Source organism: Nicotiana tomentosiformis, chromosome 12 (genome assembly GCF_000390325.3).
Source record: "Nicotiana tomentosiformis chromosome 12, ASM39032v3, whole genome shotgun sequence".
NCBI lineage: Eukaryota > Viridiplantae > Streptophyta > Magnoliopsida > Solanales > Solanaceae > Nicotiana > Nicotiana tomentosiformis.
The window spans coordinates 109,453,831-109,598,009 of record NC_090823.1 but is presented as its reverse complement, the minus strand read 5'-3'; the positions used below and the strand labels follow the sequence as shown (position 1 = coordinate 109,598,009).

The following is a 144,179-nucleotide window of genomic DNA, read 5'->3' as shown; positions in this document are numbered from 1 at the left end:
CGCCCCAATAGACTTATTTAAAAGTCAATATTGGGGGATCGGATTGCACGCCGCAACAGGCTTATTTAAAAATCTATATATACTTGATTAAAATAAATATATGAGAGGATTGGAAATTAATATATTGTGGGAGCGGTTTGCACGCTGCAACGGAAATTGATTGAAATAATAATGGATTACGACTGCTGAGTTGGCTTCAATTATTATAAATGAGTTATCTGATTTATTTCTATTATTTGTTGTTATTACTAATATTACGTACAGGTTAATGTAAGTGAACCGCCTTAGCCTCGTCACTACTTTGTTGAGGTTAGGCCCAGCACTTACCAGTACATGGGGTCGGTTGTACTGATACTACACTCTGCACTTCTTGTGCAGATTTCGGAGTTGGTTCCAGCGGCGTATCATAGACTTGCTCGGATTTCAGCTACTCAGAGGAGACTTGAGGTATAACTATACGGCGTCCGCAGTTCTAAAGTCCCCGTCTACTTTACTTTAGCTGTGTATTTATTTTCAGATAACTTTATTTTATTCAGACCTTTATTTGTATTATTCTAGAAGCTCGTGTACTTGTGACACTAATTCTGGGATGGTATTTAGACACCGTTGTTTTTATGGATTATTCACTACATTTCAGACTTTACTTCCGCATTTGTTCTTTGTTATTAATAAATTTAAAAATTATTTTTTTAAAAAAGGATAATATTATTCTAACGTTGCTTGCATAGCAAGTGAAATGTTAAGTGCCATCACGATCCAAAGATGACAATTTCGGATCGTGACACTTGTATCTTGAATTATGTGAAAATTATGTTAGATTTGTGAGTAAACTTGTGACACCCATTGTCCCCGTGAACCGGTTTGGAATTCCTATTATCCTGGTAGGTTTGTCAAATGGCTTTTAACAAACTTGGTCGATTGGTCAAAAAATTTATAATTCCCAATTAAATATGCAAAAATATACATTAATTATGTATAAGAAATATAAATTTATATTATTTTGGAAAGCGGTCGTTCTAGGTATGGATTCCCTTTGGAAAATCCATTATTCCGATATATTTGGGAAACCTGAGGAGTTTGGTCTCAAATTCCAATTCGAAGAGGAGGAGTACGCCATGCTAAGTGCCTTGGATGATTCACTTCTTAGAGTCAGCAGTTTGATCGAACCAAGCCTCTGCCATCAGAATTTTTCTGTTAAATGGCCTATTCTCCCCGGCCGAAATAAGTATTTGATCATTTCTTTGCATGCACCTACAATAGTATTCAAGTAATGCCCTTTGATTTTACCAGTTTCAGCCTGTCCAAATCTCTGGTATGACTATCGAAATCGTGAGCATCAACAATTTACTCGACCTCGTACTTCTGTAACAGTCAAATATTCATATTAAATATATATGACAGAAGAACCCATATACCAATGAATAATTTATCGACTTCACAACAAAGATTTGAAGGATTAATTTTTTCAACTTCACAATTTCTTTCGTGGGAATACAATTCGAGATGATCATAGTACCAAGTACTTCATGGCGAGCTCTAATATGATCCGATTTATAAGTAAGCATCTCTTATAAAATATGAGCAACCCCAAACCCTTCTAGAGCCCTAACCTAATAATGAACAATTTTTTTATGTATCAAACTATAGGTATTTCATTGATTTATAAAAGTAAACTTGTAGGTTTAGAAACAACTTGGGATCTATATATAAGGGTTATAATTGGGGATCCTTTTGATTATTCTTTTTGTTCATCGTGAAAAATTCTCTCTACTTCTGCCCGGTCCGAAGACGTATAGGTTTAGTGAAACCTTATTAAATCTTTATATTATCTTTTTAACTTTATTTTCTTTATGTGTGATTGTGTGCTAGTTAACTCACGATCTTCCATAACCTAGCCAATTCAAAGACCCCACTGGCCATCCCTCAAATAGAAAGCCAAAAAAAAAAAGAAGGAGAAAAACCAAATCGATGTTAAACAAGTAGAAACAGTAATACTTAATGAAAAAAACGTGTATTTCATTTCTTCTTACTCCAATTCAAATTTTGTTTCGCGGTAACTGATTAGTTTTTAGTTTTAACCATATGCATATAACTTTAGAAGGGAGAATGGAGATACACGATTATTATAATCCAGAAAAGAACTGTATTGGTCTCCATTGCAATCCAGTAAAACTGAATTATACTTAAACGTGAAAATTGATCGAGCTACCTACTTTGCTTTGTCAGCTAGGAATTCCTCGTGTGTTTTGACAAAGACAAGAAATTGTTATCAACTGGATATATACAATGAAAGGAAAAATAAAATCGAAAACATGTTTTGCACAATAGGTGTACAAGGCACAGTATGAACAGATTAAACAAGCTTATGCCCTACCCTAAACCTCGAGTATAACATTTGGGATTACTGTCCAAAATTCTTTTTTTTTTAATCTTTGTTTGTAGATATCTTTGTTGTGGTGCTCCTATCAGCATCAACACATGTGTAAACAGAGGCGGATATATAGTAATGTTTATGGATTCATACGAATCCAATAGCTTTTCTTAAAATTTTATATATTAAAAGATTTAATAACTATTTTCTCGTGAACTCAATAATTTTTGAAATTGTTGTAATAACTCATAAAATTCGAATACTAAATCTGCCTCTATGGGTACACTCTTAAAAATTCATTATATTGTCTTTCTTTCTCTGTAAAATAAACTCGTCACAATAGGTAATTAAAGAGACTTTAATCAAACTGATGATTTACTTCAACAATTGTCGGCTGTTTTTTGCCTAAAGGTCCCCTGCAGTTTGAAGAAACTGTAAGTGGTTGGTAGTGATTGAAACTGGAAGATTTTAAAGGGTTGTTCAAATTTGACATACTTTTGCCAACAGAAACATGGGCGATGTACTCTCCCGGATTACCTGGCCCTTTACGATCTTAGCTATTTGTATACGGTTGAAATAGATTTCGGCCTTCGTACGTTTGATCGAGTTCGAAACATAATCGATCGAAGTGAGACTTCGAGATGGGTTCCGAAGATAGTATAAACAAGCTTCGAGCCCGAGGGACCGATCAATGTCGAGCTCAATATTATTATCAAGCTCGAATCCAAATCGAACTATGATGCAAAGTAAAGTTATCGAGCTTATGACCCAGAGACCGACCAACATTGACCCCGAATCAATTCAAGGGTCCGAGTCAGAATCGAGCTCAAGCCAAGATCGAGAGCTCGAGTCAAGACCGAAAACTCGAGTTAATATCGAGCTCATAGACAAGAACCGTTGCAATCCCACTAGAGGAGAGAATCTTGGCAGGAATTGTGAAAAAACTGATTTATCATGGGTCTCCCACTGTGTATTTTTATTTATATCTAAAGTAAGATCCCTCTACTATAAAATGGGCGGTTATCATTTCTGTAGAGGGCAAGTTTTTGCTTATATTGTAATTCAAGCACCATATTCTCCTATAGTGAAGAGTTGTTCTTTCAAGCTTGTTAAATTGATTCCACTTGTTTAGTCATAAAATTCATCTTCTTTACAACCTTATATATTTTGCATTCTTTACAATCCATACTTGTTATTTCTATTTATCCTTACAATTTGTATTAAGTTACACCACATATCCTTAGAACTACGTACAAATTCAACTCTATCCGTTTTTCAGGTAAACAGTTTGGCGCCCACTGTGGAGCTAAGGATAACAGTGGTTATTTGATACGAATCTGCAAAAACACACCGTTGTGTTTTGCGCTTGTTTCCAAAAATATCTTGGATTTCGGATTAGCAACGACTAACTCCAGTCAAATGGCCTCACCAATCGACAACGAAGCCGGTCTTCAAGATGAGAATAATAACTTGACACCCAGTACCGAAAGACCACTTGTCAACGCTGTTGGAGCTCGAATCAGAGCACCGATAGATATCAATTCGCATGTGGCCATTGAGGCGAACCTACATTCTGAACCCGAAAATAGCATTCATGGTGGCACTCGGTCTGCAGCTCGAGATACCCATAACGTCGAGAAAAACGGCGTCAGCTTGCGTATGATTTTCGAAATGTTGCAAGCTCAACAGGCAGCAATAGCTCAGTTGCAGAGCCAATCCCAGCTACAAAGCAGGCCGGAGCCCAATCCACCTCGAGAAATCACCCACAGAACGGAGCCAGCCATATTGAAGTCAAATGAGCAATAACCGGGGACTACTCCCAAAATTGCTAAATTGCTCGAGGAACTCACAAAGCGAGTCGAAGCCAACGATAAAAAAGTAGAAACATATAACTCCAGGGTCGATCAGATCCCTGGAGCTCCACCAACGATAAAAGGATTGGATTAAAAAAAAATAGTGCAAAAACCTTTTCCCTCGAGCGCAGCACCAAAACCAATCCCCAAAAAATTCTGTATGCCCGAAATTCCCAAAATATAACTGAACGACCGATCCCAACGAGCATGTCACTTCTTACACATGTTCCATCAAGGGCAATGATTTAGAAGACGATGAAATCGAATCTGTGTTGTTAAAAGAATTCGGAGAGACCCTTTTGAAGGGAGCAATGATTTGGTATCACAACCTACCACCAAATTCCATCGACTCGTTCGCCATGTTAGCAGATTCTTTTGTGAAAGCACATGCCGACACCATAAAATTCGCAACAAGGAAATCAGACCTCTTCAAGGTAAGACAAAAGGATAACGAGATGCTGAGGGAGTTCGTATCTCGTTTTCAAATGGAACGAATGGATCTGCCACCAGTCACAGACGATTGGGCTGTTCAGGCTTTCACTCAAGGTTTGAACAAACGAAGTTCGACGGCTTCACGACGGTTAAAGCATAACCTGATCGAATACCTAGCCATCACGTGGGCCAACGTGCGCAATCGATACCAATCAAAAATTAGGGTCGAAGATGATCAATTGGGGTCTGAACCCGCTGTTCGAAGGGATATTAATCGAGAGCAAGGTCCGATCGGGGATCGATACCGACAGTACAACATAAATCGTAGAGTCAGTGAATTGAGACATAACCCCGGGCAAAATTACAAAAGAAGTGATCGAGGTCAAGGGTCCCAGGGGCTGATGAACAAAAGTAGGTTCGATAGGCCTGCCGGATCTAAAGAAGCACCTTGGTTATCAGAATATAACTTTAGCATTGATGTATCCGCCATCGTGTCGGCTATCGGACGCATCAAAGACACTAAATGGACTCGACCCATAAAGACCGACCCTGCCCAGAGGAATTCCAATCAAATGTTCGAATATCATGGCACCCATGGCCACAGAACGGAAGATTGCAGGCAACTAAGAGAGGAAGTAGCCCAGTTATTCAACAAAGGGCACCTTCGAGAATTTTTAAGCGATAGGGCGAAGAACCATTTTAAAAACAGGGATTTCGGCAAGCAAAGCAAACAAGAGTGCCGATACCCCTCAGGGACCGGTGCTTAAATGCACTAATACATCAAATGTGAGAGAAAAGTGATCTCGAACTCAAGATTACACACCCATAGGAACTTTGTCCTTCAATGATGGAGATGCAGAATGAGTCATACAACCTCATAACGATGCACTGGTAATATCCGTACTCATGAATAAAACTAAAGTTAAGCGTGTATTAATTGATCCAAGTAGCTCGGCCAACATCATCAGATTGAAGGTCGTAGAATAAATCGGCCTACAGGACCTGATCGTACCCGCAACCCTGGTTCTAAACGGATTCAATATGGCATGTGAAACCACCAAAGGCAAGATAATTCTACCGATAAACGTGGCCGGGACCATCTAGAAAACGAAGTTCCATGTGATCGAAGGTGACATGAGATACAACGCCCTTTTTGGAAGGCTATGAATCCACAACATGAGAGCTGTACCTTCGACCCTACACCAGGTCCTTAAATTCCCAACATCGAGAGGAGTCAAAATAGTGTACGGAGAAGAACCAGCCGCAAGAGAAATGTCCGCCATCGAGGAAGCGAAACCAATGTCCTCACCTTCGCTAGTAAATGGATCGGGCTCATAAGGGGAACGAGATACCAAATAGCAATCACAAACAGGCTTTGACCCAACCAGATAACCAGAAGATCGAAGAAGATGATGATCAGAGGATCCCTCGATACTTCATGATTCCCGATTATTCCGACGCTACCAAATCAACCATTGAGGAATTGGAGCAAGTCACACTAATAGAGCACTGGCCCTAACGGAAGGTATACCTCGGAACGGGGCTGACCCCCGAACTCAGGAAGAAACATATTCAATTTTTTATCGATAACATTTATTGCTTTGCTTGGTCCCATTTAGATATATCAGGGATCCCACCATACATAATGACGCATTGGCTAAGCTTGGACCCTAGGTTCAGACCGGTGAAGCAAAAGAGAAAACCCCAGTCCGAGGTAAAGCATGCATTCATAAAGGACGAGGTAACCCAACTTCTCAAGATAGGGTCCATTCGGGAGGTGATATCCCGAATGGTTAGCCAATGTAGTTGTAGTGCATAAAAAAGGGAACAAACTTAGAATGTGAGTGGATTATAAGGATCTGAACAAAGCATGCACCAAAGATTCCTTTCTGTTGCCCAACATCGATCGCATGATCGATGCCACGGCCGGCCACGAGATCCTTACTTTTCTTGATGCCTATTCCGGGTTTAATCAAATCCAGATGAACCCGAAAGACCAGGAAGAGACTTCATTTGTCACCAAATATGGAACATATTATTATAATATTGCCCTTCGGGCTAAAAAATACAGGAGCTACTTACCAATGCCTAGTAAATAAAATATTCGAAGAACAAATAGGTAAATCAATGGAAGTTTATATTGATGACATGCTAGTTAAGTCCCTGCGCGCAGAGGACTATTTGACCCATTTGCAGGAAACGTCTGAGATTTTGAGGAAATACAACATGAAGCTCAACCCCGAGAAATGTGCTTTCGGGGTCGGTTCGGGCAAGTTCCTCGGCTTCATGGTGTCAAATCGGGGAATCGAGATTAACCCCGATAAAATCAAGACCATCGAAGACATCACCAACGTGGACAGCGTGAAAGCCGTGCAAAGGCTAACGGGACGGATTGCAGCCTTAGGCCGATTCATTTCGAGATCGTCAGATCGAAGTCACAAATTTTTCTCTCTACTCAAAAAGAAGAACGATTTCGCTTGGAACCCGGAATGCCAACATGCATTAGAGGAATTAAAACGATATCTATCGAGCCCACCACTACTTCATACACCAAAAATAGATGAAAAACTTTGCTTGTACTTGGCAGTATCGGAAATCGCAGTAAGCGGTGTCCTAGTTCGAGAAGAGCAAGGTACGCAATTTCCTGTTTATTATATAAGTCGGACCTTAGGAGAAGCAGAAACTAGATATCCGCACCTAGAAAAATTGGCACTTGCACTGATAAGCACCTCTAGAAAGTTAAGACTGCACTATCAATGTCGCCCCATATGCATATTAGCCACTTACCCGCTTCGTAATATTTTGCACAAGCCCGAACTATCAGGCCGATTGGCCAAATAGTCCGTCGAACTCAATGGGTACGATATCGAATATCAACCCAGTACGGCCATCAAGTCTCAAATTTTAGCAGACTTCGTGGCCGATTTCATGCCAACCCTCGTACTCGAAATCGAAAAAGAACTCTTATTGAAATCGGGTACGTCATCGGGGGTATGAACCCTTTTTACGGACGGGGCTTTGAACGTGAAAGAGTCCAAGCTAGGCATAGTTTTAAAGCCACCCACAGGTAACACAATTAGGCAATCTATCAAAACTACCAGGTTGACTAACAACGAGGCTGAGTATGAGGCCATGATTGCAGGTCTCGAGCTAGCTAAAAGCTTGGGAGCAGAAGTCATTGAAGCCAAGTGTGACTCTTTGCTGGTGGTAAATCAACTAAACAAAACCTTCGAAGTTCGAAAAGATAGAATGCAAAGGTATTTGGACAAACTACATGTCACTTTACACCATTTCAAACAATGGACTTTACATCATGTTCCACGAGAGCAAAACAGTGAGGCTGATGCACTTGCGAATATGGGATTATCGGTCGAGGAAGGTGAGTTGAGCTCGGGGACTGTTGTTCAACTCTCGAGATCCGTGATCGAAGAAGGTCATGCCGAGGTAAATTCTACGAGCTTAGCCTAGGATTGGAGAAATATGTATATTGAATACTTAAAGAATGGAAAGCTCCCATCGGACCCTAAAGATTCAAGGGCCCTACGAACCAAAGCTGCTCGATTCACGTTAGCTTCAGATGGAATGCTATACCAAAGGACATTCGATGGACCATTGGCAGTATGCTTAGGTCCAGGAGATACCGATTACATCCTACGTGAGATGCACGGGGGCACTTATGGGAATCACTCTGGTGCCGATTCATTAGTCCGAAAAATAATCAGGGCAGGGTATTATTGGATCGATATGGGCAAAGATGCAAAGGAGTTTGTTCGAAAATGTGACAAATGTCAAAGGTTTGCACCAATGATCCATCAACCCGAAGAGCAACTTCACTCAGTCCTATACCCATGGCCATTCATGAAATGGGGTATGGATATCGTCGGCCCTCTACCATCGACCCCAGGTAAAGCTAAATTCATTTTATTTATGACTGACTATTTCTTTAAATGGGTTGAAGCACAGGCATTCGAGAAAGTAAGAGAGAAAGAGGTTATAGACTTTATCTGGGATCATATCGTATGTCGATTCGAGATACCCACCGAAATAGTGTACGACAATGGGAAACAATTTGTCTGCAGCAAAGTGACGAAATTATTCGAAGACCACAAAATAAAAGGATATTATCAACACCGTATCACCCCAGTGGGAACGGACATGCCGAATCAATGAACAAAACTATCATTCAAAACCTAAAGAAGAGGCTGAACAACGCTAAAGGAAAATGAAGAGAAATCCTACCCGAGGTCCTTTCGGCATATCGAACAACATCAAAATCTAGTACGGAGGAAACCCCGTTCTCCTTAGTATATGGTTCCGAAGCCTTGATACCAGTCGAAGTCGGCGAACCCAATGCCAGATTTTGATATACAACAGAAGAATAAAATAACGAGGCTATGAACACTAGCCTCGAATTATCAGACGAAAAACGAGAAGCTTCTCTCGTCCAATTGGCCGCCCAAAAGCAACGAATCGAAAGATACTATAATCGAAGAACCAAGCTCTGCCATTTTAAACCCGGAGACTTAGTGCTAAGGAAAGTTACCCTCAATACCCGAAATCCAAACGATGGAAAACTAGGACCAAACTGGGAAGGACCATATCAGGTTCTCGAAAATGTCGGAAAGGGATCATACAAGCTCGGCATTATAAACGACAAACAACTATCAAGCAATTGGAATGTGTCGTGTCTAAAACGATACTACTGCTAAGGTACGACCCTCCCATATTCGTTTACATTTCAAAACTAACCCCTACAGAAGTCCGATCAGGAGCTAAGATGGATCCTTCAATACGAAGCCTGTGGTCTGAAAGCATGCGTTGTACTCCTTTTCCTTTAGACCAGTTTTATCCCAAATGGGTTTTTCAGCAAGGTTTTTAATGAGGCAACCAATGATCGTGCTGTACTTGGAAATAATTCGACAGTATCCGAGGCCTCTTTACAATCGACCTTGAATACTGGGGGGGGGGGGGAGGCATTAGCCCTCAAATATATCAAGTTCTGATGCAATAAAATTATTTCGTAACAACAGGGTTCCAATAGGAAAAGTTGTAAGAGCCAAATGGTCAAAGCGAACCATGCTCATGTAGTTGGCCTGAGCCCTGACGCAAAACATGAACGCATGTATAATGACTTGCAAAGAAACTTCTCCTCTTTACCGATATCTTATATCCAAGAAATATTCCTCTATTTCGAGATTTATTATGCAAACAGAATTAAGATAAATCTCCGAGTCCGAGTAAGCACTCACTCGACTCTTACGCCTACGGGCTACATTACTTCGAGTTCGAATCATTCACTCGACTACTAAGCCTACGAGCCACTTTTATTTCGAGTTCAAGCAAGCCCTCACTCGACCATTACGCTTATGGGCTATATTACTTCGAGTTCGAATCATTCACTCGACTATTAAGCCTACGGGCCACTTTTATTTTGAGTTCGAGCAAGCACTCGCTCGACCATTACGCTTATGGGCTACATTACTTCGAGTTCGAATCATTCACTCGATTGCTAAGCCTACGAGCCACTTTTATTTTGAGTTCGAGCAAGCACTCACTTGACCATTACGCCTATGGGCTACATTACTTCGAGTTCGAAACATTCACTCGACTACTAAGCCTACGGGCTACTTTTATTTTGAGTTCGAGCAAGTACTCACTCGTCCATTACGCCTATGGGCTACATTACTTCGAGTTTGAATCATTCACTCGACTGCTAAGCCTACGGGCTACTTTTATTTCGAGTTCGAGCAAGCACTCACTCGACCATTATGCCTATGGGCTACATTACTTCGAATTCAAAACATTCACTCGACTTCTAAGCCTACGGTACTTTTATTTCAAATTCGAGCAAGCACTCACTCGACCATTACTCCTATGGGCTACATTACTTGGAGTTCGAATCACTCACTCGACTGCTAAGCCTACATGCCACTTTTATTTCGAGATCGCACAAGAACTCACTCGACCATTACACCTATGGGCTATGTCACTTCGAGTTCGAATCATTCACTAGACTACTAAGCCAATAGGATATTTTTATTTCGAGTTCGAGCAAGCACTCACTCGACTATTACGCCTATGGACTACATTACTTCGAGTTCGAATCATTCACTCGACTAATAAGCCTAAGGGCTACATCACTTCAAGTTTGAGTAAGCCTATGTTAAGACAATCACTCAACTCGACCACTAAGCATACGAAGTTTGAGTAAGCGCTCGCTCGATTATAGAGACTGCGAAGTCCAAATTTGATTAAGTTGCTTAAATCCTTGTTAAAATATTCATAAGGCATGAGATCAGGCACTGTGCCGGGCATTCAGGGAACCGTTGCATCACAAAAGGGGAATATTTATGAGAAAAGAAATGAAAGAACAAAATAATAGGAGATAACAATAGAATTACGCTTACGCTTCATGTTCCACTCCTCAGGAAAAGGCATCTTTTCGGTTGGGATCAGGTCTGAAGTCCTCACTCGAACGAACCGGCCCATCCAGCCTCGATCCTTATCCTTGTCTATACTCGAGAACAGAGCCTTGGTAGCTCGACGTTGGAGTTTTATTAACCCTCCTCAAAAAAGGCGAGGACGGTATAATCGGACAAGATAATCGAGGGTGAAAGGCATCCCCTCGATTTTACTCACAAAATATCGGATCAAAATAACGATCCGCCAAAAGGAAGGATGTATATGGCCTAGGGTTATTAGGTATTTATGACAAAAATCTATGATAATAGGGTCGAGGGGACCTAATGTGAAAGGGTAAGTATACACACTTAAAAACCCTCTCACGTGAGTAGTAATATCCTCTTCAGGAGACGACACTACCACCTCTTTGTTCTTCCAGTTACAATCTTTTTTTATCCGCTCGATGTGCTTTCGGGTTATCGAACAAATATATCTCGATACAGGATCACATCGCCCAGGAACCGATGAACCTTTATCGAGTTTGAAATCAGAAGTAAGAACACATGCTGCCAGAACGCACTCCTCAGGACGAGGATCCACCGGTGTTTTATCGACGGCGGATTGGGAAGAAGAAGCTTTTTCTTTTTGGGGGACGGTTTTGGATGTCTTCACCATTTTGGATTTAAAGAAGGTGACAAAGATTTGGTATTTTGGAAGAGGAATTTTGCAAAGAGGAACCACAGATTTGCGAATAAACTCAGAGAATACGAAGAAAGAACTTGGGAAATTTGGAAGATTGAAGATGTAAAAGTGATAAATGATAAAAGGAAGGGTTATCTATAGGTTTAAGCAATGGCGATTCAGTATCAGTGGTGGCCGACCACCGTCTGACATGTATTAAATACCTTGAAAGACTAAATTGACGGGACAGCTATCACGTGCGTCATGGTCAAGCCCAACGAAGACGTCAGCTTATAATCTGATCGAGACGTTGAAATATCATATCGTTTCTCACCACATTCTTCCTGAGAAACGAGGAGACTATCTGTATACGGTCGAAATAGATTTCGGCCTTCGTAAATTTGATCGAGTTCGAAACATAATCGATCGAAGTGAGACTTCGAGATTGGTTCTGAAGATGGTATAAACAAGCTTCGAGCCCGAGGGACCGATCAATGTCGAGCTCGATATCATTATCAAGCTCGAATCCAAATTGAACTATGATGCAAAGTAAAATTATGGAGCTTATGATCCAGAGACCGACCAACATTGATCCCGAATCAATTCAAGGGTCCGAGTCAGAATCGAGCTCAAGCCAAGATCGAGAGCTCGAGTCAAGACCGAAAACTCGATTCAATATCGAGCTCGTAGACAAGAGCTATTGTACTCCCACTAGAGGAGAGAATCTTGGCAGGAATTGTGGAAAAGCTGATTTATCATGGGTCTCCCACTGTGTATTTTTAATTATATCTAAAGTATGATCCCTCTACTATAAAGGGGGCGGTTATCATTTATGTAGAGGCAATTTTTTTCTTACATTGTAATTCAAGCTTCATATTCTCCTATAGTGAAGAGTTGTTCTTTCAAGCTTCTTAAATTGATTCCACTTGTTTAGTCCTAAAATCCATCTTCTTTACAACCTTATCTATTTTGAATTCTTTGCAATACATACTTGATATTTCTATTTATCCTTACGATTTGTATTAAGTTGCACCACATATCCTTAGAACTACGTATAAATTCAACTCTATCCGTTTTTCGGGTAAACACTATTCTACAAATTTCTTCTTAGGTTTTCACTGTATAATTTATCTTTAACTAAATCACCAAATCATAGTCAAACAATAATGTATCACACTTTAATTTGTGACGGTTAAGACTAAATTAGTTAATTTAGGGCCTGTTTGGAAAGTTACCCGGTAATTGCTATATTGTGTAATTACTAAGGTAGTAATTAAAAAACCTAGTAATTACACAATATAGCAATTACGATGACCTGTTTGTTTGTCATAACATAATTACAGTGTAATTATAAGCGTACTGGTTGGCTGTACAAATGTAATTACACAGTTAGATTAAATTTTAAATGAAGTAATTATCAAAATTTAAAAGTTAATATAATAAATATATGCCTATAAATGATATTTTATAAGTATAAATGATATTAAATTTAGTAGTTAAAATGCATGTTTTTTCTTGAATACACATTAATTAGTAATAATATATTTATAACTAATATTGTAAAAATAATTAATATATATTTTCCAAATTAATAATATTTAGTTTAAATAATTATAAAAACTAAAACATACATTTTGTAAGAATATCACGGAATGCATGTTTGATAAATAAATTATTATTTACAAATATAATATCATACTCCCTCCGTCTAATATTATGTGTCGTGTTTCTCTTTTACACGTCCCTTAAGAAATATTAATTAGGAAAGGGATTAGACTATTCTACCCTTATTTATGTCTTAAGATATAATCTCTCTTTATTGAATATTCATTTTATTTATGTGTTATCTCTATCTTCATGAACAATTATTACTAAGGGTAAAAAGAAAAAAAAACAATTAATTTTTTCTTGAACTTCTAAAATGACAAATAATTTGAGACAACTATATTTAGTAATCATGACTATTAATATAAAACGCAGGGAGTAACATTATTCAAATATTTGACAAAACTAATCTATCAATTCTAACTTTAAAAAAATGAACAACATGCAATGTGAAATAACAAGCCAATACTACTAAAATAAGTAAATTGGAACCATAAATATAACACGATTTTAAAATCCAAAAACAAAGTTTAACATATGTCAAATTCTAACATAATAAAAATTAATTAGTTCCAATACAACTTTAGATTAGAAAATATAATAAGTTTATAACCTCATTCAAAAATAAATTTTTTACTTTAATGACATCACTCATTATATGTCATGTTTGTTAATGACTCATTATTTCTAATATTGGGAGGTGCAGTTTTTTAAAAATTAGAATAATAACGCAATTACGCTAAATGAAGAAAATAAAACAAATAAGAAATAAAATATATGAGCAATTACATGGAATCACAAGAAGTAAAGGTAGAAAAATAAAAGATAAATAATGTACAAAAAAATAATATTTTAAACTTAAAAAGAATTTTACAAGTAAAAATAAAATAAAAAATTAAAATAATAGAAATAAAAAATTATAAAGAAAATAAATTAAAATAAAAACAAAAAGGAAAGAAACTAAAAAGTAACCTTGTAATTACACAGTGTAATTAACACCAATTCTCACTTCCCCCTTAAAAATAGGAGAGTGTAATTACACCTCTCCAACTACACCCAATTCCATGCTGACCAAGTAATTACTTGGCCACACAAATATGTCAAACTGTGTAATTACACTCAATTACACCCAAATTCAATTCCTAGATAGCTTTTCAAACAGGCTCTTAGTATAAATACCATGTGCGGGTAAGTACACTTATAACATGTTTGGCAAAGCTGGAAAAATCAGTTTATTTTAAGAAGTGTTTTCTTTCAAAGGTGCTTTTTTTAAAGTACTTTTGGTTAAAAATAATTTGTATTTGACTAATTAATTTGAAAAGCACTTCTAAACAGCAATTAATGTTTGGCCTATCTTTTAAAAAGTGCTTCTAAGTATTTTTCTCAAAGATGCTTCTCAAAAAAGTAGTTTATGCTTCTGAGAAGAAGCTATTTTTTTTTTGCTTCTACTCAAAAATACTTTTTTCTTCTAAAAATTTGGCCAAACACTTCAACTTAAAAAAAATACTTTTTTTTTCAAAAAATACTTTTTTTTCAAAAAATTTTTTTAAAAAAATTATTTTTTAGTTTGGAGAAGCTTGACGCTATTAGTTTTCTTTCTTTCTTTTAGTAAAAGTCATACCAATTAATAGGAAAAGAGACTTTTATCAAAATGGATTTTCCTTGGGGTCAAAAGGAGGAGTCATTGCAGATCGAAATCATGCTAATCAAACCGATGTTTCACTACTTGACACAAATGTCCGCTGAATTTGCTAAAAAGACGTGCAGTTTGACGAAATATGCCAATAGAATCCACCTGATTTCGTAGCCCTTTGGTCTTAGTAGATTCTTCAATCACTTCTGGTTAAGTTTTCCTCGGAGTATCATTTACCTTTTGCGTTTGTCTTAGTAAATAGAGTTGAGTATTGAGATTTTGATGATTAATAAAGTTTGTTTAGATGCAATGTTCAAAGAACCAAGTCCTCAACGTAGCTGCTTAACTGTTCTAAGAACTAGCTCCTCAGGGTAAAGGACCAGTTCCTCTGGTTGATGATTGTACGTCTGTGCAAGATAGTAACTTTATCTCAAAGTTACCCAGGTCCGAGTTTGGTGGAAGACGACTGCTACATATGATAAAGATTGTTGCCTAAGAAGATACGGATAATTCAGTGAGAGACAAGAGTCCCAAAACTTGTGGAATCCTATCAAACGAGAAGCTGATTATTCATAGGACTCCTAAATGATCTCAAAGTCCAGGCGTTTAAATACTATCTATTTTTGGACTTCTGAAATTATCCTTTTACACATCAACTAAAGAATTACATGTTGTTCACTCTATTTGAGTACCGGTATTGTATTCTTCTTGAGTCAGTCTAGTGAATGTGTTTTAGGAAATCGAGTTGTAATCAAGTGTTACAAACAATTACTGAGTTGGAGTGAGTGTTTGCTTTACAAGTTAGAGTAACTTGTAAATCAAATAGTCGTAGTAGGAGTACTGGAGAGTATTGAATTACAGTCTTGTAATTGATACATTTTGGCTCATTGTTCTAGTAAAGTTGAAATTGAAAATCTTATGTAGTAGGTCGTGGTTTTGCACCTTTTGAGCCGAGTGATTTTCCATGTAAAAATCATTGTGTTTACTTTACTGCTTACTTTACTTCAAGTTTAAGGAACACGATAAAGAACTAAGGTCTTTAGTAAATCATACGGCCACTCAAATTAATAATTGGTATCAGAGGAGGTTCTCTCACACACACGGCTAACACCTAGAGAGATCTTAGAAGCAAGATATATGCTCCACCCGGAATTAATGAAGGACAATCAACTACTAGACCACCACTATTTAATTAAAAATTTTTATAGTTGGTGGAAAGCAAGAATGGAATACTTCCTGACAGTTGAAAACTATGAATTATGGACTATAGTGAACCAAGGTCCATTGACTCCTACCAAACAAAATGCACAAAATGAAACAGTTCCTAAGGACCCCTCTGAATTTGTGGCAACAGATTTCAGAATGATGGAGAAGAATGCAAAGGCTAAGAAAATCCTTATCTGTGGACTTGGTCCTGATGAGTACAATAGAATTTTTGCGTGCTCTAATGCAAAGCAGTTATGGGATACACTCCAAACTGCTCATGGAGGAACAAACCAAGTGAAGAGATCAAGGATAGAACTACTTATGAGAAACTATCAGCTCTTCTCCATAAAGGAGTCTGAGCCCATCCGAGAGATGATGTCTAGGTTTACCATAATAACTAATGAACTGAAATCACTTTGAAAGGTGTTTACCTCAGAAGAGTTGGTCAGCAAAGTTCTAAGGATCCTTCCAGCTTCATGGGAATCAAAAGTCACAGCAATCCAGGAAGCCAAGGATCTGGACAAAATCTCACTTGATGAGTTGGTTGGAAACTTAAAGACTCATGAAACGAGAAAGATAGAACTGCACAAGGAAGAACCAAATAAGGATAAGGCATTGGTTCTTAAAGTGTCTGAGGAAGATAAATCTGAAAATGATAATCCCGACCTAGCAATGTTTGCCAAGTTCAAGAGGTTCATGAAGAACTCCAAAAGTGCATCTAAGAGAGAGACCAGCGGTAAGGCTAAGTAGATCGACAAACCTAATTACGATGGGTGCTACAAATGTTGCAAGCTAGATCACATGATCAAAGAATACCTAATGTGAGAAATTGAGTGGAAGAAAGAACGAGCTTAAATGGAGAAACGGGAGAAGATGAGAGAAAAGGGTTCCAACAAAGGAAAAGTCCTAGGCAAAGGATTCATGTAAGCAATGAAGCAGGCCTTCTTGGCAGCATATGAGGACAGTGGAGTGATAAAGATGAAGAAAATGAGGATGAGGCTATAAGTCTCTATGTTGTAATTGATGAACACCAGACTGTGGAGACAGAGCTTCCAGTATATCTTGGAATGCACATTGGAAGACCTCATTTGTTTAATGGACATCACTATGATGAATGAAAGATACGTATGGAAATATTTTTTTAGGCCACTGACTTTGATCTATGGGTAATTGTCAGTCATGGACCAATTCTCTCGACCAAACTGGATGGTGAAGGTAACAAGTGCAACAAGAGAGAAGAGGAATACGATGATGAAGATCGTCAGCTAGTCCAGAAAAATGCTAAAGCAAAGGACCTACTCTACAAAAGCTTGTCCAGAAATATTCTTTACAAAGTGTCATCTTGCATCTCTGCCCATTATATATGTAGGACCTTGGAAGCTGACTTTGGAGATGAAAACATCGAAGTGGCACTGATGGAGATTAAAGAAACCCAAACAGAAAAAGTGATAGGAATGCGTGATGACCCGATAGGTCATCTTTAAATTTAATACTCATTTCTGTATTTCGAGACCTCGAATAGCACCATTTAGTATTTTTCGATTTGCGTGCACAGTCCGTATATTTTTATGGAAAGCTTTTATGTGAAATAGTGCTTTAAAACTTACTTAAGTTGACTTTGGTCAACATTTTAAGCAAACGGACCCGGATTAGTATTTTGATAGTTCTGGTAGGTCCGTATCGTAATTTGGGACTTGGGCGTATGCACGGAATTTAATTTGGAGGTCCCTAACTTGAGTTATCGTCATTTATTGAAAATTAGAAGTTTGAAAGCTTAAATATTTCAAAGTTTGACCGTGCTTGAATTTTTCCCCACTCATTTCCCATTTCCCCCGCTCACACTCCCTCCTTCACCACTAATGTCCCCCTCTCACACTCCCACTTTCACCACTCATGTGCCCAACTCACACTCCCACTTTCACCACTCATGTCCCCCACTATCCCCTCTATCACCTACACACTCATGCCTCACTCCTCACCTTCTGTACAAATATTATACAAATATTCCCCATTGTACATAAAGGAGCAGCCAAAACTAGCTGCAAAATAGCTTAAAACGACATAATAAATAGCTCTGGTTCCTCGTGAAAGCATATGCAAAACCAGCTACAAAATAGCCCCAAACATTAGCTAAAATCTCCAGCAAAAATAACCATGTAAAGCCCCTTGTTCTTCACCCAAAATCATATCTAAAACACCTCTAGATCACCATACAACGTAGCAGAAAACGAGCCACCAAACAATCCCGAATCAGCTCCAAAACACAGTTGAAACCTCTGTTCGAAACAACTCCAAAACGCAGTAATGAGAGCTGCTCAAAACCATTCTGAAACACTACCTCAAAACCACTGAAAACGCAGTCAAAAGCGGCCTAAACACCAAGGGAGGTGCCGTGCCATTTTATTATTTTAGCTACCTAGATTGTTGTGGGTGAATTATTTGGCTGCTACATGGCTTTTCCCTGGCTGAAATTTTTATACCATTTCCCTTCACATGTTTCCTCCCAATTGTTTTTGTAAAATTTGTTAATTACTGTGTTCAATATTGCTTTGTATATGTATATACTTGCACATGTTGTTTACGTATGTGTCTTGTCATAGACTCGTCACTACTTCGTCGAGGTTAGGCTCGACACTTACAGAGTACATGGGGTTGGTTATACTCATACTACACTCTTTACTTCTTGTGCAGACTTTGGAGTTGGTCCCAGTGGCGTACCATATACTTGCTCGGATTCAGCTACCCAGAGGAGACTTGAGGTATAACTGCACAGCGTCCACGATTCTGAGTCCCCTTCTACTTTATCTTAGCTGTGTATTATCTTTCAAAATCCTTGAATTTTATTCAGACCTTTATTTGTATTATTCTAGTAGCTCGTGTACTTGTGACACCAGATTTGGGCATGTATTTGGATGATTCAGTTGTTATGGTCTTCCGCATTTTATTTTAGTAATTGACTTCCATTTAATTAGATTTGTTTTAAAATGATTAATATTATTCTAACTTTGGCTTGCCTAGCAAGTGAAATGTTAGGCGCCATCACGCTCCCCAAGGTGGGAATTTTTGGTTGTGAACAGTTGGTATTAGAGCACTAGGTTACTCAGGTCTCACGAGTCACGAGTATGCCTAGTAGAGTCTGAAGGATCGGTACAGAGACGTCTGTACTTATCTTTCAGAGGCTATGAAGTTTAGGAACAATATCACTTCTTTTTATTCTGTCGTGCGAATTTTATTCTATCATCGATGATTGAACCATTCTATTTTTGTTCTCTCGCAGATGGCGAGAACATGTACTACATCTACCGCTGGATAGGAGCCAGAACCCCTTGTGTCAACTATGACTAGGGGCCGAGGCTGATGTCACGCCAGAGGCCGAGGTAGAGCTTGGTCTAGAGCTCGAGCAGCAGCACCTGTTGTAGAACCTCAGGTGGATTTGGAAGTGGAGGTTCCAGCTCAGACTGTACCTGTTGGACCAGTTCAGGTCCCGGAAGGATTCATAGATACTCTAGTGCTTCAGGACGCTCTAGTCCGTTTGGTGAGCCTTATGGAGGATGTGTCCTAGAATGGTACATTTCCAGTGGCACCCGCCGTCTCACAGGCAGGTGGAGGAACGCAGACTCCCACTACTCCTGCTCTGAAGCAGATGGCTCCAAAATATCAAGCTCCAACAGCCCTGCCAGTTGGGGTAATTCAGTCGGTGGTTGCGGCACCTGCCGGTTATACGCCTGGCTTGTCTTCTGAGGCTTTATTGAGGTTGGACAAGTTTACTAAGATCTTTCCAATTCAATTCAGTGGTACACCTTTTTAAGACCCATAGGATTATCTTGACTGCTACCATGAGGTGCTGCGGAACATGGGTATAGTCGAGACCAATGGGATGGATTTTGTTGTGATTCGGATGACGGGTTCCGCCAAGAGGTAGTGGAGAGATTTTATGTTGACTAGACCAGCTAGGTTGCCTGCACTTACCTGGGATCAGTTCTCTCAGCTATTTCTAGAGAAGTACATTCCTCTCATATTGAGTGAGGATTACCACAGGCAGTTTGAGCGTCTCCAGCAGGGCAGTATGACTGTCACTCAGTACGAGATCCGTTTTGTGGATCTAGCCCGCCATGCTACTATCTTGCTCCCTACTGAGAGGGAGAGGGTGAGTAGATTCATGGAGGGACTCACTTACCTTATCATGCTTCAGACGGCCAAGGAGACTAGGAGTGATATTTCCTTTCAGGCGGCTGCAAATGTTGCTAGATGAATAGAGATGGTTCTTACTCAGGAAAAGGGACAGGTGTCTGATAAGAGATCTCATCAGTTCGGTGGGTTTAGTAGTGCCTCTTATGGAGGTAGGGGTAATTTTGGTAGAGGCCATCCTCCCATGCCGTATCAGTCAGCTCTCCAGGCATCTTATGGTGCTGCAGGGAGCCGTGGTCCTATTGTGTCTCATCCTGACCAGTTAGCTTATAGTGCACCACCATCTCCTATTAGTGCACCTCCGATCCAGAGTCATCAGAGTGGTTATCCAGGTCGACATGGCCAATCCCAAGGTCAGTAGTCACAACAGTTGAGGACTTGTTATACTAGTGGGGGAACTTTGGAACGTTGCTAGATTTTGCCCCAGGTGTCAGGGCAGCATGCATCAATAGTGTTCTCATGCTATGATTCCATCACCAGCTCTTCTGCCACTCGTCTAGCCATCTAGGGGCATGGGTCAAACAGCTAGAGGTGGAGGTCAGGTCGTTAGAAGTGGAGGCCATTTAGTTAGAGGCCGTCCCAGAGATGTAGCTCCAGGTGGTGGAGCCCAGCCCCGATATTATGCTTTTCCAGGTAGGCTTGAGGCCGAGTCGTCTGATGTCATGATCATAGGTATTATTCCAGTTTTCCATAGAGATGCTTCAGTTCTATTTGATCCGGAATCTACTTATTCCTATGTGTCCTCATATTTTGCTTCATATCTGGTTGTGCATCATAATTCTTTGAGTGTTTCTGTATGTGTGTCCACACCGGTGGGAGATTCTGTTGCATTAGATCATGTCTATCATTCTTGTGTGGTTACTATCAGGAGTTTTGAGACTAGCGTGGATCTTCTACTTCTTGATATGGTAGATTTTGATGTCATCTTAGGTATGGATTGGCTGTCACCTTATCATGCTATATTGGATTGTCACACCAAAATGATGACCTTATCCATGCTGGGGTTGCCTCAATTAGAGTGGAAAGGGATTCTTGACCATTCTACCCGCATGGTTATCTCTTATGTGAAGGCTCGACGTATGGTCGAGAAGGGCTGTCTAGCTTATTTGGCTCATATTCGCGATTCTAGTGCGGATGTTCCTTTTATGAATTTAGTCCTAGTTTTCTGTGAGTTTCCAAATGTATTTCCTGCAAAGTTTCCAGGGATGCCACCCGATAGAGATATTGACTTCTGTATTGATTTGGCTCCGGGCATCCAACCCATTTCTATTCCACCATATCGTATGGCCTTGACGGAGCTAAAGGAATTGAAGGAGCAGTTACAAGACTTGCTTGATCATGGATTCATTAGACCTAGAGTCTCGCCCTGGGGTGCGCCCGTGTTATTTGTAAAGAAGAAAGATGGTTCAATGCGGATGTGTATAGATTATTGGCAGTTGAATAAGGCTACTATCAAGAACAAGTATCTGTTGCCAAGAATCGATGACTTATTCGATCAGCTTCAGGGTGCCAAGGTGTTTTCAAAGATTGATTTAAGGTCTGGTTACCATCAGTTGAAGATTAGGGCATCTGATGTCCTTGAGACAACTTTTCGGACTTAGTATGGGCATTACGAATTCCTAGTGATGTCATTTGGGCTAGCAAATGCCCTAACATCATTTATAGATTTGATGAACTGGGTATTCAAGCCCCATTTGGATTCTTTTGTGGTTGTATTCATTGATGATATCTTGATTTACTCTAGTGAGAGAAGCATGAGCAACATCTTCGGATTGCGCTTTAGACTTTGAAGAATAATCAGTTATATACCAAATTTTCAAAATGCGGATTTTGGTTAGACCCAGTTGCCTTTTTAGGGCATGCTGTCTCGGCAGAAAAAATAAAAGTGGATCCTAAGAAGATTGAGGCGGTTCAGAATTAGCCTAGACCTACTTCAGCTAACAAGTGCAACAAGAGAGAAGAGGAATACAATGATGAAGATCGTCAGCTAGTCCAGAAAAATGCTAAAGCAAAGGACCTGCTCTACAAAAGCTTGTCCAGAAATATTCTTTACAAAGTGTCATCTTGCATCTTTGCCCATGATATATGGAGGACCTTGGAAGCTGACTTTGGAGATGAAAACATAAAAGTGGCACTGATGGCGATTAAAGAAACCCAAACAGATGAAGAAGTGATAGGAATGTGTGATGACCCGATAGGTCATCTTTAAATTTAATACTCATTTCTATATTCTGAGACCTCGAATAGCACCATTTAGCATTCATCAACTTGCGTGCGCAGTCCGTATATTTTTCCGAAAAGCTTTTATGTGAAAAATTGATAAAAATGTGAAATTGTACTTTAAAACTCACTTAAGTTGACTTTGGTCAACATTTTAAGCAAACGGACCCGAATCAGTATTTTAACAGTTCCGGTAGGTCCGTATAGTAATTTGGGACTTGGGCGTATGCTCGAAATTTAATTTGGAGGTCCCTAACTTGAGTTATCGCCATTTATTGAAAATTAGAAGTTTGAAAGCTTAAAGATTTCAAAGTTTGACCATTCTTGAATTTTTCCCCACTCACACTTCCACTTTCATCACTCATGGTCCCAACTCACATTCCCATTTTCACCACTCATGTCCCCCACTCACACTCCCACATTCACCACTCATGTCCCCCACTCACATCCCCACTATCCCCTCCGTCACCTGCACACTCACGCCTCACTCCTCACCCCCTGTACAAATATTCCCCATTGTATATAAAGGAGCAGCCAAAACCAGCTGCAAAACAGCTCAAAAACGACCTCAAAAATAGCTCTTTTCCTAGTGAAATCAGATGCAAAACAATATACAAAACAACCCCAAACATTAACTAAAATCTCCAGCCAAAACACCAATGTAAAGCCCCATGTTCTTCACCCAAAATCAGATCTAAAACACCATTAGTCACAAAACAACGCAGTCAGAAACCATCCACCAAACAGTCCCAAATTAGCTCCAAAACGTAGCTCGAAGACATTCCGAAATGCTGCCGCAAAACAACCAAAAATACAGTCAAAAGCAGCCTAAATAAAATAGTCCAACAAACTCCGCAAAAATTGTCGTCCTTCACCCCAACGAGCATGTTACAACCCAAATTCGCATACCATAGATCACGCCGTAAGTTAGTCGACGTAAATCCAAGAAGAGATTATCTTTGAGATGATAAGAAGTTAATCCTATTGGTCTTAAACGATACAAGGGTGTATAAGAGTGGTTAACAAGTATTTGAAGTTAAACGAATCAAGGATGTTGTAACCCGTATTTTCGGGTAACACTAGAGGTGATTAATTGTCCCAAGAGGTCTTGTTTTAATGTATTTGAATCATATAATATCCGCATCATAAGTCTTGAAGTCAAGCGAGTTATGAAACAAAAGTCGATAAAAGTTGTCGCAACTTAGGTTTATAATTTTACTTAAACTTTAGGTCAAATGTTACTGCATTTTTCTCCCAATGTGCTTGGAATTATGGGGTGATCTACCTATCAAATTGAATATCTATGAGTCTAGTTTCCAACGCATTAAACCGTTTGTCGATACGATCTCGGAATAGAGAGATATTCGCGTTTTTGCGAGAGTGCGCCAAGATGCTCTCTATGGGGCCCACAAAGGCGGTTTAAGATATATGGACATATATAAGATACCTCAACCCCGTTTTAAGTCATTATTTTTCAGTATATTCAGACCTTATAACCCTAAAAATAGTCTCTCAAGGTTCTCTCATGATCCAAGACCCAAACAAAGGGCAAACAACACAAATCAAATGTCGGGAATCCCGTGGCGCTAGTAAGTTTCTTGTTCTTCTTGTTGTTGCTGATTTTTGTGTTGTTCCAGCTCGTGTGGGAGGTTGTTTTAAGTGTTTTATGTCCTGTAAATACACCTTCAAGTTTTTAATATCAACCCTAGGTGATTTCAAGTCTTCTAAAGTAATTCTAGTGCCGAAAAACCCGAATTAATTGCTAGTTTCGCTTCCTTGTTCTTGTGGCAGAATTGAAGGGATATTTCGTGGAAAATTAAGGTCAAATTGGAGTTTTTCTTTCTGTTTAAAGGTAAGGAACCTCTTACTCTATATATATTTAATATTATCCAAGTTGCAGCTAAGTCGTTGAAGCTAGAACTTGTGAAATATATATCGAAAGGCTTGGTAGTAATGTTGTTGGTTGGTGGACTGTTTTGGAGGCTCAATATGATTATTAATGATGTTGTTTGGGCTGTTTGGTAATTGTATTGACTTGTGGGAAGTCATATAAATAGGGGAGGTGCTGTCCGTTTTATCGTAAAATAGGTTGCGGTCGATACATAATAGTTACGACGCTTAAACGATAATGATAGTGTCATTTGTCTTATTGTAGACTAAGGAGTCGTGACATTTGCATAGCTTGAGGTTGGGCAGTATATACAAGGTATGTGAGGCTATCCCCTTCATTCTTTTGCACGACTCCGATTGTACATAATGTAATGAACGAGCTCCCAAAGATACTCTACTCTTAGAAGCTAGCAGTACTTACATTGCTGCCCTTCTTATGAAACGATTGATATTGATGTTACTTCTCTTACTCTTATATTATCAATGTTGTTGGTAGTTCCTGATTCTTATAAGATTCTTGATGAAGAGTTAATCCTAATAACGTGTACGAAGGATACCAACCTTATGTCACTCCGAAAGGTTCAAAATGTGATTCCAATGAGTCCAGCATGCATCATATATATGTATCTATTTTACTCTACCGAGCCGCGCTATAGTCGGCCGGGTATGGCACCTATTGTGCAACCACTGATCAGTTGGGTTTTACCGAGCTCCACGTGGCCGGGTACGATTCTACCGAGCCCTATGATGGCCGGGTACGTTTTACCGAGCCTATTATGGCCGGGTACAATATGATGATGGTGATGCCCACAAAGGCGTATGTTTTAAAAGTTTATGTATATATATGTATGTATCATGTATTTCATGTCAGTAGCCCTCAGAGGTACCTAGATGTCACAGGTTGTATATTCTCTATCCCTGTTTACATTACTGTTCTTACTTATGCTTTCTTGCCTCACATACTCAGTACTTTATTCGTACTGACATCCTTTTTATTTGTGGACTCTGCATGTCGTGCTGCAGGTCCTGATAGACAGGTAGACGTAGCTCCCCCACCACAGTAGGCTGTCCAGTTCAGCGGTTATTGGCGAGATCCCTTCTCCGTACTTGTCGTGGTCTTGGTATGCATTTTTGTTATAGACATTATGGGTATGTCGGGGCCCTGTTCCGGCAATGTTGTAGCACTTATGTTCCTTTAGAGGCTCATAGATAGGTGTCGACTTATGTATGGATTAGAATGCCTTTTCGGCTGATTTTTGTTGTATAGTCTTTCATGGCATCATGATAGCTCGTACCTTATATATAGTTTCTTGACAGTCTTGTCGTCCCATGTTATGTATGTTCATGACATTATCTTTCATTGTTGGATGTTCATGATCCATGTCTACTATTTATATTGATCTTGTCGGCCCTTAAAGATAATAAGGAAGGTTAGATAAAATGTACGTTGGTGCTCGGCAAGTATGGCCCGGGTGCTAGTCATGACCCTCCAGTTGGGTCGTGACAAACTTGGTATCAGAGCAAGTCTGTCCTAGGGGATGTCTATGAGCCGTGTCTAGTAGAGTTTTGATTATGGATGTGTAGCGCGCCACATTTATAATCAGGAGGCTACGTGACATCTAGGGTTGTTACCTTCTTCCTGAATCTAGATCGTGCGTAGAGTTGAGTAGTAAGTGTTCATATCTAATATTCACCTTGTTTTCTTTCAGCGATGCCTTCGACTAGGAAGCAAGCAATTAGTAAACGGCTTGATACAGCTGTGGGAGAGGGTAACATTCAGGTGCCTCCAGCCAGAGCAGGCCAAAGTGAGGCTCAGAGTGAGATGCCGTCTCATACCTCTCCGTCTCCTCCAGAGGATATTAGGAGGCACCCAGTACATCCAGTTCCTCCGTCTATCACTACAGACCACGATATGCGCAGTGCGGTGCAATTGTTGACTAGCTTGGTAGCTGGTCAGGCTCAGAGGCAGAATACCGGTGCTGCTGATAAACCGGTTAGTGCGAGAGTTCGTGATTTTATTAATCTAGACCCTCCAGTGTTTACCGGATCAGACCCCAAGGAGGACCCACAAACATTTATTGATCAGATTCATCGTACATTGCGGGTTATGCATGCTAGTGATACGGAGGCAGTAGAGTTGGCTTCTTATCGGTTACGGGATTTAGCGGTTTTCTGGTATGATAGTTGGGAGAGATCTAGGGGTCCGAACGCTCCTCCAGCCGTGTGGAAGGAATTTTCTGAGGCCTTTCTTCATCACTACTTGCCAGTTGAGATACGACGAGCTAGAGCTGATAAGTTCTTGAACCTTCGACAGGGTAATATGAGTGTACGAGAGTATAGTATACAGTTTGATTCTTTAGCAAGGTATGCTCTCCATATGGTGGCCGAGATGAGTGATAGGGTGCATCTGTTCGTGAACGAGTTGGGACCACATCTGATAAATGAGTGCACAACAGCCTCCTTGGTAAAGGGCATGGATATTTCCCGTATTCAGGCTTATGCCCAGACCCTAGAGGATCGTAAGCGCCAGCAAAGGGCAGATAGGGAGCAGGATAGGGGCCAGCATAAGAGGGCGAGATTTGTAGGGTATTCTGATGAGTTCAGAGGCAGTATCAGGCCCCAATCTTTGAGGAGTTCGGCGCCACCTGTAGCTAGTGCTCCTCTAAAGTTTCAGAGGCCTCGGTATGATCGATTTACCTATTCTGGTTTAGGTCAGAGTTTGAGGGCATTAGGCTCACAATTTCATAGAGATACTAGTCAGACGAGACCCCTAACACCTCGTTGTGATCAGTGCGGCAAGGCCCACTTTGGACTGTGCCTTCGAGGTTCCGATGCGTGCTATTCTTGCGAACATCGTGGCCATATGATGCGGGATTGTCCTAACAGAGGAGGTGGTGGTATGGCTCAACCGACTGGATCTGTGTCTGGTTCTTCCTCATCAGTTCGACCTCCAGCACAAGGTTTTCAACAGTCGACAGGTCATGGTAGAGGTAGAGGTTCAGTGCCGAGTTTGAGTGGTGCTCAAAATCGAACCTATGCTCTAGTAGGTCGACAAGATCTCGAGTCATCTCCGGATGTTGTTATAGGTATATTGTCTGTGTTTTCTTATGATGTATATGCGCTAATTGATCCAGGATCTACCTTATCATATGTTACACCCTTTGTGGCTAATAAGTTTGGCATTGAACCTGAATTGATAAGTAAACCACTTGCGGTATCCACTCCGATAGGAGATTCTGTGATTGCTAGAAGGGTATATAAAGGTTGCACTGTGATGATTTGTAGTCGTCAAACCTCGACAAATTTATTTGAGTTAGAAATGGTTGATTTCGATGTGATAATGGGAATGGACTGGTTGGCCTCATGCTATGCAAATGTTGACTGTCGTACGAAGATGGTTAGGTTTCACTTTCCTTGTGAACCCGCCATTGAATGGAAGTGGAACATTGCTACGCCGAAAGGTAGGTTTATTTCCTATATTAAGGCAAGGAAGATGATCTCAAAAGGTTACATTTATCATCTTGTTCGCGTTAGGGATGCGGAGGCGAAGCCGCCTACTCTACAATTAATCCCCGTGGTCAATGAATTTCCAGATGTTTTCCCAGATGAACTCCCAGGCCTTCCTCCTGAAAGGGAGATTGAGTTTAGCATTGATGCATTGCCTGACACTCAACCGATCTCTATCCCTCCATACAGGATGGCCCCGGCAGAGTTGCGAGAGTTGAAGGCACAGTTGAAGGACTTGCTGGATAAGGGTTTCATTAGGCCTAGCACTTCACCTTGGGGTGCGCCAGTCTTGTTCGTGCGGAAGAAAGATGGGTCGTTAAGGATGTGTATCGATTATCGACAATTGAATAAGTTTACAATAAAGAACAAGTATCCACTTCCAAGAATTGATGACCTGTTTGACCAACTCCAGGGTGCCAAGTATTTCTCCAAGATTGACTTGCGTTCAGGGTATCATCAGGTGAGGGTTAAGGAGAAGGATATTCCAAAGACGGCCTTCCGGACAAGATATGGGCATTTTGAGTTCTTGGTGATGTCGTTCGGGCTAACAAATGCCCCAGCAGCTTTTATGGATCTCATGAATAGTGTATTCAGGCCCTATCTTGATGTGTTCGTGATCGTATTCATTGATGACATTCTGGTGTATTCTCGTTCGGAGGCGGAACATGCGGGCCACTTGCGGATAGTATTACAGACCCTTCAGGATCATAAGTTATATGCTAAGCTCTCTAAATGTGAATTCTGGCTGAACTCAGTAGCATTCCTTGGCCATGTGATATCTGATGAGGGTATTAGTGTCGACACTCAGAAGATCGATGCAGTGAAGAATTGGCCGAGACCTACAACACCATCAGAAGTCCGCAGCTTCCTGGGGCTAGCAGGATATTATAGGCGGTTTGTAGAAGGGTTTTCCTCTATATCAGCACCATTGACTAAGTTAACACAGAAAGCTACCAAGTTCCAGTGGTCTGATTCTTGTGAATATAGTTTTCAGGAGCTAAAGAATCGATTGACATCCGCGCCAGTGCTCACTCTCCCAGAAGGAACAGAAGGTTATGTGGTATATTGTGATGCCTCAGGTATAGGTTTGGGGTGCGTATTGATGCAACGTGGGAAGGTGATTGCTTATGCATCAAGACAATTGAAGAAGCATGAAAAGAATTACCCGACTCATGATTTGGAATTGGCTGCAGTAATATATGCTTTGAAGATATGGCGGCACTACTTATACGGCGTCCATGTTGACATCTACACAGATCACAAGAGTTTACAATACATCTTCAAGCAGAAGGAGTTGAATTTGAGGCAGCGTAGGTGGCTTGAATTACTGAAAGACTATGATGTCGAGATATTGTACCATCCCGGTAAAGCTAATGTTGTGGCAGACGCTCTCAGCCGTAAGTCAATGGGAAGCTTAATACATATTGAGGGAGGTAGACAAGGGTTGACCAAAGAGCTTCACCAGCTGGCCAATATGAGAATCAGATTGTTGGACTCTGATGACGGAGGTGTTACTGTACAGAATACAGCAGAATCATCTTTGGTAGCCAAGGTAAAAGCACGGCAATATGAAGATCCTACCTTAGTAAGACTGAGAGAGGGAATTCAGCAGTGTAAGATTACGGCTTTCAAGATCGGAGGAGATGGGACACTGAGATACCAGGGCCGATTATGTGTACCTAGTGTGGCAGGGTTGCGAGAGAAGATTATGATTGAGATTCACCAGTCCCGATATTCTATCCATCCTGGCTCGACAAAGATGTATCATGACGTTAAGGAGCAGTATTGGTGGGATAACATGAAGAAGTCTATTGCAGAATTTGTAGCCCAGTGTCCTAATTGTCAACAAGTAAAGATCGAGCATCAGAAACCTAGTGGATTGATTCAGAATATAGAGATTCCGACCTGGAAATGGGAGGTGATTAATATGGACTTCATTATTGGATTACCTCGCTCTTGTCATAAGTTTGACTCCATCTGGGTGATAGTTGATCGACTTACAAAATCTGCCCATTTTTTGCCAGTTAAGACAACTTACACGGCTGAAGATTATGCGAAGTTGTATATCAAGGAGATTGTTAGGCTTCATGGTGTGCCGGTATCTATTATATCAGACCGAGGAGCTCAATTTACGGCTAACTTTTGGAGGTCTTTTCAGAAGGGTTTAGGCACACAAGTAAATCTCAGCACTGCATTCCATCCGCAGACTGACGGACAGGCTGAACGTACCATCCAGACGCTGGAAGATATGCTACGAGCATGTGTTCTAGATTTTAAGGGGAATTGGGATGACCATCTGGCACTTATAGAATTTGCCTACAATAATAGCTACCATTCCAGTATTAAAATGGCCCCGTATGAGGCACTGTACGGGAGGAGATGTAGATCACCAGTTGGATGGTTCGAAGTCGGTGAGACAGAATTATATGGGCCAGATTTGATTCACCAAGCCATTGAGAAGGTGAAAGTGATACAAGAGCGACTGAGGACGGCACAAAGCAGGCAAAAGTCTTATTCCGACGTCCGACGTCGTGATCTGGAATTTGAGGTTGGTGATTGGGTTTTCCTGAAGATATCGCCGATGAAGGGTGTTATGCATTTTGGGAAGAAGGGTAAGTTGAGTCCGCGGTATATTGGGCCGTACAAAATTCTTCGACGAATTGGACAGGTTGCTTACGAGTTAGAATTGCCATCTGAATTGGAATTTGTCCACCCGGTATTCCATGTATCTATGTTGAGGAAATGTATTGGAGACCCTTCTCGGGTCGTCCCTATCAAAGATGTACAAGTTACAAAGGATCTATCATATGATGAAGTGCCAGTGGCTATATTAGATCGACAAGTCCGCAAGCTGAGAACAAAGGATGTAGCTTCCGTGAAAGTATTATGGAGGAACAAGAATATAGAAGAAATGACATGGGAAGCAGAAGAGGAGATGAAGTCTAAATACCCTTACCTATTCCAGAGTGAAGATAACGAGGATGCCGGGGGAAAGAAGGACGCATTATAAGGTGAAACGGCTCTATGAGGTAAGCAATAGCTTGTGAATACTCTTTTTTTAATACAAAATGGTAATATGCAGATAATGTACATATCCATAATGCTTTGTATAGTCTTGTAAGGCCATAGGTTAGGTTTAACTGCTTGCAAGTTTGGCTAGTGTCCATTTTATAGGGGAAACTCAGCCGGAAATCTCCGTCGGAATCCACAATGAGTTAGACACCCCATAAACCCTTACATTCGAGGACGAATGTTCCTAAGGGGGAGAGGGTGTTACAACCCAAATTCGCATACCATAGATCACGCCGTAAGTTAGTCGACGTAAATCCAAGAAGAGATTATCTTTGAGATGATAAGAAGTTAATCCTATTGGTCTTAAACGATACAAGGGTGTATAAGAGTGGTTAACAAGTATTTGAAGTTAAACGAATCAAGGATGTTGTAACCCATATTTTCGGGTACCACTAGAGGTGATTAATTGTCCCAAGAGGTCTTGTTTTAATGTATTTGAATCATATAATATCTGCATCATAAGTCTTGAAGTCAAACGAGTTATGAAACAAAAGTCGATAAAAGTTGTCGCAACTTAGGTTTATAATTTTACTTAAACTTTAGGTCAATTGTTACTGCATTTTTCTCCCAATTTGCTTCGAATTATGGGGTGATCTACCTATAAAATTGAATATCTATGAGTCTAGTTTCCAACGCATTAAACCGTTTGTCGATACGATCTCGGAATAGAGAGATATTCGCGTTTTTGCGAGAGTGCGCCAAGATGCTCTCTATGGGGCCCACAAAGGCGGTTTAAGACATATGGACATATATAAGATACCTCAACCCCGTTTTAAGTCATTATTTTTCAGTATATTCAGACCTTATAACCCTAAAAACAGTCTCTCAAGGTTCTCTCATGATCCAAGACCCAAACAAAGGGCAAACAACACAAATCAAATGTCGGAAATCCCGTGGCGCTAGTAAGTTTCTTGTTCTTCTTGTTGTTGCTGATTTTTGTGTTGTTCCAGCTCATGTGGAGGTTGTTTTAAGTGTTTTATGTCCTGTAAATATACCTTCAAGTTTTTAATATCAACCCTAGGTGATTTCAAGTCTTCTAAAGTAATTCTAGTGCCGAAAAACCCGAATTAATTGCTAGTTTCGCTTCCTTGTTCTTGTGGCAGAATTGAAGGGATATTTCGTGGAAAATTAAGGTCAAATTGGAGTTTTTCTTTCTGTTTAAAGGTAAGGAACCTCTTACTCTATATATATTTAAGATTATCCAAGTTGCAGCTAAGTCGTTGAAGCTAGAACTTGTGAAATATATATCGAAAGGCTTGGTAGTAATGTTGTTGGTTGGTGGACTGTTTTGGAGGCTCAATATGATTATTAATGATGTTGTTTGGGCTGTTTGGTGATTGTATTGACTTGTGGAAAGTCATATAAATAGGGGAGGTGCTGTCCGTTTCATCGTAAAATAGGTTGCGGTCGATACATAATAGTTACGACGCTTAAACGATAATGATAGTGTCATTTGTCTTATTGTAGACTAAGGAGTCGTGACATTTGCATAGCTTGAGGTTGGGCAGTATATACAAGGTATGTGAGGCTATCCCCTTCATTCTTTTGCACGACTCCGATTGTACATAATGTAATGAACGAGCTCCCAAAGATACTCTACTCTTAGAAGCTAGCAGTACTTACATTGCTGCCCTTCTTATGAAACGATTGATATTGATGTTACTTCTCTTACTCTTATATTATCAATGTTGTTGGTAGTTCCTGATTCTTATAAGATTCTTGATGAAGAGTTAATCCTAATAACGTGTACGAAGGATACCAACCTTATGTCACTCCGAAAGGTTCAAAATGTGATTCCAATGAGTCCAGCATGCATCATATATATGTATCTATTTTACTCTACCGAGCCGCGCTATAGTCGGCCGGGTACGACACCTATTGTGCAACCACTGATCAGTTGGGTTTTACCGAGCTCCACGTGGCCGGGTACGATTCTACCGAGCCCTATGATGGCCGGGTACATTTTACCGAGCCTATTATGGCCGGGTACGATATGATGATGGTGATGCCCACAAAGGCGTATGTTTTAAAAGTTTATGTATATATATGTATGTATCATGTATTTCATGTCAGTAGCCCTCAGAGGTACCCAGATGTCACAGGTTGTATATTCTCTATCCCTGTTTACATTACTGTTCTTACTTATGCTTTCTTGCCTCACATACTCAGTACTTTATTCGTACTGACATCCTTTTTATTTGTGGACGCTGCATGTCGTGCTGCAGGTCCTGATAGACAGGTAGACGTAGCTCCCCCACCACAGTAGGCTGTCCAGTTCAGTGGTTATTGGCGAGATCCCTTCTCCGGACTTGCCGTGGTCTTGGTATGCATTTTTGTTATAGACATTATGGGTATGTCGGGGCCCTGTTCCGGCAAGGTTGTAGCACTTATGTTCCTTTAGAGGCTCATAGACAGGTGTCGACTTATGTATGGTTTAGAATGCCTTTTCGGCTGATTTTTGTTGTATAGTCTTTCATGGCATCATGATATCTTGTACCTTATATATAGTTTCTTGACAGTCTTGTCGTCCCATGTTATGTATGTTCATGACATTATCTTTCATTGTTGGATGTTCATGATCCATGTCTACTATTTATATTGATCTTGTCTGCCCTTAAAGATAATAAGGAAGGTTAGATAAAATGTACGTTGGTGCTCGGCAAGTATGGCCCGGGTGCTAGTCATGACCCTCCAGTTGGGTCGTGATAGAGCAACCCCTCCATACTTCATCAACTTCTACAAAGCGAGCCGAGTTCGAGTCGGGATAGTCGAGGTTCGTTGAGGTCTCTACCGAGCTAGACTCCAGTCAGATTTCCTTTCTTTATTTCATTCGATTTCTTGAGAAGCCGTGTCGAGATTCGAGGCATTCGGACACCAATTCGCGAGGCAAAGGTTTATTGGAATCTTGAGTTGGTTGCAAATCGAGGTAAGTGTCTTGGTTAACCTTGACTTGAGGGAGTAGAACTTGTTTGTCTATTTGCTTCATTATTTAATATGCGGGTACAACGTATATGTGAGATGACGAGTACTTATGCGTTGTGGTTGAGTCAAAGCATGCGGGTGGAATTTGTTCATTGTGAATAATTGCCTATTTAACTAAGACTTTCCTGCTTAAGTTTAATATTTGTTTATTTGATCATTTTTCAAGAAATTATTGCTAATTTAATTATTGTTGAATATTTTGTAAGGTGAGCTTAGTATTCTGGTATTGAATTGATTGATAAGTATAGATCCCCGCATTTAAATACTCTTCCGAATTTATATTATCATTTCATGGTAAGGAAGAGTGTAAAAGCATGAAGGGTGATGTCGTGCCATTTATACTATTTATATTATTATCATCATGGTGAGTAAGAGTAGAAAGCACGAAGAGTGATGCCGTGCCACTTTCACATTAATTATTTATTGATTTATAAAGTAAGGAAGAGAGTCAAAGCACGAAGGATGATGTCGTGCCATTTAAATTGTTTAATCATCATACTGTTACAAGAAAGTGAGTTAAAACACGAAGGGTGATGTCGTGCCATTCATATTATTTATTCATCATTTCATGGGAAGGTTGAGAGTAAAAGCACGAAGGAGAGTGTCGTGCAATTTTATTATTTCAGCTACCTAGTTTGTTGTTGGTGAATTATTTGGCTGCTACATGACACTTCCCTTGCTGAAATTTTTATACCATTTCCCTTCACATGTTTCCTCCCAATATTTTTGTAAAATTTGTTAATTACTCTCTTCAATATTGCTTCGTATATGTATATACTTGCACAAGTTATTTACGTATGTGTCTTGTCATAGCCTCGTCATTACTTCGTCGAGGTTAGGCTTGCCACTTACAGAGTACATGTGGTCGGTTGTACTCATTCTACACTCTTTACTTCTTGTGCAGACTTTAGAGTTGGTCCCAATGGCGTACCATAGACTTGCTCGGATTCAGCTACCTAGAGGAGACTTGAGGTATAACTGCACAGCATCCGCAGTTTTGAAGTCCCCTTCAACTTTATCTTAGCTGTGTATTATCTTTCAAACAACTTGAATTTTATTCAGACATTTATTTGTATTATTCTAGTAGCTCGTCCACTTGTGACACCAGATTTGGGGATGTATTTGGATGATTCGGTTGTTATCATCTTCCGCATTTTATTTCAGTAATTGACTTCCGTTTAATTTTATTTGTTTAAAAATGGTTAAGATTATTCTAACTTTGGCTTGCCTAGCAAGTGAAATGTTAGGTGCCATCACGCTCCCGAAGGTGGGAATTTCGGGTCGTGAACAGTTGGTATCAGAGCGCTAGGTTACTCAAGTCTCACGAGCCACGAGCAAGCTTAGTAGAGTCTGAAAGATCGGTACGGAGACGTCTGTACTTATCTTTTAGAGGCTATGAAGTTTAGGAATATTTTCACTTCTTCTTATTCTCTCGTAGATGGCGAGAACACGTACTACATCTACCGTTGGATAGGAGCCAGAGCCCCCAGTGTCAACTATGACTAGGGGCCGAGGTCACGCCAGAGGCCGAGGTAGAGGCATAGGTAGAGCTCAGTCTAGAGATCGAGCAACAACACTTTTTGTAGAACCTCAAGTGAATTTGGAAGCGGAGGTTCCAGCATAGACTGTACCTGTTGGACCAGCTCAGGTCCCGGAAGGATTCATAGCTACTCTTGTGCTTTAGGACGCTCTAAGTCCTTTGGTGAGGCTTATGGAAGGTGTAGCCCAGAATGTTTCATTTCCAGTGGCACCAGCTGTCTCACAGGTTGGGGAGGAACGCAGACTCCCACTACTCCCGCTCCGGAGCAGATGGTTCCCCAGTATTAGGCTCCAGTAGCCCTGTCAGTTGGGGTAATTCAACCGGTGGTTGCGGCACAAGCTAGTGATAGGCCCGCCATGTCTTTTGAGGCTTCATTGAGTTTGGACAAGTTTACTAAGCTCTTTCCAGTTCACTTCAGTGGTGCACCTTTTGAGGACCCACAGGATTATCTTGACCGCTGCCATGATATGCTGCAGATCATGGGCATATTCAAGACCAATGGGGTGGATTTTGCTGTGTTTCGGATGACGTGTTCCGCCAAAGAGGTGGTGGAGAGATTTTATGTTGACCAGACCAGTTGGGTTGCCTGCACTTACCTGGGATTAGTTCTCTCAGTTATTTCTAGAGAAGTACCTTCCTGTCACACTAAGGGAGGATTACCACAGGCAATTTGAGCGTCTCCAGTAGGGCAGTATGACTGTTACTCAGTACGAGACCCGTTTTGTGGATTTAGCCTGCCATACTAGTATCTTGCTCCCTACTGAAAGGGAGAGGGTGAGGAGATTCATGGAGGGACTCACTTACCTTATCATGCTTTAGACGGCCAAGGAGACCAGGAGTGATATTTCCTTTTAGGCGGCTGCAAATGTTGCTAGACGAATAAAGATGGTTCTTGCTGAGGAAAAGGGACAGGTGTCTGATAAGAGACCTCATCAGTTTGGTAGGTTTAGTGGTGCCTCTTCTAGAGGCAGGGGTAATTTTGGTAGAGGCCATCCTCCCATGCCGTTTCAGTCAGCACTCCAGGCATCTTATGGTGCTGCAGGGAGTCGTGGTCCTATTGTGTCTCATCCTGACCAGTTAGCTTATAGTTCACCACCAACTCCTATTAGAGCACCTCCGATCCATAGTCATCAGAGTGGTTATCCAGGTCGACATGGCCAGTCCAGGGTCATCAGTCACAACAACTGAGGTCTTATTATACTTGTGGGGACCTTAGGCACGTTGCTAGATTTTTTCCCCAGGTCTTAGGGCAGTATGCAGCAACAAGGTTTTCATGCTATGATTCCAGCACCAGATGTTTCGCCATCCGCCCAGCCAGCTAGGGGCAGGGGTCAGGTCGTTAGAGGTAGAGGCCAGCCAGTCAAAGGCCATCCCAGAGATGTAGCTCCAGGTAGGCCTGAGGCCGAGTCGTCTGATGTCGTGGTCACAGGTATTGTTCCAGTTTGCCATACAAATGCTTTAGTTCTATTTGATCCGGGATCTACTTATTCCTATATGTCCTCATATTTTGCTTCATATCTGGTTGTGCCTCGTGATTCTCTGAGTGCTTCTGTGTGTGTGTGTACACATCGGTGGGAGATTCTGTTGTAGTAGATCATATCTATCGTTCTTTTGTGGTTACTATCGGGAGTCTTGAGACTATCGTGGATCTTCTACTTCTTGATATGGTAGATTTTGATGCCATCTTGGGTATGGATTGACTGTCACCTTTTCATGCTATATTGGATTGTCACGCCAAAACGGTGACCTTAGCCATGTCGGGGTTGCCTCAATTAGAGTGTAAAGGGATTCCTAACCATTCTACCAATAGGGTTATGTCTTATGTGAAGGCTCGGCATATGGTCGAGAAGGGCTGTCTAGCTTATTTGGCTCATATTCGCGATTCTAGTGCGGATGTTCATTCTATGAATTCAGTCCTAGTTGTCCGTGAGTTTCCCAATGTATTTCCTACAGATTTGCCGGGGATGCTACCGGAGAGATATTGACTTCTGTATTGATTTGGCTCCGGGCACCCAGCCCATTTCTATTCTACCATACTATATAGCCCCGCCGGAGCTAAATGAATTGAAGGATCAGTTACAAGACCTGCTTGATCATGGATTCATTAGACCTAGAGTCTCGCCCTGGGTGTGTCGGTGTTATTTGTAAAGAAGAAAGCTGGTTCAATGTGGATGTGTATAGATTATCGGTAGTTGAGTAAGGCTACTATCAAGAACAAGTATCCGTTGTCTAGAATTGGTGACTTATTCAATCAGCTTTAGGGTGTCAAGGTGTTTTCAAAGATCTATTTAAGGTCTGGTTACCATCAGTTGAAGATTAGGGCATCCCATGTCCCTAAGATAACTTTTCGGACTCAGTATGGGCATTACGAATTCCTAGTGATGTCATTTGGGCTAACAAATGCCCCAACATCATTTATAGATTTGATGAACCGGGTATTCAATCCCCATTTGGATTCTTTTGTGGTTGTATTCATTTATGATATCTTGATTTACTCCAGCAGTCGAGAGGAGCATGAGCTGCATCTTTGGATTGTGCTTCAGACTTTAAAGAATAATCAGTTATATGCCGAATTTTTGAAATGCGAATTTTTCGTTAGACTCAGTTGCCTTTTTGGGGCATGTTGTATCGGCAGAATGCATAAAAGTGGATCCTAAGAATATTGAGGCAGTTTAGAATTGGCCTAGACCTACTTCAGCTACAGAGATTCGGAATTTTCTCGGTTTGGCAGGTTATTATCGCGGGTTTGTGGAGGGGTTTTCATCTATAGTATCCATATTGACCAAATTGAATCATAAGGGTGCCCCATTCAGATGGTCCAACGAGTATGAATTGAGCTTTTAGAAGCTCAAGACTGCTTTGACTACGACGCCAGTGTTAGTATTGCCCGCAGGTTCAGGATTTTATAAGGCATATTATGATGCATCTCGCATTGGTCTTGGTGCAGTATTAATGCAAGAAGGTAGAGTGATTGCATATACGTCGCGGCAGTTGAAGGATTATGAAAGGAATTACCCTATTCATGACTTAGAATTAGCAGCCATTGTTCATGCGCTAAAGATTTGGAGGCACTACCTTTACGGTGTCTCGTGTGAGGTGTTCACCGATCATTATAGTCTACAGTATCTATTCAAACAAAAAGATCTCAATTTGAGGCACAGAAGATGGTTGGAGCTGTTGAAAGACTATGATATCACGATTTTGTATCATCCCGTAATGGCCAATGTGGCAGTCGGTGCTTTGAGTAGAAAGGCTGTGAATATGGGCAACCTTGCGTATATTCTGGTTGGTGAGAGACTGTTAGTTGCAGATGTTCAGACTTTGGCCAATCAGTTTATGACGTTAGATATTTCAGAGTCTAGTCAGATTCTAGCTTGCACAGTCGCTCAGTCTTCCTTGTATGAGCATATCAGAGAGCGACAGTATGATGATCCTCATTTGCTTGTCTTTAAGGACACGATGCGGCACGGTAGTTCCAAGCAGGTTGTTGTGGGAGAATATGGAGTTCTGTGGATGCATGGTCGTATTTGTGTGCCTAATGTGTATAGGCTTCGTGAATTAATTCTGGGGAAGGCCCACATTTCCCTGTATTCTATTCATCTGGGTGCCGCCAAAATGTATCAAGATTTGCGGCAACATTATTAGTGGAGGAGAATGAATAAGGATATAGTTGCATATATATCTCGGTGTTTAAATTGTCAGCAAGTCAAGTACAAGTATCAGAGACCCGGAGGTTTACTTCAGAAGTTAGAAATTCCTGTGTAGAAATGTGAGCGTATCAATATGGATTTTGTTGTTAGGCTCCCATGAACTCAAAGAAAGTTTGACGCAGTATGGTTCATTATGGACAGGTTAACTAAGTCCGCACGTTTCATTCCAATGGCAGTTACCTACTCTTCAGAGTGGTTAGCGGAGATTTACATCTGCGAGATTGTCCGCCTTCATGGTGTGCCCGTGTCTATCATTTCTGATTGAGGTACGCAGTTCACCTCACACTTCTGGAGGGTTGTACAATGTGAGTTAGGCATGCGAGTTGAGGTGAGTACAATATTTCATCCTTAGACAGACGGACAAGCGCACTATTCAAATATTGAAAGATATGATTCGCACTTGTGTTATGGATGTTGGAGGTTCTTGGGATCGATTCTTGTCACTTTCGGAGTTTGCCTATAATAACAACTAACAGTCGAGAATTCAGATGGCTCCATATGAAGCATTATACGGGAGGCGATGTCGTTCGCCAGTTGGCTAGTTTGAATCGGGAGAGACTCGATTGTTGTGGTACCAATTTGGTACAGGATGCCTTGGATAAGGTCAAGATTATTCAGGATCGACTTCGCACAGCTCAGTCTAGGAAAAAGAGTTATGTTGACCATAAAGTTCGTGATGTTGCATTCATGGTTGGAGAAAGAGTATTGCTCTGGGTTTCACCTATGAAGGGTGTAATAGGGTTCGTAAAGAAGGGCAAGTTGAGCCCTAGGTATACCGGACCCTTTGAAATTCTTGAAAGGGTGGGTGAAGTAGCCTACAGGCTTGCACTACCACCTAGTTTATCAGCAGTTCATCCGGTGATCCATGTGTCTATGCTCCGGAAATATCATGGTGATCCTTCCCATGTGTTAGATTTCAGCTCAGTCTAACTGGACAAAGATTTAACTTATGAGGAAGAACCAGTAGCTATTATACCCCGACAGGTCCGATAGTTGAGTACAATGGGGAGGTCAGCCAGTTGAAGTATCTACCTGGGAGTCCGACTCAAACATGCAAAGTAAATATCCATACCTTTTCACCAGCCCAGGTACTTTTTCTAATTCTAATCGAGGACGAACATTTATTTTAGAGGTGGAGAATGTGATGACCTGATAGGTCATCTTTAAATTTAATACTCATTTCTGTGTTCTGAGACCTCGAATAGTACCATTTAGCATTCCTCAACCTGCTGAGCAGTCCTATATTTTTCCGGAAAGCTTTTATGTAAAAAATTGATAAAAATATGAAATAATGCTTTAAAACTCACTTAAGTTGACTTCGGTCAATATTTTGAGCAAATGGACCCGGATTTGTGTTTTGACAGATCCGTTAGGTCCGTATCATAATTTGGGACTTGGGCGTATGCACGAAATTTAATTTGGAGGTCCCTAACTTGAGTTATCGTCATTTATTGAAAATTAGAAGTTTGAAAGCTTAAATATTTCAATGTTTGACCGTGCTTGAATTTTTCCCCACTCACTTCCCATTTTCCCCACTCACACTCCTACCTTCACCACTAATATCCCCCACTCACACTCCCACTTTCACCACTCATGTGCCCAACTCACACTCCCACTTTCACCACTCATGTTCCCTACTCACACTCTCACTTTCACCACTCATGTCCCCTACTCACATCCCCACTATCCCCTCCATCACCTGCACACTCACGCCTCACACATCACCCTCTGTACAAATATTTCCCATTGTACAAAAAGGAGCAGCCAAACCCAGCTGCAAAACAGCTCAAAAACGACCTCAAAAGCAGCTCTGTTTCCCAGTGAAATCAGATGCAAAACAAGCTACAAAACAGCCCCAAACATTAGCAAAACTCTCCAGCAAAAACAACCATGTAAAGCTCCTTGTTCTTCACACAAAACCAGATCTAAAACACCTCCAGATCACCAAAAAATGCAGCCAAAAACCAGCCACCAAACAGTCCCAAATCAGCTCCAAAACGCAGTTGAAACCTCTGGCTGAAACAGCTCCAAAATGCAGCAGTGAGAGCTGCTCGAAGCCATTCTGAAACGCTGCCGCAAAACCATCGAAAACGCAATCAAAAGCGGCCTAAAACAAATCGGTCCAAAACCCTCTGCAAAAGTTTTCGTCCTTCACCCCAACGTGCAGCTCCTCCATACTGTGTCAACTACTACAAAGTGAACCGAGTTCAAGTCGGGATAGTCAAGGTTCTTTGAGGTCTCCGGCAAACCAGAATCCAGTCAGATTTCCTTTCTTTATTTCATTCGAATTCTTGAGAAGCCGTGTCGTGATTCGAGGTATTCGGATACCAATTTGCGTGGAAAAGGTTTATTGGAATCTTGAGTTGGTTGCAAATCGAGGTAAGTGTCGCGGTTAACCTTGACTTGAGGGAGTAGGACTTGTTTGTCTATTTGTTACGTGATTTTATATGCGAGTACAACGTATATGTGAGGTGGCGAGTACTTATACGTTGTGGTTGAGTCAAAGCATGCGGTTGGAATTTGTTCATTGTGAATAATTGCCTATTTAACAAAGACTTTCCTGCTTAATTTATTATTTGTTTATTTGATCATTTTTCATAAAATTATTGCTAATTTAACTATTGTTGAATATTTTGGAAGGTGAGGTCGGTATTCTGGTATTGAATTGATTGATAAGTATAGATCTCCACATTTAAATACTCTTCCGAATTTATATTATCATTTCATGTTAAAGAAGAGTATAAAAGCACGAAAGGTGATGCCGTGCCATTTATACTGTTAATACTATTATAGTCATGATGAGGAAGAGTGTAAAGCACGAAGAGTGATGCTGTGCCATTTTCACATTTATTATTTATTGATTTATAAAGTGAGGAAGAGCGTCAAAGCACGAAAGGTGATGTCGTGCCATTTAAACTATTTAATCATCATGGTGTGACAAGAAAGTGGGTTAAAGAACTAAGGGTGATGTCGTGCCATTCATATTATTTATTCATCATTTTATGGTAAGGATGGGAGTAAAAGCACGAAGGGGGATGCCGTGCAATTTTATTATTTCAGCTACCTAGTTTGTTGTTGGTGAATTATTTGGATACTACATGACACTTCCCTGGCTGAAATTTTTATATCATTTCCCTTCACATGTTTCCTCCCAATTGTTTTGTAAAATTGGTCAATTAATGTGTTCAATATTGCTTCGTATATGTATATACTTGCACATGTTGTTTACATATGTGTCTTGTCATAGCCTCGTTACTACTTTGTCGAGGTTAGGCTCTGCACTTACGGAGTACATGGGGTTAGTTGTACTCATACTATACTTTGCACTACTTGTGCAGACTTTGGAGTTGGTCCCAGCGGCGTACCATAGACTTGCTGGGATTCAGCTACCTAGAGGAGACTTGAGGTATAACTATACAGCGTCCGTAGTTCTGAAATCCCCTTCTACTTTATATTAGTTGTGTATTATCTTTCAAGAAGCTTGAATTTTATTCAGACCTTAATTTGTATTATTCTTGTAGCTCGTGCACTAGTGACACCAGATTCGGGGATGTATTTTGAAGATTCGGATGTTATGGTCTTCCACATTTTATTTTAGTAATTGACTTCCGTTTAATTTGATTTGCTTAAAATGGTTAAAAATATTCTAACTTTGGCTTGCCTAGCAAGTGAAATGTTAGGCGCCATCACAGTTCCGAAGGTGAGAATTTCGGGTCGTGACAGAATGATGTCCATGAGTGATTTAGAAACTGAAGATGAAACAAACCCGGTAAGTATCTCTAACTTGAAAGAAAACATTCGTATTATGTCTAAAAAACAACTGATTGCCATAATTATGATCATGATGAGTGAAATGGATAAAATGAGTCCTGGAAATGATCAGTTAATAAGAAATCTTTCATGTGTCAAACTTGATCTCAAGGAGATCTCACAAAGCTAATCTAGAGGAATTGGTCAAAGACCTTAAGAACCAGGTTCTTGAGCTTACTTCTAAGGATGAAAAGTCTCCTGATATATATGGTAAGGGAAAAATGAGTGATCTGCAAGATAAGCTTGAAAAAGAATAAACGGAAAAGGTCCAAAATTGCCCCTGAACTATGAGAAATGAAGCAATTTTACCCTTCGTTAATTAGTTGGGGTCAGATATATCCCTACCATTACCAAATGGGCTTAAATATACCCTTGTTGACTAACAATCAACTATTAATAAAGTAATTAATCTTTCATCGAATCAGTATTTGCCACATGTCCAAGCTTAAAATTAAACCAAGCCCAAACATTATAAATCCTCTCTTTTCCTCCTCATCTTCTCACATCACCACTCCTCTGCCAGCAACCATCGCCGGAAATTTCCCTAGTGACCTCCCCATCTTTATCCTTTCCCTCCTAAAACCACAATTAAACTTTCATTAAAAATCAATAAACAAATAATGATGTCTAAAGATCATGAAATTCACATGAATATGAAGTTGCAAATTCAAGAAAGAAAAGTATTCCACATTACAAGATGCAACATATGTGAGATAGGAGATGAATGTGATTATCCGAGTGACTACTAAGATAAAAGGATCTAAGTATATTTCTCAGAGATTTCAATAAAGATTTATTTGAAATATAATTTGTGTGGGGAACTTGTGATAATGGAGAAAGCTTTAACCGTGGGGGAACTAACACTGCCAGAAGCAGAATAAGAAAACCAATTGGCGTCTTGGATAGATAAGAAAGTCATTAGCTTTCCTTGTCTGCAAGGATTCATTAATTTTGTTCCAAAAATCACATTACTTTTCCAACAAAGAACTGATGATTTACATATCCACTATAAATAGAAAATATTGTCTAAGAATCAGGGAAAATTGTGAGCTAGTTCGCTAAATAACCAATTGAGCTATAGATTATAGTTCTAATATGAGCTCGAAATTGCCAGAGAAATTTCCTACCATGGCCGCTGGTAGAGAGGAGTCTTGGTGTGAGAAGATGAGGAGGAAGAGAAAGAATTTTTAATGTTTGGGGTTGGTTTAATTTTAACCTTGGACATGTGGCAAATACTGATTCGACAAAAGATTAATTACTTTTTTAATAGTTGATTGTTAGTCAATAAGGGTATATTTGAGCCCATTTGATAACGGTAAGGGTATATCTGATCTCATCTATTAACGGAGGATAAAATTGCTTCATTTCTCATAGTTCAGGGTCAATTTTGGACCTTTTCTAAAGAATTAAAAAGGGCTAAAGATAATCTTTGTGATGTTGAATGTAGGAATAAAATCCTGCAAGAAAATCTAGAAAAGGCCAATTATGAACTATCTAGACTAAGCAAATAGCATAGATCTTCTGATGCCTTGAATTGGCTTAATGAAAAATGTAGCTCTAACAAATCCATAATTGGCTACAGAAAACCTGTTCCCAAGTTTGATCCAAAGTATGTAGGAGTTTGTAGGAATTTCTGATAATAAAATGTGCACTCATTATGGAAAGGTATGACACTTTAGAGATACTTGTCCTGCCTTAATTGATTCCCAGTTTAGAAACACCTTTGGTATTGCTAAAAATGTGAAGAAGGAAGAGGAGCCAACATCCAAGCCTTTTGTCCATACTAAGTGGATTAAGGTTAATAAGAATATAGCTTCTAATTATACAAACAGAAGAGATATGATTCATCCCCTTTTAAATAAAAAGGGACCCAAGCTTGTCTGGGTTCTCAAGACTAACTTGTGATTTCTGGTGCAGGCTAAAGTGAAAGGGAACATTCAAGACAATGGATGCTCAATACATATGACTGGAGAAAAGAAAAACTTTCTCTTCCTGACAGCATTCCAAGGGGAGTGTGTCATTTGGAAATAGGAAAAAAGTCCAGATAATAGGTATTGGCAAGATTGGTAAGTCACTCTCTTATGCTATAGAAGATATGTATTATTTGGTAGGCCTTAAACACAATCTTCTTAGCATCTCTCAAATGTGTGACAAAGGAAATGAAGTAAAATTCAATTCCAAAATCTACACTATCACTAAGCTTGATAGTGATGAAGTTGTATTAAAAGGTAAGAGACATAACAATGTTTGCAAGATATCGATTATGTTACTTCCCCAGAGTGAGCATGCATGCTTAAGTGTAGTGGAAGATGATCCACTACTATGGCATAAAAGACTGGGTCGTGTTAGTGTTTCTCAACTCAACAAGTTGGCAGCAAAGATCTTGGTCTTTGGTCTACCAAAAGTTGAGTTCTCCTCAAACAAGGTGTGCGATGCATGTGTTAGAGGGAAATATGTTAGGTCACCTTTTAAATCTAAAAAGGTTGTCAGCACCTATAAACCTCTAGAACTCCTTCACAAGGACCTATGTGGACCAATGAGAGTGAGAAACAAAGGAGGTAAGAGGTATGTTTTTGTGATTGTAGATGCCTTCTCGAGGTATACAGGGACACTATTTTTGGGATATAAAGATGAAACCTTTGATGTTTTCTGTGTATTTAAGTATAAGAACAGATCATGGAACTGAGTTTAAAAATTCCAAATTCCTTGAGTTTTGTAACTCACAACGTATTGACCGTAATTTCTCTGCACCTAGAAGTCCACAACAAAATGGGGTTGTAGAAACAAAGAATAGATCCCTAGAAGACATGGGGAAGACCATGTTGATTGCTAGTAGACTGCCTAAGAGTTTCTGGGCTGAGGCAGTCAATACTGCCTGTTACCTACTTGACAGAAGCATGATCAGACCCATTCTTGAGAAAATTTCCTATGAGTTACTTTAGGAGAAAACCCAACATCACTCACCTGAGAGCATTTGGGTGCAAATATTTTGTGCATAATAATGGTAAAGAAGCTCTAGGTAAGTTTGATGACAGAAGTGATGAGGAAATTTTCTTGGGTTACTCTCCACATAGTAAGGACTATAAAGTTTTTAATAAAAGAACTATGTGTGTAAAAGAATATATTTATGTTATCTTTGATGAATCTAACAATTTGGCTAAGAAAGGTATACAAGATGAAGATTATGACATAGGACTCACTGGTGATGGAGTTCCAAAGGAATCTGAACCTCAATATGAAGATGGATCTGGAGACCACAAGAAAATTGTAGAGATGGTGAGGAACAAGAAGAAGAGAGAACTACTATGACTGCTAACCATACTGATGATTCCACACCTAATAAACATGTTCTTTGGATCACTCCTTGGGTGAATCTTCTCTGGGTATACAAATCAGACCATGAAAACATCAAAGTTCATATCCTCTTGAGAATATCATCTCTTGTCCAAGTGTAGGAGTGCAAACTAGGTCATCTCTGAGAAATATATGTGCACTTACAGCATTTGTCTCACAGGTTGAGCTTAAGACCATCAAGGAAGCTCTAAAGGGTCCAGATTGGATTATGGCAATGCATGAGGAGCTAAATCAGTTGAAAGAAGCAAGGTCTGACACTTATTACAAAGACCCAAGAACAGAACTATCATAGGTACCAGATGGGTGTTCAGAAACAAGCTGGATAAACAAGGAAATATCGCAAGAAATAAGGCCAGATTGGTGGTTCAGGGTTACAATCAAGAGGAGGGTATTGACTACGATGAGACATTTGCACCTATAGCTAGAATGGAAGTTATAAGAATGCTGATAGCCTTTGCTACACACATGGAGTTCACCTTGTATCATATGGATGTAAAGAGTGTCTTCTTGAATGGTTATCTGAAAGAGGAAGTATTTGTCAAACAACCTCCTGGATTTGAAAATGAAGAATTTCCTGACTATGTGTTCAAGTTAGATAAAGCTTTGTATGGACTGAAACATGCTTCAAGAGCTTGGTATGAAAGACTTTCAAAATTCCTCTTAACCAACAACTTTGTAAGAGGAAAGGTGGACAACACTCTGTTTCTAAGGAGCAAAGTCAAGAATATTCTAATTGTGCAAGTGTATGTGGATGACATTATCTTTGGGGTTACTAATGAAGCAATGTGCAATGAATTTGCTGAGATGATGGGAAATGAGTTTTAAATGAGCATGATGGGTGAATTGAACTTCTTTCCAGGGATGCAAATCAAGAAAACACCTACTGGAACCATGATACATCAACAGAAATACATCAAGGAACTGCTAAATAAATTCAACATTGACTCATCTAAGTCCATTGACACTCTCATTGCCATTGCAACAAAACCTTGATGAAGAAGAGAAAAGTGTTAAACATAAACTATATAGAGGAATGATTGGGTCACTGTTGTACCTCACAGCAAGCAGGCCTGATATTGTATTCAGTGTGGGACTGTGTGCAAGATATCAGGCAAATCCCAAGGAATCTCACCTTAAGGATGTCAAGAGGCTACTAAGATATCTCACGGGGGCCCCCGACCTATGCCTATGGTATCCCAGAGGGTATAGATTTGATTTGTTGGTTATGCTGATGCTAACTATGCAGGTTTTCATGTTAACGGGGAAAGCGCTTCAGGAAAAGCTTATTTTCTAGGTTCTTGTCTAGTATCTTGAGGAACAAAGAAGCAAACCTCAGTGGACTTACTACAGTTGAGGCTGAATATGTGGCAGCAACATCATGCTATGCTCAGTTGCTATGGATAAGAAAATAGCTAAGGGGCTATGGTATTTATTGATTGTGTTCCCATTTTCTGTGATAACACTGGTGCCATAAGTATTGCTAAAAATTCATGCCAGCACAAGAAAACCAAGCACATTGACATTAGATACCACTTTCTCAGAGACAATGTTTAAAAGGCGAATATCTTAATTAACGTTTGTAAAACTGAAGATCAAATTGGTGATATTTTACTAAAGCTCTAAGTAGGGGTCACTTTGAAAAAAACAGACTAGAACTAGGTCTAATCAATACCTCCATCTAGTTGAACCCCAATGATTGGCTAGAAAAAGTATAATTAGATGTAGATAGTTAGTTTAGTACAATATGTTTGATTCAGACTCGTGCTTGTGTTAAGCACACACATATGCTTAGAAGCTTTGGCTGATAACTATGTTGCATGATGCTAATGTGAAGTGTTGAAGCTTTATTGCAGAAACAAGTAAGGAGCTACTAAGGCTTTGGTTCTTCGATTCAAGTACGTGCCATTTTGTCTTGATTCACTGGGACTTAATATCCTAAATTATTGCTATGCTTAGATTTCTAATCCTGTTAACATCACTTCTAGTTGTTTTCTAGTCAAAGAGTAGGGGGAATCCTAGAGCAATTAGAGTTTAATTACTACTGAAACCCTAACAATAAAAGTAATTGTTATAAGACTCCCGTTAGAACTCAAATTCGGTCACCCTCTCTCTTCCAGTTAAATCAGGAGTAACGTCTTTAAAAGCCCCTTGTGATCAGCTTCTCAGACCTCATTGTTTCTCTCAAACCCTAAGCAAGAATCAAGAACCAATTCTCTCTTCTCCCTTCATCGAGTATCTTCTCTAATCACCATGCCTAAATCCAGCCAAACCCCTTCTAAATCCAAATCATCATCCAAGACTGAAGCAAAATCCAAGAACATGAAGCCCAAATCAAAGAAACCAGTCAAGCTATCAAGTGAACCCACACCAACACCTGATCCTTCTCCATCGATATCCTCCATTATACATACATCATCATCCCCTGTTCCTACTTCTCTTACCATCCCCACCTCAACTGCACCCTCACTTCCAAAACTAACCACCCATGCATTTGTGCCCCTTGCGAAAATACCTCTAAGTCAACCAAGGTCAAGACTACTCCAATAAAATCTGTCAAGAATGTTAAGGTAATGCTTGATGCTACTACTCAAGAAGACACAATGGTCAAGGAAGTTGTGGTTCAGGGAGAATCAGTGCCAGTCACTACAAGTTAGGTACAAATCCCTTCAAAATTAGATGTTCTAGTTTCAGCTATAGATGTTGCACCCTTAGACACTCTTCCACCCACAAGTGAGAAACCACAAGTAGAGGATTTCACTATAGAAAAAGGTACAGACAATCTGGAGAAAGAGGTAGATACCACTACTGTGGTGCCTGTGGTTGAGGAGGAAGGGAGTAAAGAACTAGTGCAAAATGACGCATCTGATGGTCTTTCATTCAGTTGGATGAAGGATGAGGATGGTAATGAGGGTGAAAAGGAAGAAGGAGTTGTGGACACTCATGGGAAGCACACTACTCAAGACATAGCAAATGAAGAGGAAAAGAGTGAGAATGAGGGAGATTCTGGAGAAGAGAAGGAGAGTGAGACGTATGATAGGATAGACGAACAAGTAAATAATTCTGCAGAAGAAGAAAATAATAGTGAAGAAGAGGGTAATTCTAAGAGTGAGGGTGATGATCAAGAAAAAGCAAGTGAGAGTGAAGGAGTAGATGAAGAAAGTGAGGAAGAGAATGAGAATATGAGTGAGGAATCAAAAGGCTCTATGACCATTGAGAACACTGTCATAGCCCTTTCAGAAGAAGCAAGTGGAGAGAAAATAACTGAAGAACCCGGGCCCTTGTTAACTCCTTTCACTGGAGATGAAGAGGTCTGCAGTGATGAAGATGACTTGTCATTGTCTGGGGTAGGAAGAATCCCAGGAAGATTCTTGTGAAAGGAACAAAGTATGCACTCCCAGCAAGGAAAGAAGTGGCTTCTCTTGCCATGATTCTCTTACAAGGAGTAAAAGAAAAGTTGTTGATGAACAAATCATTAAAGAGTCAATAGGTGCCAAGAAGCCAAGGAAGAAAGTTTCAATCGTGGAACCTGTGGTTGAGTTGGGTGGAGAAGATGAGTCTATGTCTGCTTTGCCAGAAAAGTCCTCTACACAAAAGAGAAAGATTGCCAAAGCTAGAAAAACTGCTACCCCATCTACAAGGACCAGTAAGGGAAAGACGAGAAAGAATGTGCTAGTTGTGGTTGATAGACTCATAGAGTTAAGGAATAGAAAAGTCCGTAATAGGAAGATTCTTGCAAACACTAATGAAAAAGGGATGGCTCAACTGGTTGAAATACTTGAGTTACAGGGATGGAAGCACATGTTTGTCAAAGCCTTCCCCCATGTATGTGTTCCTATTGTAGTGGAGTTCTATGCAAACTTCCAATTTAATGGAAAGGTAGTCGAAAGTAATGTAAGGGGGTTTAAATGCAGTTTGATGCTGAGGAACTGGGGATGCTTCTATATATTTTTTCTTTAGGATTTGACAATTACTTGAAGAAAAAGTGGCCAGCCATAGACAAAGATGTTGACACCAAAATTGTGGTCACAAGAAAGTTCTCTCAAAAGTTTGAACTGGATGCTCCCAGAAGGTGTACAAGACTGATATGACTCCCTTCCACAAGCTGCAATTTCATTTTGTCAATTCCTGCATTCTTCAGAGGTCTGAGAGAAGGCATGAAGCTACCCTGTTGGATATGGCTGTAATGGAACTACTTGACACTGGTAGACCTATCAATATCCCTAGCCTGATGATTCAGCATATGGCAAGAGCTGCAGACACTTCCAAGCCTAAGCATGTTATACCTTAATGCTTCATGTTGACTGAGTTATTCGACAAGCTCAACATTGCCTTGCCTGAGCTTAAGTATAGAAATTACAATGATATTTTGAATGTTGTTACCCCCAAGAAGTGTGTCTATGAGGAGATCAAGGCTAGAGGATCCACATGATCTGCTATTCTACCTGGGAGCAGCGGGGAACCAGAGCTCAGTAAGAGGTTGGAGTTGGCTGTTGAAGAGAATTCCAAGCTTCGTGAAGACAATGATGAGCTGAGAAAAGAAACCAGACATTTTAGGGAAGAGCTCAGAAGAGATAGGGAAGCTTATGCCCAACAAATTGCCACTCTTGTGAAATAATTGACCCCCTCTACCTCTCACCCATGAACATGTTCCTTCCCAGTGTCCTTAGTTTCCTTTTGCTATCCAATTGATGCTTTAACTTTTTTTTTCTTATGTTTTAGTCTGTGTAGCTTGCAGTATGTTTAGTTTATTTTGTTTTAATGGTTTAAGACAAGGCACTGGGCTTCTTTTGGCACTACTAAATGACTTCTCTTGTACTGCTTTAATGCTTCGTACAATATTAGATCTCCAGCCTAGTCCGTTTGCCTTGATAATTCTTAAGCTTGTGTTGTAGCCTGTATGACCTTGAATCTTACATTAATTGTGCTTCATCTGTCTAACATCTTTTTATTTTTTTTTCGATGATGCCAAAAGGGTGAAGATAAGGTTGGGGGTTGTGAATATGTATGCCTGTCTATGGTACTTGTTGTGATTACCTAGTTCTACTGTGTACAATGTTTGTCATCATCAAAAAGGGAAAATTTGTTGAGTATTGAGATTTTGATGATTAACAAAGTTTGTTTAGATGCAATGTTCGGAGAACCAGGTCCTTAACGTAACTGCTTAACTGTTCTAAGAACCGGCTCCTCTGGTTGATGATTGTACATCCGTGCAAGACAGTAACTTTATCTCAAAGTCACCCAAGTCCGGGTTTAGTGGAAGACGGCTACTACATATGATAAGGGTTGTTGCGTACGAAGATACGAATAATTCAGTGAGAGACAAGAGTCCCAAAACATGTGGAGTCCTTGGAACAATAGGAGTCCTATCAAATGAGAAGCTGATTATGCATAGGACTCCTAGAAGATCTCAAAGTCCAGGCGTTTAAATACTACTCCCTCCATTCCAATTTATGCGAACCTATTTGAATGGGCACGGAGTTTAAGAAAAAATAAAGACTTTTAGAATTTGTGGTCCTAAACAAGTCAAAAAGGGGTTCAGAGTATTTGTGTGGTTATAAAAACTTCTCATTAAGGGTAGAATTAGAAGTTTAAATTAAATTATTTCCAAATTTAGAAAGGGCTCATTCTTTTTAGAACGGACCAAAAAGGAAATAGTTCATATAAACTGGAACGGAGGGAGTATCTATTTTGGACTTCTGAAATCATCCTTTTACACATCAAATGAAGAATTACATATTGTTTACTCTAGTCGAGTACCGGTATTGTATTCTTCTTGAGTCAGTCTAGTGAATGTGTTTTAGAAAATCGAGTTGTAATCAAGTGTTACAAATAATTACTGAGTTGGAGTGAGTGTTTGCTTTACAAATTAGAGTCTTGTAAATCAAATAGTCATAGCAGGATTATTGTGGAGTATTGAATTACATTCTTGTAATTGATAAATTTTGGCTCATTGTTCTAGTGGAGTTGAAGTTGAAAATCCTACGTGCACATTTTGAGCCGAGTGATTTTTCCCGTAAAAATCCTCGTGTTTACATTATTACTTACTTTACTTCAAGTTTAAGAAATACGGTAAAGAACCAAAGTCTTTAGTTAATCATACGGGCACTCAAATTAACAAATAGCAACTAATAGTTATCTCAATATAGTAAGTTACTTTGTGTACATAAGTTAAACCTTTTACTTGATTTTAGTATCTTAAACAATGCAGGGACCAAATCTTATTTTAGGTTGACCCTAATGACTAGCTTATAATTAATATTGCTGCACAAAGTTTGGTTAATTTAACTAAAATGAAAAATATTCTGATAGGAAGCATTTTTCCTTTTGCATGAATCTGAATTAATTAGGAACTGAATAAGTATGCCAAAAGGGGTTCGAAGTTTGAGTTATATGAGAATTTGGGCCTTATATTGATATTCTTTTCAATTCATTTTTCAATTTCTTTTGTCTGGAGTACCGCGCAATCCGTTTAGATCTATTTCAGTTGCCGGCTACACGAAATGGTCTCCTATGCTCACTTCAGATTGTGCTTGTAAGATGTGGCTGCATTAAATGCATGAAACAAAATTAGATTCAAAATCTCATTAAACAACTAAAATAAAAGTCTTCTATGTTCTATAGGAAGGCATGATGTAGGGGTGTACATAGGTCAGGTTGGTTCGGATTTTTCAATTACCAAACCAAATTAATGGTGTCGGATTTTCAAAATCTACAATCTAAACCAAACCAACAAAGTCAGGTTTTTGAATCTCGGACTTTTCGTTATTTTTCGGGTTTTTGGGTTTTTCCGGTAAAGTCTTCATAATACAAAATATATAACTTGTGCTCCAAATATTTCTCAAGTCCTACTAAGATACAATAATATAATGTATTTTTCAAGTAAATAACACAATAATATGAGATAAGTCATAGCATTATACTACAATATTCAACAACAAAGATAATAAAATTACATAAAGCAAATATTGCTAATTGATAAGCCATAATGAAAATTAACATAATATAAAAATACGATATAGGTCATGCATGCTAAATGTCACGACCCAAAATCCCGCCGCAGGCGTCGTGATGGCACTTAGTCTCTAAGACTAAGTAAGGCAATTACAATTACAATTCAAGCCATTTTTTTAAAAACATATAATTTAATACACGTGTCGAAACCAACAGCGAAAATAATTTTACACTTTCCCAAGACTGGTAATACTGAGTCATGAACTCTAACTGAATACATGCAATGAATCTCAAAGATCGAATATACATTACTGTTCGAATAAGAGTTGACAGTACAATAAAATGGAAAGATTCCAAGGGACTGCGACGACCAAGCAGGTCTACCTTGAATCTTTGCGATCAACACACTAACTCTGTCCGAATCCGATATCTCCAATACCTGGCTTTACACAAAAATGTGCAGAAGTGTAGTATGAGTGCACCACAGTCGGTACCCAATAAGTATCAAGACTAACCTCGGTGGAGTGGTGACGAGGTACAGTCAAGACACTCACTAGTCAAATAACCTGTGCAATATAGCAGTATACAATAGTACTGGAAAATAACAAGCAATGATAACAACAAAATCAACCAGTGATATAACAATAAGGCAACAATAACATCGTAATTATTGCTCAGACGAATAAGGAACACAAGTACAACCAATTAAACATGTCCTTCAAATATAAATCTTTCACATATTATTCTTTCGAATAAATACCTTCCTAATATAATTCTTTGAAATAATATTTTGAATATAATACTTTCAAATAAAAATCATCTTGTGACACCTCATTTTAAAATCATAAACATACGGGTGTCAGCCCACTTTCATATTTTCACGGCACCTCGTGCCTATATTTCTATCACAGCTGCACGGACAACTCACGTGTCAATAATATCAATATATATAAGATCCACATGATCAATTTATTTCCACTAAAGTGAGTTTACAATCATTAAATCAAGTAAGAAATCAACAAAGAAATAAATTTATTTTAGAAATCATTTGGGTGAAGAAAATAACATTGCACCTAAATTAAAGCATCAAATAAACTACTAACTTGGATTTAAAACTATTTAATTTAAAATAAAATAATAATTTCTTTTATTTAAATCAACTCAATCATCGAAAATCAGTAAGAAAAACCAGAAATATACTTCTTCAGAGTCTCATGCTAAAAAGCCAAAGCCAACACAATACAACTAGGAGCACAAAATACATAATAATAAAGTCAACTGGTACATCATGGAAGAAGACAAGAATTTACATATTAAATGAAACAAAATCACCCAAGACAAGAACATAAATAAAGAAATATCAACAGGGCACTCCCGAGGTACCGCCTCGTAGTCCCAAATCATAAATAAATTCACAATATCTCATTTCCTTATATCATCGCGAGAGCCTTCACATTATTTTTAAAGAAATCATTTTTTCCGAAATAGCATCCCGCGTTTTAGCCACCCTTATCACACCGCATGACTTCTAGTAGTTCCCCTACTAGCCACGCGTTTCAAACCACCCTTATCTCACCTCATGCGCTTCAACACCCTGACCTTATATCATCGCATGCGTATCAATATCACAATATTTCACAAATCGCACCTCAAGTGCCCAAATATCACAGCATAACACAACTTGTACCTCAAGTGCTTACATATCACAACATATCACAAATTGCACATCAAGTGCTCAAATATTACAACATATCACAAATTGCACATCAAGTTCTCAAATATTACAACATATCACAAATTGCACATCAACTGCTCAAATATTTCAACATATCACAAATTACACATCAAGTGCTCAAATATTACAATTTTCCACATAAATCAACAATATATTATTTTTCCACAATAAGGAGCCCACAACTCGATCATAATGTGTACAACATCTTAACAAAATATTCGAGAGTGAACAACTCAACCGAATAATATTTCATAATTTGGCACTTTACCTCAATATGATTCACGACCTTTATAATTCAATTCCAAATTTTCAACAACGTGAACTGAAAAGTAATTCATCAAGGAACAATACCTCTTTTAAATCACAACTTCAAGAAATAAATAGATTTATTCATCTTATTAACTAAATTTTTCCATTTAAATTATTTGTAGGTAAAAATCAATAATGAAAGTGTTTTCCATAAAAATGGTAACTCAAACAAGCACAAAGTTCACATAAAAGTCAAGTGGCAATCACACCAAATTATCATATAAAAAAAACATTGGCAAACAAGGAATGAGGCATGACAAATAAGGGATTTAATAAGTTACAACAATTTTCCAATTTAATACTTAAGGGAGTCTACGAATTTCAACCGATATAATATGCACATATAAACCAAGTACGTACTCGTCACCTCGCGTACATAGTTTCAATTATACAATTTTCACATAAGACTCAATGCCTAAGTTATAATTCTCCCACTCAAGGTTAGGCAAGATACTTACCTTTTTTGAAGCTAGGCCGAAATTCCAAAATCACCTTCTTGCTTGAATTGACCTCCTGACAGCTCAAATCTAACCAAATTAATTCAATTAAGTGAATACTAGTTATAGGAATCAATTCCATATGAAAACACTAATTTTCCAACAAAATCCGAAATTTAACTCAAAAATCGCCTGTGGGGCCCACGTCTCGGAATCAGACGAAACTCACAAAATTTGACAACCCATTCAATTATGAGTCCACCCATACCAATTTTATCAAATTCCGATCACAACTCGACCTCCAAATTTAAAGTTTTCATTCTTGAAAAGTTTTGCAAAAATCTTGATTTCATCCATTTAAATCCGAGATAAATAATGAATATGACCATGGATTTATGAAATATAATCACTTTTGGATATAGGACACTTGCCCAAGTTGAAGTCTTGAAGAAATCCTCAAAATCGCCCAAGAACCGTGCTCCAAAAATCCAAAACGAAATGAAGGAAATGACTATTTTTGGTCCTTAAGTTTTTGCCCATCTATCACTAAAAATCCATTTTCCGTCACTAAAAGTCCATTTTTTGTCACTAAAGGTTCACACCAGAACTTGCTTGCACCAACAAATATTTGTTTTTTTACTAAAAAGGCTTTAACTCCATCATACAAACTCAAAATTCAACGATTCTTATTCCTATGAGTCACAAATAATAATACGAACCTACTCGTTCAATCGAAACAAAATTCGAAGCTCATTTGCTCAATGCGATAACAATTTCGCTCGTTAAACAATTAACTCATGTTTCGTGCTAAAAACCCAATCACGACTTGATGGAATTAGACATAACTTTCCAGATCACTCCTATAATTCATTATCAAAATTTCGGAAGTCTCAAAATCGAATTTCGATCTTTAAAACTAAAAATGGACCTTTGATCATTACATGCTTATGTTGAAAACATCATATTCTTCCTCGACAGCCTGTAGTATATCTACCATAACTTCTTGTACTCAACTCGAACTGCCAAACGGTTTTAAGTTCTGCAAACTAGATACAAAGGTCTACAACTTTCATGTTTTTATCATCGCCCAACTCCTTATAGATTGCGAGATATAAGCTCCCAAAACCAGCCCTATGCAACAGAAATTTCTGGCGATGCACACTGCAATAGCCAAAATCTGCAATACCAGCTTCAGTCAATCGATCATAGCTTTTTGTACAAATGTACTAATGATGAATGGTTTAACATTATGGAAACTAGAATCAAAGGACTACAACTTTCATGTTTTAATAATTTTCATATTCCTTATAGATTTCTAAATATAAGCTTCCAAATTCGGCTCCACGCATCAGAAATATCTAGCAAAACTGCTTTACGAGCCTTCATTCAGTTGACCATAACTTTCGGTACAAATGTCCAAATAATGAATGATTTAACTTTCTAAAAACTAGAATCAATGTTCTACAACTTTAAAGTTTTGATAATATTTAGATTCCTTATATATTTTGAGATATATGCTTCCAAAGTCAGCTCTGCGATTGCACCAGTTGCTGTCCAAAAACAGCTTCTGCAGCAGAAACATTTCAGCAGCTCCTTTTGTCCGAAATCCATTCCGTTAACCTTTCGAAATCCACCCGAGGCCCTCGGAACCTTAACCAAATATACCAACATGTCCCAAAATATAATACAAACTTAGTTGAGGCTTCAAACCATGCCAAACAATGCCGAAATTATGAATCGTGCATCAAATCGAATTACGAGTTTTCAAATCTTCCAACTTCTATATTTTGTGCCAAAACGTATCAAATCAATTCCGATTGACCTCAAATTTTGCACACAAGTAATAAATGACATAATGGATCTATAAAAATTTTCAGAATTGAATTCCGACTCTGATATCAAAAAGTCAACTCCCCGGTCAAACTTTCCAAAAATTCAACTTTCGTCATTTCAAGCAAAATTTCACTACAGACTTCCAAACAATTTTCCGGACACGCTCCTAAGTCCAAAATCATCATACGAAACTATTTGGAATTATCAAAATTCCATTCCGGGGTCTTTTTCTCAAAAGTCAACTCTCCGGTCAACTCTTTTCATTTAAGCTTCAAAAATGAGAATTGTTCTTTAAATTAAATTCCGAATATTCCGAAAACCAAACTTGACAATACACGCGGGTCATAATACATATTACGAAGATGCTCGAGACCTTATGTAGCTCAATGGGGCATAGATTCTTAAAATGACAAGTCGGGTCGTTACATTCTCCCCCTCTTAAACATACGTTCGTCCTCGAACGTGCCAAGAATTATTCTGAAGACATTAAATTACTGAGTGCATTATTTCACACATACTCACGAGTGAATCTACGTCACCGTAAATTTAATAGGGGTCCAAGAACATCATCTCTGTGGAGATTATTTCTTTTATTCACACTTATAAGCTTTAAAGCCAATTCCTTCCACTCCAATCAATTTCAAATTCCTTACATCAACACACAGTATTAGTTTCAACTGGATGTAGCAACTCGTGCCTACGCACACATCATACGTATGTCCATAACCACATCTCTGATCATAATAGTTATTTATAATTAACTTCAGCATCCTCAATTAATCTTATCTTAGCAAAAAATCTCATATCTAATTTTTACAACACTGACGGCAACACGCGAGGCATCAAGACCTCATAATTATTTACTCGGGTTAACGAGTCATATTTAACATCACCTGGGCGGGCACCTACCTCGTAGGTTAAAATTCAATAATTACAACACGAATTTGGCAAGTATCCAAAGAGAATTTCATATAAGAATTTTCAAATAAGCCTAACAGGCATGACTCCCTATTAGTACTATAGTACAAATTTAATTTCACAAGGGAGAACTTTAACACAAAAAAATTTCTCACAAGGATCTCGTCCTTATATAACTTCCACAGCATCTCGTAGCCCGGTTTAAACATATCAATTTATATTAAAATGCGAGGATCTTGTCCTCAGTTCTGAATCACAAGTATTTTGCACATCGTCCCAACTGAATTTTTCTATTTCCTTTCTTTCTTCTTTTTAATAAATTTCGTAAATAATTTTCACAACACATAATGAACCCCCATACCGGTAGGGCATATAATTCATAAAATTAAACTCAATTATTCCGAAATCACATCAAAACCCACTGTAGAGAGTAATAGAAGGTCACTTTTGGACTTATAGTCCTCAATGGTGTACAAAATAAAAATGATAGACACGGGCTAACCTCATCGAATCTCCCAAAGGGATAGCATATAAGTGATTCACAAAATTACGAAGCTCACCCATAAGCGGAGCATAATAGGAGGACTCGCCTTAATATTCAGAACCGAATCAAATTAAGGAAAAATATTCTTTTATAATAGATCAGGATCATACCTGTAATGATACCATTTGGTGTAGTGGCTTCAGCCACACCATAGCAAATATATCAACGGGCTGGGCCGCCCCCTCTAGGGCGCCCTTTACCCGCCTGTCCTCCACCTCTAACGGTTTGTGCACGTGGGGTAGTAACTGCATTGGGGCCTATCGCCTGAGTGTTTTGATAAAATCCACCCCTCCCAAGTCTGGGACAATCTCTCATGATGTGCCTAGTATCACCACACTCATAACAACCCCTTTGCGGGTTCGGCTGCTCATACTGAGTCTATGTCGGATAACTAAAATAACCATTATAGGAACCCCGTGACAGTAGTGCATTAAAAGAACTTACTGGAGCACCCCGAGTATTCCAAAATTGTTTCCATGACCCCGCTGATACTGAAATGTAGAATTATTAAGGATGCGGGAATACCACAAGTCCCAACATCATCCCATCAAATCTCAGCTCTTAATCATATACAAGTTTTGGAGAACCTTTCAATACCAGATATATATATATATATATATATATATATATATATATATATATATATATATATATATATATCAGGCCAAAACTGATATAACACATGACCCGCAATCTAATTGTTGATAGTGGACTCCCCTCACTTGGCGCGAAGCCATAGGACACAGTCCGATGATCCACAATACTAACCTTCACCGCTTGTATATCACCATTCATAAGACACATCAAGCCAATTATTAGGTGCATGTCATCCTCGTGACAGTCAAAAGTGCTTCCTCGAGTGCCTTGACTGCTAGTATGTACCTTTCACTAAATGTAAATCACATACGAACTACATAGTCTCTAATACCACAAACAATCTTCAAATCTATATCCACCTCGTGACCCTACCATGATTGTGACGATTAGGCAATTAATTAAACCTTCTTAAAATCATACTTATCAATCAAATGTCAGAACCTGTTGCACTCCCATGTGCACAACCGAATGATCTCTCAATACTTCTGCATCATCGATCTGGACGACACGTTGTAACAATGGTTGAGCAACCTTGGCTCCCTTATAACCCCTTTGTAGTATCACGAACCGTTGGCGCATAGTTGATACCGAGTGCACAATTTCATACACGACTGGATGCAAAAGAACATAAGATATATGCTTCAAGCTGAATAAATGCTGCACGATAAGGAATGAAAGAAGTGAAAGTTTTTCCAACTAGCTCTGTAGCCTCTCGAAGATAAGTACGGACGTCTCTGTACCGATCCACAAGACTCTACTAAACTCGTTCGTAACTCGTAGAACCTATGAACCTAAAGCTCTGATACCAACTTATCACGACCCAAAATCCCACCGCAGGCATCGTGATGGCACTTAGTCTCTAAGACTAGGTAAGCCAATTACAATTACAATTCAAGCCATTTTTTAAAAAAACATATAATTTAATACACGTTTCGAAACCAATAGCGAAAATAATTATAACACCTTCCCAAGACTGGTAATACTGAGTCACGAACTCTAACTAAATACATACAATGAATCTCAAAGATCAAATATACAATACTGTTCGAATAAGAGTTGATAGTACAACAAAACGGAAAGATTCCAAGGGACTGCGACGACCAAGCAGCTCTACCTTGAATCCTTGCGATCAACACACTAACTCTGCCCGAGTCCGATTTTTCCAATACCTGGCTCTGCACAAAAATGTGCAAAAGTGTAATATGAGTACACCACAGTCGGTACCCAGTAAGTATCAAGACTAACCTCGGTGGAGTGGTGACGAGGTACAGTCAAGACACTCACTAGTTAAATAACCTGTGCAATATAGCAGTATACAATAGTACTGAAAAATAACTAGCAATGATAACAACAAAATCAACCATTGATATAACAATAAGGCAACAAGAACATCATAATTATTGCTCAAACGAATAAGGAACACAAGTACAACCAATTAAACATGTCCTTCAAATATAAATATTTCACATATAATTCTTTCGAATAAATACCTTCCGAATATAATTCTTTGAAATAATATTTTGAATATAATACTTTCAAATAAAAGTCACCTTGTGACACCTCATTTCAAAATCATAAATATACGGGTCTCAGCCCACTTTCATATTTCCACGGTACCTTGTGCCCATATTTCTATCACAACTGCACGGACAACTTACGTGCCAATAATATCAATGTATATAATATCCACATGGTCAATTTATTTCCACTAAAGTGAGTTTACAATCTTTAAATCAAGTAAGAAATCAACAAAGAAATGAATTTATTTTAGAAATCATTTGGGTGAAGAAAATAACATTGCACTTAAATTAAAGAATCAGATAAACTACTAACTTGGATGTAAAACTATTTAATTTAAAATAAAATAATAATTTCTTTTATTTAAATCAACTCAATCATCGAAAATCAATAAGAAAAACCAGAAATAGACTTCTTCAGAGTCTCGTGCTAAAAAGTCTAAGCCAATACAATACAACTAGGAGCACAAAACATATAATAATAAAGTCAACTAGTACATCACGGAAGAAGACAAGAATTTACATATTAAATGAAACAAAATCACCCAAGACAAGAACATAAATAAAGAAATATCAACAGGGCACTCCCGAGGTACCGCCTCGTAGTCCCAAATCATAAATAAATTCACAATATCTCATTTTATTATATCACCGCGGGAGCCTTCACATTTCATTTTTTTTAAAGAAATCATTTTCACGAAATAGCATCCCGCGTTTTAGCCACCCTTATCACACTGCATGACTTCTAGTAGTTCCCTTACTAGCCACGCGTTTCAAGCCACCCTTATCTCACCGCATGCGTTTCAACACCCTGACCTAATATCACCGTATGCGTATCAATATCACAATATTTCACAAATCGCACCTCAAGTGCCCAAATATCACAGCATAATACAACTTGCACCTTAAGTGCTCACATATCACAACATTTCACAAATTGCACATCAAGTGCTCAAATATTACAACATATCACAAATTGCACATTAAGTGCTCAAATATTATTTGTACCCAAATAGCATTTTATATTTTTATAATGTTAAATTATTATTTTCAAGCATCTTACTACACAAATAATATTTTATTATTTGTTAATTACTTTTTATAAATATTTTTTATAATTTTTCGTAGCCCAAATTTAGGGCTAATCTTGGAAAACATATTACAAATTGCAGATCAAGCGCTCAAATATTACAACATATCACAAATTACACATCTATCACGACCCGAAATTTCGCACCGACGGGACCGTGATGGTGCCTAACATTTCACTTGCTAGGCAAGCCAACGATAGAGAATCATTAAACCAATTCCTTATTCCCATTCAGTAATTAACAATAATTAACTAAGATGAAATATAATAAGTGTTGAATATCATAAAACTGTATTAATTACTACCACCCGGATCTGGAGTCATAATTCACGAGCATTCTAGAAGTTACTACAAGTAATAGTCTAAAAGAAATACAACTGCTTGAATGAAAGAAACAGTAGAACAGAAAAGATAGACGGGGACTTCAAGGTTTGTGAACGCCGACAGATCTACCTTGAGTCTCTGGATAGCGTACCAATAGCAAAATCTCGATTAACCCGAGCCGGTATCAAAATCTGCACAGAAAGTGGAGAGTGCAGTATCAGTACAACCGACCCCATGTACTGGTAAGTGTCGAGCCTAACCTCGACGAAATAGTGATGAGGCTAAGGCAAGGCACCTACAAAGCAACATGTACAATTTAACAGTGTATATGAAAATAACAGAAATGAAGAACTAAACCGGAAATGTCGGGAGGGGAATAAATTGAGGGGAATACAAGATAAAGAACTACAACAGAATGATCACCGGAGCAGTCAATGTACCATGAATCAACAGGAATAGTGAATACAGTAAGGAAAAATGCACGGCATCACCCTTCGTGCTTTTACTCTCAATCTCACCATAAAATTAATAGAAACGACATAGCATCACCCTTCATTCATTAACTCTCATATCATGGCACGACATCATCCTTCGTGCATTAACACTCACAATATGGCACGTCATCACCCTTCGTGCATCAACACTCTCCCTTACCACAATGCAATCCATAAATAACAACAGAGAGATAGAATACCAAGTACAAACCTTACTTCAACATTTGGTTCCATAATATCAATCTCAACTTTGAAATAAAAACTCAATTATCACCAGAAAATTCGTAAATATGATAAGAACGATAAATTGAACAACACTAGTATAACACGTAGCAATTTGGCATAGGAGTGAGACAATATAAGAAAAATAGAGAAACATGGAAAACAGATAAATTGGCGGCACATAAGTACTTGTCACCTCACATATACTCCACTCACATGAATTTCACTTAGCAAGTAATCTAAGGTTCATAATTCCCTCAAGTCAGGGCTAGACACAACACTTACCTCGCTCCAAAGGCCACTTAATTCTCAATCATAGCTTTTCCTTTGGAATTCACCTCCAAATCACTCGTATCTATTCTAAAATGACTAAATAATATCAAACATTACTAAAGGAATCAATTATATTGCATAAATTAAATTTTCTAAATTTTCCTCCAAAAAGTCAAAAAATTGACCCTAGGCCCGCTTGGTCAAAACCCGAAGTTCGGACCAAAATCCTTTTACCCATTCACCCCCGAGCCCGAATATGTAAAGTTTTGGAATCCGAACTCAAATTGAGGTCTAAATCCCTAAATTTCCGAAATCCCTAGTTTCTACCCTAACCCCTAATTCTACCATGAAAACTCTAGATTTTAGGTTGAAAATTCAAGAAATGTAATGGGTAATTAAAAGAAAATAGTTTAGAATCACTAACCAACAATTTGGGGAAGAAATGACTCTTGAAAAATCGCCTCTCACCGTTTTGTTTTTGAGAAAAAAGAGTTTTTGGCTAAAATCCCGTTTTTGGATTCTGTTAAGTGCTAGGCGACAGTGTTCATCGCGTTCAAAGAGCACTGTCGCATTCGCGAAGGGTACTGGCTACCAAGCCTTCGCGTTCGTGAGACCCAGCTAGCGTTCGCGATGATTACTCCCCCTGGCCTTCGCGTTCACGAGGCATGGCTCGCGTTCGCGATGAAGGAACGACCAACCCCCCCCTCCAGGTCCCCATATGCTTCGTGTTGAGCCGGTCTCGTTCACGAAGGGTAAGTCCCCCATCACTTTGCGTTCGTGACCAGGCCTTCGCGTTCGCGAATAAGAAGTCTTAGCCTCATCAGGTTACTCTTCGCATTTGCGAGAGGACCTTCGCGAACGTGAAGAAGGATATGCCAGACACCAGAATCTGCAGAAAACTAGATTTTACCCAAGTACAAAACATCTTGTGGCCTATCCAAAACTCACCCGAGCTCTCGGGGCTCCAAACCAAACATGTACACAAGTCTAAAAATATCATACGAACTTGCTCGCGCAATCAAATCGCCAAAATAACACCTAGAACTACGAATTATGCACCAAATCAAATGAAATTCTCAAGAACACTTTAAAATTCCTATCTTCTCAACTGGACGTCCGAATCATATCAAATCAACTACGTTTCTCACCAAATTTCATAGAGAGGTCTAAAATATCATAATGAACCTGTACCGGGCTCCGGAACTAAAATACGGACATGATACTAACAATGTCAAATATCAATCAATTCTTAAAAACAAATAATTTTCAAACTTTTAATTTTCATCATAAATTCATAACTCAAGCTAGGGACCTCCAAATTCGATTCCGGGCATACGCCCAGGTCCCATAATGCAATACGGATCTACCGAGACCGTTAAAGCTAGGATCCGGGCCCGTTTACCAAAAATGTTGACCGAAATCAACTAAAATTAATTTTTAAGGCAAAAGTTCTTATTTTCATTAGTTTTCAACATAAAAGCTTTCCGAAAACCTGACTGGACTGTGCACACAAATCGAGGAGGGTAAAAATGAGATTTTTAAGGCTTAAGAGCATAGATTCGAGTTCTAAATCATAAGATGACCTTTTGGGTCATCACAATCTCCACCTCTAAAACAACCGTTCGTCCTCGATTGGACATAGAAAAGAACCTGGGTTGGTAAAAAGGTGGGGATATCTACTCCGCATATCGAACTCGGACTCCCAAGTAGCTGCCTCAATAGGTTGACCTCTCCACTGCGCTTGAACTGAAGGGTAACTCTTTGACCTCAACTGACCAACCTACCGGTCTAGAATGGCCACCGGCTCCTCCTCGTAAGTCAAATCCTTGTCCAACTGGACAGAGATGAAATCTAACACGTGGGACGGATCACCATGATATTTTCGGAGCATAGACGCATGGAATACTGGATGAACTGAGGATAACCCTGGAGGCAACGCAAGTCTATAAGCTACCTCCCCCACTTTCTCGAGGATCTCAAATGGCCCGATATACCTAGGGCTCAACTTGCCCTTCTTCCCAAATCTCATAACACCCTTCATGGGCGATACCCGAAACAATATTCTTTCTCCAACCATGAATGCAATATCACGAACTCTTCTGCCTGGACTGAGCTGTGCGAAGTCGATCCTGAATAATCTTGACCTTATCCAAGGCATCATGTACTAAGTCTGTGCCCAACAACCGAGCCTCTCCCGGCTCGAACCACCTAACTGGCGATCGACATTGCCTTCCATATAATGCCTCATATGGAGCCATCTAAATGCTCGACCGGTAGCTGTTGTTGTAGGCGAACTCTGCAAGAGGCAAGAACTGATCCCAAGATCCTCCAAAGTCTATAACACAAGCACGGAGCATATCCTCCAAGATTTGAATAGTACGCTCGGACTGTCCGTCCGTCTGAGGATGGAATGTTGTGCTCAACTCAACCCGTGTACCCAACTCACGCTGTACTGTCCTCCAAAAGTGCAAAGTAAATTGCGTACCTCGATCAGAAATGATAGACATGGGCACACCGTGAAGACGGACGATCTCCCGAATATAAATCTCTGCTAACCGCTCCGAGGAATAGGTAACTTCCACAGGAATGAAGTGCGCCGACTTAGTCAGCCTGTCCATAATGACCCAAACTACATCGAACTTCCTCTGAGTCCGTGGGAGTCCAACAACAAAATCCATAGTGATACGCTCCCACTTCCACTCAGGAATTTCTAACCTATGAAGTAAACCACCAAGTCTCTGATGCTCACACTTTACCTGCTGGCAATTTAGGCACCGAGCTACATAGGCAACTATGTCCTTCTTCATTCGCCTCTACCAATAATGTTGCCTCAAGTCCTGATACATCTTGGCGGCGCCCGGATGAATAGAATACCGGGAACTGTGGGACTCCTCAAGGATCAACTCACGAAGTCCATCCACATTAGGCACACAAATACGACCATGCATCCTCAAAACTCCATCATCTCCAACAGTAACCTGCTTGGCACCACCGTGCCGCACTGTGTCTCTAAGGACAAGTAAATGAGGATTATCATCCTGTCGATCTCTGATGCGCTCAAACAAAGAAGACCGAACAACTGTACAAGCTAGAACACGGGTGGGCTCAGATACATCTAACCTCACGAACTGGTTGGCCAAGGCCTGAACATCAAATGCAAGCGGTCTCTCACCAAGGCTACCCATACTGACTGGCTTTCAACTCAAAGTATTGGCCACTACATTGGCCTTCCCAGGATGATAAAATATGGTGATATCATAGTCTTTCAATAGCTCTAGCCACCTCCTCTGCCTCAAATTGAGTTCCTTCTGCTTGAACAAATACTGCAAGCTCCGATGATCAGTGAATACCTCACATGGCACGCCGTAAAGATAGTGCCTCCAAATCTTCAGCGCGTGAACAATGGCTTCCAGCTCTAGATCATGAATAGGGTAATTCTTCTCGTGAACCTTCAGCTGCCGTGAAGCATATGCAATAACCTTGCCACCCTGCATCAATACAGCACCCAGACCAATACGAGATGTGTCACAATATACTGTATAAAATTCTGAACCTGTGGGTAACACCAATACCGGTGCTGTGGTCAAAGCAGTCTTGAGCTTCTGAAAGCTCGCTTCACACTCGTCTGACCACCTGAACGGGGCACCCTTCTGGGTCAATCTGGTCAACTGGGTTGCTATGGATGAAAACCCCTCCACAAATCGACGGTAATAGCTCGCCAAACCCAGGAAACTAGGGATCTCTGTAGCTTATGTGGGTCTAGGCTAGTTCTGGACTACCTCAATCTTCTTAGGATCCACCTCAATACCCTCTACTGATATAACGTGACCCAAGAAAGCAATTGAACTCAACCAAAACTCGCATTTTGAGAACTTAGCATATAACTGCCTGTCTTTCAGAGTCTGAAGAACGATCTGAAGGTACTGCTCATGCTCCTCTCGACTGTGGGAGTAGATCAAGATATCATCAATAAACACAACCACAAAGGAATCCAAGTAGGGTTTGAACACCCGATTCATCAAATCTATGAATGTTGTTAGGGCATTTGTCAGCCCAAATGACATCACTAGAAACTCATAATGCCCATACCGAGTCCGAAAAGCTATCTTAGGAACATCGAATGCCCTAATCCTCAACTGATGGTAGCCAGATCTCAAATCAATCTTTGAAAACACCTTGGAACCCTGAAGCTGATCAAATAAATCATCAATCCTCGGTAATGGATATTTGTTCTTGATGGTGACTTTGTTCAACTGTCGATAATCTATACACATCCTCATCGATCCATCTTTCTTCTTCACAAACAACACAGGTGCACCCCAGGGCGAGACACTAGGTCTAATGAAGCCCTTATCAAGCAAATCTTACAACTGCTCCTTCAATTCTTTCAACTGTAGCGGGGCCATGCGATATGGCAGAATAGAAATAGGCTGAGTGCCCGGAGCCAAATCAATGCATAAATCAATATCCCTGTCGGGTGGCATCCCCGGCAGGTCTGCAGGAAATACCTATGGAAACTCACGAACAACCGGTACCGAATCTATGGAAGGAACCTCCGCACAAGAATTGCAGACATATGCCAAATAAGCTAGACACCCCTTCTCGACCATAAAAGATAACCCTGTTGGAAGAATGGCCAAGATTCCCTCTCTACTCTAATCGAGGCAACCCCTAAGGCTAAGGTCACCGTCTTGGCGTGACAATCTAATATAGCATGATAAGGTGATAGCCAATCCATACCCAATATGACATCAAAATTAACCATGTCGAGAAGTAGAAGATCTACGCGAGTCTCAAGATTCCCAATGGTGACCACACACGAATGATAAACACGATCTACAACAATAGCATCTCCCACTGGTGTGGACACATACACAGGAGCACTAAAAGAATCACAGGGCACAACCAAATAGGAAGCAAAATAGGATGACACATAGGAGTAAGTAGATCCCGGATCAAATAGAACTGAAGCATATCTACTGCAAATTGATACAGTACATGTGATAATAGCGTTAGATGACTCAGCCTCAGGCCTGGCTGGGAAAGCATAACACCGAGGCTGGGCCCCACCACCCTGAACTACGTCCCTAGGATGGCCTCTAGCTGGCTGGTCTCCACCTCTAACGACCTGACCTCCACCCCTAACTGTCTGGCCTCTACCTCTGGCTACCTGACCCCTACCTCTGGCTGGCTGAGCAGGTGGTACAGCAGATGGTGCCGGAACCATGGCACGAGAACTCTGATATTGTGAGCTGCCCGTTACACGAGGGAAAAATCTAGCAATGTGCCTCGGATCACCACAAGTATAACATAACCTCGGCTGTTGTGACTGTTGACCTTGAAACTGACCCTGTCGACCTGAATAACCACCCTGATAACTCTGGAGTGGAGGTGCACTAATAGGAGCTGGTGGTGCACTGTAGGCTAGCTGGTCGGAATAATGCATCTGAGGGCCACGACCACCTGAGGCACCGTGGGATGTCTGGAGCGCTGAATGAAACGGCCTAGGAGGATGGCCTCTACCAAAAGTACTCCTGCCTCTAGGTGAGACACCGCTGAACTCACCGGAATGACGAGGTATCTTGTGAGACCCCTGACCTCCCTAAGTAAGAAACATTTCGACTCGTCTGGCGACATTAACAGCCGCCTGAAAAGAAATTTCACTCCCAGTCTCCTTAGCCATCTGCAATCTGATAGGCTGAGCAAGTCCATCAATAAACCTCCTCACCCTCTCTCTCTATGTGGGAAGTAGAAGAATGGCATGACGGGCCAAATCCACAAAACGGGTCTCATACTGGGTAACAGTCATACTGCCCTGCTGGAGATGCTCAAACTGACGGTGACGCTCTTCTCTCAATGGGATAGGCAGAAACTTCTCTATGAAGAGCTGAAAGAATTGGTCCCAAGTAAGAGCAGGCGACCCAGCTGGTCTGGTCAACAAGCAATCTCTCCACCATTTCTTGGCAGAACCAATCATCTAAAATGCAGCAAAATCGACCCCATTGGTCTTTACTATACCCATGTTCCGTAAAACCTTATGACAGCTATCAAGATACTCCTGGGGTCCTCTGAAGGAGCACCACTGAAGTGAAGAGAAAAGAGATTCGTACACTTGTCCAATCTCTATAAAGCCTCAGAAGACATAGCTGGCCTATCTCCGACCTGTGTCGCAATAACCGGCTGAACTAATCCGACTGGCTGAGCTGCTGGAGCCTGATACTGGGGAGCTAGCTGCTCCGGAGTGGGAGTGGTGGGAGTCTGGGCTCCTCCTCCAGCCTGAGAGACTGTTGTGCCATGGGAAATGCGCCAGTCTGGGCCACACTCTCCATAAGGCCCACCAAAGGACCAAAGTGTCCTGAAGTACTGGGGTAGCAATGAACCCCTCTAAAACCTGAGCTGGTCCGGCAGGAACAGTCTAGGCTGGAACCTCCTCGTCAAGCTCTATCTGAGGCTCTACTGCTGGGGCTGCTGCTCGGGCTCTAGGCTGAGTCCTGCCCCTGCCTCGACCTCTGCCCCGCATAGGAGCTGTCACTGGAGGCTCTGGCTGCTGCTCAGCGGAGGAACAGGTATGTGTTCTCGCCATCTGCGAGAGAATAAGAGTAGAAGAGTTCAATCTGTATTGAGAAAGCAAAATCGCATGACAGAGAATAATAGAAGTGAAACTTGTTCCTAAACTTCATAGCCTTTGGAAGATAAGCACAGACGTCTCCGTACCGATCCTCCAGACTCTACTAAGCTTGCTCATAAATCATGAGACCTACGCAACCTAGTGCTCTGATACCAACTTATCACGACCCGATATTTCCTACCGATGGGACCATGATGGCGCCTAACATTTCACTTGCTAGGCAAGCCAATGTTAGAGAATCATTAAACCAATTCCTTATTCCCATTCAGTAATTAACAATAATTAACTAAGATGAAATATAATAAGTGCGGAATATCATAAAACTGTATTAATTACTACTACCCGAATCTGGAGTCACAATTTATGAGCATTCTAGAATTTACTACAAGTAATAGTCTGAAAGAAATACAACTGTCTGAATGAAAGACACAGAAGAACAGAAAAGATAGACGGGGACTTCAAGGTTTGTGAATGCCGACAGATCTACCTTGAGTCTCCGGACAGCGTACCAATAGCAAAATCTCGATCAACCTGAGCCGGTATCAAAATCTGCACAGAAAGTGCAGAGTGCAGTATCGGTTCAACCGACCCCATGTACTGGTAAGTGTCGAGCCTAACCTCGACGAAGTAGTGACGAGGCTAAGGCAAGGCACCTACAAATCAACCTGCACAATTTAACAGTGTATATGCAAATAACAGAAATGAAGAACTAAATCGTAAATGTCGGGAGAGGAACATACTGAGGGGAATACAAGATAAATAACTACAACAAAATGATCACCGGAGCAGTCATTATACCATGAATCAACAGGAATAGTGAATACAGTAAGGAAAAATGCACGGCATCACCCTTCGTGCTCTTACTCTCAATCTTACCATAAAATTAAAAGAAACGGCACGGCATCACCCTTCGTGCATTAACTCTCATATCATGGCACGGCATCACCCTACGTGCATTAACACTCACAATATGGCACGACATCACCCTTCGTGCATTAACACTCACAATATGGCACGGTATCACCCTTCGTACATTAGCACTCACAATATGGCACGGCATCACCCTTCATGCATTAACACTCACAATATGGCACGGCATCACCCTTCGTGCATTAACACTCTCCCTTACCATAATACAATGCATAAATAACAATAGGGAGATAGAATAACAAGTACAAACCTTACTTCAACATTTGGTTCCATAATATCAATCTCAACTTTGAAATAAAAACTCAATTATCACCAGAAAATCCGTAAACATGATAAGAACGATAAATTAAACAGTACTAGTATAACACGTAGCAATTTGGCATAGGACTGAGACAATATAAGAAAAACAGAGAAACAGGGAAAATAGGTAAATTGGCGGCGCATAAGTACTTGTCACATCACATATACGCCGCTCACATGAATTTCACTTAGCAAGTAATCTAAGGTTCCTAATTCCCTCAAGTCAGGGTTAGACACAATACTTACCTCGCTCCGAAGGCCACTTAATTCTCAATCTCAGCTTTTCCTTTGAAATTCACCTCTAAATCACTCGTATCTATTCAAAAATGACTCAATAATATCAAACATTACTAAATGAATCAATTATATTGCATAAATTAAATTTTCCAAATTTTCCTCCAAAAATTCAAAAAATCGACCCCGGGCCCGCTTGGTCAAAATCCGAGGTTCGAACCAAAATGCTTTTACCCATTCACCCCCGAGCCCGAATATGTAATTAGTTTTGGAATCCGACCTCGAAATGAGGTCTAAATCCCCAAATTCTCGAAATCCCTAATTTCTACCCTAACCCCTAATTCTACCATGAAAACTCTAGATTTAAGGTTGCAAATTCAAGAAATGTCATGGGTAATTGAAAGAAAATGGTTTAGAATCACTTACCAATAATTTGGGGAAGAAATGAATCTTGCAAAATCGCCTCTAACCGTTTGGTTTTTGAGAAAAATGAATTTTTGGCTAAAATCCCGTTTTTGGATTCTGTTAAGTGGTGGGCGACAGTGTTCATCGCGTTCGCGAAAGGTACTGGCTGCCAAGCCTTCGCGTTCGTGAGACCCAGCTCGCGTTCGCGATGATTACTCCCCCCTGGGCTTCACATCCGCGAGGCATAGCTCGCGTTCGCGATGAATGAACGACCAACCCCCTCCCTCCCCCCCCCCCCCCAGGTCCCCGCATGCTTCGCGTTGAGTTGGTCGCATTCGCGAAGGGTAAGTCCCCCATCACTTCGTGTTCGCGACAAGGCCTTCGCGTTCGCGAAGAAGAAGTCTCAGCCTCATCAGGTTACTCTTCGCGTTCGTGAGAGGAGCTTCGCGAACGCGAAGAAGGATATGCGAGACACCAGAATCTGCAGAAAACCAGATTTTTCCCAAGTCCAAAACATCTTCTGGCCTATCCGAAACTCACCCGAGCACTCGGGGCTCCAAACCAAACATGCACACAAGTCTAAATATATCATACGAACTTGCTCGCGTGATCAAATGGCCAAAATAACACCTAGAACTACGAATTTAGCACCAAATAAAATGAAATTCTCAAGAACAGTTTATAATTCCTATCTTCTCAACTAGACATCCGAATCACGTCAAATCAACTCTGTTTCTCATCAAATTTCACAGACAGGTCTTAAGTATCATAATGAACATGTACCGGGCTCAGGAACCAAAATACAGACCCGATACTAACAATACCAAATATCAATCAATTCTTAAAAACAAATACTTTCCAAACTTTTAATTTTAATGAAAAATTCACAACTCAAGCTAGGGACCTCCGAATTCGATTCCGGGCATACGCCCAAGTCACGTAATTCGATACGGACCTACCAGGACTATCAAAGCACAGATCCGAAAACCTAAAATCAATATTGACTGAAGTCAACTAAAATCAACTTGTAAGGCAAAAATTCTTATTTTTATTAGTTTTCAACATAAAAGCTTTCCGAAAACCTACCCGGATTGCGCATGCAAATCGAGGAGGGTAAAATGAGATTTTTTAAGGCTTAAGAGCGTAGATTCGAGTTCTAAATCATAAGATGACCTTTTGAGTCATCACAACATCAAGTGCTCAAATATTATAACTTTTCACATAAATCAACAATACATTATTTTTCCATAATAAGGAGCCCACGACTCGATCATAATATGTACAACATCTTAACAAAATATTCGGGAGTGAATAACTCAACCGAATAATATTTCACAATTTGGCACTTTGTCTCAATATGATTCACGGCCTTTATAATTCAATTCCAAATTTTCAACAACGTGAACTGAAAAGTAATTCATCAAGGAACAACACCTCTTTTAAATCACAACTTCAAGAAATAAATAGATTTATTCATCTTATTAACTAAATTTTTCCATTTAAATTATCTGTAGCTAAAAATCAATAATGAAAGTGTTTTGGATAAAAATGGCAACTCAAACAAACACAGAGTTCACATAAAAGTCAAGTGGCAATCACACCAAATTATCATATAAAAACAACCTCGGCAAACAAGGAATGAGGCATGACAAATAAGGGGTTTAATAAATTACAATAATTTTTCTAATTTAATACTTAAGGGCGTCTACGAATTTCAATCGATATAATATGCACATATAAACCAAGTACGTACTCGTCACCTCGCATACATGGTTTCAATTATACAATTTCCACATAAGACTCAATGCTTAGGGGTAATTCCCCCACTCAAGGTTAGGCAAGATATTTACCTTTTTTGAAGCTAGGCCGATTTTTCAAAATCGCCTTCTAGCTTGAATTGACCTCCGGACAGCTCAAATCTAACCAAATTAATTCAATTAAGTGAATACTAATTATAGAAATTAATTCCATATGAAAATACTAATTTTTCAAAAAAATCCGAAATTTAACTCAAAAATCGCCCATGGGGCCCACGTCTCAGAATCTGACGAAACTTACAAAATCCGACAACCCATTCAATTACGAGTCCACCCATACCAATTTTATCGAATTCCGATAACAACTTGACCTCCAAATCTAAAATTTCCGTTCTTGAATAGTTTTGCATAAATCTTGATTTCTTCCATTTAAATTCGAAATAAATGATGAATATGACCATGGATTTATGAAATATAATTTCTTTTGGATATAGGACACTTACCCAAGTTGAAGTCTTGAAGAAATCCTCAAAATCGCCCAAGAACCGTGCTCCAAAAATCCAAAACGAAATGAAGGAAATAACCATTTTTGGTCCTTAAGTTTCTGTCCATCCGTCACTAAAAGTCCATTTTCCGTCACTAAAAGTCTATTTTTCATCACTAAAAGTCCACATCATAACTTGATTGCACCAGCAGTTATTTTGTTTTCACTAAAAAGGCTCTAACTCCATCATACGAACTCGGAATTCAACGATTCTTATTCCTATGAATCACAAATAATAATACAAACCTAGTCGTTCAATCGAAACTAAATTTGCAGCTCATTTGCTCAATGCGATACCAATTTCGCATGTTAAACAATTAACTCTTGTTTCGTGCTAAAAACTCAATCACGACTTGATGAAATTAGACCAAACTTTCCAGATCACTCCTATAATTCATTATCAAAATCCCAGAAGTCTCGAAATCGAATTTCAATCTCTAAAACTAAAAATGGACCTTTGGATCATTACATGCTTATGTTGAAAACATCAAACTCTTCCTCGACAACCTATAGTGAATCAACCATAACTTCTTGTACTCAACTCCAACTACCAAATGGTTTCAAGTTCTACAAACTAGATACAAAGGTCTAAAACTTTCATGTTTTGCTCATCGCCCAACTCCTTATAGATTGCGGGATACAAGCTCCCAAAGTCAGCCCTGTGCAGCAGAAATTTCTGGCGATGCACACTGCTGTAGCCAAAATCTGCAGTACCAACTTCAGTCAATCGATCATAACGTTTTCTACAAATGTTTTAATGATGAATGGTTTATTATTCTAGAAACTAGAATCAAAGGGCTACAACTTTCATGTTTTGATAATGTTCAGATTCCTTATAGATTTCGAGATATGAGCTTCCAAAGTCGGCTCCACGCATCAGAAATTTCTGGCGAAACCGCTTTACCAGCCTTCATTCAATCGACCATAACTTTCTGTACAAATGTCCAAATGATAAATGGTTTAACTTTCTGGAAACTATAATCAAAGGGCTACAACTTTAAAGTTTTGATAATATTTAGATTCTGATATATAAGCTTCCAAAGTCATTTCTGTGATTGCACCAGTTGTTGTTCAAAAATAGCTTCTGCAGCAGAAATATTCTAGCAGCTCCTATTGTCCGAAATCCATTCTGTTAACCTTTCGAAATCCACTCGAGGCCCTCGGGACCTTAACCAAATATACCAACATGTCCCAAAATATAATACGAACTTAGTTGAGGCTTCAAACCATGCCAAACAATGCCTAAATTATGAATCGCACATCGAATCGAATTATGAGTTTTCAAATCTTCCAACTTCGATATTTTGCGCCGAAACATATCAAATCAATTACGATTGACCTCTAATTTTGCACACAAGTTATAAATGATATAATGGATCTATGAAAATTTTCAGAACTGAATTTCGCCTTTGATATTTCAAGCAAAATTTTACTACAGGCTTCCAAAAAAATTTCCGAACACGCTCCTAAGTCCAAAATCACCATACGGAGCTATTGGAATTATCAAAATTCTATTCCGGGGTCGTTTGCTCAAAAGTCAACTATCCGATCAACTCTTTCCATTTAAGCTTCAAAAATGAGAATTTTTCTTTAAATTAAATTTCGAATCTTCCGAAAACCAAACTCAATAATACACGCGGGTCATAATACATATCACGAAACTGCTCGAGACCTTATGCAGCTAAATGGGGCAAAGATTTTTAAAATGACAAGTCGAGTCGTTACACTAAAATAAGTATAGCTAATAAGTATAATTAATTACATAACAAAGCACTAAAGAAATAGATAAACTAAGTTATGCATTTTCATTATAATCTAACGTAAAACTAAAAATAGATATCCAACACTATCGTCATTCCTAGTATTGAATTAAATTTCTTTTGTTAGCATTAGTATTGATTTGAACTTTGTTTGAGTTACTACATTTATGGGCTATAAAAAAAATTTACAATTCAAGAATGTTAAGTCCATACTTGAAATTATACGTTGATAAAACTGTGAAAAAGTTTAAAAAATATTTAGAAATTATATTACAATAAATATTTATATGTATAAAATATTATTTAAAATTATATAAATATACTATCGGGTTGGTTTGGTTTCGGTTTGACTTTTTTTAGTTAAAACCAAACCAAACCAATTATGGTCGGATTTGTTTTCAATATCAAACCACATCCGATTGTTTCCCCAGTTTGACTCGGATTATTGGTTTGGTGCGGTTTATTTGTTTTCTTTGTACACCCCTAGCATGAAGTACGATGTGGTAGAAACGAATCACATTTACAAAATAAAAAAATGATTAAAAAAACATGTACTATAAGTTGAAGATATACATCTCTACACGCAGTATTTCAAGTGAAATAATAATGATTTTCACTCATAAACTTCTAACTTGTACTCAAAATGAACTTCATGGTCAAACACAAAATTATAATTAATTTATTTCAACTTCAAATATATTTTTTTTCAACTTCAACTAAATATAGTGTTAACACCTATATTATTTTGGTCAATTTCCATCAATTTGGAAAGAATCTTCTTTAAAATTTGGCGGAAAAAATTATTATTCAGCGGATTCAATGCAATACATTCTAAAAAGGTGTACTTGAATTCAAGTAACAACAACTACTTAGACTTGGTAAATCTTCTTCTATACACCAAAAGCGAATAATTACTAAGACTCGATCGTGCTCTTTTCCACATTTAGAATAAGCTAGCTCTCGACTGATTTAGCTTGGTACGTAGCGCTTACCTTGATCTTACAGGGAACTAGTTGATGTCAATGAAATTAGAGTAAAATTAAAGTAATATAGAAATTTTTATTAGACCCATGGCACAAATCATATGGAAACAAAAAAGATATAACATTTTCATGATAGGCTGAACGACGAATGCAATATTTCTAAATCATAGAATCACGCTAACGAACTAGAAAATCTAGTTAAAATAATGAGTGCTTTTTTGACTTTTAGCCCGCGCCAGAAAATATTTACATTTGGTAGACGAAAAAGTATATTAAATTTATAGTATAATTTTTGTATATAACATATATAATGTATATATATATATATATATATATATATATATATATATATATATTATTTTGAGAGCGGCTATTGTCACGACCCAAAATCCACTGTAGATCGTGATGGCGCCTAACGTCGCCGTCAGGCAAGCCAACGGTAATTTATTAATTCAATTACCCATCTTTATTACCTTTGAAATCAAAATTTCTATTAACTAATTAGTATAAAATAGGATTTACAAAGTGAAACAATGATAGTTATGTGAACTACCGTACCAAACATCTTGTAGGAACTCCCAAAACCCGGTGTCACAAGGGCATGAGCATCAACTAGGAAAAAAATAATAAATACAACATTTGTCTGGATTACAATTTAAACAGGAGTATATAAATAACTTTGATGGAGACTCTATAGCTGCACCATAAGTCCCCGCGATAGTTGCGCCTCTGCACCCAAAAGATCACTAGAAATGCATGTACCTGCACAAAAATGTGCAGCAAGTATTGTATGAGTACGTAAACAACATGTACCCAGTAAGTATCAAGTCTAATCTCGAAGAAGTAGTGACGAGAGGTCGACTTTGACACTCATTATGGGTCAATAATATTAAAATAGAAATATTTAACTAGACATGGTTTATGTGAATAACAATAATTTTTCTTAACAAGCGGGAATAAATAATTCTTTCAAATTCAATAATTTTCAATTAATCAATTATCTTCACAAGCTGCAATAGGATGCCAAGGTATCGTGTAATTATTATTATTAAGCATGATTTCTGCTGAGGTCGTACGACCTGATCTAGAGTGTTGTGTATACTACCGAGGGATGTGCGGCACGATCCATAAATGCATCTACACTGCCGAGGCTTTCGGCCCGCTCCACAAGAAAGAAGGACATTTTCTTATGAACCTCCGGAATGAGAAGTTATAAAAAGGCTAACACATAAGGATGTACATTTCTATTAGCATTCAAGTAATTTGCAAAAAAATTCATGTATGCGAAATTTCGGTCTTTTACTCTTTTCTCTAACAATTTCTAATATAATTTCAGTACTGTAATTAAATAAAGGATGCAATTATTATAAGTAATTCATGATTTGAGTCTTAAACTACTCATACATAGCATAATTAGTAGCTACGCACGGACTCTCGTCATCTCGTGCGTACGTAGCCCCCACAATTAGCAGCAAATATTAGTTTAAATCACCAATGAGGTAAATTCCCTCTTACAAGATTAGACAAGAGACTTACCTCGCTCCGAAGCTCCATAGCCGGCTCCAACGCCACTCTAATACCTCAAATCGATGCTTGTCGATCCAAAACTATGCAAACAAGGTGCAAACCAATCAAAATGTGTTATAATACCCATAATTAATCAATTTGAACAATTTCCAATCCCGCTCGAAAAGTCGGTAAAATTCATCCTCGGGCCCACGTATCTGGATTCCGATATTTTTCGGAGATAAACTTTACCCATAACATCATGAACTCAAATATATCATTTATTCCAAATTCCATGTCCAATTTCGTGGTCAAAATCCAAAAATACCAATTTCTAGATTTTTCTTACAAATCCCAAATTCCTACTAATTTTCATATTTAAATCCATATATAAACCAAGTACTTAACTTGTAATAGGTGGGAATCACTTACCTTTCTTTAGATGGTGAAAATACTCCCTTGAAGAGCTCCAAACATCGCCCAAGTCGTATGGAAAATGGGTGAAATTAACCCAAATCCCGTTTTTAAAACATTCTGCCCAGCACAGTCGCCCCTTCTTCGCGTTTGCGACCAATGCCTCGCGTTTGCTAAGGCCAAATGTCTCTTCCCCAAAATTCCTCTTCGCGCTCGCGACCTCCTCGTCGCGTTCGCGAAACCTTCTGATCACTACCCTCCATGTTCGCGGTCCATTAGTTTCCTTCGCGAAGGCCTACTGCTCCAGGCCCCATTCTTCATTGCGTTCGCGTCCTCACAAACGCGTTCACGATGGCAAGTTGACCTTGCTCCTTCGCGTTCGCATTCGCGAAGGCCAAACGACCTCAAGCCCATCTCCTCCATTTCCTTCTACGCGTTCGTGACTGGCCCACCACGTTCGCGTAGGTTCCTCAAGCACCCCTCCTCGTTCGCGAGCCCTTCTTCACGTTCGCGAAGCACAAGATAGCAATCACCATTTTCCTTCTTTGCAAATGTGAGACTCCTTTCGCGTTCGTGAAGAACAAAACCAGAACCAGCAACAGCTTTGAATCCAAATTCGATCCGAAACCACCCCGAAACACACCTGAGGCCCCCCGGGACCCCGTCCAATCATACCAACCAGTCTTATAACATAACACAAACTTGCTCGAGGCCTCAAATCATATTAAACAACGTCAAAGCCCTGAATCACACCCCAATTCAAGCTTAATGAACTTTAGAACTTCAAACTTCAACATTCGACGTCGAAACCTATCAAATCACGTCTGATTAACCTCAAATTTTGCACACAGGTCACATTTGACATTATGGACCTTTTCCAACTTCAGGAATCGGAATCCGACCCCGATATCAAAAAGTCCACTCCCGGTAAAACTTCCCAAAAACTTTCAAATTCCCAACTTTCGCCAAATGACCTACGGAACTCCAAATCCACATCTGGACGTGCTCCTAAAGCCAAAATCACCGTACGAAGTTATCTTTCCCAAAATGCCAACTTCCACAATAGGCGTTGAAACGCTCTCGGGTCATCCGAAACCCGATCCGGACATATGCCCAAGTCTGAAATCATCATACAAACCTATTGGAACCTTCAAATCCCGATTTCGAGGTCGTTCACTCAAAAGTCAGAGTTTGGTCAACTTTTCCAACTTAAAGCTTCCAAATTCAGAATTTTCTTTCCAAACCAAATTCGAACTTCCTGAAATTAAATTCCGACCACATTGTGATGACCCAAGGGGTCATCTTGTGTTTTAGGACCTTATTCCACACTCGTTAGCCTTAAAAATCATATTTTTACCCTCCTCGATTTGCGTGCATAATCCAGGCATGTTTCCGAAAAGCTTTTATGTTGAAAACTAATGAAAATAAGAAATTTTATCTTAAAAGTTGATTTTAGTTGACTTCAGTCAATATTTTGGGTAAACGGGCCCAGATCCGTATTTTGACGGTCCCAATGGATCTGTATCGAATTATGGGACCTGTGCTAAATTCGTAGTTCTAGGTGTTATTTTTGCGATTTTATCGCGCAAGCAAGTCCGTATGATATTTTTTGACTTGTTTGCGTGTTTGGTTTGGAGCCCCGAGGGATCGGGTGAGTTTTGGATAGGCTACGGGATGTTTCGGACTTAGAAATTTCTGTTGTTTTGCTGTTGTTGGTGCATAGGTATTTTGTTCTTCGTGATCGCGAAGTCTCTCCCGTGATCGCGAAGTGTAAACCTGCCTGAGGGAGACTTTCTTCTATGCGAACGCGAAGGGCTGGTCGTGAACGCAGAGCGTTGGGGGCATTACCCTTCGCGAACGCGACCAGGCTACCGCAAATGCGAAGCATTGGGACCTGGGGGAGGGGAATCATACTCTACGCGAACGCGGCACAAGGCTCGCGAACGCGGAGGCCGGTGGGAATAAGCCTTAGAGAATGCGAAGAGTATCTTGCGAACGCGAAGGTTACTAGAGTCGCTGCATCGCGATCGCTTCAAACCCCTCGCGAACACGAAGAAGGTCTGACGCATGTGTATTAAAATAGAACCAGCACGGGATTTTTCAAAAATTTCACAACTCCTTCATTAGAACTCAACCTAGGGCGATTCTTGAAGAGGGATTTCGACACTCAATCATAGGTTTGCACCTTCTAACTTGTTTTCTTCAATTTCCATCATTATTTAATGAATTCCCAGTCTTTAATCTTGTTCTTTAAGGGTAGAAATTAGAGATTTTGGGGGAACTGGGAATTTAGATCTCAATTTGAGGTCGGATTCCAAACTAATTACATATTCGGGCTCAGGGTTGAATGGGTAAAAGGATTTTGGTCCGAACCTCGGGTTTTGACCAAGCGGGCCCGGGACCGATTTACGACTTTTTGGAGGAAAATTTGAGAAATTTAATTTATGCAATATAATTGATTCCTTTAGCAATATTTGATATTATTGAGTCATTTTTAAATAGATACGAGTGGTTTGGAGGTGAATTCCAAAGGAAAAGTTGTGATTGAGAATTAAGTGGCCTTCAGAGCAAGGTAAATGTTGTGTCTAACCCTGACTTGAGGGAATTAGGAACCTTAGATTATTTGCTAAGTGAAATTCATGTGAGCGGCATATATGTGAGGTGACTAGTACTTATGCGCCGCCAATTTACCTGTTTTCCATGTTGTTTTCCATTTTTCTTATATTTGTCTCTTTCCTATGCCTAATTGCTATATGTTTACACTAGTGTTGTTAAATTGACCATCATTATCATGTTTACGGATTTTCTGTTGGTGATCGAGTATTTATTTAAAAGTTGAGATTTATATTGTGGAACCAAATGTTGAAGTAAGGTTTGTACTTGTTATTCTATCTCCATGTTGTTATTTATGCATTGCATTATGGTAAGGGTGAGTGTTAATGCACGAAGGGTGATGTCATGCCATATTATGAGTGTTAATGCACGAAGGGTGATGACGTGCCATATTGTGAGTGTTAATGCACGAAGGGTGATGTCGTGCCATATTGTGAGTGTAAAAGCACGAAGGGTGATGTCGTTCCATGATATGAGAGTTAATGCACGAAGGGTGATGTCGTGTCGTTTCTATTGATTTTATGGTGAGATTAAGAGTAAAAGCACAAAGGGTGATGTCGTGCATTTTTCCTTATTGTATTCACTATTCCTGTTGATTCATGGTATATTGACTGCTCCGGTGATCATTCTGTTGTAGTTCTTTATCTTGTATTCTCCTCAGTATGTTTCCCCTCCCGACATTTCCTATTTAGTTCTTCATCTCTGTTATTTATATAGACACTGTTAAATTGTACATGTTGATTTGTAGGTGCCTTGCCTTAGCCTCATCACTACTTCGTCAAGGTTAGGCTCGACATTTACCAGTACATGGGGTCGGTTGTACTGATACTGCACTCTGCACTTTCTGTGCAGATTTTGATACCGGCTCGGGTTGATCGAGATTTTGCTATTGGTCCACTGTCCGGAGACTCAAGATAGATCTGTCGGCATTCACAGACCTTGAAGTCCCCATCTATCTTTTTTGTTCTACTGTTTCTTTCATTCAGACAGTTGTATTTCTTTCAGACTGTTACTTGTAGTCAATTCTAGAATGCTCGTGAATTATGACTCCAGATCCGGGTGGTAGTAATTAATACAGTTTTATAATATTCCGCACTTATTATATTTTATCGTAGTTAATTATTGTTATTTACTGAATGGAAATAAGGAATTGGTTTAATGATTCTCTAACGTTGGCTTGCCTAGCAAGTGAAATGTTAGGCGCCATCACGGTCCCGTCTGTGGAAATTTTGGGTCGTGACAAGTTGGTATCAGAGCTAGGTTGCTTAGGTCTCACGATTCACGAGCAAGCTTAGTAGAGTCTGGAGGATCGGTACGGAGACTTCCAGGCTTATCTTCCAGAGGCTATGAAGTTTAGGAACAAATTTCACTTTTATTCTCTTATGTCGTGCAATGTTGTTTTCTCAATACTGATTGAACTCTTGTTCTCTCGCAGATGGCGAGAACACGTACTGCTTCCTCAGTTGAGCAGCAGCCAGAGCCTCCAGTGGCAGCTCCTACGCGGGGCAGAGGTCAAGGCTGAGGCCGAGGTAGGGGTAGGGCTCAGCCTAGAGCACGAGCAGCAGCCCCAGCAGTGGAGCCTCAGATAGAGCTTGACGAGGAGGTTCCAGCCCAGACTTTTCCTGCCGGACCAGCTCAGGTTCTGGAGGGGTTCATTGCCACCCCAGTACTTCAGGACGCTTTGGTCTGTTTGGTGGGCCTTATGGAGAATGTGGCCTAGACTAGCGCATTTCCCATGGCACCAGCACTCTCTCAGGCTGGAGGAGGAGCCCAGACTCCCACCACTCCCACTCTGGAGCAGATAGCTCCCCAGTATCAGGCTCCAGCAACTCAGTCAGTCGGATTAGTTCAGCCGGTTATTGTGGCACAGGTCGGACATGGGCCATCTATGTCTTCTGAGGCTTTATGGAGATTGGACAGGTTTACCAAGATCTTTCCTGTTCACTTCAGTGGTGCTCCTTCAGAGGATCCCCAGGAGTATCTTGACAGCTGTTACGAGATTCTATGGAATATGGGCATAGTGGAGACCAATGGGGTCGATTTTGCTATATTTCAGATGACTAGTCCCGCCAAGAAGTGGTGGAGAGATTACTTGTTGACCAGACCAGCTTGGTCGCCTGCTCTTACTTGGGACCAGTTCTCTCAGCTCTTCATAGAGAAGTTTCTGCCTATCATATTGAGAGAGGTGCGTCGCCATCAGTTTGAGCGTCTCCAGCAGGGCAGTATGATTGTTACTCAGTATGAGACCCGTTTTGTGGATTTGGCATGTCATGCTATTCTTCTGCTTCCCATCGAGAGAGAGAGAGGGTGAGGAGGTTTATTGATGGACTTGCTCAACCTATCAGATTATAGATGGCTAAGGAGACTCGGAGTGAGATTTCTTTTCAGGCGGCTGCTAATGTCGCCAGACGAGTCGAGATGGGTCTTACTCAGGGAGGTCAGGGGTCTGACAAGAGACCTCGTCATTCCGGTGAGTTCAGTGGTGCCTCATCTAGAGGCAGGAGTACTTTTGGTAGAGGCCATCCTCCCAAGCCATTTCATTCAGTGCTCCAGGCAACCCACGGTGCCTCAGGTGGTCGTGGCCCTCAGATGCATTATTCCGACCAGCTAGCCTACGGTGCACTACCAACTCGTATTAGTGCACCTCCACTCCAGAGTTATTAGGGTGGTTATTCAGGTCGACAGGGTCAGTTTTAGGGTCAGCAGTCACAATAGCCGAGGTTATGTTATACTTGTGGTGATCCGAGGCACATTGCTAGATTTTGCCCTCAGGTAACGGGTAGCTCACAACATTAGATTTCTCGTGCCATGGTTCCGGCACCAGTTGCTACACCACCTGCTCATCCAGCCAGAGGCAGGGGTCAGGCAGCCAGAGGTGGAGGCCAGACTGTTAGAGGTGGACGTCAGGCCGCTAGAGGTAGAGACCAGCCAGTTAGAGGCCATCCCAGGGACGTAGTTCAGAGTGGTGGGGCCCAGCCCCGGTGTTATGCTTTCCCAGCTAGGCCTGAGGCTGAGTCATCGGACGTTATTATCACAGGTATTGTTTAAGTATGCAGTAGAGATGCTTCAGCTCTATTTGATCCGGGGTCTACTTACTCCTATGTGTCATCTTACTTTGCTTTATATTTATTTGTGCCCCGTGATTCTTTGAGCGCCCCTATATATGTGTCCACGCCCGTAGGGGATGCTATTGTTGTAGATCGTATGTATCGCTCGTGTGTGGTCGTTATTGTAGGTCTTGAGACCAGTTTAGACCTTTTGCTCCTCGATATGGTTGATTTCGATGTTATATTGGGCATGAATTGGTTGTCACCTTACCATGCTATTTTGGACTATCACGCTAAGACAGTGACCTTAGCCTTGCCGGGGTTGCCTCGATTAGAATGGAGAGGGACTCCTGGACACTCTTCCAGCAGAGTTACTTCTTATATGAATATGGTCGAGAAGGGGTGTTTGGCCTATTTGGCTTATGTTCGTGATTCTAGTATTGAGGCTCCTTCTATGGATTCTGTGCCTGTTGTTCGTGAGTTCCCTGAGGTATTTCCTGCAGACCTTCCAGGGATGCCAACCAACAGGGATATTGACTTTTGTATTGATCTGGTTCCGGGCACTCAGCCCATTTCTATTCTGCCATACCGAATGGACCCACCAGAGTTAAAAGAATTGAAGGAACAGTTGCAGTATTTGCTTGACAAGGACTTCATTAGACCTAGTGTCTCGCCCTGGGTGTGCCGGTTTTGTTCGTGAAGAAGAAGAATGGATCTATGAGGATGTGTATAGATTATCGGCAGTTGAACAATGTCACTATCAAGAACAAGTATCCGTTGCCGAGGATTGATGATTTGTTTGATCAGCTTCAGGGTGCCAAGGTGTTTTCAAAGATTGATTTGAGATCTGGCTACCATCAGTTGAGGATAAGGGAATCCGATGTCCCTAAGATAGCTTTTCGGACGCCGTATGGGCACTATGAGTTTCTGGTGATGTCGTTTGGGTTGACCAATGCCCCAGCAGCATTTATGAACTTGATGAACCGAGTGTTCAAGCCTTACCTGGATTCATTTGTGATTGTGTTTATTGATGACATCTTGGTATACTCCCGCAGGTGGGAGGAGCATAAGCAGCACCTCCGGATAGTGCTCCAGAATTAGAGGGACAGTCAGTTGTATGCTAAATTTTCGAAGTGCGAGTTTTGGTTGGATTTAGTTGCTTTCTTGGGTCACGTTGTATCAGCAGAGGGTATTCGGGTGGATCCTAAGAAGATTGAGGCAGTCAAGAACTGGCCTAGGCCCACTTCAGCCATGGAGATTATGAGTTTCTTGGGTTTGGCGGGTTATTACCGTCGGTTTGTGGAGGGGTTTTCATTTATAGCAGCCCTGATGACCAGGTTGACTCAGAAGGGTGCCCCATTCAGATGGTCGGACGAGTGTGAGACGAGCTTTCAGAAGCTCAAGGTAGCCTTGACTTCAGCACCAGTGTTGGTATTACCATCGGGTTCAAGATCTTAAACGGTATATTGTAATGCCTCCCGTGTTAGGATCGGAGCAGTATTGATGCAGGAGGGCAGGGTGATTGCATATGTGTCTCGTCAGTTGAAGGTTTATGATAAGAATTACCATGTTCATCACTTAGAGTTGGCAGCCATTATTCACGCGCTGAAGATTTGGAGGCACTATCTTTACGGCATGCCATGTGAGGTATTCACGGATCATCGGAGCTTGCAGTATTTGTTCAAGCAAAAGGAACTCAATTTGAGGCAGAGGAGATGGTTGGAGCTATTGAAAGACTATGGTATCACCATATTGTATCATCCCGGGAAGGCCAATGTGGTGGCCGATGCTTTGAGTAGAAAGCCAACTAGTATGGGTAGCCTTGTATATCTTCCAATTGGTGAGAGACCGCTTGCATTGGATTTTCAAGCCCTTGCCAATCAGTTCGTGAGGTTGGATGTTTCTGAGCCCAGCTGTGTTCTAGTTTGTACTGTTGCTCGGTCATCTTTGTTTGAGCATATCAGAGATTGGCAGTATGACGATCCTCATTTGCTTGTCCTTAGAGACACAGTGCGGCACGGTGGTGCCAAGCAAGTTACTATTGGAGATGATAGAGTTTTGAGAATGCAGGGTTGTATTTGTGTGCCTAATGTGGATGGACTTCGTGAGTTGATTCTTGAGGAGGCCCACAGTTCCCGGTATTCCATTCATCCAGGCACCGCCAAGATGTATTAGGACTTGCGGCAGCATTATTGGTGAAGGAGGATGAAGAAATACATAGTTGCATATATAGCTCGGTATCTAAATTGTCAGCAAGTAAAGTACGAGCATCAGAGACCTGATGGTTTACTTCAGAAGATAGAGATTCCTGAGTGGAAGTAGGAGCGCATCACAATGTATTTTGTTGTTGGACTCCCATGGACTCAGAGGAAGTTCGACGCTGTGTGGGTTATTGTGGATAGGCTGACTAAGTCAGCGCACTTCATACCTGTGGCAGTTACCTATTCCTCATAGCGGTTGGCAGAGATTTATATTCGGGTGATCGCCCGTCTTTACGGTGTGCCCGTGTCTATCATTTTTAATCGAGGTATGCAGTTTACCTCACACTTTTGGAGGGCAGTACAGCGTGAGTTGGGTACGCGGGTTGAGTTGAGCACAACATTTCATCCTCACACGGACGGGCAGTCTGAGCTTACTATTCAGATCTTGGAGGATATGCTCCGCGCTTGTGTTATAGACTTCGGAGGATCGTGGGATCAGTTCTTGCCCCTTGTAGAGTTTGCCTACAATAACAAGCATTCCGATGGCTCCCTATGAGGCATTATATGGTAGACGGTGCAGGTCGCCAGTTGGGTGGTTTGAGCTGGGGGAGGCTCGGTTGTTGGGAACAGATTTAGTACAAGAGGCCTTGGACAAGGTCAAGATTATACAGGATTGACTTCGTACAGCTCAGTCCAGGCAAAAGAGTTATGTCGACCGTAGAGTTCGTGATGTGGTATTCATGGTCGGGGAGAGAGTGTTGCTTCAGATATCGCCCATGAAGGGTGTCATGAGGTTTGGGAAGAAGGGCAAGTTGAGCCCTAGGTATATCGGGCCATTTGAGATTCTCGAGAGAGTGGGGGAGGTGGCTTATAGACTTGTGTTGCCTCCAGGGTTATCATCAGTTCATCCAATATTTCACGTGTCCATACTCCGGAAGTATCATGGTGACCCATCCCATGTATTAGATTTCAGCTATGTCTAGTTGGACAAGGATTTGACTTATGAGGAGGAGCTGGTAGCCATTCTAGACCGGCAGGTTCGACACCTGAGGTCGAAGAGTTATCCTTTAGTTCGAGTACAGTGGAGAGGTCAGCCTATTGAGGCAGCTACTTAGGAGTCCGAACCGGACATGCGGAGTAGATATCCCCACTTGTTCGCCAGTTCAGGTACTTTTCTATGTTCGTTCGAGGACGAACGTTTGTTTTAGAGGTGGAGATTGTGATAACCCAAGGGGTCATCTTGTGATTTAGGACCTTATTCCACCCTCGTTAGCCTTAAAAATCTCATTTTAATCCTCCTCGATTTGCGTGCGCAGTCCGGGCATATTTTCGGAAAGTTTTTATGTTGAAAACTAATGAAAATAAGAATTGTTTCCTTAAAAGTTGATTTTAGTTGACTTTAGTCAACAATTTTGGTAAAAGGGCCCAGATCCGTGTTTTGACGGTCCTGGTGGGTCCGTATCGAATTATGGGACCTGGGCGTATGCCCGAAATCGAATTCGGAGGTTCCTAGATCAAGTTATGAATTTTTGATAAAAATTAAAAGTCTAAAAATTAATTATTTCTAAGAATTGATTGATATTTGGCATTGTGATTACCGGGTCCGTATCTTGGTTCCGGAGCTCGGTACAGATTCATTATGATATTTAAGACTTGTCTGTGAAATTTGGCGAGAAACTGAGTTGATTTGACATGATTCGGACGTCTAGTTTAGAAAATAGAAATTTTAAAGTGTTCTTGAGAATTTCATTTGATTTGGTGCTAAATTCGTAGTTCTAAGTGTTATTTTGGCGATTTGATCGCGCGAGCAAGTCCGTATGATATTTTTAGACTTGTGTGCATGTTTGGTTTGGAGCCCCAAGGGCTCGGGTGAGTTTGGGATAGGCTACGGGATGTTTCGGACTTAGAAATTTCTGTTGTTTTGATGTTGCTGGTGCACAGGTATTTTGTGCTTCGCGATCGCGAAGCCTCTCCTGCGATCGCGAAGTGTAAACTTGCCTGAGGGAGACTTTCTTCTACGTGAATGCGAAGGGCTGGTCGCGAACGCGGAGCGTTGGGGGCATTACCCTTCGCGAACGCGACCAGGCTACCGCGAACGCGAAGCATTGGGACCTAGGAGAGGGGAATCATACTCTACGTGAACGCGGCACAAGGCTCGCGAACGCGGAGGCCGGTGGGAATAAGCCTTAGCAAACGTGAAGAGTATCTCGCGAACGCGAAGTCTACTGGAGCTGCTGCATCGCGATCGCGTCAGACCCCTTGCGAACGCGAAGAAAGTCTGATGCATGTGTATTAAAACAGAACCAGCACGGGATTTTTCAAAAATTTCACAACTCCTTCATTAGAACTCAACCTAGGGCGATTCTTGAAGAGGTATTTCGACACCCAATCATAGGTTTGCACTTTCTAACTTATTTTCTTCAGTTTCCATCATCATTTAATGAATTCCCAATCTTTAATCTTGTTCTTTAAGGAAAGAAATTAGGGAATTTGGGGGAATTGGGAATTTTACAAATTTGGTAATTTAGACCTCAATTTGAGGTCGGATTCCAAAACTAATTACATATTCGGGATCGGGGTGAATGGGTAAAAGGATTTTGGTCCGAACCTTGGGTTTTGACCAAGCGGGGCCCTGGGTCGATTTTCGACTTTTTGGAGGAAAATTTGGGAAAGTTAATTTATGTAATATAATTGATTTCTTTAGCAATATTTGATATTATTGAGTCATTTTTGAATAGATACGAGTGGTTTGGAAGTGAATTCCAAAGGAAAAGCTGTGATTGAGAACTAAGTGGCCTTCGAAGCAAGTGTTGTGTCTAACCCTGACTTGAGAGAATTAGGAACCTTAGATTATTTGCTAAGTAAAATTCATGTGAGCGGCATATATGTGAGGTGACGAGTACTTATGCGCCACCAATTTACCTGTTTTCCATGTTTTTTTCCCTTTTTGTTATATTTGTCTCTTTCCTATGCCTAATTGCTACATGTTTACACTAGTGTTGTTAAATTGACCGTCATTATCATGTTTACTGATTTTCTGTTGGTGATCGAGTATTTATTTAAAAGTTGAGATTTATATTGTGGAACCAAATATTGAAGTAAGGTTTGTACTTGTTATTCTATCTCCCTGTTATTATTTATGCATTGCATTATGGCAAGGGAGAGTGTTAATGCACGAAGGGTGATGCCGTGCCATATTGTGAGTGTTAATGCACGAAGGGTAATGTCGTGCCATATTGTGAGTGTTAATGCACGAAGGGTGATGTCGTGCCATATTGTGAGTGTAAAACTACGAAAGGTGATGTCGTGCCATGATATGAGAGTTAATGCACGATGGGTGATGTCGTACCGTTTCTATTGATTTTATGGTGAGATTGAGAGTAAAAGCACGAAGGGTGATGTCGTGCATTTTTCCTTACTGTATTCACTATTCCTGTTGATTCATGGTATATTGATTGCTCCGGTGATCATTCTATTTAGTTCTTTATCTTGTATTCCCCTCAGTATGTTTCCCCTCCCGACATTTCCTGTTTAGTTCTTCATCTCTGTTATTTGTATATACACTGTTAAATTGTACATGTTGATTTGTAGGTGCCTTGCCTTAGCCTCGTCACTACTTCGTCGAGGTTAGGCTCGACACTTACTAGTACATGGGGTCGGTTGTACTGATACTGCACTCTGTACTTTCTGTGCAGATATTGATATCGACTCGGGTTGATCGAGATTTTGCTATTGGTCCGCTGTCCGGAGACTCAAGATAGATCTGTCGGCTTTCATAGACCTTGAAGTCCCCGTCTATCTTTTCTGTTCTACTGTTTCTTTCATTCAGACAATTGTATTTCTTTCAGAGTATTACTTGTAGTAAATTCTAGAATGGTCGTGAATTGTGACTCCAGATCCGGGTGGTAGTAACTAATACAGTTTTATAATATTCCGCACTTATTATATTTCATCTTAGTTAATTATTGTTATTTACTAAATGGAAATAAGGAATTGGTTTAATCATTCTCTAACGTTGGCTTGCCTAGCAATTGAAATGTTAGGCGCCATCACGGTCCCGTCGGTGAAAATTTCAGGTCGTGACACACACGCACTAGTCATAACATCTTAAGTGAAGCTACTCAAGGCCTCGAACCACCAAATGACGCGCTAGAGCTCAAAATGACCGGTCGGCTCATTACAGCTATGCAGTGTCATTTCCTCAAATAACTACACATGTCATATTTGAGTTTAAGTTTTATGCATTAAACACGTGTGAAAATTGTTTGCAAATTTAATGTGGAATTAATATAGGAAAAAGGTCAAATTTATTCCTTTACTTTCAAAAATAGTTTACGTTTAACCCCCATTATACTTTGCGAACAAATATACTGTCACGACCCAAAATCCCATCGCATGCGTCGTGATGGCATTTACTCTCTAAGACTAGGTAAGACGATTACAATTTCAATTCAAGCCATTAAAAGCGAAAACAATTATAAAAAAACTCCCAAGACTGGTAATATTGAGTCACGAACTCTAACTGAATACATGCAATGATCTCAAGGATCGAATATACAATACTGTTCGAATAAGAGTTGAAAGTACAATAAAATGAAAAGATTCCAAGGGATTGCGACGACAAAGCAACTCTACCTTGAATCCTTGCGATCAACACACTAACTCTGTCTGAGTCTGATATCTCCAATACCTGGCTCTGCACAAAAATGTGCAGAAGTGTAGTATGAGTACCACGGTCGGCACCCAGTAAGTATCAAGACTAACCTCGGTGGAATAGTGATGAGGTACAGTCAAGACACTCACTAGTTAAATAACTTATGCAATATAACAGTATACAATAGTACTGAAAAATAACTAGTCATGATAGCAACAAAATTCAACCAGTGATATAAACAGCAAGTCAACAAGAACACCATAATTATTGCTCAAGCGAATAAGGAACACAAGTACAAACAATTAATCAAGTCCTTTAAATATAAATCTTTCACATATAATTCTTTCAGATAAATCTCTTTTGAATATACTTCTTTCAAATAAATATCTTTTGAATATAATTCTTTCAAATAAATATCTTTCGAATAAAATTCTTTCAAATAAAATTCATTCTATGACACCTCATTTTATAATCATAAAATGCGGGTCTTATCCCACTTTTATATTTTCGTAACACGGGTCTCAACCCACTTTCATATTTTCACGGCACCTCGTGCCCATATTTCTATCACAACTGCACGGACAACTCATGTGTCAATAACATATTCCGCCCGACAATAGCCATAGGCTCACAATTTCAACATGTATCAGACTATTATCGAATTTACTGAATTAACAAAACAAGTTGCACAAAATATAAAAGTAATCACAAGAAAATCAAAACATCACGTGTACATCACCAGCACAATAACCCCACATCATCATATAACATCCTTGACAATAACCACCCTTATCTCTCTTATAACCACCCTTATCACACCTATAATAGCCTCACTTATCCCTCCGCCCTGACAATATCAATAGCCACCCTTATTGCTCATATAGCCACCCTTATCACTCATATAATAGCCTCCTTTATAGCTCCGTTTAATAGCCCCCCTTATTACTCCGCCCAGATAATATCCCAACACACATAACAACAGTGAAATATCACCATTATGCCCGCATAATATCAACAGTGGGATGCCACCCTTATACGTCGTATAATTGTAACCCAAATCACATAACAATTCACACATAATATTATCGCAACAACACAACATAATCAACTCGTATTTAAATTTGCTCGTAGGCCACAACCTTTCCAAAGATACAACGAAATTAATTAATTTTACAACATATAGCCCACGGCTCAACACAATGTATATAAAATCGCAAAAACAACAACAAGGATGGAAAAGTAACTCAGCAAGAACAACGACTTCTTTAATCCAATTTTTTGATAAATTCATTAATATCTCTTTTTAAACTTATTTAATTAATTATTTGTAGATGAAAAATTCATAATGTAATTATTTTCAGGAAATGTCAACTCAATACGCACATAGAATTTACATAAAAATCAAAGTAGCAATCACACCAAATTATCATATAAAACAAATTCAACAAATAAAGAACGGGACATGACAAATAAGGATTAATAAATGCCAGCAATTTCCAATTTAATACTTAAAAATGCGTACGACTTTAAACCAATAAAATTTGCACATATAAGCTCGAGTACGTACTCGTCACCTCGCGTAATGTCATTTAGACTTGCGTGTAAAATTTGAAATCAATCGGAGTTGTTTTGATATAAATCGGCATCGATTTCGGAATTTGAAAGTTTATTGTTTATAGGCTCGAATTTGGGTTGTGATTCATAGGATCAAGTTAGTTTTGATGTTGTTACATGTGATTTGAGGCCTCGAGTAAGTCTGTATTATGTTATGGGACTTATTGGTATATTTGAACGGGATCCCGAGTGGCTCGGGTGAGTTTCTGAGGGGTTTAGGACAATTTCTAGACCATTTTTAGTTGTTGGTTTTTGGCTACAACAGTGTGCATTGCGATCGCGGGGAATTGGTTGCGATCGCGAAGAGTAAAATGGGAAATATTGGCCTGTGAATCGCGATCGTGATCGCGTAGAGGAAGATTCTACTGCACTGACCCAACTTTGGAAGTTTATATCTTGAAATTTATAAGAAATTTGAAGATGATCCAAAAATAAAAGTTGTAGCCTTTTGTGTCTAGTTTGCAGAAACTCAAACCGTTTGGCATTTGGAGTTGTGTACAGAAAGTTATGGTTGATACACTACAGTTTGTCTGGGAAGAGTTTGGAAATCGCGAAGAAGAAATTTATGTTGCACAGGGCTAACTTTGGAAGCTTATATCTCGCAATCTATAAGGAATTGCAGAATGATCAAAACATTAAAGTGGTAGCTCTTGATGTCTAGTTTTCAGAAAGTCAAACCATTGGTAATTTAGAGTTTTGTACAAAAAATGATGACCATTATACTAGAGGCTATCTGGGAAGAGTTTGGAAATGGCTGTTGCGGAATTTGTTCATCGCGAACGCGAGGGGAGGGTCGCGAACGCGAAGAACAAGCCCTCGTGCAGCAGAATAAAGTCAAAAAATGAGACTTTATTCCATTTTTCGATGAAGAAAGCTCGGGTGAGGTAATATTTTGAGAGTTTTTTAAGGAAAATATTGGGGTAAGAATTCCTAACTCGATTTTGGTTAAACTACATGAATCTATTATTTTTTTTATCATGAAATTAGTGGGAATTGGGTTGCAAATGGTAGAAACTTTCTATACCTTAAATTGAGGATTTGGAGGTCGATTCGTTATCGAAATTTGATAAATGGGTATGGTTGAACTTGTATCGGAATGGGTGTTCGGATTTCGTGAAAATTCTGTCAGGTTCCGAGAGGCGAGCCCGGCGTTGACTTTCGGGTTGACTTTTTAATATTAAATTTAAATTGACATTATATTATCCGTAATTATTTTCGATAAATTTTAATGAAGTTATGCAATTAATTTGGCTAGATTTGAGCCACCGGAAGTCATTTCACGCAAGAAGGCTATTTTGGAATATCGTCCTAATTTCAAAAAGGTAAGTATCTCCAACTTCCGGAATCGGATTCCGACCCCGATATCGATAAATTCAACTCCTAGTCAAACTTCCAAATTCCATTTTCCAACTTTCGCCAATTTACGTCGAAACGATCTACAGACCTCCAAATCAACATCCGGTCGCGCACCTAAGTCTAAAATCATCATACGGAGCTAGCAGATTCATCAAAACTCCATTCCGAAGTCGTTTACATAAAAGTCAAACTCCGGTCAACTCTTTTCGCTTAAGCTTTAAAAACGAGAGTTGTTCTTTTAAATTGATCCTGAATCATCCGAAAACCAAACTCGACCTTGTACGCAAGTCATAGCACATATTACAAAGATGCTCGAGACCTTAAGCCACCAAACGAGACGCTAATTGTTAAAATAACAAGTAGGGTCGTTACATGTACCCTTTGTCACGATCTAATTTAGGATCATGACCGGCACTTAGGAGCAAGTGCCCTCAAGTAAGCCTTATCTGTATTTTACAGAAAATCAGATAGAGTTTTTCCTATTTTAGGACTACCCAAAAATTAACCTTGTCTCAAAAATCAGCATAAAACCAACCTATGTCACCCAAAGTATCTCATAATCCCTACCAACTAATCAAACAACTATCTGCCACTATTAATCCATCAATTGTAATACAGTACTACTAAATTCATCTCCAAAATATGATAAAAAGTCTAATACTAGTCATAGTTTTAAAATAATAAAGGAATACTCATGACACAAAAAAAAAAATGACTATGAAGCGACTCTAAGAGTTTTAAAGAAAAGATCATAACAAATGAATAAATTCTTTGTCCACGCCAACAAGTGCGGGGATCACCAAGAACTGTCAACTCGTGTACTCTAATTAACGAAATCCTCGCGTCAACTACTATCTCTGTAAAAAAAAATTAGCGGGGAGTGAGTCACTAGCTCAGTGAATAATAACACTTAGCCACAACTGATTTTAATAGGAACAAGTCAGAAAATATACCTTTATAATAATAATCAGGAACTATTATAAAAATAAAATGCTCTCTTAAAAACGGTAAATATAATCAGTCTATTCATGTGCTTCCTGTAACAGAAATTAATTTAACAAATCGGCGATAAACTCGGTAAACACTGTCTCATAGCAAATCTTTATATTTGGGAGGTTTCCAAGAAAGGATCATGTAATCTGTATCACTGTGTGGATCCCTTCGTAAAAGGAGTCAAATATAACTGTAGGTCCCTACTCGAGGGAAAACTGTAACTGTATGCTAGCTCTATCTTCCCATTAGCGAGGGCTATAAATCTAATCGGTAATTTGTAAATACAAGGTGCACCAGGTCTAACGAACCCACCGTTAGCTACGGGATCCTTCAAAGTCTCCTCCCACTTATACTTTTCTTTGTAAATAGTAAATATTCACATGAAATCATTTTCAAAATAGTATAGGGCATTTCAATTCTTATCAAATCATGTAATCCAATCTCAAGTAATAGTAAAATATTTGTAGTAACAGTGAGAACCTTTTAAATAACTGTAAATATCTCAAGTAAATTATTCAGTACTATATCAAGTAAAGGACTTGTCCCGCATGCAATTTCAAACATTCGGCAACACTTTTTATTTTCAAAATATAGTACAAACCATGCAGGTTATGAAAACATAAATTGCGATAAGATTGTTACTCACAATACTCGTGTCGAAATATCAAACTCGCCACCTCGAGCAATCCGTATGACTTCTTTCAATCTATAATCACATCACATCTACCTTGTGTTAATTGCCTTCTTTAGGCTAATTTATAACTAATTTAGAATACCCAATCCTTGAGACTTCATATCTAATTTTTTAACTCGCCAAATTATATTGACTCATGATACATATAACTTAAACCAATACATAATATTCTAATAAAAAGTTATCAATGGTTTATTCATGGTACTGTAAAAATATTTTTTTCATAAACATGTGAATGAGTCCAAGCTCGATTAGTATCGTTGTCCGAAATATGTCTATTGGTATCTAATTTTCTATACCTTCTTCCAATGTATAAATGAGATAAAAAAAAAATATCAGAAGAAAAGAACTCAGATGAAAAGTTCTAGTATTACCCGTAAGAACCAGTACGTATTTAAAATTTCTCAAAATTTGGTTCCAGCCTATTTCTTCTTCTTCTTTGTTTCCTCCTCTGCGTTTTTTATTCTTTTCCTGCTTTAGCTTCTGTTATAGTCGTAGCAAGGCTGCGTTCCCTTTTCCCCCAATTCTTCCTTCTTTTTTTGTTTTGTTTTTGGTTTCCCCCTTTTCTCGTTTCTCTTTCCAGTGGGCTTAGCCCATTCTTCTATTGTTATATTCTTCTTTTTTTCCTTCTTAATTTAATTTTTTTTAATGACCAATAGTTAAATTATGGGATATTACACCCTTGCCGTTAGCAAAATGGTTAAAAATACTCGTGCATTAATCATCCCTTCCATCATGGCCAACAACATCCCACGTGGCATTAAAGAAGGGCAATAGCTATGGCGGCAACGGTATTAACTCAAATGGGTTTTTCTGAAAGTCGATACAATAGCAGCGGCGCAAATTAAATATACAATGTAGGTGGTGAGATGACATGTTACATCGCGTCCACCTCATTTAAATTTCATGACATGTGGGATTTTTTTGGCCATGATGGAAGGAAGGCCTAGGGGTATTTTTAAGAGAGAAATTCATTTATAATCCATCGGGCCAAACATATACCATCTGATAGCCACAAATTGACTCATACAAGTCATAGCCTAAAAACAATAACAATTGCTGGGCGGAGGTAAACGTTGACAGAATTTCGTATCAACCAAACAACTCTTAATCTCCTCCCAATTCTCAGCATTAACCACATACTTCTGCAACCAGTGCGAGTAATCTCCAAACTTGGCTTCCATATAACCTCTCCCAGACAAAGCCCTGCTCACGTTTTTATTTGTGACCAAAATAGCGAACACCGAGAAACAAAGCAACCCTACGATGAGCAAAAACAGCAAAAACAAATATATCCACAGGAAAAACGTGACTCGGCAACAAGACCCAACCAATCCGAGCACAGAAACAACCAGTAGAGAAATTCCCAGTATTAACAAAGGCTTCTGAAACACTTTTTGGCAAAGTGTAACGCTGCCATTAAAATGGAGCCAATCAGCCAAATTGAAAACCCTATGGCTACAAGTGAAACCGCTAGGGTCACACAATTAAGGAATGTGATTATCAAGTTGCTTACTCGGACCATCTTCCTTTGTTTTTTTGGATGAATGAAATTACAAAAGTTGAAAAAATAACGGATAGTCTGTATGTGTGTGTATATATATATATATATAAAGATAATAAAAGATCAGAAGCCTAGAATCTGGGAAAGTAAAACCCTAGAAATCTCTGAGGATGAAACTCGTTTTTCTCGTTGGGTAAATACTTAGAATAATAAGAACGAAATGGCTAGTAAGAAGGCGGATGAACTATGAAGGAAGTCTCCAATGGAAATGTTCCAAAATTGTATCCATTATTGCGTCGAGGTTAAATGAGATGTTGTTGGGGTACATACGTGTGGTGTGTTGATAGGATTTAATACTACGTGCCTAAAAAGCTTTGGGGCTTCCCTTACTATAAACAGTAAAAAGAAAAGAGAAAACAATAAGTTTGGTCAGTCAAAAGATACGGTTTTTAACTTTTTATAAGTTGTGAATGAAAAAAAGTGTCTTTTTACTCTGATTCTGTCCTGACTTCACTTCGCTATGCATATCCTCACTAACCCGCATAACTTATACAAAAAATATACTAAATAGATTGTTACTATACAAAATATATTGTCACTATACAAAAATATACTAAATAGATTATCACTATACAAAATATATACAAAATAGATTGTCACTATACAAAATAGACTGTCACTATACAAAAACTATACAAAATAGACTGTCACTATACAAAAAATATACAAAGTAGACTGTCAATATACAAAAAAATATATAAAATAGACATTTCGGGCTACTGGATGTAATATGTTTGGGCCGAAGGGCCATTTCGTGTCAATGGAAAAAAACATGGGCTATTAAAATTTTGAGGAGCTATAGATGGTAGTTTTCTCTATTTTTAACTATTTTGCTAATGGTAAGTATAACTTTAAATGTTAAGTATAACGGAAGGCAAATGTAGACTGTTTTCATTAATACTAGGGTTAATATGGCCATTATCCAATTAATATAGAGAACCTATGTGATAAGCATGAACATAGGAAGAGCCACGATTTGAAGTTTATTGAAGCTTTTAGCCCTTTATGTTAGTGGATTCTAAATTATTAATTTGTACATATTAAATAAATTTCTTGTGATAAATATAAATTTAATTTGGACTAAAATTACTGAGTTTTGCGGAACTCTTACTTTGAGTTTGGTCAAGCTCGTAGCTTGATCTCTAGCTCCGCACTTAGCAATTGATAGTTGGGAAAAAATGATAACTGACTTGTTTTAATATGTTAAACTATAATGATTAGTTTAAAGTATCCTTACAATTAGTAGACACTTCATATATAGTTTATATATACAAGGAGTTCGGTACTATATCTATAAGGCGGCGTATAATGCATTCGTTTCTGAGCCCTGCATATTTAAATGTTAGAGGAAATTTACTTGCATATTGAAGCAAGTGGAATGATAAGCATTTTTGTATCTTTCTCATGATTATTTATTCAATTTGAAATACTTAAAAAGTTACCATTGGATTATCTCATAATTACATAACCACGATCAGATAATTTTTCCAGCTAATTATTAGTGCCTTCTTGATGAACCAAACAATAGTGTAAATGATTATTCCTGTGCAACCATTTAGCTTTTCTTTTTTCTTTTTAAGCCAGTTAAGTTATTAATTGAGTCTCATTAAATCTTTTCGATTTCAAGTTAATATTATACTCTACGAAGTTATTATTACTCTTAGTTTTCCATCAATTACTATTTCAATTATTCAGCCAATGCTTTTTATTTTACACTCAATTTAATGTTATTTGCACACTTCTTTCACAATTAAGAGAATAAGAGCGTAATCAGTTTTCTCAATCAGGTCACTTTTATCGTAACTTATTTTATTTTTAAGATTTCAAATCTCATGTTTTATGGAAACTTAGGTTGGGTAATGTAATGACCCGGCCGGTCGTTTTGAGTATTACAATCTCGTTCCCCCATTTACTGCTTAATTTATGCCTTACACTTATTATGTGACTCGCCAAGGTGATTGGTTCGGGTCCGGTGAGGTTTTGGAATGAATTGGAACACTTAGTTCCAAGGTTTAAAGCTTAAGTTAAAATAGTGACCGGATGTCGACTTATGTGTAAACGACTCCGGAATAGAGTTTTGATGATTCCAATAACTCTGAATGGTGATTTTGAACTTAGGAGCATGTCCGGAAAATTACTTGTGTCACGACCCAATTTTTCCTCCGTTGGGTACCGTGATGGAACCTAGTCTTAGGGACTATGTAAGCCTAACATTTACGGAAATAATAACCATATTAATTAACGCCGGACAAATGCAAAGTAAAAATCTCTATACAATACTTACAATCCCAAAATCGGTAGTACAAGCCATAAGCTCTATTGAATTACTAGAAAGCCTATAAATACAACTGTTTTGAAATATAGATAAAACAGTGCAAGTGCAATTTCAGAAGGTGACTCCAAAGCCTGCGAACGCAGCAACAGGTTTACCTTGAATCTCCACAGCCAGATCTGTACCGTTAGCAAGCGGTCAACCGACTCCACATTACTTGGCTCTGCACAAAAATATACAGGAGTATAGTATGAGTACACCACGGTCGGTACCCAGTAAGTATCAAGACTAACCTCAGTGGAGTAATGACGAGGTACAGTCAAGACACTCACTAGTCAAATAACTTGCGTCATACTAAAATAATCAAAAACAAATAGTAGTGATAGCAACAATAATCAACTAGTGATATAAACAGTAAGTCAACAAGAACACTATAATTATTACTCCGACGAATAAGAAAAACACAAGTACAACGAATTAAACAAGTTTTTCACATATAATTTCTTCAAATAAATACCCACCAAATATATTTCTTCAAATAAGTATCCTTCAATATAAAACTCTTTCAAATAAATATCTTTAAAATATAATTCTTTAATTTAAAAGTCACCCTGTGACACCTCATTTCATAATTATAAAATACGGGTCTCAACCCACCTTCATATTTCTACGGCACCTCATGCCCATATTTCTATCAGAACTGTACGGACTACTCACGTGCCAATAATAACAATGTATATAAGATCCACACAATAAATTTATTTCCGATAAAGTAAGTTTAAAGTTTTTAAATCAAGTAAGAAAATCAACAAAAAAATGAATTTATTTTAGAAATAATTTGGGTGAAGAAAATAACATTTCAATTAAAATGAAGCACCCGATAGTTGGTGATTTGGATATAAAACTTATAAGAATTAAAGCATACATCAATTTCTTTTATTCAAAACAACTTAACCCTGAAAACTAATAAAGACTAGAACCACAAATCCTCAGAGTCTCGTACAAGAGCCAAAGCCAATACATTACAACAAGGGATACAAACACATAATAAAATCAAATAATACATCATAGAAGAACACAACAATTTACCTATCACGGAAATACAAAATAACCGAAGACAAGTGCAACCATAGAGAATATCAATAAAGGCACTCCCGAGATACCGTCTCGTAGTCCCAAAAGTAAATATGCAATAACAACAATGCCCCCAGGCCATCACAAGTCATCACAATTCAATCCCCGACATAGCCCACCCTGTCTCGCCACGTGCGCAATAATAAAGTAAATTGCCCCCCTTGTCTCGCCGCACGCGCATAATAATATTCTCACTTTGTCTCGCCACATGCGCAAATAATACATCATAGAAGAACACAACAATTTACCTATCACGGAAATACAAAATAACCGAAGACAAGTGCAACCATAGAGAATGTCAACAAAGGCACTCCTGAGATACCGTCTCGTAGTCCCAAAAGTAAATATGCAACAACAACAATGCCCCCAGGCCATCACAAATCATCACAAGTCATCACAATTTAATCCCCGACATAGCCCACCCTATCTCGTCACGTGCGCAATAATAAAGTAAATTGCCCCCCTTGTCTCACCGCACGCGCATAATAATATTTCCACCTTGTCTTACCACATGCGCAAACTCTCTCTCTCTCTCTCTCTCTCTCTCTCTCTCTCTCTCTCTCTCTCTCTCTCTCTCTCACACACACACACACACACACACACACACACATATATATATATATATATATATATATATATATATATATATAGCCTTGTCATGCCACATGTGAATAAATCAATAGTAAAAATAGCACGGCAGAAACCTCGGACAAACACCCGAACATAACTCCCACAATATAACGTGTTAATATCACATCTCATAAATTGCACCTCAAGTGCTCAAATATTACAACATATCACAGATTGCACATCAAATACTCAATTATTACAACTTATCACAGATTGCATATCAAGTGCTCAAATATTACAACTTATCACAAATTGCACATCAAGTACTCAAATATTACAAATTATCACAGATTGCACATCAAGTGCACAAATATCAAAACTTGCCAAAAATAATCAACAATATCTTATCTTCCACAATAAGGAGCTCATGGCTCGACCATAATGTGCACAAAATCTTAACAAAATATCCGGAAGTGAACAACTCAACAAAATAATATTTCACATAAAAAATCAATGTGGCAATCACACTAGATCATCATGTAAAAATAATTTCAACAAACAAGGATCTAGCAATGACAAATAGAGGATTTAATAAGTGCCAATAAATTTTTAATTTAATACATAAGAGCGTCTAAGAATTTTTTGTAATGACCCGACTTGTCGTTTTAAGAATTAATACCCCGTTCAATGACTTAAGGTCCCGGACAACTTCATAATATATATTATGACCCACGAGTGTGGTCGAGTTTGATTTTCGAAAAATTTAGAATTTAATTGAAAGAGATTCTCATTTTGAAGCTTAAATGGAAAGAGTTGACCAAAGAGTTGACTTTTGAGCAAACGACCTCGGAATAGAATTTTGATGATGTCAATAGTTTCGTTTGGTGATTTTGGACTTAGGCGCGTGTTCGAATTTGGATTTGGAAGTCCGTAGGACAATTCGACGCATTTTCGCGAAAGTTGAAAAATAGACGATTTTTGGAAAGTTTGATCGAAGGTTGAATTTTTGATAACGAGGTCGGAATCCAATTCTGAAAATTGGAATAGGTCCGTTATGTCACTTATGACTTGTGTGCAAAATTTGAGGTCAATCGGACTTGATTCGATAGGTTTCAGTATCGAATGTTGAAGTTGGAAATTTCATAATAGACTAAGTTTCAAGTGAGTTCGCACAAGACCTAACTTCAAACGAGCATACCTCTCTTGCTATGAAGATTTATTTAGTGTATTACCTATCAAAAGAAATGTCTATGTGTCTAGTTTCCAACGCTTTAAACCGTTCGTCATTCGGACATTCCTACAAGAAGTTATGACCAACTTACCAAATGCTGAAAAAATGCAATTCTGCGACCAATTATGCGATAGCAAAACAGTTATGCGATCACAAAACTGCTTCTGCGACCGCAAACTGGTCGCAAAATGGACCAAAAGATCCCAGTTCTGGGCACCGATTTTGCGATCAGTTTTGCGGCCCGCATACCCATTCTGCGGTCCATTATGCGACCGCAGACCTGCTTTCGGAGGGTTAAGCTTTCTATTTTCATAACCCGACCCCATTTTGATAAATAAGCTTTGGGGCTTATTTTGGGGTATTTTTCTGAGGGTTTTAGAGAGAGGTAAGAGCATTTTAGAGAGAGAAGGAGGGAACCTAACATTTTAATCATCCAATCTTCAAGAATCAAGGAAGCTAATCACAAGATCTTCATCAAAGAGGTAAGATTCAACCCCTAGTCTTCAATTTCGAGTTTGGGGTAAAAGATTGGTGATTGGGAGTATGATTATTGGGTGTAAGAGTATTATGTATATATGATTGTACAAATAAGATTTGTAGGAAGATTGTTGAGATCAAATAAGTAAAGATTGGGTTGTGGAATGAAAGAAATCTTGTAGAAGAACCTTGTAACCAAATTTGCACACTTAGTGTTTGATAAAATGCTCAAATGAGCTGAAACCATGAAAATCTTCTTAATTATGGTTCACTTTTGTTATGCTTCTAAATAGATTGAAGTTGCTAGAATTTTCGGAACCTCGTAGTAATGTAAGGAAGGCTCAAGAAAGATTGGAGTCGTTCGGAGGTCAATTCAAGCAAGAAGGCGATTTTGGAATATCGGCCTAACTTCAAAAAAAGCAAGTGTCTTGCTTACCTCGAGTGGGGGAATTTCCCCTTAGGTATTGAGTCTTATGTACAAATTGTGTAATTAAAAATCATGTGCGCGAGATGACGAGTACGTACTTGGTTTATATGTGTGAATTTCATTGATTAAAAATCCTTAGATTCCCTTATGTATTAAATTGGAAATTATTGGCACTTATTAAATCCTCTATTTGTCATGCCTAGATCCTTGTTTGTTGAAATTATTTCTATATGATGATTTGGTGTGATTTTCGCCTTGAATTTATGTGAAATATATTTTGTTAAGATTTTGTACACATTATGGTCAAGCCATGGGCTCCTTATTGTGAAAAATGATGTATTGTTGATTTCTGTGGCAAGTTGTGATATGTGAGCACTTGATGTGCAGTTGTTGAAATCATATTTACTTTGGGACTACGAAACGGTATTCTAGGAGATCCCCCTGCCCTGCATATTTACTTTGGGACTACGGAACGGTATTCCGGGAGATTCCCCTGCACATTTACTTTGGGACTACGGAACGGTATTCCGGGAGATTCCCGTGCATATTTACTTTTGGGACTACGAGGCGGTACCTCGGGAGATTCTCCCTGTCTTGTATACTTACTTTTGGGACTACGAGTCAGTACTTCGGGAGTGCCCTTTTGTTGATATTTTCTATGGATGCACTTGCCTTTGGTTATTTTGTTTTTCCGTAATTTGTAAATTCTTATGTTTTTCGTGATATATTATTTGACTTAATATTATGTGTTTTGTATTTCTTGATGTATTGTGTTGACCTTGACTTTTTCGTACAAGACTTTGAGGATTTGTATTTTTTATTTATACTTGTTTTTGATGATTGAGTTGTTTTAAATAAAAGAAAATTTTCTAGTATGTTTAATTTAATAAATTCTATATCCAAATCAGTAGTTTAGCTGATGCTTTATTTTAATGGAAATGTCTTTTTTCCTCACTCAAACGATTTCTAAAATAAACTTATCTTTTTGTTGATTTCTTACTTGAATTAAAGATTTTTAACCTTACTTTATTGAAAATAAATTGATCATGCGGATCTTATATACATTGATATTTTGGTACGTGAGTTGTCCGTACAGTTATGAAAATAATATGGGCATGAGGTACCGGAGAAAAATATGATAATTTTATTATTCGCATGTGAGTTGTCGGTGTGATGGTGATAGAAATATGGGCACGAGGTGCTGTGGAAAATATAAAAGTGGGTTGAGACCCGTAATTTTTATGATTGTGAAATGAGGTGTCACATGATGACTTTTACTTGAAAATATATTTATTGAAAAGAATTATATTTGAAAGATAATTATTCAAAAGAAGTATATTCGAAAGATATTTATCTTAAATAATAATATGTGAAGGATTTATATTTGAAGGACTTGACTTGTTGATTGTACTTGTGTTCCTTATTCGCCTGAGTAATAATTATGATGTTCTTATTGCCTTGTTGTTATATCGCTGGTTGAGTTTGTTGTTATCATTACTAGTTGTTTTCCAGTACCATTGTATATTGCTATATTGTACAGGTTATTTGACTAGTGAGTGTTTTGACTATACCTCGTCTCTACTCCACTGAGATTAGTCTTGATACTTACTGGGTACCGACCGTGGTGTACTCATACTACACTTCTGCACATTTTTGTGCAGAGCCAGGTATTGGAGGTATCGGACCTGGATAGAGTTAGAGTGTGATCGCAAGGATTCAAGTAGAGCTGCTTGGTCGCCGCAGTCCCTTGGAGTCAGTTCCTTTCATTGTACTGTTAATTTTTAATCAAACAGTATTGAGTATTCGATCATTGAGATCATTTCATGTATTATGTTAGAGTTCGCGACTCAGTACTACTAGTCTTGGGAGGTTGTTATAATTATTTCCGTTGTTGGTTTCGTTTATAAAAAAAATGGCTTCGAAATGTAATGGAAATCGGCTTACCTAGTCTTAGAGACTAGGTTCCATCACGACGCTTGTGGTGGGATTTTGGGTCGTGACATTTTTAATCAATGAAATTTGCACATATAAACCAAGTACGTACTCGTAACCAAGTAGTATACGAACGCGAAGAGTGGAATGGCATAGCTACGCGAACACGTAAGCGGCACGCGAACGCGAAGAGAAAAATGATCACCAGTGTCAGGGCCTGGTTTGCACTTCGCGAACGTGAGATAGGGAATGCGAATGCGAAGAAGGGGGTGGCAGAACTTCGCGAATGTGAGAGGGTGACTGCGAACGCGAAGAGGAAATATTTCATCCACCAAAATAACACTACGCGAACGTGATGAAGGAAACTAGATGACAGATAACAACAGTTCAAAATAAGAGGAAATGACCCGTAGCCCATCCGAAACTAACGGGACCCCGTTTAAACTTACTAACAAGTTTCATAACCTAACACGGATTCACTCGAGGTCTCAAATCACATCAAACAATGCCGAAAATACAAATCGCACCACGAATCGAACTTATAAACTTCCAAAACTTCCAACTTCTAAAAAAACGTGGCGAAACCTATCAAACCCACCCGGAATGACGTCAAATTTTGCAAGCAAGTCCCAAATAACATAACGGAGTTGTTCCAACTCTCGGAATCGCATTCCGACCCCAATATCAAAAAGGCCACTTATAGTCAAAATATCCAAAAATTTGACTTTCGCCATTTCAAGCCTAAATCAGCTACAGACCTCAAATTCACAATCCGTATACGTTCCTAAGTTCAAAATCACCCAACAGAGCTAACGGAACCGACGGAACTCCATTCCGGAGTCGTATTCACATAGTTCTGACTACAGTCAAAATTCTAAGACTTAAGCTTCCGTTTTAGGGACTAAGTGTCCCAAATCACTCCGAATCACCCGGTAGTTGAATTCGACCACGCACGTAAGTCAATACACATAATACAAAGTTGTTCAGTGCCTTATGCCGCCAGACGAGGCTTAAATTCTTAAAACGTCAAGTCGGATCGTTACATTCTCCCCCTCTTAAACATACGTTCGTCCTCGAACGTGCTAAGAATTATTCTGATGACATTAAATTACTGAGTGCATTATTTCGCACATACTTGCGGGTGATTCTACGTTACCAAAAATTTAACAGGGGTCCGAAAACATCATCTCAGTGGAGATTATTTCTTTTACCCATATTTATAAACCTTAAAACCAATTTCTTACACTCCAAACATTTCCAAAAGGCCTGATTTTTACATCAACGCACGGTATTAGTCTCAACTGGCTATAGAAACTCGTGCCTACACACACATCAACTTTCTTGATAGTGTTACATTCTCCCCCACTTAGGATCATTCGCCCTCAAACACATAACATAACTTATCTCTTCTTAACCAAAGTTGTTCATAATTAATTCCAGCATCATCAATTAACCTCATATTAACCAAAATCTCGTTTCGAATTTTCACAACACTGACAACAGAATGTGAGGCATGAATACCTCATAATTATTTATTCGAATTAACGAGTCACATTTAACGCCACCTGGGCACCCACCATATAGGCTAAAACTCAATGTCTACAACATAATTATGGCTAGATAAGCACAGAAAAAAATATACAAGGATTAACAAATAAGCCTAACAAGCATGACTCCCTATTAATACTATTGTACAAATTAAATTTCACAAAATTTAAACTCATAAAATTTTCACCACATAGACCTCGTCCTTATATAACTTCTACTTCGGCTTGTAGCCCAGTTTAAATATTCATCTCATATAAAAATGCGAGGATCTCTTCCTCAACTCTGAATCACAAGTATTTTGCACATTGTGCCAACTGATATTTTCAAATTTCTTTCTTTCTTCTTTTCAATAAATTCCATAAACAATTTTTTTTCACAACACATAATGAACCCTCATACCAATAGGGCATATAATTCATAAAAATTGAGATCAATTATTCTGAAATCACATCAAAACCCACTGTAGTGAGTCATAAAAGTCATTTTTGGACTTATAGCCCTCAGTAGTGTACAAATAAAAATGATAGACACGGGCTAACATCTTGAAATCTCCCAACAGGGATAAACATATAAGTGGGTCACAAAATTACAAAGCTCACTCATAAGCGGGGCATAATAGGAGGACTCGCCTCAATATTCATAACCGAATAAAATTAAGGAAAAATATCCTTTTATAAAAAATCGGGATGTACCTATAACGACACCATCTGGTGTAGTGGCCTCAGCCACAACGGGCTGGGCCTCCACCTCTAGGGCGCCCTCTACCCGCCTGTCCTGCACCTCTAACTGGTTGTGCACGTGGAATATTAACTGGAATAAAGCCTGTAGCCTGAGCGTTTTGATGAACTTTGCGCCTCTCCCAAATATAGGACAATCTCTCATGATGTGCCTAGTATCACCACACTCATAACAACCTATCTGAGGTCGCGGTTGCTCATGCTGAGTCTGTGCCGGATAACTGAAATAACCACTTTAATAATCTTGTGCCGGTGGTGAGCTAAAAGTATTAACTGGAGCACTACGAGTACTGTGAATTGCGGACTAGCCTGACCGACTACCCGAACCTCCGCCATGATAAGTCATAACTGCAGAGTAGAATTTAATAAATCCTCCAGAGTTCCGAGACCTTTTGGCCTCCTTAGACTCCTCCTCCTCATTTTGAACATGTTCTAATATCCTAACAGTCTCTACTACTTGCTGAAATGGAATGTCAGTCTGTAACTCTCGAGCCACACATATTTTAAAATCATAATCGAGCCCCTCAATGAATCTACGGGCTCGCTCTCAAACTGTAGGAACCAAGATAGGGTCAGATGTCAGTGACCGATTACGAGGTGAGGTTCTCTGAGTTATCTCGCCGGCGGAGAGAGTGCGAAGGTTTGTTGTGGGTTTACATACTAGCATTCAAGCCATTATGGCTCGAGAGGTTGAGATGGGTACTTCGTATGAGATAGTCGTGGAGATAGCTCGGAGGATTGAGGGTGTGCGTCAGCGTTGCCGAGAGCAAGTTAAGAGAGATAAGCGGTTTAGATATTCTGGAGAGTTCAGAGGTGCTCCGTCTGGGGGAAGAGGTCAGTTCGTGAGAGGGCAGTCCAGCAGACCCCCCATATCCAGCACCACTGCCTCCTCGGGGTGCTCCACTGTGACCTTATTTCAGTGCTATACCAGAGAGTTCTTATCACCCACCAGCTATTCAGGGTTCTTCCAGTGGGTATTCGGGTCACCAGGGCTAGATTCTTAGTCAACAGCCCTTTGCACCGAAGAGTTGTTACGAGTGCGGGGATCCTAGTCACATGCGGAGATTCTTCCCCAGGCTTCGGGGTAGACCGATGTAGCAGGGTCAGCAACTTATGATTATCGCACCAGTTGCTCCATTAGTCGTCCGACCACCAAGAGGTGGAGGACGCGTGGGTAGGGGCCGTCCTAGAGGTGGAAGTCAGCCAGGCAGAGGCCAGCCAGTTGGCGCTCCAGCTCGGTTCTATGCTTTTCCGGCCAGACCAGATGTAGAGGCCTCAGATGCCGTGATTACAGGTATTATTTCTGTTTGCGGCAAATATACCTCCGTATTATTTGATCCAGGGTCTACATATTCCTATGTGTCGTCTCTATTTACTCATTTCCTGGGTGTTTCTCGTGAGTCCTTGAGTACTCTTGTGGGCGATTCTATTGTTGTGAATCGGATCTACCGGTCCTGTATTATCACATTCTATGGTTATGAAACTAGAGCAGATCTCATATTGCTTAAGATGACCGGCTTTGAAATCATCCTGGGCATGGACTGGTTATCTCCATATCATGCCATCCTAGATTGCCATGCCAAGACTGTTACCTTGGCTATTCCAGAATTTCCTAGGTTGGAATGGAAGGGTTCGTCTGTTAATGCATCGAATCGGGTTATTTCATTTATGAAGGCTCAACACATGGTTGAGAAGGGTTTTTTAGCTTATCTAGCCTATGTTTGGGATACTACTGCAGAGACTCCGACTATTGATTCAGTTCATGTAGTTCGGGAGTTCTCCGATGTATTTCCTTCAGATCTTCCAGGCATGCCACCTGATCGTGATATTGATTTCTGTATTGATTTGGCTCCGGATACCCAACCTATATCTATCCCACCGTATTGCATGGCTCCGAAAGAATTGAAAGAACAGCTTGAGGAGTTACTAGCCAAAGGGTTCATCAGACCGAGTGTATCGCCTTGGGGTGAACCGGTATTATTTGTAAAGAAGAAAGATGGAACGATGCGAATGTGTATTGATTATCGTCAATTGAACAAAGTCACTATTAAGAACAAGTATCCGTTGCCGCGTATTGATGATCTTTTTGACCAATTGCAGGGTTCCAGGTTGTTCTCTAAGATCGACTTGAGGTCGGGGTACCATCAGTTGAAGATTCGGAATTCGAATGTTCCGAAGACTACATTTCGGACTAGATATGGTCATTATGAGTTTCTGGTGGTGTCCTTCGGTTTAACTAACGCCCCGGCAGTGTTTATGGATTTGATGAACAGGGTATTCAGAACATATATTGATTCATTTGTCATTGTCTTCATTTATGATATTTTGATTTACTCGCGCAACAAGGAAGAGCACGAGCAGCATATGAAAGTGATGCTTCAGACGTTGCGGGAACAAAAGCTATACGCTAAGTTCTCCAAATGTTAGTTCTGGCTGGAGTCTGTAGCATTTTTGGGGCATATTGTATCGGGCGGGGGCATTAAAGTTGATCCCAAAAAGATTGAGGCAGTTCAGAATTGGCATCGTCCCATTTCGAAGACTGAGATCAGGAATATTTTGGGTTTAGCAGGTTATTATCGTCGGTTCGTAGAAGGTTTTTCATCTATTGCAACGCCTTTGACCAAATTAACCCAGAAAGATGCTCCGTTCCGATGGTCCAATGATTGTGAGGTGAGCTTTCAGAAGCTCAAGACAGCATTGACTACAGCACCAGTGTTAGTGTTGCCTTCCGGTTTGAGGATGTATACAATGTATTGTGACGCTTCACGCGTTGGCTTGGGTTATGTATTGATACAGAAAGGGCGAGTTATTGCATATGATTTACGTCAACTGAAACCCCACGAGAAGAATGATCCAGTGCATGATTTGGAGTTAGCTGCGATTGTTCACGCTCTTAAGATTTGGAGGCATTATCTTTATGGGGTGTCTTGTGAGGTTTACACTGATCGTCGCATTTTGCAGTATTTGTTCAAGCAGTGGGATCTAAATTTGAGACAGCGCAGATGGCTTCAGTTACTAAAAGATTATGATATTACTATCCTGTATCATCCAGGCAAAGCAAATGTGGTTGCAGATGCCTTGAGTAGAAAGGCGGAGAGTATGGGTAGTTCATTTCAGCAGAGGAGAGGCCATTAGCTTTGGATATTCAGTCCTTGGCTAACAGACTTATGAGGCTGGACATTTCAGAGCCCAGCCGAGTTCTTGCATGTGTTGTGGCCCAGTCTTCACTACTTGAGCAGATCAAGACTCGCCAGTATGATGATCCACACTTAATGGTTCTTCGAGAAACGGTACTACGGGGTGGTGCCAAGGAAGTTACTATTGGAGCGGATGGAGTTCTGTGACTCCAGGATCGTCTATGTGTTCCTAATGTGGATGGACTGAAGAAAAAGATCCTAGAGGAGGCACATAGTTCTTGGTATTTTATTCATTGAGGCACTACGAAGATGTATCGTGACTTGAGGTAGCATTATTGGTGGCGACGAATAAAAAAGGACATAGTTGAGTATGTAGCTAGGTGTCTAAATTGCCAGTAAGTTAAATATGAGCACCAGAGGCCAGGTGACCTATTTCAGCAGATGATTATACCAGAATGGAAATGGGAACGCATTACTATGGACTTTGTAGTTGGGTTGTCGCGGACCTTGCGGAAGTTTGATGTAGTTTGGGTGATTGTTGACAGGATGACCAAGTCGGCACACTTTATTCCTGTTGTGACTACGCATAATTCAGAGAGGTTGGCCCAGATATATATCCAGGAGATAGTTCGGTTGCACGGTATGCCAATTTCTATCATATCAGATAGAGGCCCTCAGTTTACTTCACATTTCTGGAGAGCAGTACAGAGTGAATTAGGGACCCGTGTAGAGCTCATCACAACCGTTCATCCGCAGACCGACGGGCAGTCAGAGCGGACAATTCAGATTTTGGAGGATATGCTCGGGGCATGTGTGATTGACTTTGGAGATCAGTGGGATCGTTTCTTGCCTTTGGCCGAGTTTGCTTATAATAACAATTACCAATCTAGCATCGAGATGGCTCCATTTGAGGCTTTATATGGTCGGCGATGTCGTTCGCCCATCGGATGGTTTGAGCCCGGCGAGGCGAAGTTATATGGTACTGATTTGGTGAAGGATTCCTTGGAAAAGGTAAAGTTGGTTCAGGAGCGACTTCGTACAGCACAATCCAGACATAAGAGTTACGCGGATCAGAAAGCGTGTGACTTATCTTTTATGGTAGGTGAAAAAGTCCTCTTGAAAGTTTCGCCGATGAAGGGAATCATGAGATTTGGGAAAAGGGGGAAGTTGAGCCTAAGGTTTATAGGCCCATTTGAGGTGTTGAGATGAGTTAGGGAGATTGCTTACGAGCTTGCTTTGCCTCCCAGTCTATCAGGAGTTCATCCAGTTTTCCATGCATCTATGCTCCGAAAGTATCATGCCAACCTATCACATGTGTTAGACTTCAGCACAGTTCAGCTAGATAATAGCTTGGGTTATGAAGAAGAGCCAGTTGCCATTGTTGGTAAACAGGTTCGCCAGTTGAGGTCCAAGAGGATTTATGCAGTAAAAGTCCAGTGAAGGGACCAGCCAATCGAGGAAGAGACTTGGGAGGCCGAGGAAAGTATGTGGAGCAGATATCCACACTTATTTACCACTCCAGGTACAATTCTAAACCCGTTCGAGGACGAACGTTTGTTTAAGAGGTGGAGAATGTAATGACCCAACTAGTCATTTTGACTTTTAGAACCCCGTTCCCCTAAATAAAATTTTTCGTATGTGCTTTTATTAATTTATCACTTGCGGGGATGGTTGGTTCAGAATTTGGAAGTGATCGGGTTGAAATCGGAACAATTGGTTCCTTAGTTTGGCTTTAAAAGACCAAATTTGATTTCGGTCAATATTTTGAGAAAACAACCCCGGAATCGGGATTTGACGATTCCAATAGGTTCGTATGATGATTTCGGACTTGAGCGTATGTTCGAATCGGGTTTTTAAAAATCCAGGAGTATTTTAGCGCTTAATAGTGAAAATCAACTATTTGAAGGTTTAAAGTTCTTTAAAATTTGGTTTGGAGTAAGTTTTGGAGTAATCGAGGTCCATTTGAAATTCCGAGTTTGGGAATAGTTCCGTATGGTGATTTAAGATTTGCACGCAAATTTTTGTGTCATTTCGAGTAGTATAAGTATGTTTCAACGCGTTCGGAGTAAGTTTAAAGAATTTCAAATTTCTAAGTTGAATCAATTTGGTTTGAGGTATGATTCTTAGTTTTGATGTTGTTTTACGAGTTTCGAGAGTTCAAGCGAGTCCATTTTATGATTTCAAACTTGTTGGTATGTTGGGGCAGGGCCCCGGGGGCCCCGATCGTTAATCAGATGAGGCTCGGAGTAAGTTAGAAATTGAGAGCCAAAGCTGAAGCTCCCCAGTTCTGTCAGAACTGCAGACGCAGAAAAAGAGCCGCACCTGGGAAGGCGCAGGTGCGAAGGAGAGAAGCGCAGGTGCGGCGAAGGCGCAGGTGAGACATAGAAGTCGCAGATGCGAGCCGCTGACCGCAGAAGCGAAGGGCCAGCTTAGGGGGGAAAACCGCATCTGCGATACCTTTTTCGCAAATGTGGAGCCGCAAAAGAGGGTAGCTAGCCGCAGATGCGAAAAAACCTGCTTGGGCAGAACCTTAAAAATGGACAAGGCCCAGTTCATTTTAGTCCGTGTTTCTTCCATGTTTGGGCGATTTCAGAGCTTTTTGAGAGGGGATTTCAACTAGTAATTGGAAGGTAATTTAATTCTACACACCTTGAGTTAAATACATAGATTATGGGTAGATTATAACTAGTAAATCTTGGAAATCAAGGGTTTAGATGAAAAACCTAGATTTTTATAAAAATGAGATTTTAACCACGAAAATGGTTATGGAATTGGATAAAAATTATATATTTGAGTTCTTGAGATTATGGGTAACGTTTTTCTCCGAAAATTTTTGGAATCCGGGCACGTGGGCCCGGGGTGAATTTTAGGAATTTTACCATTTTGGATAGGGTAATTTATTTAATAGATGAATTTCGAATTATTGAGCATGCATTAATTATTTTATATAACTTTTGGATAGTTTCGGATTTTTCGGCATCGAATTGAGGTTTTACGTGACATTTGATCGGAAATGTGGACTTTGAGACAAGGTAAGTCTCCTGTCTAATCTTGTGAGGGGGAATTTACCCAATAGGTGATTTAAATTAATAATTATTGCTAAATGTGGGGGTTACGTACGCACGAAGTGACGAGAGTACGTATGTAGCTACTATTTATGCTAAAGTCCGGATAGTTTAGGACTCAAAAATCATAAATTATGTGTGTAAATTGTATTCTTCATTTAATTAAATTATTTGTAATACATTGTGAATTGTTAGGGAAAGATAGTAAAAGATGGAAACCTCATACACTTAATTTTCTATTTTAATTAATTAATTATTAAAAAAAATTATGCATCCTCTCGTATTTATCTTATAATAAATACACTCTCATTCCGGAGGTACATACAAAAATGTCCTCCTTTCTTGTGGAGCGGGCCGAACGCCTCGGCAGTATAGATGCATCTATGGATCAGTCCCTCGATAGTGTACACAACACTCTGGATCGGGCCATACGACCTCGGCAGAAATCGTGGCTAATAATAATAATAATTACACAATACCTTGATATTTTAATTGCAGTTTGTGAATTTAATTAATAGATTGGGAATTATTGCATTTGAAGAAATTTAATTATTTCTGTTGGTTAAATAAAATTATTGTTAACTCTTTGAATCATGTTGATTGAAATATTCTATTTTTTAAATTTATTATTATTAACCCTTAGTGAGTGTTAAAGTCGACCATCTCGTATCTACCTCTTCGAGATTAGGCTTGATACTTACTGGGTACACATTGTTTACGTACTCATTCTACACTTGCTGCACTTTTTGTGCAGGACCTGATACAGGTGCTATAGCTGGACCTATCGGCGCGCACCCACGATATCCAGAGGCATAGTGGTGAGCTGCCTTTCTGAGCCATTCCGCAGCAATCAGTGCCTCTTCCTGAATTTTATTCTGTCTATTTTATTTCAGACAGTATTTGAATTTTTGTATAATCTACTAGATGCTCATACACTTGTGACACCAGGTCTTGGCACACACACTAGTAGAATTTTCAGATTTAATTACTTTCTTAGTTATTTTAAATTTACCAGATCTTTTCACATTGTCTTGATTATTGCAAGTAAGAAGAGTTTAATTATTCGGTTAATTTATAAAAGGATTGAATACGTGTTTAAATTACTAGTGGGCTTGCCTAGCTGTAGTGTTGGGAGTCATCACGACCTATAGGTGAAATTGGGTCGTGACACATATACATATAAATTAAAATAATACTAAAAATGAATTCTTTCCCACAAGAAACTTAGACTGGGATATATGAGATACTTATTAATTACATTTCTTAATTTATCAATTTTCAGTTTACACATAATGAAAGTTCATAATCGATTGACATTGTTACATAATGTCCTTGTCAATTTATACGCTCTTTGATAAAGCAAATTTTTAATCCCTTTATCCTTTGTATGTTAGAATCCCAATAAATGTATATCACAATAATAATGTGTATATCACAATTTTATTTTCCTTCTTTGTGTATATTAAAATATATATTAAAATTTTATTTTTCTTATTTATATATCTAAACTATGAAATTATAAAATTAGTTAATATTTATTATTTTCTGTATATCAATGTATATTACAACAAAATATTATATTGCATATCGCAGTGTATACCACATCAAATAATATGTATACCAAAATATATAACACAAGTTTTGATATACATTTTGCTATACACATTATTGTTATGATATACATTTATTAGTTATCTTGTGCCAATATCTATAGCTATAATTTTTTTGTTCTGCTAATTATGTGGATGCATTGTCACACCATGCCAAAATCCCTTTATTAAAAATGTGTTGTGTACTTCCAATCTGTTGTGGGGCCCAAACTTGTATTCATTTTGGCCCATCTTTGGAAATCAAATGGATCTAAAGGAAAAAATTCAATGTAATAGAATCAAGGGAGCTTTGTGGGATAATTCACTATAATTCTCACTTCAATGCTGTAACGACCCGGCCGGTCGTTTCTAGAGTTATAGCCATGCTTTCTCCATTTCTGCTTCTTCTGTGTTCTTGAGTTATATTATGATATATCGGGTTAGTTGGTTCGGGTCCGGAGTAGTTTCAGTGTGAATTGAGAAACTTAAGTTGGAAAAGTCAACTGGATGTTGACTTATATGTAAACGATCTCATATTTGGATTTTGATGATTCTGTTAGCTCCATTAGGTGATTTTTGATTTGGAGGTCTGTAGTGGAATTAGGCTTGAATTGGCGAAAGTTGAAAATTTGGCGATTTTGGTCGGCAGTGAAAAATTTGATATCGGGGTTAGAATCGATTTCCGGAAGTTGGAGTAGGTTCGTAGTGTCACTTGTGACGTGTGTGTAAAATTTGAGGTCATTCGGACGTGGTTTGGTAGGTTTTGGCGTCGTTTGCGAAATTTGGAAGTTTGGAAGTTCTTAGGCTTGAATCTGAGAGTAATTTGGTGTTTTGATGTTGTTTTGAGTGGTTCGAAGGTTCGACTAAGTTCGTATGGGGTAATATGACTTGTTGGCATGTTTGGGTGAGGCTCCGAGGGCCTCAGGTGTGTTTCGGGTAGTTAACGGATCAAGTTTGAAGTTTGGAGAGTTGTTGAAGTTGGCATGTTGCTGGTGTAATCGCACCTGCGAGGGAATTTGTCATAGGTGTGACGAAGCAGGTGCGACGCCGCAGGTGCGGTGGGACGGACGCAGGTGCCGGAGTGTGTTGGACTGGGGAAAACCGCAGGTGCTAGTGGGTGTGCACATCTGCGAGCCCGCAGAAGCGGAAGAGAGGAGGTCAAGCAGTGGCTGCAGGTGCGAGGTCTTTTCCACACCTGCGAGGTCGCAGAAGCGGATATTGAGCGCAGGTGCGGAGTTGGGGACTTAAGTGATTTTCTGCAGATGCGGAGGTTATTGCGCAAAAGCGAGACTGCAAGTGCGAAAAGTCTGGACAGAACCTATAAATAGAGGACTTCGCGATTTGTTGCTCATTTCCACCATTTTCAAGTCGGACCTTGGAACTTTTGGAGTGATTTTGAAGGGGAGTCAAGGGTTTTTCAGTGAGGTAAGTTGCTTGAGTTCTAATACTCCTAACTATGGTATTTTCCAGTTGTTTTCTCATCTAATTAGTGGGATTTAGGAGTGAAAATAGGGGGTTAGGGCTTTTTGGAGAAGGTAATTTGAGGATTTGAGGGACCAAATGAGGTTAGATTTTGATAAATTTCGTATGGTTAGACTCGTGAGTGGATGGTCTTTCAAGTTTTGTGACTTGTCGGATTTTGAGACGTGGGCCCGGGGGCTGGGTTTGAACCAATTTCGGGTTTTGGGTCTAATTTGGTAGTTTTCTTGTGGAATTGCTTCCTTAACATATATTAATGGTATTGAACTGATTGTGACTAGATTCGGAGTATTTGGAGGCCGAATCGAGAAGAAAGGGCATTGCGAAGTAGGGATTTATTCGGATTGAGGTAAGTAACAGTCTTAAATCTGGTTTTGAGGGTATGAAACCCCGAGAATTTGTATAATGTGATATTTGGAGATGACGCACATGCTTAGGTGACGGGCTTGTAAGCGTGCACCGTGAGGGATTGTGACTTGGTCTGTCCCGTGAGACTATAAAGTCGAATAGCCATTGTTATTACTTGATTTTCCTTGTCTTTGAGAAATTGACTACCTTTCATGTTAGAAACCATGCTTAGACCATATGATATCACTATTGGGATCCGCAACGGTCGTATACTTGTTGAACTGACTGCTAATTGTTGTCTTGTACTCAGTCACAGTCTTATTGTGTGTTATGTCTCTGTTTCCTCTCATTTCTTATTGATACTTGTTGTGTTCCCTGTTGGGGCTGGTTATTATGATATTCTGGGAGCCCGAGGGGCTGGAGAGGTTAGTGACTGAGGTAGGGCCTGAGTGCCGGGTTAAGAGCTATGTGAGATATATTGGATCGGGTTGCACGCCGCAGTAATATAGGATCGGGTTGCATGCCGCAACAAGCCTTCGGGCCATATATCGGATCGGGATACACGTCGCAGCAATATATGCATCGAACTGCGCGCTGCAGCAGTATTGGGTCGGGATGCACGCCACAGCAATATATAGCGCTTGGGCTGTAGGAGCCCCTCCGGAGTCTGTACCCCCCTAGTGAGCGCAGGTACCTTTGATTGTGAGTATTGAGGTTGAGAGCCGAGTGATTGAGTTGTTGAGATAGATGAGTGACAGTAGCCCTATGAGGTTGTACTTGCTCTTATTTTGTTGTTGCACTTCGTTGCTAATTGTTGTTCTTGTGAAACTTTCTGGAGGGCTTATATTGTTGTACCTGAACTCGAAATATTTTTATTTAAAACACCGAATTGAAAGCATGTCTACTTTTCTTGCCGAAATTACTAAAATGAACTGAAATTGTGTAGCTCGTCACTGCTTCTTAGTTCCTTATTTAATTTTATTACTTACTAAGTTGGAAGTACTCACGTTACTCCCTACACCTAGTGTGCAGATTCAGGTGTGACTGGACGTGGAGATTATTGATTTCGTGCACAGTTGATCTTCTGGAGATTTACAAGGTAGCTGCCGGCATTCGCAGACCTTGTTCTCCCTCCTCATTATCTTTCTTTCTCTGTATTGATATCTAGACGCAGACTATTATAGACACTGTCTTTTAGATTGAGAGTCTAGTTGCTCATGACTTAGTGACACCTTGATGTCGGGCTATTTTTTCGCACTTATGTTTTATTTGGGTTTTACCCCCGTATTTATGAGAAACTCCAGTTATTTTAAATGTCTTAATTCTTTTCTATTAAATTTGGAAAGTGTTTTGGGAAGGTCGGCTTGCCTACCACCACGATAGGCGCCATCACGATGGGTTAGGTCTTGGGTCGTGACAAGTTGGTATCAGAGCCTAGGTTACATAGGTATCACGAGTCATGATCGGGTTTAGTAGAGTCTTGCGGATCGGTATGGAGACGTCTGTACTTATCTTCGGGAGGCTACAGGACCCTTAGGAAACTCCACATTCTTGAATTCTTGTCGTGCGAATCTGATGATTCTAGTAACTAAACATTTGTTGTTTCATTCTCTCATAGATGGTGAGGACTCGTACTACCGGTTAAGAGACCCAACCACCAATACCACCAGCCAGGGCCGCGAGAGGCCGAGGCCGCGGTAGAGGTCGTGGTAGGTGCAGAGGTGCAGTCGCACAGCAGTTGGGGCAGTACTTGCAGATCCACGAGTTGCCCCAGATCAGGACCAGATTCCAGTTGTTGATGCACCAGCTCAGGCACCACCTGTGCCTATTGTGATTCCAGGCCTTCAGGAGGCCTTAGCTCAGATTCTGACTGTGTGCACCAGCCTTGCTCAGGCAGTCTCTGTTCCGCCGCAGCAACCACTTCTCATGTCGGGGGAGATGCTTAGACTCCCGCTGCTCGCATACCAGAGCAGGTGGTACAGGGATTCCAGACACCGGGGGCACCACCCGCCCAGTTGGTTGCAACTGCTCAGGACTATGTGGTTTCTGCTATGCCTGAGGATGAGCAGCGTAGATTGGAGAGGTTTGGGAGACTCGAGCCTCCATCTTTCAGTGGTGCAGAGGGAGAGGATGCACAGGATTTCTTGGACAGGTGTCAGAGGATACTCCGTAAAGTAGGTATTCTGGAGACCAGCGGGGTCGCGTTCACTACCTTTCAGTTCTTTGGGGCTGCATTCAGTTGGTGGGAGGCTTACGAGAGGCATAGGTCGGTCGGCGCAGCACCCCGTACTTGGCAGCAGTTCTCTGTTATCTTTCTGGAGAAGTTCGTGCCTCATTCCCGCAGAGAGGAGCTGCAGATAGTTTGAGCAGCTTCGTCAGGGTGATATGTCCGTGACGCAGTATGAGATGCGATTCTCAGAGTTGGCCCGTCATGCTATCTGGTTGGTTCCCACGGACAGAGAGAGCATCAGGAGGTTTATAGATGGTCTCACTTTTCAGCTTCTATTGCTTATGACCAGAGAGAGTGTTTGGTGCTACTTTTGATGAGGTTGTCGACATTGCTCGGCAGATTGAGATAGTTCGCGATCAGGAGAGGGTTGAGAGGGAGGCCAAGAAGCCTCTTGGACAGGGTGGATTTAGTGGTACTCCTTCTGGGGGTCACTTCCAGCACAGTAGAAGCCGTCCATTCAGACATGCTCAGACGGCTCACCCAATTCACCGTGGTACATCATCTGGCCATGGATCTCACAGTTATCAGCAGGGTCGTTCATCTCTTAGTGCCCTTCCAGCGTAAAGTTCTTCTCGTGCTTCATTGGGTCAGGGTTCGTCTATTCCAGGTCCTTCTGCTAGTTATCCCGGCGCTCGGGGATCCCTTCAGTCCCCAGGACCAGCACTGGGGTGTAGCTATGAGTGTAGGGAGTTTGGTCACATGAGGAGAGAGTGTCCCCGTCTAGTAGGAGGTCCCGCTCCGCAGAGAAGCCAGTCTATGTCATCAGCATCAGTTCCTCCACCACCAGCTCAGTCAGCTAGGGGTGGAGCCCAGTCAACTAGGGGTCGCCCGAGAGGGGAAGGCAGATCAGGGGGTAGCCAGGCCCGTTTCTATGCTCTTCTTGCCATACCAGATTCTATTGCTTCAGATGTTGTGATTACAGGTATTGTCTTAGTTTGTCACAAAGATGTCTCTGTATTATTTGACCCTGGTTCCACTTATTCATATGTTTCCTCGTATTTCGCTCATTTTCTGGATATGCCCTGCGAGTCTTTAGTTTCATCTGTTCATGTATCTACTCTTGTGGGTGATACTATTGTTGTGGACCGCATATATCGGTCATGTATGGTAACTATAGGGGGTCTGGAAACCAGAGTGGATCTTTTGCTGCTCAGTATGGTCGATTTTGATGTGATATTGGGTATGGATTGGTTGTCTCCATGTCATTCTGTTCTAGATTGTCACGCTAAAATTATGACGTTGGCGATGCCGGAGTTGCCGAGGGTTGAGTGGAGCAGTTCTATAGACTATGTTCCCAGTAGAATGATTTCATACTTGAAGGCTCAACGGATGGTTGAGAAGGGTTGTCTATCCTATTTGGCTTTTGTGAGGGATGTTAGTGCAGAGACTCCTACCATTAATTCTGTTTCGGTGGTACGTGACTTTCTGGATGTGTTTCCTGCAGACATGTCGGGCATGCCGCCTGATAGGGATATTGACTTTGGTATTGATTTGGTGCCGGGCACTCAGCCCATTTCTATTCCACCGTATCGTATGGAATCGGCGGAGTTGAAGGGACAGCTTCAGGAAGTTCTTGATTTCGACCTAGTGTGTCACCTTGGGGTGCACCGGTCCAATATTTGAAGAAGAAGGATCGTTCCATGAGGATGTGCATTGATTACATGCAGTTAAACAAGGTCACGGTCAAGGACAAGTACGCTTTGCCACGTATTGATGACCTATTTGACCAGCTTCAGGGGACGAGGGTGTTCTCCAAGATTGATTTGAGGTCAGGGTATCACCAGCTGAAGATTCGGGATTCAGATATTCTTAAGACAGCTTTCAGGACCCGATATGGCCATTATGAGTTCTTAGTGATGTCTTTTGGGCTGACCAATGCCCCAGCAACGTTCATGCATTTGATGAACAGTGTATTCCAGCCCTATTTAGACTCATTCGTTATTGTATTCATTGATGACATCCTAGTGTACTCTCGTAGCCAGGAGGAGCATGCTCATCATCTGAGGATTTTGTTACAGAGATTGGGGGAGGAGAAGCTCTATGCAAAGTTCTCCAAGTGTGAGTTTTGGCTCGGTTCAGTAGCATTCTTGGTGCACGTGGTCTCCAGTGAGGGTATTCAGGTGGATCCAAAAAAGATAGAGGCGGTGCAGAGTTGGCCTAGACCTTCCTCAACCATGGAGATTAGGAGCTTTCTTGGTTTGGCGGGCTATTACCGTCGCTTTGTGGAGGGATTTTCATCTATTGCGTCACCCTTGACCAAATTGACCCAAAAGGGTGCTCCATTCAGGCGGTTGGATGAGTGTGAGGAAAGCTTTCAGAAGCTCATGACTGCCTTGACCACAGCTCCAATGTTAGTTTTGCCATCAGCTTCAGGTTCTTACACCGTGTATTGTGATGCCTCGAGGATAGGCATTGGATGTGTTCTGATGCAGGAGGGTAGGGTGATTGCCTATGCCTCGCGCCAGTTGAAGACCCATGAGAAGAACTATCTTGTCCATGATATTGAGTTAGCAACCATTGTTCACGCCTTGAAGATTTGGCGTCATTATTTGTATGGGGTTCATTGTGAGATCCATACTGATCACCGGAGTTTGCAGCATTTATTTAAGTATAAGGATCTTAATTTGCGTCAGCGGAGATGGTTAGAGCTTCTTAAGGACTATGATATCACTGTTTTGTACCATCCGGGGAAGGACAATGTGGTGGCCGATGCTTTGAGTCACCGGGCGAAGAGTTTGTGGAGTTTAGCATATCTTCCGGCAGCAGAGAGACCCTTGGCATTGGATGTTCAGGCCTTAGCGGGCCAGCTTGTTAGATTGGATATATCAGAGCCGAGTCGGCTATTGGCTTGCGTAGTCTCCAGGTCTTCTCTTTATGACCGAATCAGGGAGCGTCAGTATGATGACCCCCCTCGTTCTTCAGGACAGGGTCCGGCGAGGTGATGCTAGGGATGTGACTATTGGTGATGACGGCGTGTTGAGTATGCAGGTCTGGATATGTGTGCCTAATGTAGATGGGCTTCGGGAGTTGATTCTTGAGAAGGCCCACAGCTCGCGGTATTCCATCCATCCAGGTGTCGCGAAGATGTACCAGGATTTGAGACAGCACTATTGGTGGAGGCGGATGAAGAAGGATATAGTTGGGTTTGTAGCTTGGTGTCTTAACTGTCAGCAGGTTAAGTATGAGCATCAGAGACCGGGTGGATTGCTTCAGAGATTAGAGATCCCATAGTGGAAGTGGGAGCGGATCACCATGGACTTCATAGTTGGGCTTCCACGGACTTCGAGGAAGTTCGATGCTATTTGGGTCATTGTGGATCGGCTGACCAAGTCCGCGCACTTCATTCCAGTTGGTACTACTTACACTTCGGAGCGGTTGGCTGAGATTTATATTCGAGAGATTGTTCGCCTGCATGGTGTCCCAGTTTTCATCATTTCAGATAGAGGTACTCAGTTTACATTGCAGTTTTGGAGGGCCGTGCAGCGAGAATTGGGTACTCAGGTTGAGTTGAGCACAGCTTTTCACCCTCAAACGGACAGACAGTCTGAGCGCACTATCCAGATATTGGAGGACATGTTGTGAGCCTGTGTCATTGACTTTGGGGGTTCATGGGACCAGTTTCTACCGCTCGCGGAGTTTGCATATAACAACAGTTAACAGTCGAGCATTCAGATGGCTCTGTACGAGGCTTTATATGGGAGGAGGTGTAGATCTCCAGTAGGATAGTTCGAACCGGGTGAAGCTAAGCTCTTGGGTACAGACTTGGTCCAGGATGCATTAGACAAGGTGAAATCAATTCAGGAGCAGCTTCGCACGGCGCAGTCTAGGCAGAAGATCAATGCAGACAGGAAAGTCCGTGATGTGTCTTTCATGGTCGGGGAGAAGGTGTTGCTGAAGGTATCACCCATGAAGGGTTTTATGAGGTTTGGGAAGAGGGGAAAGTTGAGCTCCCGGTTCATTGGGCCTTTTGAGGTGCTTCAGAGGGTAGGGGAGGTGGCTTACAAGCTTGCCTTGCAACCCAACTTGTCAAGTGTGCATCCAGTGTTTCACGTTTCAATGCTCCGGAAGTATATTGGAGATCCGTCCCATGTTTTGGATTTCAGCACGGTTCAGTTGGATAGTGATATGACTTATGATGTGGAGTCGGTAGCCATTTTGGATCGGCAGGTTCGGAAGTTGAGATCAAAGGATATAGCTTCAGTGAAGGTGCAGTGGAGAGGTCAGCCTATGGAGGAGTCCACTAGGGAGACCGAGCGGGAGATGCGGAGCAAATATGGACCTATTCGAGACTCCAGGTATGCTTCTAGACTCGTTCGAGGACGAACGTTTGTTTAAGAGGGGGAGGATGTAACGACCCGACCGGTCATTTCGAGAGTTATAGCCCCGTTTCCCCCATTTCTACTTCTTCCGTGTTCTTCGGTTATATTATGATATATCGGGTTAGTTGGTTCAGGTCTGGAGTGGTTTCGGAGTGAATTGAGACACTTAGTCTCTTTGAGATAAGTCTAAGTTGAAAAAGTCAACTGGATGTTGACTTATGTGTAAACGATCTCGGATTTGGATTTTGATGATTCTGTTAGCTCCGTTAGGTAATTTTTGATTTGGAGGTCTGTAGTGGAATTAGGATTGAATTGGCGAAAGTTAGAAATTTGGCGGTTTTGGCCGGCAGTGAAAAATTTGATATCGGGGTCGGAATCGATTTTCGAAAGTTGGAGTAGGTTTGTAGTGTCACTTGTGACGTGTGTGTAAATATTTGAGGTCATTCGGACGTGGTTTGGTAGGTTTCGGCATCGTTTGCGGAATTTAGAAGTGTGGAAGTTCTTAGGCTTGAATCTAAGGGTAATTTGGTGCTTTTTTGTTTTTTGAGTGGTTCGAAGGTTCTTCTAAGTTCATATGGGGTTATATGACTTGTTGGCATGTTTGGTTGAGGCCTTTAGGGCCTCGGGTGTGTTTCGGGTGGTTAACGAATCAAGTTTGAAGTTTGGAGAATTGCTAAAGTTGGCCTATTGCTTGTGTAATCGCACCTGCGAGGGTATTGTCGCAGGTCCGACGCCGCAGGTACGGTGGGACGGACGCAGGTGCGGGAGTGTGTTGGACTGGGGAGAACCACAGGTGCGAGTGGGTGTGCGCATCTGCGAGCCCGCAGAAGCGGGTAGTTGCCCGCAGAAGCGGAAACGAGTAGGTCAGGCAGTGGCAGCAGGTGCGAGGTCTTTTCCGCACCTGCGAGGTCTCAGAAGCGGATAGGGAGCGCAGGTGCGGAGTTGGGGACTTAAGTGGTTTTACTCAGATGCGGAGGTTATTGCGCAAAAGCGAGACCGCAGGTGCGCATTCTGAGCCGCAGGTGCGAAAAGCCAGGGCAGAACCTATAAATAGAAGACTTCGCGAATGTTTGCTCATTTCCACCATTTTCAAGTCGTGCCTTGGAGCTTTTGGAGTGATTTTGAAGGGAATTCAAGGGTTTTTTAGTGAGTTAAGTTGCTTGAGCTCTAATAATCTTAAGTATGGTATTTTTCTGTTGTTTTCTCATCTAATTAGTGGGATTTAGGAGTGAAAATAGGGGGTTAGGGCTTGGGATTTTGGAGAAGGTAATTTGAGGATTTGAGGGACCAAATGAGGTCGGATTTTGATAAATTTCGTATGGTTAGACTCGTGAGTGGATGGGCTTTTAAGTTTTGTGACTTTTATAGGATTTTGAGACATGGGCCCGGGGGCCCGGGTTTGAACCAAATTCGGATTTTGGGTCTAATTTGGTAGTTTTTCTTGCGGAATTGCTTCCTTTAGCATATATTAATGGTATTGTACTGGTTGTGACTAGATTCGGAGCATTTGGAGGCCGAATCGAGAGGCAAGGGCATTGCAAAGTAGGGATTTATTCGGATTGAGGTGAGTAACAATCTTAAATCTGGTTTTGAGGGTATAAAACCCCGAGAATTTGTATAATGTGATATTTGAAGGTGACGGGCGTGTGAGCGTGCACCGTGGGGGATTATGACTTGGTCTATCCCGTGAGACTGTAAAGTCGAATAGCCATTGTTATTACTTGAGTTTCCTTGTCTTTGAGAAATTGACTGACTTTCATGTTAGAAACCATGCTTATGCCATATGATATCACTATTGGGACTCGCAGCGGTCGTATACTTGTTGAACTGACTGTTAATTGTTGTCTTGTACTCAGTCACAGTCTTATTGTGGGTTATGTCTCTGTTTTCTCTCATTTCTTGTTGATACTTGTTGTATTCCCTGTTGGGCTGGTTATTATGATATTCTGGGAGCCCGAGGGGCTGGAGAGATAAGTGACTGAGGTAGGGCATGAGTGCCGGGTTGAGAGCTATGTGAGATATATTGGATCGAGCTGCACGCCGCAGCAATATTGGATCGGGTTGCATGCTGCAACAAGCCTTCGAGCCATATATCGGATCGGGATGCACGCCGCAGTAATATATGGATCGGGCTGCACGCCGCAGCAATATTGGTCGGGCTGCACGCCGCAGCAATAGATAGCGCTTGGGCTGTAGGAGCCCCTCCGGAGTCTATACAACCGCAGTGAGCGCAGGTACCTTTGATTGTGCGCATTGAGGCTGAGAGCCGAGTGATTGAGCTGTTAAGATAGATGAGTGACAGTAGCTCTATGAGGCTGTACTTGCTCTTATTTTGTTGTTGTACTTCGTTGCTAATTGTTGTTATTGTAAAACTTTCTGGAGGGCTTATATTGTTGTACTTGAACTCGAAATGTTTTGATTTAAAATACTGAATTGAAAGCATGCCTATTTTTCTTGCCGAAATTACTAAAATGAACTGAAATTGTGTAGCTCGTCACTGCTTCTCAGTTCCTTATTTAATTTTGTTACTTACTGAGTTGGAAGTAATCACGTTACTCCCTACACCTTGTGTGTAGATTCATGTGTGACTGGACGTGGAGGTCATTGAGTTCGTGTGCAGTTGATCTTCCGGAGATTTACGAGGTAGCTGCCGGCGTTCGCAGACCTTGTGCTCCCTCCTCATTATCTTTCTTTCTCTGTATTGATATCTAGACGCAGACTATTGTAGACACTGTTTTTTAGATTGAGAGTCTAGTTGCTCATGACTTAGTGACACCCCGATGTCGGGCTATTTTTTCGCACTTATATTTTATTTGGGTTTTACCCTCGTATTTATGAGAAACTCCGATTATTTTAAATGTCTTAATTCTTTTCTATTAAATTTGGAAAGTGTTTTGGAAAGGTCGGCTTGCCTAGTACCACGATAGGCGCCATCACGACGGGTTAGGTTTTGGGTCGTGACAAATGCCCTACTGCGAATTGATATCTATGTTTTACTTTTAACAATGAAGCAATCTTTATTTTCACTCTACATTATGATGTACATTTACTTCTTTTTCTTTTGGTAAATAATACTAGAGTTAATGATGAATTTTCTGAACAGAAAAGAGCAAAATTGTAAATCAATGGGTAAACTCAAGGAAAGTAGGTGATGTCAGGGAAATTTCATTATGATAATATTATATATAATACTCCTAACATGTGTGCTTTATACTTCAAATCTATATATATATATATATATATATATATATATATATATATATATATATATATATATAAAGGAGGGACTTAGAAAAGTGATGTGGCACCTCTCTAAAGTCAAGGATTATATTTATTTATTTTTCTCCTTTTTTTGCTTTTTCTTACTCATTTTTTATTTATTCTATTAATTAAATTAATAGAAAGTCCAAAAATCATATTCTAACGTGTTATTTTAGTTTCTCTTTGCCATAAATCGTTTTGTTTCGAAACCGTTGCAAAAGTAACTCATTGTCTCTATTATTTCTTCTGTTACTTATAATTACCATTATTAGTATATAGTAATGTTGCACCGTTTGAATTCGGCCAACAAACTCATATATATAGACTCAACTGCTCCCACTTTCTATCTATTGTGAGCCGAGAGGGCAACGACGCAATGGAGTTTTATCAGCCGGCAGAGAAAAGTGGAAGAATGTCTTTGCAGTATATATGTGAACTTGGATGGAGGGAAGGCGCTTAAGGGAATTGATGTAAGGATTAATATGTTGTTATCTATAGTCTCATTCTTTCTGTGAGGAAACATCCAATATAGAAGGAAGTTTTAGTGATTGATATATCAAAATCTTTCAATGGATAAATTGAGATTATGAGATCTTACGAACTTCTGGAAAAAGCTATGCATTTGGTGTCACTGTTTATGATGGGAAGAGATAGCAAGTCATAATTTAAAAGTTATCTTTATCATTTTTTATTAGCATAGATAAACTAGATATGTTTACTTTAATGTGATTTTTCCGTGATTATTATTAGAAGAATTGTTTTTTGCACTATATAAGTTTAGTGTTTATATTAAGTCAACTTTTATACCTTTGAATTCTTTTGTGTGTAATTTTTTTTTCTCATTCCATTCAAATCTCATTAATATTCTCTATAAATTCAAAAGAGAAAATAACCTACAAATAGAAACTGGTTTATTCGACCGACTAAGTTGTCGGTTATATGGCACATCTTATAAGCCATCAAAAGTACTTTTTTTCTCATTTTTCAGTTATCTTCTTTTAAAAGTATCGCTACATAACTCACCTCTTCAACTTCGTTATCCATAAAACTCTTCATGTCCATATCTGTCAAATTTTAATTTGTAAGTTAATGACACTTTATGACATTCCTCCATTTTGCTTATATAAATTCATATTTTGTCATAAAGACTTCCACCCAAAGTTATGTGTTTCATGTCATATTTGGAATGGTAATGTTGTTTGTTGTGGAATATGACAATTTTAGATATTAATTTACTCTCTTTCAGAGGCGGATCCAGGATTTAAATCATATGGATTCAATTTTAAGGTTTTTAACATTGAACCCATTATATTTTTAAAGTTATGGGTTCATATCTACTATTTTTGCAATTTTAATAAATTTTTACTCCGCGTCGAAAGTTATGATTTCAGTTGAATCCGTAGTCAGTACACTGCATCCGCCTCTGCTCTCTTTTCCTTGCCGAAAGAGAGATATGTGATGGTAGTACTCCTATTTTCTAATCAGAATAATTACACGATTGACTGCACATGATATAGAACCACGAAGAAGCATACAGTGCTATAGTGAATGCTACTTTTTCGTTTCTTTGGTAGAAACAAATGCCTTAAGCTACATGTATAGATTAACTTGATTACCTAAAGATCTTAAATAGGAGAAAAAATCCTTATCATGTATAGATTAACTTGATTACCTAAAGATCTTAAATAGGAGAAAAAATCCTTACACTGATGATTATACAATTTATAGAAAATAATTTTGACAAAAACACATTCCTAAAATATAAATGTACCACAATAGAGAATGAAACAACAAAATAACACTCCAACATAGAAGTAATAGTTATAATGCAGACAAATATTCATACAACTTTTCGATAGATGTATAACGTTGCCACTATGGGGACTAAAACAATAAAAGAACATTACTAACAAATAAGAACAATAAGTAATATTTCGATGGTGCTAATTTAAGTAGTCTTCTTTTCCTTTTGGATTGACATACTAATTTCCTAAGAACCAAGTCTTTTGTCATGAAGAGTTAATGAAAAATCATGGGTCGTTTGGTTGGGAAATAAGTTATCCCATAATTAGTTATTCTGGGATAAGTTATTCCACCCTCCCACAGGGATAATAACAATACGACAATTCCGGTATAACTAATTCCGGATTAGTTATATCGTGATTTTAACCCAACCAAATATGGAATAAACTCATCTCAAATTTAATCCCAGGATTAATTATTCCTTATCCCTCATATCAAATGAGCCCGTGGATTAAAATTTGAAATCCATTATTTTAAAATTGAAAATTAAAAAGAATCATTAAAATATGTTTTTGAATATAATGATGAAATAAAAACTCATAAATTTAATAAGTTCTTTACAAATGCGCGAAGCCCGATGTAATTTACTAGTTCATTATAAATACTAGAGCACTAGTTCAGAAGCATGCGTGCCTTTCTTTCTGTTTTTAATTTCACAAAAAGGGGCGAAATATATGGTTCAAATGGGGAGTCGAATAATTATACCATGTAAGTAGGGTTATAAATTATTTCTCATCAAAAATACTTTTTAAAATAGTATTTATGAGAGAAATAGTTTTAAAAGCTTGGCCAAAATAATAGATAGAGAGGTCAAATTGAAGGAAAACTACGTGTCATTCGTTCATATGTTTTCGTCCCAAAACAAAGAACACAACAATTCTTTCTCCAAATTGATCACCAGCCCTAATAGTTGAGAAATCAGTGAACAACGCATTTTGGACAAGCATTGGCAGCTTCTTCCATTGAGTTCGTCGGACCTAAGTGAACGTTCGCTATACCCAGGTGAAAAGTTTCACTAATACTTAGCTTACCAGAGAGATACACGAGTATATATACAGAAACTCAAGTTGAACTTTTAATCAGGCTATTCACCCCCTTTAAATTTTAATCAATTCAGAATTTCATAAATTTACTATAGGTGATGGGTTGGTAAGTGGCCTTTCTTTGTTTATTTTGAAATGTTTAGTACTTTTCTGGATAAAATTATTGGTCATGGACCTTTTAATTTTTCATTCGTTTATTGGCCTAGTGATGATTCTGCTTTTCAAGTTTGGTACTAAACACGTTCATGTAAGATAATAAACGCAGGCATGAACCTCGTTGATTATGTAGTTAGCTAACTTTGCGGTCCTTTTAGAATACTATAATATAATATTAATAGCTTCCAGAAGGTAGAGAATTCATGGGGCAAAATACATTGTAACACAAAAAGTTCCATTTCTGAGTGCTTAAATACCAAAAATCTTTCCTAGTCAATAAAGCTGCCAGCAACAACCATATTTGAACACGATATATAGCCTCTATATCATAATATCAATTCCACTAGATCAAAAGAAATTCTGACTGGATACTCCACAGCAACAATTTCTACCGATTTACTTGCACTATGCCAATATGGAATCCTATTCCTTCCCTATATATGCTAGTTATCTTGATCATCACTATGTTTCCACTTGTTTCTGCCAAATACCATTTTAATACTTCTGAAACATCTTCAACTGCAAATGTACTTGCCCTCTTAACATGGAAGGCCAGCCTTGAAAGTGAAAGCCAATTACTTTTTTCTTCTTGGGTGAATACAAGCACAAGTCCTTGCCATTGGGACTGCATTCGTTGCGACAGTGTTGGAAGAGTAACTGAGATGAATATGCCAAATTATAGCATAAAGGGTACCCTTCACTATCTTGATTTTTCATCATTCTCCTATCTCATCAGATTAGACTTACCCAATAACTCACTCTATGGTACTCTTCCCACCAACATATTCAATCTTTCAAGGCTGAGTTACCTTGACTTAGGCTACAATGATTTTTCAGGAATGGTTCCACCTGAAATAGGGTTATTGAGAAGCTTGAGTTTTTTATTTCTTGATTACAACGAATTCTCTGGGCATATTCCACGAGAAATAGGGATGTTGAGTTCTTTAAAAGACCTCTTTCTGTCAAAAAACACATTTGTTGGCTCTATTCCCACTTCTTTTGGTAACTTGACCAACTTAAAGTCCTTGTATCTTCATAGCAACACGCTTTCAGGACCCATCCCTCAGGAGATTTGGTCTTTGACACATTTGATGGATGTTGATTTGGGATGGAACAATCTTACTGGTCAAATATCAAGTTCTATTGGGAATTTCAGCAAGTTGTACTCTTTGATTTTGTCAAAAAACAGTCTCACAGGTGAAATACCAACATCAATTGGAGACTTAAGCAACCTGCTCGTTTTATCCATTTGTAAAAACAGGCTTTCAGGGCCCATTCCTACATCCATTGGAAACTTGACGAAGCTAAAGACATTGTATTTATGTCAAAATGGATTGTATGGTCCCATTCCTCCAAGCTTTGGGAACTTAAAATCTCTTGTTGATATGAGATTGTTCATTAATAAACTCAATGGACCCCTTCCACTAGAGTTGGAAAACATTACCAACTGGGAGATGTTTCACATAGCCGATAACCATCTCTCTGGTCATTTGCCTCATAATGTTTGTCTTGGTGGATTCCTGACAGAAGTATCAGTGCAGAATAATCGTTTCATCGGTAGCATTCCGAGAAGCTTGAAAAACTGCTCCAAGTTATCCAGGGTCAGACTTGAAAACAATAAACTATCAGGAAAAATATCAGAAGCTTTCGGTGTATATCCGAATCTAGACTACATTGATTTAAGTCACAATGAATTGCATGGAGAGCTATCATCACAATGGGGACTTTGTGGTAAAGTTACCTGTTTGAAGATGTCCAACAACAATTTATCTGGATCTATTCCATTTGAGATTGGAAATGCATCTTATTTACAGGTGCTTGATCTCTCCTCTAACAATTTCACTGGCAAGGTCCCTAGAAGCTTGGATAGCCTAAAGCTACTTTTTGAGCTTGATTTGTCTAGTAACGAACTTTCAGATGGTATTCCATCAGAACTTGGGAAGCTTTCTTCCCTTGCAAAACTTAACTTAGCAGCAAATCATCTCAGTGGCATAATTCCACAAGAGATTGGAAACAATGTGCAGCTATTGAGCTTGAACTTAAGCAAAAACATGTTGGAAGCAAGTATTCCTTCACACTTAGGGAACTTGCGGTTCTTACAAAATATGGATCTTAGTCATAACATGCTTACTGGTGAGATGCCATGGAAACTGGGACGATTACAAAGCTTGGAGCTAATGAATCTTTCGCATAATAAGCTGTTTGGTTCGATCCCATCAAGTTTGGATCAGTGTCTTAGTTTGAGGTTTGTTGATATATCTAATAATCAATTGGCCGGTCCTGTTCCTAACATCTTAGCTTTTCAGAATGCGTCGCTTGAAGAACTAAGAGACAATAAAGGCTTGTGTGGCCATCTCATTGGTTTGAAACCTTGCTCTTCATATTTAATCACCAAGAAAAGAATAAAAATCTCGACGATTCTTTTTAGTTTGGGTGGTGTTCTTCTTTTGATGGTTGTGATCATTTGTCTTCTTTATACCACATCTTGGAAAAGGAAAAATCAAATTGAGCAAAGAGAACAAACCAAGGATCTTTTTTCCATTTGGAGCTTCGACGGGAAGATGACATATGAGAACATCATTAGCGCAACAGAGGGATTTAACAGCAAATATTGCATAGGAAAGGGAGGACATGGAAGTGTCTTCAGGGTCGAGTTACCAAGCGAGCAAGTGGTCGCGGTGAAAAAATTTCATCCTTTAGATGATGGTGAATTGGACAGCTTGAAAAGCTTTAAAAATGAAACAAAAACATTGTTGTTAATCCGCCATCGTAATATTGTAAAGCTTTATGGATTTTGTTCACATGCAAGACATTCTTTCTTGGTTTACGAGTTCTTGGAAGGAGGAAGCTTATCAGAGAGACTAAGAAATGATGTTAAAGCGGCAGAGTTAGATTGGATTAAGAGAGTGGACATTGTCAAAGGAGTAGCAAATGCATTATCTTATATGCATCATGAGTGTTCACCTCCTATTCTTCACAGGGATATATCAAGTAAGAATGTTTTGTTAGATTGTGAAGACAGGCCCCATCTTTCTGATTTTGGTACTGCAAAACTCCTAAGGCCTAACTCCTCTAATTGGACTTCATTTGCTGGAACTTTTGGATACGTTGCTCCAGGTATGCTCTATTTAAGTTTAGACTAACTCCTATGTGTAAATTATTTTCATGAATTCCAAGAATCTCAATTACTAAAAAAGTAGCAGGATTTTCTATGCGTAGTGCATGTCAAAATGTATATGACAGAAAACATTCTCCTTGAGATAATGTTCTTAATGTCTTTCATTCAATCCTTTGATACACATGGTTGCATGTCAAATTTGTTTGAGCCTTGAGCGGGCAAGGGCAACCCGGTGCACAAAGCATCCCGTGTTCACGCAGGATCCAGGGAAGGGCCGCAACCCAAGGGGATGTGATGTAGGCAGCCTACCCTGACGCAAGTATCTGTGGCTGATTCCACGGCTTGAACCAAGGCTCCCCTTGGAGAGGAACAATTTTAAATCATTTACAACAGTAAACCAGTTGCTTTTGAGTCTTATATCATTTTCATTCTCTTGTATTCTGCTGGTTCTCTTAGTTATGGAAATTGTGCCTCTAAATATTCCTTTTCTTCTTGATTCACATGTATATACAGAGCTTGCTTACACTATGGAGGTAGATGAAAGTTGTGATACCTACAGCTTTGGAGTGCTATCATTGGAAGTGATTTTAGGTCGGCATCCAGCTGATCATATTGTTCAGGCTATATCATCAAAAACCGGCCTTGACATATTATTAAAGGATTTCATTGATCAACGGCCATTACCTCCGTTTCGAGTGGCTGAAGAATTGATCAACATCACAAAGATAGCATTGACATGTCTTTATCCAAGTCCACAACTTAGGCCAACCATGCAACAAGTTTCTACGTCTTTAGCCAAAGAAAAGCCACTTTTGAATAATTGTTTTCCTTTTATTACTTTAGGCCAACTGATTGATCTTGAACTAGGAAGTTCCTAAAATTTGTGTGTTTTCCCTTTTTACATTAGCAATTGTGGTGTTTTCTCCTCTTGTACTGCACATTACCATCTTTATGCAATAGACTAATAGAGTACATATATTGCAAAAAGAGAACGTTGATCTTGAGCTAGAAGTTAAAGTATAATTCTTACCGTTTACTCTTATACTTATTTTTTCATACTTTTGGGAAGAGTTCATGATTGAAAGAAAAGAGCAACTTCCCATGAAAGAGCTAGTGTAATTTAAAACTAAGGGACAGATAATTAAGATAGAGCATACCTGGAGCAGTTTTTCAAGCTTCTTGATAACCAATTAAACAGTTATTCTGCACTGATATTTCTCTCAGGAACCCACCAATTTTGTGAAACTGCAGTTTTGCAAGATTAGATAAGCTGATCCCTCTATCCAAATTTATGTTGCAATTTTTTCTTTTTAAGTCTTTTCCAAAATGAACATTACCTTTTTATATTTAGAAATAATGTAACTTTAAATTTCTCATTGTACTAATGAGATCATTTATAGTCACACAAATATCTATGATTTATTTTAGACCACAAGTTTTAAAAGTCATTCTTCTCTTTCTTAAATTCGATGCCAAGTCAAATTGTGCCACATAAATTGAGACAGAGTAAGTATTATAGCCTGTTTGGCCGTGTTTCTTTTTGGCCAAAAGTTTTTTTTTGGAGCCAAAAGTGCTTTTTCCTAGAGTAAACATGTTTGACCAAGCTTTTAGAAAAAAATAAAGTACTTTTAAATAAAAACAGAAGCAAAAAAAAAATAGATTCTTCCCAAAAATATTTTTTTGAAAAACACTTATTAAAAAAACGCACTTGCATGCACTTTCTTAAAACTTGACCAAATACTAACTGCTGCTCGAAAGTGTTTTTTCAAACTAATTACCCAAACACAAACTGTTTCTTATCAACGTGTTCGCCGAAAACGTTTGTTTTGTCAGTTCTCCACAAACCCTTTTCTCTCCGACGATTCAACCGAGCTTCACATCTCAACCATGGCTCCCTGATATCACGAGAGAAAATCTACTTCTCCCTTTCAGTAAGTTTTTATTTCTTTTCTTCCCTTCTCTTGTTACTTCCCCTTCTCAACCTCATTCTCTATTATTACACGAAAGTCTTTCTCTAAAAAAAAAAAAATTCTTTTTTTCTTCTCTTTTTTGTTACTTCTCTTTGTCCAAGGTATCTATTTTCTATTTGTTAACAACTGTTGGGATTTTGATGTTGGTTTGTACTTGTTTTGTTTGCTGAAACCCAGAAATTTTCAGCATTCTTTTACATAGTAAATGTAGTTTTAGTGAAATATTAATGATTTTTACCATTCTCAACCTCATTGCGCCCAAGTCGCCCTACGTTGCAGTACAACAACAACAACCCAGTATAATCCCACTAGTAGGGTCTGGGGAGGGTAGTTTGTACGCAGACCTTACTCCTACCCTGGGGCAGAGAGGCTGTTTTCGATAGACCCTCGACTCCCTCCCTACAAGAACCCCCACCTTGCTCTTGGGGTGACTCGAACTCACAACCTCTTGGTTGGAAGTGGAGGGTGCTCACCACTAGAGCAACCCACTCTTGTCCTATGTTGCAGTAATATAAGTGAATAAAACAAGTGATTTCAGCTGAAAAAATCGCAGTAGATTAGCATTTTAATTCCTTCCAGATTTAAAAACAAATCAGTATGTAAAAACAAGGCTCAGTTGCTCAGCTTCTCCGAAAGATATCTACTCTTAATTTAACAGAGTTAAAAAAAAAAAAAAAAAAAAAACTTGCTATGTTGAATCAGAAGTGTTCATCTTTTGCATTTACTTATTAATCATAAGATTAGTTTAGTTTTGTTGTCCGAAAATGTAAGCTTTTTTATTAGTACTTCTCTCATTTGTAACCTAAGATGAATCAATCTACTTTGAGATATCTTGTCTCCTGCAAGTCTTTCTAGATTAAAGTTGAAGTTGGAGTGGATTGAATTTGTGAATGTAAGAATACAAAAAAGAAATGTGGTAGTTACCAGTACAAAAAGGAGTTGATTGCATCTTCATTGTGTGCTTTTATGAGATTTATATGCTGGAGTTTAACATTATAAAATTTTATTTTCTCTGTTTTGCTAGCTTCCGAAATGGATTGTGAAAAATAAAGTTCATTCCTTTCTATTTCTTTACTTGATCAGCTTTCCCACAAGATCATAAATGAGTAATCACGCAGCACCTCCTAATCAAGCGTCGAAAAGGTCAAGGAGATCAACACCTCAGTGTCGAAGGACATGGACACTAGAACAAGAACGCACTCTTGTTGTTGGTTTAAAAGATTTAAGGTTGGAAAGCCGATAATAGAACCTTTAAGAATGGATACTTGATGGAATTATAGCATCATTTACAGAAAGTTCTTCCTAACTGTGGATTAAAATCTGCACCACATATTAATTCTAAATTGAAAGCATGGAAGAGGGACTATAGTACTATAGTTTCATTAAAAAGTCTAAGTGGATTGGGCTTTCAATATGGTGAAGGAAGAATTATAGTTGATGATCTAACAAAATGGGATGAGTTTGTTAAGGTAATGAAAGTTTTATTTTCAAGTAATCGAATATGTTAGTTCCTTAGAATTAATTTTTAATATATTAATTATGTTCTTTTGTCACTAATTTATTTGTAGATTGATCCAAATGCCAAAGGAATGCAAAGTAAGACATGGCCATTTTTTGAGGATTGGGAGGAAATATTTGAAAAGATAGAGCAACAGGAGAGTTTGCAAAAGGGCCGCAAGATGCTGTTGAGGAAATTGCTCAGAGTGAAGGTCGGGGAGTTTCTAATGACATGAGTTTGGGATTTCCTATTGATGTTGATGATGAAGAAGAAGAAGATGTTGGACACGAACCTGATGTAGCCCCTGGAGAAGCAGAAAATACTCATGAACCTAGTGAAGCTTCTTATAGTGCAGATCATGGAGTCAACAGCAAGCTAAAAATACTAGAAGCTCCTCTTCTAATATCAATGATAAAGGAGAAAAGCAGAAAAAGAAAAAGATCTATAGACAATGATGACGAGACAATTTTAAAGAGTTTAGTCGATGTTATGAAGCAATTTATGGAAAACCATGACAAAAGGATGGGTGCTTTAGTTGAAAGGTTTGGGGGGCGTGATGAGTCTGAAATTCGTGGAAAAGTTCTAGATATCCTCTCATCCCCTGCTTTTGAGTTGTACACTTCAGAACAACAAATCAAAGCAGCAATGGGGCTTACTTCTGAGGTTAGAAGAATGGATATATTCTTACGGATGGGTGAACTTGAACGTCAGAATATGGTCTGGATGATTATCAATGATATATTTCCAAGTATATAAGATATAATTGTAAAGGTTGGGCATGGGTTTGATGGTTTTTGCTAAATTGACAACCTTCAAAATGTTTAATAGATGTATTATATTTTTGATGCCTCAGCTCCATAAACTTGATATGTGACTAGTATGAGCATGAGGATGCATATGTAAATGTAATGCATGAATGCTAATTGGTATGGAGATCATACCTTTTGTCTATTTATAGCTTTTTATGATCGTGTGATATTGTTTTTATATTTGCGACATGCTTGAACAATTTCGCGGTGATTTTATGGCACTATTGGTATTCCAGAGCAATGTGTATGTTTGCCGCTGCACTTTTTTAGTTTCAATTTCTGCAGATTTTGACTGCAGTTTCTACACTTTTTCTTATTGTAGTATCTGCACTTATTTTAGCTTTAGTTTCTGCACTTATTTTAGTTTTGATTTCTGCATATTTTAATTTCAGTTTGTAGTTTTTAAGTTTCAGTTTAGCAGATTTTAGTTTCAGTTTCTGCATAAGCTTCTGCACTCTTTTTGCTGGAGTTTTTGCACAATTCTTGTATTTTTTTGCACTGTATTTGAGTAATTTTTGCATAGTTCCTGCACTTTCTGCATTCTTGGTGCACAGTTTCTGCATGATTCCTGTATTTTTCTGCTATGTTTTTACATTATTTCTGCATTTTTCTGCACTCTTTTTGCATAGTTTCTGCAGTTTTCTGCATAGTTTTTGCATTTTTCTGCATTGATTCTGCACTCTTTTGCATAGTTTCTATATTTTTCTGTATATTTCTACACTATTTTAGCTTCAGTTTGTGTACTTCTTTTGCAACAGTGCAGCAACAATATAATTTTCTTGCATCTTGGATGAATGAAGTAATGTCTTTGAGTATTTGAACTTAGTATAATAAGAAAATATTGTTGGGTGGAGTTTTCTGTTAAGAAAAATATCGTTTGTATAAGCCATGAAATATCTAAGGTTAAAATAGGAAATAGAATTTTATCCAAGTTTATCCAACTTTAAACCAAACACATGTTTTGGATTATATACGGTATATCCCATTTTTAATCCAATGAACGAAACAAAGTAATAACACTAAGTAACCCAAGGGATTATTAATACCAGGATTATAATCCCAGAATAATTCTGTCCGCGAACCAAACGACCCCTAAGTGTAACGTATCAAAGGTCATTGAATCGTCGTATTGGAAAGATTTTAGACTACCAGAGAAAAAAAGCTATCTAACCCTAATATCCTTGAAGTGCTTTTTCCGGTGCGGTATTTTTTTGAAGTGAAAAAATGAACTTCATTTAGGTTTGGCATATAATTTTCGAATTTCATGTTCTTCTTCTTTATAACAAAGAAAAAGAGAAAAATGTAAACGCCAAACTGAAAAGAGAAAAAAGTAAAAGACAAACTGCTTTGTTTAAAAATAAAAATAAAAGCATTTTTTACCTTTTATGAACTTGACCAAACAAGTTAGTAAAGATTTACAAGTCAAAATAATCTTTTATATTATAAGTCACTCATTTCTTTTCTTTTTTCTGTTTTCTTTTCGAAAAGGCAGTTGGCATACATTCTTGTGTTCCTTTCTAGGTGATGTTATTTTCCTGAGCTTAACTTAAATATACATCATTAGAGTCACCTTCACCTATTTTAATACTAGATGGTTAGTGCCCGTGCTATGTACGGGCATATGCCCGACAAAAGAGCATGAACTCAATACTACATAGCAGACCTATAGATGCAACATTAACAGTGAACCGGAGAAGCATTTTTGGCTTAGATGTGCATAAAATAGCTACAGCAATAAGAGAAAATAAAGAAACAGAAAGACCAGAATATACTTGGATGAATACAGGGATCATCACTTAACTGCAATATTGCATCAGAAAAGTAGCTGGGCCAGCAATTCCATTAACCAGAAGGATAATTCACAAAGAATAGATAAGAAACATAGCAACATTATTCCACAACCCACTTAAGAATAGAGATCATGCAATTGTATGTCATAATTTTACATCATTTACTAAACATGAATTTTTCAACAGCCTTTTTAAGTTACGAACAATACAGAATAATACCACCAGCCCCACCCTAGAAGAAAAATTACCTCTCTATCTCTGGTATTGCAGTTTTGCGTTCAATGCTTCATACTGCAGAGAAGTCCTGGTCAGTTAGAACATGAGATTTTGCAACTTTGTGAAGTGCAGTAATTGCAGTGCATTGTGAAACAGATTGAGTCCTAACTTCTTCATGCTATAAGCATTCCTCGACCTGAATTTCATCAAGAGAGTGTAATCAATAACTGGTGAGGAACTATAAAGTTTATGCAACATGCAAAGCAAGCTTAAATAAATAGCACCTTCAGCATCTAATCCTCGTAACATTTTCTTACAGTCCAATCTGAGGCTTTCTTAGAGTAGGATATACCTTCAGCATTGATTCTTCAAAGTCTATCACGTAATATTTCAGGGAGTTTTCACCCATCTCCACGTATACATTCAAAATATTCTTCACTAAGCCTAATCTATTAGCTCTCCTCACATTCTCTATCTATGTATAATAGTAGTATATGAATCATCTCATGTCCAAAAATAACGGTCGCGAATGAAAAAAGAGAACAATAAAAATGTATATTCTACTGTACTTCAATACATATAGCTGCTTATAAATCTTGCCGCTCCTAAAGTGAAACCAATATGGTAGTGTCATTATTACATTTTACCTAGCAAAGATTGATTTAGGAGTTTTCATGTTCTTGGATCAAGTGTGCAAGGAATATTGCTAGGATGGGCAGACCGCTAGTACTGCAAAGATAAGTGATTACCTATATGGATTGTGTTATTTTTATTTGCTAAGGTAGGTAACATGTCCATTGAAATGAAGTGAAGTATCACTGTTTAAAGCTACCTTCAGTCCATGTCTTCGCAACTCTCTAACTACCAGCTAAATCTAAGAGCAAAAGCTCTCTCTTTAATATAACAAGATTTCAACTTTACTCTTCAGCTTATACAGGTTTTGCAACCAAAAACCTTATCCTCTCAAACTATATTAGCATTCTTTTTTTTACTATTCATTCAATTTTTATTTAGTTTCACCAAATCACAACCAGATAGAGGAGTAATGAGATCTACACCAATAACTGTAAAAAAAAAAAAAAAAAAAAATTACTAGAAGCTTTAATATAATAAGAAATCATTGCATGTATTACGAAAAAAATGCCGAGAGCACATCAAATATTGCAAGATGAAAGGAACGGACACAAAATCAATTTCTCTGTACTTGTCTTAGGAAACTAATAGTCACAATTTATACCCAAAAGGAAAACAAAATTAGACAACACAAAAATCAAAAGACAGAATATAAAGAAATCAGAATTGAAAAAACAAACTAAACAAAATGGAAAGGGAGGTAGAAGAACCCACCGGAGAGAGAAATAGGGCAGCAGAGATGAGCGGAAGAAAAAAGAGAGAGAGAAAGAGAGTGACAAATGAAAAAAGAACCAAAATTTGCTTACAAATTATACAGAGAAGAAGCGTAATTTCCACATGGAACCTAGATTTTCACATAATTATCACCGGTGAAAATGGAAAGAAGTAATACAAGCTCGCTATTTACACATATTCATTATTTTCGCATCCTAGTAGCAATACTTTGGCTACCTAAATATTATTTAAACCAAGGTTGCCTTATTGCTACCAGGATGCGAAAATAATGAATATGTGGACAGGGATAAACATGTAGATAGTGAGCTTCTATTACTTCTGTCCATTTTCACCGGTGATAATTTTCCTCAGGCTCCACTTGGTTGGATTTTACTGGGTTGTTGTTGTTTAGGTAGCCAAAGTAATTTGTTACACCTTCAATATTTATTCATGTGATGTCGGGAAAAATACGTGCAAGTGCAAGAAGATGTAAAACACAAGGGGGAAAGAAAAGCTAGACGAAGCAATACTCAGTTGCTTACTTGGTTTAGCTTGAGATCATAGAGCAGGAGCATAGGGTGGCATTCATTCAAACTCTAATTGATGATCCAAGTAGCTTGGGTGGTCACTTGGTTGACACCTTTAGAATAATACTCAGAAAGAGGCAAGAAAGATGAATTAAAAATCTATCAATAGATAAACATAGTAACAAATAGATAAAAATAAACAAAGACAAGAATGAACCAGTAGCAAACATATGAGAAGGAAAACATTGCATTTATGTGTTAATTTCTTCCTTCATGTACCATTCTTCCAATTTCTAGAAAATAGTCTCATTTTTCTTTACTCCCTCCGTTTCAATTTATGTGAACTTGTTTGACTTGACACGGAGTTTAAGAAAAAACGAATACTTTTAAAATTTGTGGTCCTAAACAAGTCAGAAAGGGGCCTAGAGCATTTGTCTGGTTATAAAAGCTTCTCATTAAGGGTAGAATTGAAAGTTTAAGCAAAATTATTTTCAAATTTAGAAAGGGGTCATTCTTTTTTGAGCTGACCAAAAAGGAAATAGATTCACCTAAACTGGAACGGGGAGTAGTATGTATGTATGTATGTATGTAAGGACTGTATAGATTTAACACAAATGCCTTTTACACATAAGAACTGTAGATCATCTTATTTTTAATTTTCTTTTGTCCAATTTCACTCTTTATGTGTATTCATTGAATAATTTATTTTTTTCTTGCCTGTAGATTCAAATGAATAGAGCTGACTTAACTTCTTATGACCCGCCAAAAATTAAAGAAAATTAACCACATCTTAACACGAAATACAGAACAAAATATGATGGACAAACTATTCATAGGAGAAACCAGAGACAAAGAAGCCAATATTTTACCAAATAATACTCACTAAGAAAAAGATAACGGCAACAAATGGACATTAAAAGGACCAACACCTGAGACGACGAAGATTTGATCTCATCTCTCTCACCCTCTGCTTCACAGTAATACATAAAGCATTAGCTACTATTTATAGAGAGAATACAATAAACTACTGGCAACCATTAGCAATTTTATGAGAAAATTCACATGCGTACAATTTAGGAACAACAGAAACTACAATTAGAAATGGAAAAAAACAAAACGTCGATTTTTAGTAGATCAAAAAAGAATTTGATGAGCGAATTAATTTTCTGACCAAAAATAGGCCTTTTGGCAATTTCGAAACCTAGCAAACCCACATGCATCTACAGAACAAAGTAAGAGAGTAGCAAAGAAAACTTAACAGATACCCACCAAATCCCTATAATCAAGAAACATGTGAAGGAAATTATTTTTTTCTAGAATTCAAAAATACAGTAGACTCCATAGACAAACTTCAACCAAAACAGAGAACTTTTGAAACGAAACCCATAAGGGTTGAGAGAAAGAGCAGTATGATAGGAAGATTTACTATTTTACTTCCTGGGGTTGAGATGAGAGGATAGCTCTGAGAATAATAAAATCAGAAAGAAAGAATTAGGAAAAAGGAAAACTTTGAGGAAGTGACACAAATGGAATGGAAGAACTTTTTCTTCTGAATGACTAACATGGAGAAAACACCAACTCTGCCCATAAAACAATTCATATTTACTATTATACGCTTTGTCGTACCAAAGCCCTCCCATCGACTCTTTTTGAGTAAGGTCAGTAGGCAATAAGCTCACATCCGGAGGAAAGATAAAAGTCATCTTATCTTGACTACTCCTTATAAGGCAGAACTTATCACCCAATTTCGCACTAGGTCGAATTTGTATCGCCGTTGTTAAGCAAGCCCACAAGCGAAATTACTATTTATTTATTTATTTTTGACATATTTTTAATTACACAAAATTTTATGCAACTGTGATAAGCCTTTTTAAATAAAATATCAACATCATAAGTACATAGTCTTTTGTGATAGAAATGATAAGTATAACAGTACATAAGTGCTTGATCACGCCCAACTATGCCTTATAAAATAGATTTAGCGGTCGTTACAAATATATTCCGGCTAATAAGTCCGGAGTCGAATCCTACAGGGAATTAACCTATCAAACACAACTACTAGACTCGCACAAATTTACGTAATCAATCTTCAGAAATATTTAAGTAACAATTTGGGCTTTTATTAACTAAATATTACGTAATGAAAATGCAATAATTAATAACTAACTACGAACGGGTTGTAAACAAGAATTGGAATGATCTAAAGTTGTGATTTTCCCTATTGTTGGAATCTTTTCCGCTACGTTTTC

At 39.3% G+C, this 144,179-nt stretch overlaps 1 protein-coding gene and 1 long non-coding RNA gene across 9 annotated transcripts; one reads left to right on the top strand and one right to left on the bottom strand.

Annotated features, from left to right (window-relative positions):
• Positions 1–100,374: 100,374 nt before the first annotated feature.
• Positions 100,375–143,657, bottom strand: LOC104095468 (uncharacterized). 8 transcript variants are annotated; one of them, XR_004506856.2, is made up of 5 exons: positions 143,200–143,525; positions 142,814–142,897; positions 141,946–142,043; positions 140,089–140,252; positions 130,954–135,018 (listed from the first exon to the last, which is right to left on the bottom strand). It is a non-coding gene; the product is annotated as an uncharacterized lncRNA (long non-coding RNA). The 8 variants fall into 8 exon arrangements; XR_001969143.3 differs by adding an exon at positions 100,375–100,392 and having other exon boundaries at positions 134,931–135,018; positions 141,946–143,526; XR_004506857.2 differs by lacking the exon at positions 143,200–143,525 and adding an exon at positions 143,557–143,657 and having other exon boundaries at positions 141,946–142,897.
• On the top strand, positions 131,063–134,784 carry LOC138903541 (MDIS1-interacting receptor like kinase 2-like). The gene is made up of 2 exons (XM_070191845.1): positions 131,063–133,772; positions 134,287–134,784. Exons 1-2 carry the CDS (start codon positions 131,063–131,065, stop codon positions 134,649–134,651), a joined length of 3,075 nt encoding a protein of 1,024 aa, XP_070047946.1. The 3' UTR covers positions 134,652–134,784.
• Positions 143,658–144,179: the final 522 nt, after the last annotated feature.

Excerpts from the sequence above, each read along its gene's own strand:
- LOC138903541 (XM_070191845.1), top strand. The coding sequence starts at position 131,063 with ATGCCAATATGGAATCCTATTCCTTCCCTATATATGCTAGTTATCTTG. Across the intron at positions 133,773-134,286 it reads TTTTGGATACGTTGCTCCAG|AGCTTGCTTACACTATGGAG; the intron begins GTATGCTCTATT and ends ATGTATATACAG.